At 37.7% G+C, this 144,179-nt stretch overlaps 2 protein-coding genes across 4 annotated transcripts; both read right to left on the reverse strand.

The window, feature by feature from the left end:
- Positions 1-842: 842 nt before the first annotated feature.
- LOC131047412 (uncharacterized) lies at positions 843-2,943 on the reverse strand. The gene is made up of 4 exons (XM_057981299.2): positions 2,318-2,943; positions 1,915-2,107; positions 1,595-1,685; positions 843-1,510 (listed from the first exon to the last, which is right to left on the reverse strand). Exons 1-4 carry the CDS (start codon positions 2,941-2,943, stop codon positions 843-845), a joined length of 1,578 nt encoding a protein of 525 aa, XP_057837282.2.
- Positions 2,944-4,319: 1,376 nt separating this feature from the next.
- LOC131047390 (uncharacterized) lies at positions 4,320-64,058 on the reverse strand. Of its 3 annotated transcripts, XM_057981257.2 has the most exons (7): positions 63,657-63,793; positions 63,335-63,510; positions 51,280-51,412; positions 50,949-51,052; positions 18,507-18,678; positions 5,886-6,026; positions 4,320-5,794 (listed from the first exon to the last, which is right to left on the reverse strand). In XM_057981257.2, the coding sequence occupies exons 2-7, from the start codon at positions 63,337-63,339 to the stop codon at positions 5,129-5,131; spliced, it is 1,221 nt and encodes a 406-aa protein (XP_057837240.1). In that variant the 5' UTR covers positions 63,340-63,510; positions 63,657-63,793; the 3' UTR covers positions 4,320-5,128. The 3 variants fall into 3 exon arrangements, with proteins under 3 accessions (XP_057837240.1, XP_057837239.1, XP_057837241.1); XM_057981256.2 differs by lacking the exon at positions 63,335-63,510 and having other exon boundaries at positions 63,657-64,058; XM_057981258.2 differs by lacking the exon at positions 63,335-63,510 and having other exon boundaries at positions 51,280-51,333; positions 63,657-64,005.
- Positions 64,059-144,179: the final 80,121 nt, after the last annotated feature.

Here is a 144,179-nt window from a genome sequence, read left to right on the forward strand (position 1 = left end):
GCCTTAGGGGGTTCCCAGCAGGCATTTGCATGTTTTACCAATTTGGATACCACATTAATATTGGGAGGAATTCGAGAGCCCCACTCCATCTGTACTTTCTTGTCCTAGTCCATTATATATTCAATCCTTCTACTATATGCTTTTACATTTGCCACTTCACTAATGCTGGTTCTTATTTTCTCAATAACCACACCCAAAGAGTTTTCTTTTTCCTGAAAGATTCTCTTGTTTCGTTCTTTCCATATCTGCCAGATTAGCATTGATGGGGCAATTAACCACAGGGATCCCCATAACGATTTCTTATTCAGGGTAGGCCAGCTTTTGATCCAATTTTTCAGGTTAATCTTTGTAGCAGAGACCTAACCTAGACTTTGACAAAGCCAATTCCAGCATTGTATAGCAAAGGAGCAGTCAAGCAGTAGATGATTGATTGATTCCTCATTGTGTTTGCATAAGATACACATACTTGGTCCGTGGATACCATATCGCTTCAATCGTTCGCTAGTTAGAACTCTTTCGTGAAGGGCAGTCCATAAGAAAGCGCCCACCCTCGGGGCAACCAACCTATCCCAACATAGAATCGAGGGCCAATCACCTTTCTCCCTTACTAGTTTTTGAATTTGATATCCAAGTTTAACCGAATATTCACCGGACTGTGCCACACACCAAATGATTTCATCTTCTTTATATCTAATAGCTATCCTTCTACTCCTTAATATTTCAACGAGTCTTCGATAATCATTAGCCTCCATACTAACCATCCATGTGAAATACCGTTCGTATGTCCCACTCCCAGGGGAAGCTTCCCTGACATAGTCTGCAACATATTCCCCATATTTACTTTAAGCCTCATTTATCCAATCACTTCCTTCAAAAAGTTTGCATAGGCTTTCGTGCCCGTCCCAGGAATCGTCCCAGAACCTGGCTCTTTTCCCATCCCCAATCTTCCAAGAGAGATGATCAGTGATTATGTGTCTACATTCCTTTATGAATCTCCAAAGCGCAGATCCTCCTTTGGCTCCGATGGCCATTAGTATTTTGGTGGGATCCTCGTTATCCAAATATTTCTTCCGCATAATTGTGCACCACAATTTCTCGGGGGAATGGTATATCTTCCAAATTAGTTTCGCACCAAGTGCCAGGTTCTGTATTTCTAATCTTCTGAGCCCCGCTCTGCCATCCTCTTTTGAACAACATACAATATCCCAGCCAATGAGTGGTATTTTCTTAATCTGTTTAGCACCATCCCAAAGAAACCTTTTGAAGAAGCTTTCAAGAGCTTGTATAGCTTTGGAGGATAGTTTAAAAACTGACATTGCATAAATAGGCATAGCCGACAAAACAACTTTAATTAGTTGAATTCTACCCGGAAGAGCCAACCATTTATGTTTACAGGCCTCTGTCTTTTGCCTGCATTTAGAAATCAGATCCTCTCGTACCTCTGGTTTTGCTAAACCAACGATTAAGGGTACTCCCAGATACTTTGTCGGTAATGAGCCAATAGACCAACCTATTAACCATGAAATTTTTTATTGTACATCCTTCTTTGTATTGAAGAAAAAGATTTCAGTTTTCTTGTTATTAATTCGCTGACCAGCAGCATTGGCATAGAGTTCCAATGAATCTTGAATCACCCGTGCCTCCCTTATGGTTGCTTCTCCAAACAAGGTGGTGTCATTTGCGAACTGTGAGTGGGTAATTGGTTTCAAATCTAAATGAATTCTAATTCCTTTCCAGACCTCTTCCTCTCGTAGTTTAGAAATATATCGACTAAGAGCTTCCGCCACTCAATCCATTCTTACTTTCAAAGTATCCATATAAAGAGCCATTGATTGCCACAGAGAAGTGAGGTGTGTTGATGCATGCCTTAATAATTCTGATCCAATCTTGATCAAACCCCATTTTCCGCATTACCTCCATCAAGAATTCCCACCTTACTTTGTCAAAGGCTTTAGAAATGTCGAGTTTAATAACCATTGCTTTCCGTCTGTCCCCGATAATTGAGTGTATGGTCTTAGATGTGAGAATGATGCTGTCAATTATCTCCCGACCCGGCGTGAAGCCATTCTGCTCGCTGGAAATGAGCTTTGGTAATACTTTTTTTAATCTGTTTGCTAATGCTTTCATGATTATCTTATATACAGTATTGCAAAGTGCTATTGGACGATAATCGTTAAATAAAGGAGGATTGGTTTTTTTTGGAATAACCACTAACACCGTATTGTTTATTTCTCTAACAAATTTGCCATTCTTCCTCACCTGTTCCACTACTTCCAGTAAATCTAATTTCAAGAATTCCTAGCAATTCTGAAAGAACCTTGCGGTCATGCCATCCGGCCCTGGGGCTTTGTCTGGATGAAGTCCAAATACTGCCTTACGAACTTCGTCTTCTGTGAATGGTTCCAACAACATTTGGTTGTCCCTATCTGTAACCATCTTTGGAATAGCTTCTAGCAGCTTAGTAGAGCATAACTCCTCCCTCCTTTCGTTAGAGTTTAGAATTTCTTTGAAGTGGGCTACAGAAGCCTGACTGATACTATCTCTGTCTTTGCGGCAAATCCCATCTTCAGAGCTAATTTCATTAATTATATTTTGGGCTCTTCTAGCTTTTACCGATGCATGGAAGAATATGGTGTTCTTATCTGCCTCCTTAATCCAAAGCTCTTTGGCTTTATCTTTCCAATAAATCTCCTCTCTAGTTAGAATCTCTGATAACATAGCCTTCAATTCTTTTTCTTTCCTGAAGTCATCCATTCCATTGTTCATGACTTTTGAATTTAGAGTTTCAAGTTCAGCCTCAATACTTTCTTTCTCAGAGAATATGTTCTTGAAAACCTCTTTATTCCATATTTTTAGTTGATTCTTAGTATGAGCAAATTTTTTTGTGAAACAGAAGCTGGGCGTACCTTTTATGTAGTTGCATTGATTCCACCATTTTTCCATATTGCCTAGAATGGACTCATCTCGCCACAACATGTTTTGAAACTTCACACATGGATAATTGAATGACTTTGCAATGTGTCTTTTTTGGCCGGTGGTATTTCTATATAAATGTTGGTTCGGTGTTATTTATCTTTTAATTTACCCACTAGGTAAAGGATTTTCTGATTTGTTGATGTTTTCTTTACTGTTCGAAAGGGAACAGTCTTTATGTCCAAAAAATCAGGTTAGTTTATCAAACTTGTTTCTAGCTTTAAGTATATTTGCCAGCTTTCAGGTCTCTCAAAGGGAACCATAAAGAGTTGTCAAACAAGGGTTTCACCGAATGTATCTTTATAATGAAATCCTGTCAGTTTTGAATTATTTTCTATTGCATTAAATCCTAAATTGCAAAGAGCTAGCAGTGAATATACGTAGTGATCAATATTAGATTATCTCTCTGTTAGATGGGTTTAGTCTTTGTTTGCAACATTTTAAAAAATCTCTTTAATTGTCTTTTGGAGTCCTTAAAGAACACCATTAAGTTGGGCAAAAGCTTGACAGTAGAAAAGTCATACCTACACTTTTTAATTGGTCTATATCCACTTCTAGTTTGTTGTTGAATCTTTAATCAGTATGTGCTTAACACGCCCCTGGGAGTATTTCTCTAAATAATTTGTAGAACTGTAGAAAGTGAGCTTGAAGCACCAAAACAAAACCCCAAGTGAAAAAGGAGGGCCGGTAGTCTACCTGAGATGCACTTGTGCATGTTAACTTAATCCAACTTACCATTCTAAACCAGTCATGCCTATAGCACATCTTAAGCCCAAATTCAGCTAAACATACTTTTAGTAGAAGACAGTTGAATACTTGCTCTGAAGACACGTTTAAAAGTGCCGTGTAGAATTTCGTTAATCCTATATTTATTCTCCACTCATAACATAAATCAAGTAACCTAATTCATTGTAAAACACACTAAAACATTTTGAATTTAAGCTTCACAAACACAGCCCTATTATTCAACAAAACAAGCTCTTCCCTCGTCACCTGCATTAACTTTAGCACCTTGTAATTCCATAATTTAAAGTAAAGGGCGTAAATTTGCAAATATTTTAATATAATGAATTAACAAACTATTTTTATAACTAAAAACACAAATCAATTTTACCTTAATTTTAGGAGATGTTTCTTTTAATATGTTTGCCTAAAGTACAAAATAAATGAAATATGAATTATTTGAAATTTTAATTGAATTTTATATTTGATTTTTTTTTTTCATTTTTTCTTTAATCTTTAGGTAAGTTAATGTCATCGTTGCCATTATTTGTATTCTAGACAGACACCTTGTTTTTAAATTTCCATCTTAAAAACATAAGCATATACATTTGACTATTGTGATATAACTAAAAAACATTACACATCAAAACAACAATTTTAATGCAGAACCTTAGTTGCAGATAGCATCACAACAAATTGCTCGCTGATCTTCTCACAACAGATTGCCTAAACACAGGCTTCAATCTCCGAAGAGAAACCACTGGACAATGGGTATTCTTCTTTAGACATAATTCTGTTAGTCTTTGGGTTAATTATTATACATCACTCCATCTTTGTGCTCTTGAACTCTCTATAATGCAAATTGATACATTCCTGGTGCAGAATTGCTTAGGAGTGGTCCAGCCTCATTTCTAAAATTGTAAGGACCTGCATAAAATTGTTCTATATAATTGAATCCAAACAATCTCCCAATACAATTATTAGTCTAACTTTTTAGCCTATCCACGATGTCACTCTATCTTTTGAGCTTTGCTTGATTAAATTATCCAAATATTTGGTTGGCAATGGCATAAATCTAAATTTCTTGGCACAAAAACCCAGCTAACCACAACAAATACTTGGATGTTCCATATTTCTCCTCTAGTTAAAAGTTCTGGAATCCTTTCAAATTATTCAGCTCCTTATTATATGATTATTTACTCAGCTTGTAGCATGCATGGTGGACAAGCCATTTCGATGTGCTACATTGCAAACTAAAGGACCTCAAACATGACTGCCATTTCAAAGGGTATTCCCCATCTCAAACATAACATTTTATGCACTGGAATATTACTCTCCTTGCATCATCTTTCTAAAATAAGCTTATAACAGCCCTCACCCAGAGGTCAAAAGCCATTAAGATTCCATGTGAAATGGCAATTAGATTTCATTCCTATTCCTCTCTCCCAAAGGAAGAGCTCTCATTAACACCTTCCCTTATGCCATGTATAGACTTTGTGCTTAAATCAAAATATCTAACTTTAGCAAGATCTGCTGCAGCACGAGCAGCTGCTGCTGCACGATCTGCAGCTGCTACTGCTGTTTTGGCAACAGCTAAGATATCCTGAAGATCTGCAATGACTTCAGCTTTAGAATTTGAAACAGAATGTGTGCTAGTTAGTTTCTTGTCACCAGCAGCTATGTTAGAAGATGAGGGAGAAACAAAGCCAACAAACTGCTTCTCCCTGTACATGCCAGTGGAATCACAAGAAGATGAAGCAGGTGTACTTTTATTCACAACTGGAGGATGTGAGCTGGTGGATCTGACCTGCAAGCTCTCAGGCTGCCCTATTGAATAAATAACCTCAGATGAAATCTGTTTAACAGGATCTGATGTCACTACAGCGCTTTGTGAGTCCCTTCCTATTCCAAGTTGTGGCTCTATTCTTTGAGGGACTGCCCTGTTAGGGACTGTTGGAAGGTCTAAAATATCAGAAGCCACCCCTGATGTAGGGCCTTTGTCAGTAAGTAAATCTGGAGTTGGACAAGACTCATTTTCTTCTTTTGGTTTGATTGGCACCTTCACCCCATTAGATATGTGATTTGCTCCAATTCCATACTAACAAAAGAAAAATAAAAGTACAAATTATTATTGATCTTCTGTAGCATCTGCCGTACTCTTCTACTGTTCTACATAGTTCAGAACTTACCAGCAAATCTTCATGCAGCTTAAAGAACTCTGAAGCAGTAGCAGATGAATCCCATTCTACATCATGTTCTGCAGCTATATCTATCAATGTTTTCAATTTTATCTCAGCAGCTGGTGCTCGAACTGAAAGCTTTTCAATGACCTACATCTCAACATATCAAAAAAGCACCGACTTGAAGTGACAACAAATCATGAAAGCATCTTAAGAACATTTTCAATGTTAGTTTTATGGGCCAAATTAATCTGCACAAAAAGGAATAATAATCAAGCAATCAACATAGTATTTAAATACTTGATGAAAATCTTTGACATGAAAAAATGGTGTGCATAAATCAAAAGGAGTTCCTAAGATACTAACATTTAGCATGTGAACTCCCTCCTGCAATACCCTATGCACAGAGGCATAATATACTCTAATTGTTTCAATATGTCAATATGTTTCATTCATTGTAATACATGCATTGGCATTTATTGTATCGTTTTTGAATCTTTTGGTTAAGAGAACAGTCTCTGAAAACACACATATGATTGGAATTGTGTGGCCCTGGTGGAGTAATGATGGCTTCACTCATCCTTGGATGCATTTCAGAGGTAACTTTCAGGCTGGAATGAGCAGAGTTGGAAAGAAAAACTCTCAGATCTCAGAGGTTCCTTTTGGAGGTTCTCTATGCCCTTCTGCCACAGGGATCCCTTTTCTTTTGTTCTGTTTTCCAAATTTGGTTTTGAGCAGGAAAGTCCTATTCTACGGCTGCCTAAGCCCAGGAATGTAGAGATGGATGAATGCCCTTCCAGTGGGGAAGGGAGTATATGGGAATATCCTATTGCCAAAGCTACAGCACCTCATGCTTTGGTGGCAGACTCCATGCTTGTAGTTCCTATTTTGTGTTCTTATATTGAGTTTGAGATTCATAAGTTACAAGAAATGGAGCTGATTGTATGTTGTAAACATTGTTGATATTCTTCTGCCAAAAGGTTTTTGTGATTCAGTTCAGCTCTCTGGAATATTGCAAGAAGCCTCTGGTCTCCTTCCAGTATTCAGGTTTGGGATCCCTTTCTCCAAGAATGGTCTCCAGGTTTTTCAGGCTCTTCCTTCCCTATTCTACTTCAGAGGTTTGGATAAGACTCTTGACCTTCCTCTTGAGTTCTGTAGTCAAGAATGCCTTAAATCCATTGATTGCAGTTTAGGTGATCTGATTGATGTGAGCCAGCACCCTTTGGAGACATCTCACACAGTGTATGCAAAATTGAAGATAGTGTGTAATTTCAATCTCCCTCTTCCTAAAAAGATAATTCTATCTCTTGCTTCAGGTTCATATTGTTATGCCCCCACCAAATTAACTTCCAAAACAAATCACAGATGAACGAATGTAATTTTCTGCCATCAACATGTCGCCAATAATTGTAGCAATTAAAGGAAATATGGATCGCAGCGATGGAGATCATATCTTTAAAAAAGAGATGCTAGTTTCATGCTAGAGTTTAGGGTTAAACATAGTTATATTAACATTCAATTATTAATTTCTAAAGGCAGAGATTGTATGAAGGGGTGTTTTCTATTAAATTATAATTACCAAGGGCAGCAACTTATGGAAGGGTTGTGATTCCTTCCAACCATTAGATATAGAAGGTAAATCATTTCATGAGAAGAGCAGATCGATTGGGAATAAATATTATGGACTCTGCAAGTAAATATTACAGCCAAAAAAGACGAAAACTCTCCAAGGAAATTAAAGAGACTTAAGGATGAAAACCCTTACTTCTATCAAGTTATTGGACAAAAACCCATAACTTGTCTAGATTTCAAGGACAAATATTCAAGGAAACATAGCTGCAAATAGGAAGGAGAATTATAGCAAAAAATCAAGATAGGTCTATTTTCAGAATTATGTCAAAGTGATAAAACTGAATATATAATAAAATTCATAACTTTTGATAAGTTATATTTATAAATATAAATACAAGTATCAATTTTGAATCATAATTATTGTTTACAGGCAAGAATTAGAAATGTTCTAGAAGGGGGCATTACACATATGCTCAAGAAAATAATTATAAGGATCCCTTAAGATGTTATTTTTGCCATAATGTAGGCTACGGAGCGAAGAATTGTAAGAAACTGGAGACCAATCATTTTTTCAAAGAAAAATCATTGAGAGGTAGTGCAAATAAATGCTGGAAAATTAAATAAATTTCACGGCTGCATAAATTATGTTTTAAGGCTCATAATCATGATGTATTTTTTTCTTCTGAGGCTTCCCTGTCCTTCACGGATCTCCACACGAGAGCTTCCTCTCAAGGGCAGAGTTTCTCTTCAGTTCAGGTCTTTTTTTGGAAATAGTAGATACAACTCCCAATGTTTTGCATTTCCTGTCTCCAAGGATCTTCTGCTTTGGAGGATATTCAAGAGTTGGATCAATTTAAGGGAGTCCAAAGTGGGAAGTTGTTTAGTCCTAAATGTATAGATGGTGAATAATCCGATAACACAGTAATTCCTGCACGTACCAAGTATTCATGGAACAGAGCAATTGTACATCATAACATAAATGACAAATGATAATAATTAGACCAGAAAGTTATATCTTTATTCCAATGTCCAGAATTGTCCATCCATCATCCCCCTGCCGAGGTTCCAACCAAACAATATATAGACCCGACGATTGGCCAAATTGCCAACCGTCACCAACTCCCAACTACCCGACGGGAACCTCTCGGCAACAGCAAAACATAAACACACATAACACACTTATAATTATTATTCGTACTAACATACGTTTTTACCCCTAGCATTAGCCCCCCAAAAAACGTAGTCGTCTTCCAAACGACTCAAACAAGAGAAGCTGAAATGAAAAACATAGCTAAGACCGAGAAGAGGGAGGAGGCGTCCCTATAGTGGTCACGGTAGGAGGCTGTTGTCCGGCCTGGAGTTTCAGGTTCTTTTCTGCCATTAACTATTGTTCCCGAGCTTTCTTTACCATGTGAGCAGCTTCCGGTAGCTTTTTATCTTTTTGTTCTAACTGTGAATTGAGCGTCGCCACCTGGGTTGCTAATGCCTCCAAGTCACTCGTACCAATTTTTGTTGGTACCGTACCGGTTTCTGCCTCCAAGTCACCCGTACCAATTTCTGCTGGCATTGTACTGGTTTCTGCTGGTATCATACCGGTTTTTGCTGGTACCGTACCAGTTCCTGCTGGCATAGTACCAGTTCCTACTGGCACCGTACTAGTTCTTGTTGGCACCATACCAATTCTTGTCGTACCCGTACATGTTGGCACCATACCAGTTTCTGTCATACCAGTACATGTTGGCACCATACCAGTTTCTGCCGACACCGTGCAAGTTTATGTTGCCATCGTACCAGTTTCCGCTACCGCCATACTAGTTTCAGTTTCTGCCAACATCCGTACCAGTTTCTACTGTTGTCGTACCAGTTCCAGTTTCTGTTGCCGCCGTACCAATTTTTGTTGTCGTCGTATCAGTTTCTGTTGCCACCGTACTAGTTTATGTTCCTGCTGCAAGTACGGCCAAACTGATCTATGGCAACGATACCCATCGCTATGTCGGCAGTTCCCCCTCTCCAATCTTTTGGAACAGCACCCCCACTGGTTGTACATCTCCCATTGGGCTAGCTATTCGTTCTGCCAGAAGTTGTCCTTCCGACCTGGTACCAGTGATCGTCGTACTAGTACCTGAACCTGTCGTACTAGCACCTGGCGTACCAGTACATGCTAGTACCGTACCAGTTCCTACTAGAACCATACCAATACCTGTTGGTACTGTACTAGTGCTCGTCGTACCAGTACCTGAACATGTCGTACTAGTACCAATTACCTGTACGGCGACCTCGTTTTTCCTTAGTGCGGCCTCCTCTGCCATTGTCTGGTTTGCCATACTAGTACGGACCATTGTACCGACTACTGCCTCTACACCGTACAAATTAACTTGTGCACTTCCGCTCCCTGGTCGTACGACCTCTTCAGCCTGTGCCAACTCTTCACTCAGCTTCACATGGATGGCACAAATCTCTACACAAATACCCTCAAACTTTTCATACAACCGCTCCCTGCGTGTACAAACACCGCGAAGGAGGGGATTGTACGGATCCTACACGTATGGTTTGTCTGTTTTCTGACTGTACGGTCTTTCTCCTTTATCCATTGCTAGTCATACGAGATCGTATGACTTAGTTTCCTGTGGGTGCAATGTTCCGCCGTACGGTATTCCTCCTCTTGCAGGGCGTACATCGTACGGGCTATGCCATTCTCCCTTCTTTGTCGATCGTACACCGTACAGATAACTCAAACACTCCCTCGACTGGCGTACGTCGTACGAGTGATCTAGTACGGGGTTCCAGTCATCCCCTACGAGTATCACCTGCGGGTCCTCGTCCTTGCCTATATTGATTTTTGTCACATCCCTTTCCTCGTACTTGATGGGTTTATCCCGTTCAAACTGGTGGGTTGGCGTGTCGTCCATCCGTGACATTCCCTCTTGGTATCTACCGCACTCCGGGGAAAAGGATTGTTCTTCCATCTCGCCGCTTGATTCTCTTATCTCACATATTTGAAGCATGTGACACTCTGGGTGGAAGGCCTCGTAGTCCTCCATTTGCCAATGAAAAAGTCCCGCCAGTGAATTGGTTCCATCCTCAGAACATTCGTCCAGTTCCAACACTCCTTCCTCGTCGAGTTCTTTCCCTCCTCTGTCTCTTGCAGAACCCCACTCCCATCTATTTGAATCTTCTGTGTCAGAGTCTAATGACGCGAGCTCTTCGCTAACGGACTGGTTCCTTAGATCAATTACATACTTATGACCGTCACTCTTGATTGAAAGCATATTCCTTTTCCAGTTGTGGTTAGCTTTGGCCATGATCAGCCACCCCCTTCCTAGAAGAGCGTCGTACGCTTTCCTTTCCAGAGGGATGACTACAAAATCTAGAAGGAAGTGTTGCGTCCCAATTACCACCTTTTGTGCCATGAGGGTGCCAAGGGGTTTGATGTCGTGCTGATCCGCACCGACCAGGTGGAAGGTTGGTGGCCATAGAGTCGGCTTGCCGAGGTTCCGCCAAGTTTCCTCCGGCAGTACGTTGACTCCAAACCCACCATCAACAATGGTGTTTGTCAGCTTTTGTCCCAATATATCCATCTCTACCACTGCAGGTTTCCGTTCGACGCCCACTGCTAGTAGCATAGGGTTCATGGCATCCGTACCGGATCCCTTCACCAGGTTCGTACCAGACTTTGTCATCGTTTGATGTTCCTCACCGATGGTAGTGTCCCCGATTACATTTGTCAGAGCCATCCTTAACTGTGGCATGCTCTGTAGAAGGTCTGACACCCGTACGGGTATTGTGGTTTGTAACATCTGCTTGATGATATTCTTCTTTGGTTCCGACCGGACTGGTGTATCGGCAACCAAGTGCGAGGCCCTCCGCTCTCCAACCATCGCCCGCTCGATATCCGCCCTTGCCTCCTGGAGTCTTTCTTTTTCTGTGTGAGGGTCCGGGTACATGGCTTTCTTGTTCTGCAACCTTGTGATTGCCAGTACATCTTCTCTTGATCCCTCCACATCGAGCATGTTCACCCCTTTTTGTTTTGAACAATCTATGTCCTCGTGATTTCCTGGACTGCACAACAAACTTCCTACATCACCTCCGGTTTGGCATTCTCGGGCAAAGTGACCCCATTCGCTGCACTTCCTGCACTGAATCATGGTCGCCCCTTCCTGTCGTATTGAATTCTGCTCCTCGGTGTGTTCTTATTGGATCTGTTGTTACCCCAATTGTTTCTGTACCCTCCAAGTGAGACATCAGAGTTTGTTGTTGGCTTCAGCGGTGTGGCTTGGTCAAGTTGGGCGTAGAGCACTTGTGTGCTCTGTGCTTTCAAGTTGTACGGGCATTCCTTAGTGGAATGTCCCATTACTTGGCAGATGTCACAAAAAAATTTACGGGGACAACTTCCTTTAGTGTGTCCTTCAGTCTTGCAGTTAGTACACCATAGTTCTTTTCCTTCCCTACCACTTTCTTTGTCACCTTTTAACTCCATCATCCTCATCATATACTTCCGGAGTGCTTGCATGGTTTTGGATCCCCCGTCACTGTCTTCGTCCGTGTTGTCACCATCACTGGTCCGTCGCTTCCCCCGGGATGTCTTGTTTTCACTTTCAATATCCATGGCGCGGTTGTATGCTTCATCGTACGATGGCGGAGGGACTACTTTCATCGTCCTTCTCAGGGATGGTACCAATCCTTCCACAAACCACCGCTTCTTGAGGCCATATGTCAGCTGGTTCTCCATTTTGTTAAGCAATTCCCTCAGCCTTTTGTTATATGCGCGCACACTTTCGTTTTTTCCTTGTTTGGTGTTGTAAATTCCCGCCACAATCTCGTTGTCATCCCATAGGATTTTGAATTCTTCCTCGAAGGCCTTCTTCAGATTGCTCCAGGATGTTTTATGTTGAGCATCAAGGTCTGTGTACCAATCAATAGCTATTCCTCGCAGAGTGGCCGGAAATGCCTTCACCCAATAGTCCCAGTCGTCCTGGCCATTTGCTTTCTAGATGGTGACGCATGTCTTGCAATGTCATACGGGTTCCTCTGACCCGTCGCCCATGAATTTTGGAAGTTTTTGTTTCTCCGGGGTGCGTGCCATCATTCTTTTCTGTGCGGTTTTATGCAATGCCTAGAAATGGCTATATGTCGAGAAGGTACTATGTGTCCGGAGGGTACCGTACGCTCCTGGTCTGGTTGGGCCCCTGCCAACCGGGCTTTGGTCACCTTCACTTCTATAGTCCCTCCTTCCTGGGGTTTTCGGATCCGATCTTCCTATTTTGATGCCCTCCGACAAGGACAAGTTTTTAATGCCGGACAACATTGCTTCGAAAATAGTGGCGATTTCCTCGTGCAAGTCTCGTACCGCCTCCTCTCCTTGTTCGGAAAATTCTGATTGGGTGCTTTGTGATTCGGTTCTGGAGTCTTCTTCACTTGACGTCGAGTGTGGGGCCTGGTCGGCGAGATCTTCCTCCGCTACATCTGGAAGTGGCAGGTTCTTGGCAACCTCGGCCAACTCCTTCCACGTACACGGTTTTTGCCTCTTCCAACTATGACTCTGACTCACACTCCAACTTCTGCTGTGTTTCTCTAGACTCCTCGAGTCGGCAACCTCTCTTAGTCGCCATCTCCTGTCGGCCTGTTCTTTTATGCGGAGAGATCACCGTACAGTTCCCTCGTTTACTCCTTCGGTAGCATTGGTATGTCTGTCTTTGTTCGGTCGAAGGGGCATCAAGTGCCAGAGGCACGACGCTGATTGGCCTCCCTCTCCTCTTCCTCCCTATGACTCTGTTCCTCATACCATCGAAGAACTTGTTGCCGTCGAAGTTCCTTTGCCATTTCCTCCCTTTGGTCTTGGAGTGCAATCAAATTCCTGGTGAGTAACCTTGGAATACTTCCGAGTAGGTCAAAGACGGGGGTGCTGACAGTGAGTTCACCACGTACCGTACCTTCCGAGACGACTCTCTCCTGAGCCTCTCGTCGTATGTACTGCATGACTGACACGTCCCACAACTCCACCAAGTCTGCCGTCAACTAATCCTCTCGTTCCTCTTCCGCGGTACTCTCTTCGTGCGCGTCGTTGTCCACGACAATTAATTGTTGGTTAAATGGTTGGCCCATTAATTGCTTCCGCCTATCGCCATGGTTATCTCCAGGTTCGTTCAGGCAACGGCGCCAAAATGTTTAGTCCTAAATGTATAGTTGGTGAATAATACGATAACACAGTAATTCCTGCACGTACCAAGTATTCATGGAACAGAACAATTGTACATCATAACATAAATGACAAATGATAATAATTAGACCAAAAAGTTATATCTTTATTCCAATGTCCAGAATTGTCCATCCATCATCCCCCTGCCGAGGTTTCAACCAAACAATATATAGACCCGACGGTTGGCCAAGTTGCCAACCGTCACCAACTCCCAACTACCCAACGGGAACCTCTTGGCAACAGCAAAACATAAACACACATAACACACTTATAATTATTATTCGTACTAACATACGTTTTTACCCCTAACAAAGTAACCCCAGATGCTTTGTGTGGTATCTCAAAAGTTCACCTCTCACAGCAAGCGCTTCCTATGTCTGAGAGAGAGAGAAAGAAAAACTGAGCTTGAACACCCAAGAGGTACATCCTTAGAGGAAACAGGTGAAGGTTCTCGGAGAACCCTTGATGGTTTCCTAAATGGCTCAAATAGAAGAAGCCAGAGTGAGAATTGGGCTCTACATAGGCAATGAATGGTCTCTAATGGAATGTTAAAAGGTCACAATGCCCCTAGCAAATGAAGTCTGGTCAAGAACAACTCTTGGTGAATAAAGTGGATTTTGTTCTTCTCCAAGAAAAAAAGCTCTCTGATTCTGAAATTTCTTGTGTCCTAAACTGTTTTGGAAATATCAGCAAAGTATTGCTATGTCAGCTTCTTGTGCTTCAAGCTATCTTAGTATTCTTTAAAACCAGCCTCATTAGTGTTGATGTTTGTAGCTAGGTCGGATTCCATCTAGGGCCAACCTAGCACTTGTGGGTGACTAATTGGCCTATCGGCCTTAGTCACATTAAATTTGCAAAATGAAATATAACTTGTAATTTGAGCAATGCAACTTGTGGATGGGGCTGACCCTATATTGGGCACCAAGATTAAAGAATTATATTATTATGACCCTATATTGGGTGCCAAGATTAGAGAATTATATTATTATCCTTGTAAGCTGACCTAGGGTGAATTGGGTGGCTGAGTCACATATATATAAAAGGATCATTGTCATCCATCTATCATCAATAAAGCAACCAGTGAACTACATCCTTGATGAGCAGCGAAGTTCTCCAGTCAGCAAATAATCATTCAAAGACAGCAAATTGAATCAAGCAAGATCAGCAAACTCATTCAAGGGCAGCGAATTTATCTCTCAGGTCAGCGAACCTGAGTTTGAGCAGCGAACCTTCTTCATGCTTGGCTCAAGTCTTCTAATCAGCAAATTAATCTATCAGATTAAGGCATCATTCTCAGTCAAGAATCATTGTAGATAAGTGTGATTTCTTGGTGCTGTTCATACTCAGTGTGCCCTAGTGTAAAGTTAAATTATACTGCTGTTCATAGTGCTTCAAGTGTTGAAGCAGATTTGTAAAGACTCATATTGATTGTTGTCTAATATAAGCTGAGATTAATTGCTGGGTTTTTCACCTCCAAGAGGGAGGTTTTCCCAGGATACTCTTGTGTTCATTGTGTTATTACTGTTATTGCTATCAATCTGATTTAAAACTAACAATTAGTCCCCAATTGGATATGCTGCTCTTTAAGGTTCCACAAATATGCTTTAGCTGGGCCTTCTGATGAATGGGGGGAGTAAACAAAGTTACCAAATCAGAATTGGAACACATGGTGTGACCGACAATAGTAGAACCAATCAATCCAAGGACATGATCATTCTTGATATCCCATTCTTGATTCCAGTTAGGTGTATTTGGTTCAAGGACAAGTCCATAGAAATAGGGCAAGAGATGAAGCCACATATGATGTTTTAGGATGTCGTCTTGCTAATTTAATCAAAGTGATTATGGAAGGATGTGTTGAAAAACCCGTGATTTTACAATCATATACTTCTCATAAACAAGTTAGAGATCAATACGTGAAATTGGAATTCCTGTAACATAAAAAAATGGCTCCATATTTTGCAAGATATCCAAAGTTTAAGTCAAATAAAAAAAAAGTGACTTCAAATTGAAATAACAAGTACCTACGGCAAATTCAAGAAAAAACAGATTAATGGTTGTGAAGTACATGAAACCAGCTTTCCAATGCCTATTTGTTTTGCAAAAAATCCAATACCGTATGCATTTATGCTCCATGGAAAAATCCCCCTTTTATGCCTTTAAAAACAAGCCCTAGCACTTTGGGCAAAATTGCTTGGCAAAGTGAGCTTGTGGTTATTAGAGGGCAGTGGAGAATTGGTGAAGTTGAGGTCAGTGTGACAGATACGCTGAGACACCCATGGCAGTCAATGATTATGTAGAGGTGGCAACCCTCACACTACTTAGGTTAGGTCATCAGGGTTGGTAAAAAATCAAGACTTTGGTCCACTGTGCCTAGGAGCTTCAAACCTTGCTTTGCCGAATGATGTCAACCTCCTGCAAACCTCACTTCACTGTATCATGTCAACCTCCCGCAAACATAAAAAATCTGTCATACCAGTAGTGACATGGTCTGATGCATGCAACAAAATATGCCAAATAGTCTATCGATGGTCCTATGTTGCAACTATCAGCCCTAAATGGCAACCATACGGCCTGCAAGGAAATTTTCTAGCAAAATTTGCAAACCCTAGAAAAAATGGCTAAAGTTTTCCCAACTTGAAACCCTATCAAGTTTTATATCAGTTTATAGGTTTTGGGGCCTTCTAGACTCAATAGGTCCACTTTGAAGCCTATTCTTGGCAATAATGCTCTAGAGGTGATGGGTCCACTACACTTCAAAACCTAGCAATGGTTGTTCTTGTCACATCTTAGAGTTACTTGGTTGCTCTGTCTTTTATTGCCTAGGCATTTTGGTGACATGTTTGTTTTACTTTTGAATTTGGGTGGAGATGAAAGTTAAGGGAGAAGTAAAGGTTGTAGTTGAAGACCTACAATTTTGAAAAGAGATGAAAGTTAAGGGACAAGTAAAGGTTGTAGGTGAATACTTATGATTTTGAAAAGAGATGAAAGTTAAGGAAGAAGTAAGGGCTGTAGGTGAAGGCTCATAATTTTAAAAAGAGCTCCTAGTGGGATTTATTGTGTACAATGAGGAAGTGAAGAGGTTGAGGCAAGATATATTGATGCTCGGGAATTACTATGTTGGCATCTATAAGGTACTTGTGGATCTCAAGCTTACCCACAACAAGGGTCATATTGAGGTTTGCAGTGATATTCCATTCCCATTTTCTACAGTGAAGAATGCATAGGTTTTAGCGACTAAAGGAGATTTTCCATGGTGTTGACTTCCCATCGTTCAATCCTTCTATGGGAAGGGAAGATAACTAGAACTCCAACGCGGTACAAGTCAACAATATGGTTGAATGGGGAGCTGAAGACAATTCTGGTGTCAGAAGGCAGGGTGTGTGCTAAATTTCCTGTGGTTTTTGGCTTATTGGGTGGTGAGTGATTGCAAATGGTAACTTTCTTTCTGTTTTAGTCTCCATTTTTGGCTGGAAGAAGGATGTTCGATGCTCAAACATGTTTTTTGTAGTTGTTTTTCCTTCTGCGACCACTATAAATGTTTAGCTCTTTTATATTGTAATATTTTCTTTATGCTTTTCTAGGGCAGGGGTTACAATACACCCCCACTAATTAAAATAAAGAAAAGCGCAGGAACAATAATCCCTATGATGGCTGTTAAAAACTTGCATCCTTAGCCTTTTGAGCTTTATTGTGCCTCTATGAAAAATATATGACCTTACAAGACAACTATACCCATATTCCTCAACAATGACAAGAAAACTTTATTGCCTTTAAGCATTAGAGAGAGACATAAATGTATAGGGCACAAATTGCAGTTCATGTTAAATAAGAGTAGCAACCTGTGTTTATGGTGCAGATATCACTATTACATGCGTTTTTTGGACTCTAACCTCCATTATAACCATCACAAGACCTCTGAGTTGAACACATTTTGATTTTCAAAAATTAGCCTCTGATTCAGGCTACGAAGAGTTTCACTGAATTTTAATCTCATTCTAACTTTGTTTCCATTGTTTTGGGACTGGTACAAGTCATTTTCCTAAAGTTGTGATGCATTAATGAAATAGCACATGCTTCGTCCCTTCGACATATTCTCATTTATAAATGTAACTCTGGCACATCCAGATGGTTGTTTAGGTCTACGATTCTCTTCACATATTTTGTCATCATAAACACAGTTTTTTCTTTCACCCTGATGATATCATGGAGTGATTAAAAATGTCAATGCAAATAAATTACACAGTTATTCTAAAAGTTTTTTTAAATCTAATATACTGAAATTCTCATGTACACTATCATAAACGTAGTAAAATAAGCCCTAGGTTAATGTCAAAAGTTATAATTCACTGTAGATAAAAATTATCTTCACAGGTGTCTGTACTGGCCAAATGGACATCTAACTAGTACAGATGATAGCAACCTAATTTTATATAAGGATTAATTCACCTATGATTAACTAGATTCTTTCCTTACGAAAAGAGCTTCTTTTCTAATATATTATTGCATTAACCCTATTTGTCCATGTCCAGGTAATGGAAATCCCAACTAGGTTATGGAAGGAATTGTGCTTATGAGCACAATCTTATCTTTTCTTATTATTATAGAGACAAATGCAATCCAAATACCTACTTTTACTGTAACATGACCCTGTAGTACTGACCTCTGGATAGACGCCTCTGAGGGAGATTCGATTTGCCATATAGATTTAACTACAGGCATTGAAAATTCCTACTGTGCATATAATGCAAACTATTCGTAATATCAAGCCTATAATTGATTGAGTTGTCTATTAGCTAATATTATAACTGATATCCTATAGTGTTTCAGACGTGGAGAATTGATCCTGTACTGTGACTCACCTGACGATTAACAGCACAATCAGGTCGGAGCTCTGTTGCAGCTACAATAAATTCTTTTCCATATTTTGCACCAAACAAATTGCGTATGTGTAATAGCTCTGGTAGATCAGAACATCTTGGTGCAGCAAAAATTAAACTAGCTATTGCTTCTCGTAAGTCCAGGGGGCATTCCCTGCAGTTGCCAGAAGTTTCTTTATGGAATAAGGTTATATTGCATTATGAAACATGTGACAAATCTATATGAATGAAGCTCAGTGCTATAAAACAACTGTAACAATAAAAAAGGAGCAACCATTAAAATGAATAAATCCAACCATTTTCTTTCTTTCCTCAAAAAGAGTCAAAGGTAAAAATAGATGTTTACTGCTTCATCAAGCTCTAGTCGATTATCAATAACAGAGTGGAAGACCAAATAAATTAACCCTAAGCAAATCTAATTAATCAGTATCATAGACTAAATGAAAAGAACCAGACAGAGGTAAGGAAAATCTACAGTGACCCTCATAGACAACTTTAAACTTAGTTGTTTTGCTCACTCTAAAAAATTATTTATTATTCTTTCTCTTTACTCTGCATATGGACTGTTAGCCTATGTAGTTATTTCATGACTACATTGGACGAATTAATTTAGAGGCTCTGTGTCTAAACTCTATTTGATGGTTCATTATATTAATATTTTAAAATTTTACATTTCAGGTGGGTATATATATATATAGAAAGCAATTTTATGTGTGAGTAATTGCATAGGATGTGACAAGTTGAATCTTTGTTAGGGTCAGCCAATGTCCCACTAGGAACTGGGATCTTCGAGTTGAAAAAGCTAACAACAGATGGGGGTTGACTGAGTTGACAGCAAATGGAGCTACAAAGCTAATAGAGAAAAGAACATGCAAATGGACACCAAAAGAGTGTTGTGCATGTGATAGGCTACACAAACAATGTAAGATCTATGTTAGCGCCTGTTACCTAGCTGGTTCAAGTAAGTTTCACACTGGATCTTGATTCTAGTCAGGTGCAGGCAGGGGTGCAGCTAGAGTTTGCTATTTCACCTACGAGTTTGTCCCAGACGAACCCAGGAGAACCCACATCAACTCCAAGGGCATTGATGGATTCCACAATGAATTTGTCCATTTTTTAAATTTCATTTTGCAAAGGATCTGTTTTCCTTATCGTGGAGCTATGGGGCATTTTTCCTTATAGAAAACCCCTAAAATATAACTGAGAATAAGCAGAATATTAAAATATAATCACGACATTTATTCCTTTTGTAGACGTATAAAAATGACCATATTCCTAAATGAATATTTTATGTTCATTTCTCTATTTAATTAAATCCAATTTAATTAAATTACCCGCATTCCTCTATTTAATTAAGTAAATTACTCAATTAAATTCACTATACCCATTTAATGAATAAATCATTTTATTCAATTAAATCCCCCCTATCCACTTTTAATTAAATTCAAATTTAATTAAATAGTTATCCTAAATTGAATAAATCTAATTTATTTAATTTCTCCAAATTGCAACCAAATTGAATTAAATTAACTTTATTTCAATTAAATCCTATTATCCCTCCATCCACTTGCATTTTCGTACATCTCCCACTTGCATTCTAAAACCTATTTCTAATCCCTTCTAGACTCTTCTAATCACTTCTAATTAGCCTAACCCATCTTCTAAACTTTGTCACATCCCTGAACAAAGGGAAGTCACTTCTCAAACCCTTAAAGTCATTGATAACCCTTAAAGGCTTCAAGTCTTCAACCACTTAATTCCCCAAAGTCTTCAATAACCATTAATGGTTAACTCAAACCCTCTTACATGGTTAAAGAATTTCTTTTAACTCAACCTTCATCCAACCCAAGGGTCTCATCAGGCCTTTAATGCTTTGACCATGATTATCTCTTAATCATTTGCACAAGGGTTTATCCTTGGATTAACTCTTAATTCAGTGGGTAATCTTAACTTAGACTTGACCCTTACCTTCTAGATAACCCTAAGGTTTTCTCAGGCATTTAATGCCTCCAACCCCTTCTCTCAACCCAACCCTATGTTGACACTTGTCACCATTTCATTGGTGCAAATTGCAAACATGGATCCCCAACTTTCAAACTCAACCCTTGATCAACTCTTTCAATCCTGACCATCCATTGCCCTGTTTTTGCTATAAATAGAGCTCTCATTCCTCCATTTTGAATCATCCTCCAAATTTGTAGTATCACACTTATGCTCAAATACATTCAAGCTTTCATATATCATATATGCTCATCAACATAATATTTCATATATCATATATGCTCATCAACATCATATATCATATATTGCATATTTTAAATTTTTAATAAGTCACAACAACATAAGCAACATAGAAGTACATGGAAACAATTAATTAGCACACAATATTATTGTGAGTTTAATATGTACATGGAAACAATTAATTAGCACACAATATTATAATTATTAATGTATATTAATTAATTTGTAAAATTAATAATATTTATTAATATTATTATTAACTTTATTTATAATTTATCATTATTATATATTAATTTTATTACTATTGTATAACGTTGATTAATATTCTTGTGAATTAAAAATATTAGGAAATATGTATATTGCCTCTAATATTTCCAATTTTAGGCCACAAATATGTATATACTTATTATTTTTCTATGAACCAATTTTGTTTTGATCAAACCATGGAACCCAAACCTGAACCAATACTAAGATTGGTGACTTGGGGTAAGATATGAAGATTTTACTAGATTGAATGAATGAATGAATGTTTTTAATAACGTCCACGAGGCCAAACAGCCTATGGGATCCACGGAAAGCTAGCAAAGGAGGCATGCAAAGCCCAAACAAACCCAAATGAAATATTGTGACTGTTAAACCTCCTTCTCCTTCTGCATCTTGGATCTTCTGCTATGGATCTTGATTAGGAAATCTGCAACTCTTGTTATCTTTTCTTCGTCAAATAGGTTACTCAAGATGTTTACATTTAGTGTCTCAACATAGTTGATCCGGATGTCATTGTAGGCTGGACACTCCATGATGGAATGCCATTCAGTCTCCACCACCCCTTGAGTGCAATATCTACATCTTCTATCTTCCCATTCCTCTTTGGGTGTCATCCATTTCCCTATTTTGCATCTGAGTTGATGTGAGCTGGTCCTTATCTGAGCAATTAACATTTTTTCCTTCCATTTTATGTCCATTCCTATGTAGTTCTTTTGCGTATGGTCGTCCGTGGGATTGAAATGTTTGATATAGTATTCAATGGCCAAGATTACAAGATAAACCCTAATTAGGGTTTGTTACAACACTCTTTTCTTGACCAAGGAAATAATTACACCGAATTGGACACGTCCTTCTTTGATTCCTAAACAATAGGAATTGAGGTTAGGTATGCAAAATAATATTTGACGAAGTGACATGTGTCGCATGATCTTTCACTAAATGAGTTAGGTTCAATGCATCTGAACGTCTTGACTTGGAACCCTCTAATTGGTTAAATGATGACCGGATGTCACCTCAACTTGCATTGTGGACTTGACACCTCATCACAAATAAGTGTTTGCAATTGAGCAATATCTCTTGATACTCAACATTATTCAGCTTGCTCAACATGATGAAGATGGTGTGACATATTCCCAAATTGCATCATCTAGATCAAGCCTTCTAACTTTGATTAATTTTTTTTTTTGAAACTTTTTGCTTCCATGATCATATTTCCTTTTCAATCCTCTAACTTGGGAATCTACCCTTGTGATGCATTTCATCCTGAACATCTACCTCCAGGTAGTCCTTGGTCTTGATATATGTATGCACACTTGATGCTTGATCCTGGCCTCCTGTCGCAACTCCACCTTGATAAAGTTTAAATGTAGACCTTATTATTCTTATGCTTGATTTTAACTTCCACGATACCTTTACTTTGAAAATCTTGCCTTAATGTGTGAGGGTACCTTCATGTTGTACCGTTCCTTAATCAATTTGTGCTGACAACTATTCTTGAAAATTCAAGATTGTCTTATATTTTCCTCTTTGAACTTGAAGTTCTTGACGTGATGGTAACAATCCCTGCAAGTATGATGTCCTAACATTGCAATGCTAGCCTTGAATATCCCGAATCCCCTTGAAGTCTCTTCCTCAAGTGGCACCTTCATACCCTGAGTGTGTTGATCCCTTCTAGCATTCAATTCCCATTTTGAATGTGTAACTTGGACCCTTGATTTATCTCCAGGTGACTTGAATCTTCATCTTCTAGACTTGGTGTTATCCTTGGTTGTGATGCACGACCCTATCCCTTGCCTTGTAGATCTTGATATTGCTCTCTTGCGTAGTTGTAATATCCTTGTGAATTTCAGCCCCTTCATTGCATTGCTGAGTCCTGATGTTCTCCATTCTTGAATGCTGATTCGCCCTCTTTTATGATGTGATTGCCTTGATCATTCTTTAATGCCTTGATATGTTGTAGCTGAGTCCTTCCTCTTTACCTTTCACTATCCCTCTTTTGAATATGCTGATGCCCTCTTCTGCATGCACAGATCCTTGCATCCATCACCTTGTGAAGCCCTTCCATCAACCTTGCTGTTATTGCTTGGGTACATCACCTGCTAGCAAACTCAGACCTAATCTGAATCTCTGATACAAAATCGTGGAAGTTTGATAGTCTGATCCTCTGCTCCTTAATCTGATCTGCAAGTCCGCTCCTTAATCTGATCTGCAAGTCCGCTCCTTATCGCTTTCTCCCTTAATCACCTGCAAGACAACAATGAAAGAATCAAATATACAAGATATAATATTTACTAATTTTACAACTCTTTTCATCTCTATATGCTCTGATTTATGTCTGATCAAACAATGTCTTACGTCTGATTAAAGTCTGATCTAAGTCTGATCACAAATTCTTCGTTCTGATCTGATTTTATACTTGATCCCTTACTTCTTTGCCTGGGCACAAATTCCATGATGTCCTGCACAATGTGAATGCATTTTACCTATAAGTGTACAGAGAATAGTGCACATGTAGGTGCATAATGCGCCCTAGGCCTGACTTAGAGAAACTTTGATTCGCTTTTCTTGGTGATTGATTTTGCAAGTCTTTGTGTTGAGCGCATTATACAAGTGCAAATACACAAGGTTAGGTGCATAGTACATACCATCTTGCACAATTTCGTTCCGCTGATGAAATTCGCTCTACCTTGGAATGATCTGATTTAGTTTGAGCAAATGAAATTACCCACCTTTCTTATATAGCTGATCAAGGAAATGTCGCATCCCTTCACCTCCCTAGCCGACCTTGAATTGTGAAACGTTTTTCTTTTCTTTTCCTTGCCTTGGCCAACTTAGAGCTTGAAACATATTAATTTGACCTGCAAAAATTTTAAATCCGTTTTTCCATTTGGCCCAACCTAGGGTATTACCTAGCTGGAGCGAGTTTTACAAAGGCTTATGTGCATAAAAGGGAGCGTATGAGCGCACAATGCATGCAGGAGTGTACAATGCACCCTATACTGATTTGTTTAATTTGCCTTTTGTTTGCCTAAGTCAAGTCGGCTATACAATATGATTTACTATTCCCCTAAAGTTGGCTATAGCATGATTGTTGATTAATCACATATAAATGAATGTTGCATTAACTTCCCAAATCACAATTCTTCACCGAAAATGCTTGCTCTTCTCTGCATGCGAATAGGATCTGACTTTAGGATTGAATTTAGAGTTTGCAGGTCTGAGTTTCATCGCTAGGTCTAAGTTAGATCACTTTGATCTAAATTTGTACTTTGCAGGTTTGATTTCTAGACCTGATTTTCTGATTCACATTGTCTTTTAGATCAGAGTCTACATTCCAAGGTGAGATTTTCTGCCCTAGGTGGGCGCATTTGAGGGCTACCTTTGCACAGTTTTGATTGAGCAGTTTTAGCAAGCTTGATTGCATAAAATCAGAGCACATTGTGCACATTGCTCTGCACAACCTTAGGCGCATTATACACTTGAACATGCACAAACATTGGGTGCATTGTACATGTGCACTTGCATTATGCGCTAGAGGTCCATACTTAACAGAATTCCTGATTTGTTCTTGAGGTTTCATGCCTGATTTTGCCATGCTGCAAGGTTAGATTTTGAGTTTCGATGCTTGATTTAGGTCTGAGTATGAGTTTTACCTCTAAGCATGATCCTCCATGCTTGGATGCATAGTGCACTGACCTTTGCACAACATCACCAAGGAGGGCACTCAATGCACAAGAGTGTGCACATCTAGGGTGCATAGTGCAGACAGGCATGCACAATGTTCTAGGTAGAATACTTAGTCAAAATTTTGAATTCTTGACATCAAACTCATAGCCTCTTGATGAAATTTCGCTCTCTTCATTGTATATTGCTAGGTTTCCTAAGTGATTTGGTGGCTTTGACATCCCCCTCAGCCTGGGTGCAGAATACACCTAGAGCTGCACAATGCACCCAACATCATACTTTAGGCAAATTTCTATCTTACTCACAAACTTGAAGGTGTTCTGATCACATGTGATGCATTGACCTCGCCCAATGATAGGTTTAGGATCATTTAAGCCCACTTGGAGTTGGATAAGCTTCGGCACTCTCTAATGAAGTGTTTGCCCAAGGTATCAAGATAGGCATCTCTCCTCACTTAGCCAATTTCACTTTTCATCATGGTTCCTAACGCAATACGCTTGCAGTTCCTAACAGAATTACAAACAATCTTACTACTTTGACAATCAAACCCTAACTAGAGACATCGTTGACAACCATAGCAAGATTGACAACTTAGCAACTTTTGACAATATTTCTTGATACATGACAACTTTTGCCATTTTGACATCTCCTAGCAACCTAACCCTAATTCCTTAACTAACAAAAGTGAAATATCCCCTGTCCTATGATGACTGAAAACAAGGAATATTTTGCTGTCTAAACTACGTGTTATGCTGTTCTGAAGACTGTGTGTTATGCTGCCAGCATTTTCAGTTTGATGTAGAGTTCAACAAACATACATTTATCATGGAAGTACAACTACAAATGACTACCAATGATAGTATGATATTCTAGAATGCATATACAATTGATTGATAAAGTTCTTTACCAAGTTTGACACACAAATCATGAATGTACAACCAGCTGACATTATAACAAACACTTAGCATGAACCCTCAGATAAACATGAACGTAGACGCAGATCAATACTCCTTTCTTATTTATTTCACTTGGCCATTAAAGGACATTACATTGGCAGCATTAAGATCATATTCATGGACTGTTATTGAGACCACCTTTCAGACTTTCTGAGGACTATTGTCTACAACTAACCAATACACTCAGTCTGAAATTACAATGAAATGATAAAGCAAATAGAACATGGAGTAAATCGCCTATCTTGATGTGTGAAGAAGCAAGCAATACCCTGCCATTTGAAGCCTTCAATCTGCTAAATTCACCTGATCCAAAATTGCCCCTGCTGCCACTGATGAAGATCTGGTGTAATGTTGGATGATAGCTGCAAGTCCTCTTTGAATTCCAAAACCTGATCGCCCTTTCTCCTCAATTAGAGTGCTGTTCTAACTGATTCATTTGGAAGCCAATCTGAGGAGATATAATCAAAATCAAAGGTACACTGCTGACTGGTGCAAATCTGATTTCAGACTGATAGAAGTCTGATTCCTATCCAATATCTCCTTAAATTGTCATAGAATGAATCGCCTTAACCCCTAGAGTGTAGCGCTATCCATCAAGAGGAGATTCGATGCCCAAATGATGAGTAACGTACAAAATTGTAAGTCATTACCAGTCTGATACGGACTGTTTCAGACCTTACATGGATGCCAAAATCTGCTTAGAACTCCTCCAAACTCCTCCACAAAGAATCACCTTATGCTCCAAAGCATTATACGGTATACCCTTTTAAAATTACCCTCTGATGCTCCAATGAATAATTATGAACAAAATCGGTAGTATGAGGGCTGAAGTTGATTTGTTAATAGACCTGCAAATTAACCAAATTCCACACAATCCGACCTCCAACCATCCACTAATAAAATCGCCTTGTATCCTTGATGAAGACCAAAGCAAAATGGGCACTCAATTAGAAAATATGAAGGTACCATGAATACCCATCCACCATGAAATTTATAGCAACTCAATATGCACAATATGGAAGACTGAGTGTCTTCCACTCTCAGCTGCAACCCCTCAGAAGGTCTTCCACTCCCTCAGTTATGCAATCTATGGGAGTTTTCGTTCCCAAAGACCCTAGTCTGCAGACAACTCTCGGTTCTACAAAACCCAATCAATTATCAAATCCAATTCCAAATCTATAATCCAAGCTGCCTTGAAGCTTCAATCAGATCCCTCTTTATACTTTTTTCATTCTATCTCTAGAAGCTTCTAGAAGTGATTTTATGATATAATTTTTAATTAGTCACTTTATTAAATTAATTAAATATGAAGTCATCTTTTATTTTATTTTTTTATTTATTTGATAAGTTTATAAATAATTAACTTAATATTATTAATTAAAATAATTAATTAATTCCTCTCCAAAAAAGGGGACATTACAAAAAGCAACCCCCTCTCACAAGCAAAGGCTAACGACTACAAAATTGTTGCCAAGCAAAACACCCAACTAAAGCACCTAATCTAAGCAAAAAGTGGGAGTCCCCATATGCAATGGGGCAATGTGTGAAAAGGTCACAACAATCTGCATTTGCTTTTGCTGATTTTGTGCTTTTTGAATGTTTTCCTTCAAAGACTTCATTATATCCTAACTTTCCTGTAATAAATCTTTGGCACTAGGCACTCTGCTATCCTCAAATAACAGATCCAAGAAGTTAGAAGCCTCATAGCCATAAAGGGCCATGAATAGTGACATTTGAATAGACATGTGGTAAGTCGTATTATAGCAATACTCACACAAATGAAGCCATTTAACCCATGCCTTTTATTGCCCTACAATGTAGCTCCTAAGGTATCCCTCCACCCATTTGTTGACTATTCCTATTTGCCCATTAGTCTGTGGGTGGTAGCAAGTGCTCGAAGTAAATTTTGTCCCAGAAAATTTTAACAACTCCTACTAAAAAAGACTCAAGAACTTGTTGTTATGATCACTAACTATACTCCGAGGCAACCCATTAAGTCTGCATACCTCTCTAAAAAACAAATCAGCAAACTGTGTTGTTGTGTATGTGGTTGAAATTGGAAAGAAATGGGCAAATTTCATAAGTCTATCAACCACAACATATATACAATCCCTACTTTGGGCCTTAGGCAAGCTTGTGATGAAATCCATAGAAATACACTCCCACTTTCGATTAGGAATGGGCAGGGGCGAAGTAAACCTGCTGGGAAAGAGTGTTCTTGTTTGTTTTGTTGGCATATAGGACACTCACATACTTAAGGACCTTTGATTTGATCCCTTTCCAAGTGAAAATTTCCCAAATTTGTCTTTCTGTTTTGAAGTATCTTGGGTGACTGTTGACGTGTGTTTTGTACACAGCCTAACACAGAATAAAATACCTAAGGGTATCTTATCCTCTCTTGAGAAAATAGTCTCTAACTGCTGAAGATTCGCATAAAGGATCAGTTAGGTAGACTCCAAGGTTCTTTGATGTAGGGTCTCTACGTGTGGACAAGCTCCAGTGGTATGATGTGATTTGCTGGAATCACAAGGGGACTTACATTGAACTTCCGATCTGCTTTGCTGGACACAGGCTCTTACTAACTTAGATTTGAAAAAAAATGGAAAAAGGATAAGGGCGAAGAGAGGATCTAATCCTAATACTAAGAATGTAGGAGCAATGATTTGATTTTTGACAAAACTCTAACTAGATCTTGTTTTGACATCAATGGAACATCTACACAAGACTAGTGCGATCTTCTAAGGGAGCTTTATGATGTTCAAATCATCACCGCAGGCATAGATACCATCCAAGTTGATGCATATCAATGAAGAGGCGACAAATTGAAATTGAGCTTAAGCTGAATGATTCCAGTTGACTACGCAAGGCAAGTCTGCAATCAACAAACTGCTAGTAGTATGGATATACGAATTCCATCATCAATTAATCACATTCCCTCCATTCATTTAATCATCTACCATCTAAGATTGAAGACTCAACAAGAAACCATGCAAATTGCAAGAAAAACGACATATTTCACCATTACTTCAATGAAAATGGAGTTTGTTTACAATCAATGGCAACAATTTCTTGCCTTGTCCTCCTATTCTACTCTAATTGCTATTCTATCAACTATATTCTAACTCTTCCAACTATTTACAACTCTCTCTCATCCTTTACAAATGAAATGTTTGGGCTTATATAGTGCCCACAATACAATTTGATGGCTTAGATCAATTCAAGATCAATAGCCAAGATTTTACAATGAAAAACCCTAATTAGGGTTTGTTACAACCATTACATAACATTTAATGTTTGACCAATGATAAAATTGTATTGCTTGGACACATGTCCCTTTTAGAAAAATCGACCAATGGATAGCCGGGGTAGGTACATCGAAGTTTGTGCCACCTTCCATGAGTTAAGTACATTGAATCTGGACATGCTGAGGTGGACTTCACTGACTGGAGGAGTGATGACTGGGATGCCACCTCATCTGACACTTGAAGCTTGCTAGATATTCAATTTGATGTCGTTGAGAGGCTATCTTTAATTAACTCTTGTTCTAACTCCTTTTGTCCTTGATGTGCAGGATGATGTACCTCGCCTTGGAACGCTGGATTGGAAGAGGTCGCCCTTGTCTTGGCTTGATCGTCCTGGCGAAGACCGTACTTGATCCGGCTTGATTTTCCTTGAAGAGACCTCCATTTGACGCCTACACAACATTTCAAAATTAGTAACATGATTTTGCAATGAATAGATAGAGAGCAAATTTTAGGAAACTTAATGATAAGTCCTTTATTAGTCATTTCCTAAAAACAACTGAGCTAAGGCAAAACAAAATTTCAAAATCCAAAATTAAGGAAATGACGATCAACGTTCAAAATCAAAACAATAAATCCATATCGTCATACCTCTTTGAGAGCTTAACTCTAAAATGCAAAATAAAGGAATTCGCCTAGGCAAAATTTGAAATTCGATAGTCTTGATGTGATCTTCAAAAGAACGTTCCTCTTATCAACTTCGCCACCCTTCAAGTCTTGGACGTGATTTCCTCTTCAAGTTAGCAATTTCGCCATCTTTGATATGTCTTTGACGTCCTAGGCAACTTCGCTCAAATGGAAACTTCAAGTTCGCCTCTCCTTTGGATAGTAGTTTCGCACCACCTTTGATTGAATTCGCTCCTCCTCTTGAATGATACTTTCGCACTTCCTTTGTATACTCCAAATCGCATTTCTCCTTTGTCTTCCTCAAATCGCATGTAAGAGATGAAAATGATGATGTGAAAATGAAGATTTTCACCCTCCCTTTATAGCGTTCATACCTCTTACCACCATATAGGCCGACTTGTGTAAAAATAAGGCAATTTAAATGATTTTTAAAACAAATAACAAAGGCCGACCTCTAAAATACCAAGCGCTCCTCTTGATTTTTATTAATTAATAAATAATTAATTAAATGCCTTTATTTTTAATTAATAAATTTCGATTTTTTACAAAGGCAAAAATAATTAATAAATACATAACATGCGCTATTTAAATGCTTTTAATTAAATATCGATTTTTTTCTAGCATTTAAATAAATTCAAAAAATGTGTTTGAGCGCCAAAATTATAAAAATGAAAGGGACGTACCTCATCGCTCTGGTCCCTTGGAGAGGGACAGGAGCGATTTTGCTCTTATGGGCCTCATTTCACTTCATCACCTTCGAAAATTATATTCAACGGATTCGTAATGCCTCCTTTCATTCAATCATGCCTTGAGATCGGTTGAAATTTGGTGAGAAAATCATCTACAACAAAAATCGCTCTGGTCCCTTGGAGAGGGACAGGAGCGAACTTAAGCATTTTGGTCCTTTGATGGCATTTGGTAATCTTCAATTTGTCTTAAACGCGTTCATCTCGCCTCCTTTCTTGCCTTCGAACATAAAATTTGCTTGGTCTTTGTTCAGGACGTACCTTATGAAGAACTTCGCTCTGGTCCTTCAGTGAGGGACAGGAGCGAATTTGACCCTCTAGGCAAAACTTCATCATTTCATTGTTTTTTGATCAAGTCTGGATGTTCTATCATGCTCATTTCGTCCTTCACCATGCCTTTGATGTCTCGATTCGTCCAAACAAGGTCAGGAATGGCTCAACTAAGCATTTTCGTTCTGGTCCCTTGGTGAGGGACACGAGCGATTCGCCTTGGTCCCTTGGAGAGGGACACGAGCGCATTTCGCTCTGGACCCTTGGAGAAGGACACGAGCGAAATTTGACTTTTCGCACTCTCGATCAGGACAATTTTAATGGAATATAACATTTAAGTTCTTATACTTTAAGTTATATTCCATATATACTTTCAGGATGTTTGAGAGTGGTTTCAGACCTCCAGGAGTTATATTGCAAAATCTAGTTTTTGGAGGTTTTTCAGTTTCCAGACTTAGTCAAATTTCAGGATCAGGACATTCCAGACTTAGCCAAATTTCAGGATCAGGACCTCACTCAAGCCGGACTTGCTACCCTGTTGATCTCCCCGACAGCACTTCAAGTTATATTCATTTGATAAAATGTACCTCTTTGGACCTTCTCACATCGTCAAGACGTTAAAATCTTGCAAGGACAAAGCAAAATTGGATTTGTAGCTCCGGTCCTTCACTGAGGGACAGGAGCGATTTAGGCAATTAGCACTGTTATGGACGTCCCAAAAATCTTCAATTTATATTCAACGCATTTATCTCATGTTTTTCCTTGTTTTTGAACGTAAACTTGCCTTGACCTTTGTCTGGATTTTGCATAATGAAGGAAATCGCTCTGGTCCCTGGGAGAGGGACGAGAGCTACAAGGTACCTCGCCCTGGTCCCTTGGAGAGGGACAGGAGCGATTTGGTCAATATAGGTCATTCTCCTTCGTTTTTTGCATCTCAAATTATATTCATTTGGCAAAGCATCTTCCTTTGGACGTCCTCAAATCATTAAGTCATCAAAATCTTGCAAGGACAAGGCGAAATTGAATTTGTAGCTCCGGTCCTTCACTGAGGGACAGGAGCAATCTTTCCTCCTGGAGGCATTTCTGTGCTCATAAAAATCTTCAATTTATATTCAAATGAAAGATCTTGTCGTTCTCTATCACTTCAAACGTAAAATTTGTCTGGATTCTGCAAGGACAATGAGATATTTGAAAATGAGCTCCCGTCCTTCACTGAGGGACAGGAGCGATTTTGCTCCTACAGGCCAAAATAACAAGATTTTTCGCATTTTAACACTTCACGAGGCGAAAACAAATCAATTCCAATACCTAGGATCAAAATTCAAAAAAGTCAAAATTTGGTCAAAATATTCAATCAGACAAAAATTCACATTGACGGTCAACACTTAGACAAATTTAAGCTCTGTATGAACATTCCAATTGAAAAATTTGACCATTTTGGCGAAATCATTGCATTCAAAATTTGCATTCTAGAAAAGAAAGCTCAAAAGCTCTCAAAAATGACTGGATTTTGGCTTGAAAAGGCAAAATTTAAAACCCTAAGGCTTAGCCCTAAATCCAGACAACTAACTGACTAACAAAACCCTAAAAACGAAAACGAAAACAAGCGAAACGAGCAAAAAAACATGGGTCCCCATTTGCAATGGGGCGATGTGTGAAAACGTCACAACAGTGACCTGCCATGGGAACATCATGAAGGGCCAGAAGGATCTTCTTAATTGCTGATCCTAGTACTAGAAATATCCTCCCTTTGTAATTGTTGAGATCATTTACAACAATGTACCTATCATCCTGCACTGTACCATTAATGATACTTGAAGCCCATTTGTCCTTAGCATACTCAACTGAAATCCACTATTTCCAATCAGTGGCGATCTCTCCTATAGAGCACAAGTCTTGTCTCCTTAATAAATAAAGCATCAGCAACAATATTCTTTTTCACTTTGACATAGACAATGTCAAAGTCATAATCCTGCATCTTACCCAATTCTGTTGTCGGTCATTGAGGTCACACTGATCAAGGAAATGTTTCAGTCTATTATGATGTCTTAACCACAAATTTATTGCCCACCAGGTATTGCCTAAACTTAGCCAAGGCATGAGTTACGGCTAACCTTTTCTTATCATATATGCTGTAACCTCTCTTAGCATCCCACAATTTCATGTTCTCAAAAGCTATGGGATGCATATCTTGCATCAACACAACAACAATTCCCTCTCCTGAGGCATCACATTCTAACTCAAAGGGTCTAGTGAAATCAAGCATGGCTAGCACTAGACAGGAACTCATCAATTGTTTGAACTTATCAAAACATTGAATGCTCCTTTTTTCGTCAAGTCTATAAGATGAGTTGCCTGTTGTGAAAAGCCCTTGATGAAGCAACAATAAAACCCACAAAGGCCAAAAAACCCCTTAATCTGTGTGAGGTTAGTAGGAGGCAGCCAGTCAACTATAGCTTTAATTTTTCCTGGATCTACCTTAACCCCCTTGACACAAATAATGTTACCAAATATAGAAGCTCTCACATGCCAAAGTCACACTTAGACTCCTTGGGTACAATGACTCCCCCTCTAGAATACTCCACTATATCCAAGTGTACACGATGCTCATCCCAAGTCTTGCTGTAGACCAATATATCATCAAAGAAGATGAGAACAAATTTCCTCAACTGATTCTTGCAAACCTTGTTCATATAGGACTGGAATGTAGCAAGAGCATTGGTTAAGCTATAAGACATAACCAAGAACTAGAAATGTCCATAATGACACTGAAATGTTGTCTTCTCCACATCCTCCTCCCTAACCTGAATCTGGTGATATCCAGATTTCAAATCTATCTTGGAGAAGTAACATGCCCATGCAACTCATCTATGAGCTCGTCAATCTGCAAAATTGGTTTTCTAGTTTTTATTGTCTTGTTCAAAACAACTAAAGAAGCAGAAGGACTTTTACATGGTTGAATGTGACCCATCTATGGTAGTTCTTTTATTGTCTTCTTAATCTCATCCTTCATCCTCTTGGGATGTGTGTAGGGAGTGATGATAATGGGCTTGGCCCCATCCTCCAACTCTATAATGCCCTCAATTCCCCTATCTGATGGTCTCCTTGGTGGTGTGCTACTAAACACCTTACTGTGTTTAGTCATTGTTGTTACCATTTCACACATTGCCCCGTCACAAATGGGGACCCCTCTTTTGCTTTCGGTTTTTAGATTTTAGGTTATATTGCTAGGTGTGTTCCTTTAGAATAATTGAGCGTGAGGTGATCTTATACTTGCATTTTGAGAGTCAACAATTCACCTTTTGATTGCTTAATTGAAATGAAGTGAAAATTCGGCTAAGGCAAGGGATTTTAAGAAGCTTAATTGATGGTAGGTAAAGAAGGAAATCGGCTGCTTCCAATTAAGGGCTGAATCAGCAATTTAACGTTTCATTCTTTTATTTTGATTGCCAAAACAAACATTTGAAATCCTTCCTTAAGTCAAGGAAATGGGCAGTCAAAGCAAGGGAAATCCTTAAGCTAAGACTGGCATTGAAATCCTTCCTTAGGCTAAGGAAATCAGCGACAAGGATGAGGATTACTTCCTTAGGCTAAGACAGTTCCTTCCTTAGGCTAGGACAGTTCTTACCTTAGGCTAAGAAATCAGTGACCAAGACATGAAGGACTTCCTTAAGCAAAGGAAGTAGGTGATTTGAAGAAGTAAGCAATGGTCATTGCCCCAAAGATGTGTGACCTAAGGCAAATCGTTGTGAGATACATTGAATGGATCCTATGATATCAAAGGAGATGTTCAAATTAAAGATTCAAGTCAGCCTCTTGTTTTAATAGCAAATAATTTAATGTTGGATCACAAGTCGGCCTTGTGATGAAATATCGCACCCTATCAAGCAACTATAAAGTTGTGTGTTTGATCATTTCATTTGATCAAACACACACAATCGATATTGCAAGCTCATGAAGGCAGTGATTCGGATCATACATATCAGTCAAGATTATCATTGCTAGAATCAGGACTAAGGCAGAATCACTGGAGGTATCAAACTTGATCACTTTTCACAGCGAACTGACCTCTTTGATCAGCAGATTTGTCATCAAGGACATTGGCATTACATGTAGCAAACCTCAGCAATCTATCACTGATCAAAAAGAGAATTTGGAAGCAAGACTATCACTTTCACATCAGCAGATTGGACGAATTCCAAGACTTTCACATCAGCCAAGCCTTAAGAGAGGGGCGATTTTGTTAGAAGAATGATTTATTTAAAGATTACCAGCTCATTTTAATTGATTTGCAGGTCTGAATTAACTAGTATCTGATCATTTTTATTGAAATCAGATCTTTATTTAGCACTGTAATACCTTATCGCTTACTGATTTTGATCATAGAGAGGTTGTAATCCATGACATTCTAATCATCTAAGAGTATTTCAAGGCACAATTCGTTAATTTAGATGGTTATGTTCAGTTAGAATCAAGTTTTACAAGGTTAGGGTTTTTTTTAAAATGTGCCTAGGGTTTATAGCAATATTGAAGATTAGGATGAATTATTGGCCCTAGAGTTGAAAATGTTAGCTTAAGCAATTGATTTCCACTTGTAAGCATTAATACCATATCATAAGACTAATTTAGACAACTCTCATAAGTAGAGGATGGCAAGAGCACGATTGGCTCTCATCAAGGAAGACTCGAAGGAAGAGGTGATGGAATCCAAGATTACATCATTTTGGGGCAATGTAGGAGACACCAACCTCGGTCAGATCAACATGAAGAATTCCAAGGATCTTTATACACCATCAAGCCCTCCGGACATTCAAAGATGATGATTGAGAGTGGGCTAGTGAAAGAAGCAGGCTTCCCTCCGGCTATACAGTGCAATGAGTTGATCATCGACTGTGCCAAGCACTATGATGCAAGTAAGAGGATGATAGTGGCACCTAATGGTAGAGAGCTCGCCTACCTTTCCAAGCAAGCTATCAGTGAAGTAGTCCATATACCTAAATCTAGTGGCATGATCTACAAGAACAAGGAAGCAACACAAACATTCTATGATGACAATCCTAATAAATGCCTATGCATAATCAACAAGTATTGGTTATTGACGAGCAGGCCTAACATATCCAAGCTACCCACCAAACTCCATAGAATTGATCACTATGCTCAACCAAATTATGGGAACCCCTCATGCTTCCCAGTTCGAAAATTGGATGTTCAATTGGATGTTCTACTTCATGGAGATTATATCAACTAGAAAAGAGAGAATCAATTGGGAACGAATTATAAGCAATAGCATTGATACACAACTCAAGAGACTTGTGAGAACCAGGACATTCTACATGAGCTCATACATCATATACTCACTTGCCAAAGCTCATGAATATGCAGGATTAATCTATAGAGGTCCAATCAGCACAAGAACTAGAGAGTTGAGAGCATGCGAATCATACACAATTACTATATCCTAGCAAGACACACTACAGGAGAGTGAATGATGTTTTCACTATGCACATCACAAGAACATTGCAAGGTCGCATCCATCAAAGAATATCCCCACAAGCAAAGGAGCTAATAGAGAAATTTGGTGCTTGGTTTATTCAGTTTCCCAAGTTCACCTACATAAGAGTGCAAGGATGCTCTTGCCCGCCCTACATGTTACCGAGATATCCTACTGAGAAGCTAATATTGCTCGAGATGGTAAGGCAGTTGATGGCATACAACAAAGTGCAGAAGAATAAACACAAATCAAGAATTTCATTTCCCATCTCAATTGGACGTTCATTGGAAGAAGGTAGAAGAGGAATTGAAGTCTCTTCCTCTTATTCCATACTTTTCCAAAGATAGCTTTGATCCTTATGACAACATCTAGAAATCTAGTGAGAGACGACATAAGCACAAGTTACAATTGGAAGATTATTTCATGAATGCCCATGATGATCTAGACATAAGATGAAGAATGTGTTCAAGGCTACCTATTGACATCGTCAGAGCATCTAGGATCTTCGATATTCCTGATCAAGCACAAGATAGTGGAAGACGCCTCCTGCCAATATATGAACAAGAGAAAGATAAAGAGGTGAAAGTCAATTGGATTAAAGTGGAGGTCGCTGATTTGAAAGAACTAATGAAGCCAGTCTTAACATATACCAAACAGTGGATAGACACCCAAATCCACAAATTGAGCAATCAAGGTGCTCAACTAACATATGAATTGATGGGAGAGGCAGAGTCTTTCGATGATGATACAACAAGTGAAACACAGAGTGGAAGTGCTACTCAATCAACTCATTCCAAGGGATCCAAGAGGAAAGAAGCCAACAAAGGGAAGCCTCCAAAGAAGAAACATAAGTCAAGCTCGGGACATCCTTCTACCAATGCCTCTTCCATCCAAGAGATGGAAATGAATCAGACAGCTACTCAAGAAGATCATCCACCAAGGGAAAACATTGATCATGGAATGAATGAATCCATGGAATCCACAGTTAAGAATAACAAATACAAGAAAGACGACAAGAGAAATCAACCATTGAGTCAAGACAAGGCAGTCTTGACTAAGCCAGTCAATGACAAGGTAGACAATGATGCACATGTGAACGCTGAAGATGAAGATCAAGAAGTTACATCTCAACCCCGAGAAGATCGACAATTGAATGAAGTACAAGTCGGGGAAGAGAGATCGGCTATCCCTGCATGGCTTAGAGAGAGGTTAACCAAAGAAGTGATAGTAGAAGAGGATGATCTCGTTGATCTAGGCAGCTACCTAGATAGAAATCAAGAAACCGAGAAGAAGAAAGCAACCAAGATGTCAAAGATGACAAGAGATGGTAAAGGATCCAAAATAATACAAATTGCCACTCCTAGAGTAGACAAGCCCTAGGATGAGATCACGGCAGAGGAGTATGATTTGGAGACAATTGATTTAGGTCCTGCCACTACTGATCAAGCATTGGAAGATATGAATGACATAGTGAAAACAGTTCATGACATGCTAAAGTTGGAAGTAGAAAAGAATAAATTAGAGAAGGAAAACAATATATTGAGAAGTGATCTCCAGCAACTCAAGCTATTGCTAAGGCAATGTGATCCTTTGGCTACACCTCCATCATTGCCTTCTCCAGATGCAGTTGATGATTTTGAAAAGATGAAAGCCTAGGCACAGCTATGGATACATGAATAAATAAGACTTACAAAAGGGCAAAGGCATTCATAAGAGAGTTAGTGAAAATATTTGATAGAACTATGGGCATTCTTGAAAGAACACACTGAGGCAAACTTTGGTGAGCAAAGGAATATTGAAAGATGGGCAATCACCTAATTTCCAGCAGTGGTGTAATTTTCTTCACATGAGGAGACTCATATTTGAAGATATCAGTGGTGGATGCACTCAAGTTGATCAAGCAAATAATTTGATACATGATAAGATTGTGGAGGTAATAGAGATCATACTTAAGAAGGAGAAGAATGAAGGAATTGATATTGATGTCGAGTAGCTGAGAGAGTGAAGATTGTCTTCTTTGGGACCAATGAATCACCTTTAGAGAGGTAGTTGGATGACATCCACTCATTCACCATACCTGCAAGTAAGACGAGATTCCGGGCCAGAATGAGAGACAACCTTTGCTATAGTCTTGGAGGAGGTCAATTACTTGGAAGAGCAATTGAAGAACTTGCCAGCAGCTCCAATAATCAAAATTGAATCCATGACGTCCAGATTCGTTGAATTTGCAAAAAGAGAAGGATAAGGGCAACAAGATTCTAGAAGATATTTTGTTATGATCCTATGTGGCGTCAATTTTTCCTTGTGTTTTGCGCCAAATGGATGGCATATTCCCATTGGTTGATATTTAGTAAATTGCAATAATTAGGTATTTTGGTTGTTACAAATCCTAATTAGGGTTTAGGTGGCAAAATCTAGGCCCTATGTGGCGTCAATTTTTCCTATTGGAGGATTTTTCCTTGTGTTTTTTGCCAAATGGATGTCATATTCCCATTGGTTGATATTTAATAAATTGCAATAATTAGGTATTTTGGTTGTTACAAACCCTAATTAGGGTTTAGGTGGCAAAATCTAGGCCCTAGATTCTAATTTAATCTTGGTCATTCATTGTAATTGAGAGCTCTATATAAGCTCAACTCATTTCATTTGTAAAGGATTGACTAGAAGAGTTTTGAAGAATTGTTGCTCTATGCTGCAAAAATTAATAAAATCATTTAAGTGTTGGTGACTTATTGAGTTTTGGAGCATTTGCTTGTTTCTTCATCCTTTTATGAGAGAAGTTAATATTTAAAAAGGCAAAAGAAATAGAGTAGAATTTGCTTTGAGTATTTTAGATGAATGAAAGATGTATGTGCATGATTAAGAGTGAAGCTCGTTGTTCATACTACTAGTACTCCATCGATGGTGAAGTATCTTGTGTAGTCAACTAAACTCAATTTAGCCAAAGCTTAACTTCAATTACTATTCCATCATTGATATGCTTCATCTTGAAGGTGTCTTTGTTTGTGATAGTGATTTGAAAATCACCAAGCTATCCCTAGAAGATTGCACTAGTGTTGTGGAGATATTTAAAGCATGTCAAAGCAAAGCTTAGTTGAGCTCACTTGAAATTGTCCATTGTCTTGCATTCCTAGTATTAGCATAGCACCCCTAAACCTTGCTTCTTTTTTTCATTTTTTTATCAAATATTAGTAGAAGTAGAAAAGAGCGATATTGCAACATTATTCGAAGAACGCCATTCCATTGAGCTTGAATTGAATCTATCCGAGAACAACTATGTAAGTCCCCTCGCAGGTACAACAAATCACATCATACCATTGAAGATATCCAACACGTCAAGACCTAACATCAAGAACCTTGGAGTTGTCTCTGTTAATGCATGATAGCTTCGGTAAGATAAATGATTGAATGAGAGATAAATGAAGTCTCTCATTCAATCATTTATCATATCGATAACTATGATAAAACCTTCAAGCAATTAATTCCTCTTTGATAGCCATTCTACATTTGCATATAAATAACCTATTCATTGATAATCATACTATATATTTTGTTTATGCTCATCGATTACTAAATCTTGTATTTCAATTTATATCGATTAACATAATTAATGATAAATAAATGATTAATCAAAACACCGATTAATATCGGGTTGCATATGATATATCGGGTGGCATAATAATAAAGGTTACCGATAGTTATCGGGTGTTAAGCCTACACCGATAGTTATCGGTTGTTAAGGCTAACATGTCGATAACTATCGGCTGTTAGCATTGTGCGAACACCGATAGACATCGGTTGTTATAATACTTCCACACCAATTGGTATTAACGATGAACATGCATTTGTTTAGTATAAACAAAGAGGCACGATCAAGTAATGTCTTGATCAGTCATGATCGATCAAGGCATTGCTTGATCGTACCCCATTTGTTATATACTTATATTGAGTGGCATTCGTGAGATAGGACATAGAAAATATTAAATGCTCCTCTCACCTGCCACAAACAAGAAGATAGTCAGATTCATACATTAAGGCAATAATATATACAACAAGATTATTTTAATAGAAGATAACTTGCATATTGAATGGAAATTGAACATCATTTATAGTCTCAAGTGATCCTTCTTGCTAATCTTCAGCATTAAAGAAGTCTTTGTTCAAGAGAGGATAGAGTATTCAATACTTTATTCTGTGTTCGATTGTGAATAAAAACACCATCAATGGTCATTAATGCTTGTATGTCCAAAGGATAACTATGCTTATGCTGCTCTATCTCTAATGGCATCAAATGACACTTTGCAGCCCACTCCACTTGTCATGTCTAGTCAATCTCTCCATCCTCCTAAAAGAAACCGTGTGTAGCCCACCACCTGACATACCTCTCAAAACATATTTTCTCCATTTTACCTCAAACTTCATCTCCATAATATGCACGTTGACGTAAAACTCTTCAATCGCCTAAAGCCACTTCATGCCCAACACAATATCGATCTCTTCCATACTAACCACATAGTAATCAGCCTGGAACTCATAGTCACTCAACTGAAGGGTTAAGTTGAGAATTTTCCTATTACAAGTGAGAACGAAGCCATCTGCAACTCTTACTCTTAGTCCCTCAAACTCTTTAGTTTTGAGTCCTCTCTGCCACTAACCCCTCATTAATGAAGTTATGTGTCGCACCTGTGTCTAATAAAGTAATCACATGCTAACCACCTAGGACTACCTGTATCCTGAAACTACCCTCTCTTTGAATGCTAGAGAGATGTGCCATAGGTTTCTCCTCTTCCTACTCCTTAGAGCTCACTACGTCATTCTTCTGCAACCTAACTCCCTCAATAGTATTCTCATATTTTATGATGCATGCCTAAAAACATGAAGAGTCAATTTTGTCCTCAAGATCAGCTTCCATAAACAATTGACCATTTTGCTGCAATAGACCTGTATTGCATTCATGTATTTCCTAGTGGACCTCTTGAAATGATGGCAAGAGGTTTCTGGAACTAGATAGGAAATCTTCCTGTTCCCCTCTTCTAACCATTTCACATGTACATGAATGATTAGGCTCCCAAGCCCTTTTGCAGGAGAAACAAAGATTTTCTTCCTTAACTCATTCTTGCTACCTTCCTAAATTCTCTCTAGAAGAACCCTTTTCATTTGTCTTTGGTTCTGATGTTCTATTTTCAGATTCTCCTTTATGCTTGGATTTTATCACTGTCTTACTGTACCCCTAGATGTTTGGGTCATTCATAAGTTTGGAGAGTTCTATCAACTCAGATATTGACTTACCAAAAGTATTCATCTTACCTATCTATTACCCACAAATATTATTTGCATCTAATTAAAATACTGAACATACCCCAATCCAAACGCCTCAGCGGGCAAGATGTATCAATCAATAATAGTTGTAAGGCTCCTAATGTTCTCTAACAACAGAAGATCTGATGCTTACAATTGTGAAAATATGAAGTATTCTCTTCCCAATGCCTAGGGTTGCTAGGCAACACAACACCCCAAACGTCCAGCTAGAAAGATAAATTTGCTAATTAAAGATGGACAGCTGCTAATCAAGACTGTTGTGGCCTGATTAGGGTCTGAATCTGATATGAAATGGCATTCCAAAACCCCACATTGGCCCTAGGATAGGTACAACCTGATTTGGAGACAGTATGGCCAGCAATGGTGAACCTCCAATCTGCAATTTAAACCTTTCAATCTGCTCTCTTTCAATCTCTTTCAATCTGATCAAAATTTGATGAATTGGATCCAATGCTTCACAATTATAACCTCTTAATGAGATTATCAAATTGGGTGTTCTTGGGTGATCTTCCACACCTGCAAACACTATTCTCTTTGAGGGATTTTGTCCTCAAAAAGCTATGACTTTCACAAACCAGCAAAACCTTGCTTTAGCTCTTGACATGAAATTTTCAGAAAATAAGCATATGAAAAAAAATCTCAAATGAGCTTTTTATATCTCCCCCAAAGCCCACGTCCCACTTTGCTTTTTAATCATTTTAAATTATTTGCTTTTTGATCTTTGAAAACTCCATAGTTGGCACCCCCTTTATGGCTTTTAATTAATCGCTTTATGAGATTAATATATTTAACTCTTATAACCCCTTTCTCATAAAGTCATTTAATATCTAAGTTACCGAGTTCACCCTCCTGGCCCCTTGGTCCTAGTCCGGTTCACCTGTGGTCTTGACAGGGTCCGTGTACCACAAGCGTGGTTCGTGCCAGGATGGACCCAGGTGGACCCAGGTCGAACCCGAACGGACCCAAGTCGAACCGAGCGACTAGCGGCCAAAAAAAGCCATTTTATTTGCATTTTTTTTTTTAATTCCACCAATTAAAAAATGAAAATAAAACCTTAAAAGTGAGTTTTAAAACATAAACTTTGCTCATTTCTCCTCATTTGTGTTGCAAACAATTTTTTTTTGCTATGAGGTTGTGTTGACGTGTATTTTGTACACTATCAAACACAGAATAAAATACCTAAAGGTACCTTATCCTCTCTTGAGTAAAGCCTCCGAATGCTGAAGATGTCGCGAAAAGGATCAATCGGGATGACTTCAAGGTTCTTGTGTGTAGGGTCTCTACGTGTGGATAAGCTCTCTGTGGTATGATGTGATTTGCTGGAATCACAAGGGGACTTACATTTGATGCCTGAACTTTTGATTTGCTTTGAATATTGCTGGAACACAGGATTTTCACTAGCTTAGATTTGAAAAAAGGAAAAAAGATGAGGGCGAGGAAAGGATCTAATCCTAACACTAAAAATGTAAGAGCAATGAATGATCTTTGATGAAATTCTAACTAAGTCTTGTTTTGACATCATAGGAACATCTCCACAAGGTTAGTGAGATCTTCGAAGGAAAGCTTTATGATGTTCAAATCATCACTGCAGGCATAGACACCATCAGGTTGATGCATATCGATGAAGAAGCGACAACTGAAGTTAAGCTTAAGCTGAATGATTCTAGTTGACTACGCAAGGCAAGTCTACAATCAACAAACTGCTAGTAGTATGGATATACGAATTTCACCATCAATCAAGCACATTTCTTCCACTCATCTAATCATAAAATCAAACATGAGAAGTATAAAGACCATGCAAATTGTCGAATCGACCCATAAATTTCACCATTTCTTCAATGAAGTTACAAGTCTTTTACAACAACATCTTGGCAACAATCTTTGCCTTCTCTCTCTACTCTACTCTAATTGCTATTCTAATACTTCCAACTGCTTCTAACTATATTCTAACTCTAACTATCTTCTGATTAGCCTTTACAAATGAAATGCCAGGGCTTATATAGTGCCCTCAATACAATTCGATGGCTTAGATCAATTCGAGATCAATGGCCAAGATTCAACAATGAAAACCCTAATTAGGGTTTGTTACAACCATTACATAACATTTAATGCTTGACCAATGATAAAATTGTATTGCTTGGACACATGTCCTCTTTAGAAAATTCCACCAATGGATAGCTGGGATAGGTACATCGGAGTTTGTGCCACCTTCCATGAGTTAGGTACATTGAATCTGGACGTGCTGAGGTGGACCACACTGACTGGAGGAGTGATGACTGGGATGCCACCTCATCTGACACTTGTAGCTTGCTAGATATTCAATTTGATGTCGTTGAGAGGCTATCTTTAATTAACTCTTGTTCTAACTCCTTTTGTCCTTGATGTGCAGGACGATTGATGTACCTCGCCTTGGAATACTGGATTGGAGAAGTCGCCCTTGATGACGTTAGTCCAAAGAAGGCCGTCCTTGTCGATGCTAGGCTGGAGGAGGTCGCCCTTGTCCTTGCTTGACCGTCCTTGATTTGGCTTGATTTTCCTTGAGGAGAGTCTTCCGACTTGTGGATCTTTCGAGCTTGGGAGTCGCCATCTTGGTACCTACACAACATTTCAAAATTAGTAATATATCTTTGAAAAAATTAAACTTTAAAAGGAAGATTCAAGATTTTAATTAGGAAACTTCATGATAAATCTTGAGTTATCATTTCCTAATTTAGGATTTTCAAAGCAAAATTTAAATCTTCAAAAATGGTGCCAAGGTGATTACGCCATACCTCCACTTGGGAATTAATTCTAAAAAATGATGCAAAAATAGGAGAATTCGCTAGGCAAAATGTAGATCAAAACTCCCTTTAGCAAAATGCACCCCCTTTAGCTTGGAAAAGAACTCCATCTTCCACTAGCTTCTTCAAGATCTAGAAATTCGCCTTCAAATACCTTCAAAACATCTGGAATTTATCCTCCAATCTAGCAAGAAATACGCCTCTCCAATAGCCTTCAAGATGAATTTCGCCCTTCTTAGTCTCCACTCCTGGTAGAAATTCGCTCCTCAAATTGCTCTTCCAAATCGCACTTGAAATGATGAGTGAATGATTTGAATAATGAAAAACATGTCTCAAATATATAGAGCGCTCACCATTTTATTTCCATGGGCCGACTTGGAAAAATAGGCCAAAAGATAAATAAAAATTAATAAAAGAAGAGGCCGACTTGATAAAAACATTAAATAATACCCCAAGCGCTCCAATTTTATTTTATTTTTTTAAAATAATAATAATTAATTTTAAATGCCTTTATAATTAAAAAATTCGATTTTTTTAGGCTCAAAATTAATTATTAAATACCATGCGCTTTTATTAAATGCCAAAAATATTTCAAGGTTTTATCGAATCTGGCATTTAATGTAATTTGAAGGATATTTGGCGCCCAATCATGAAAAATAATGGCTATTAACAAGATCGCTCTGGTCCCTTGGTGAGGGACAGGAGCGATCTCATTCTAGACCTCACACTTCTTGTTTTTTACGTCCAAGACCTCATTTTTGACGTCCAAGATGGCATTTTTACTTAGAATTTCGAGTTCAATTTATTCGATCTTTGAAATGAGTGCACTTTAAAGCATTTTCGCCCTGGTCCCTTGGTGAGGGACAGGAGCTATTTTGCAAATCCAAGCTTATCCGTCCTTTGTTAGCCTTCCAAATTATATTCAATGGATAAATCATGTTTTCCTTGGTCTCTTCAAATCATAAAATTGTCTTGATCCTGCAAGAACAGTGCAAATTTGAAATTCAAGCTCCGGTCCTTCAGTGAGGGACGGGAGCACTTTTGCAATTACAAGCCAATTCGTCCTTTGCTAGCTTCGAAAATTATCTTCAACGGATCGATTGCGTCTTCCTTCACCCACCTCAAACGTAAAACTTGTTTTTCTCTTGCCCGAATCTTGTCTTGAGGGAAAATCGCTCTGGTCCCTTGGAGAGGGACAGGAGCGCCCTAGCCAGTCACCTTGGTCCCTTGGAGAGGGACAGGGGCGAACTTGTTACTTAGGCCGATTTTCTTCATTGTGGCGTACTTAAGTTATATTCAATGGGCAAAACATACTTCCCTTGACCTCCTCAAATCGCAAAACCACTTAAATCTTGCAAGGATAATGCGAAATTGGAATTCAAGCTCCGGTCCTTCAGTGAGGGACAAGAGCGATTTTTGCTCTCAGGGCCAAATCTTTTTACTTTTCACTTCAAATTTCCTTCGCTGAGGAAAATATCATCTCTTTACACGCCATGAATAAAAGTTCGAGTCCAAACAAGGTCTAAAAATGTGTATATGAATAAAATCGCTCTGGTCCCTTGGTGAGGGACAGGAGCGAATTTACCTTTCTAGACAAATACTTCATCATTTCATCGTCCTTAATCAAGTCTGGATGCTCTATCACGTTCATTTTGTCCTCCATCATGCCTTTGATGTCTCAATTTGTTCAAACAAGGTCAGGAATGACTCCACTAAGCTTTTTCGCTTTGGACCCTTGGTGAAGGACATGAGCGATTCGCCTTGGACCCTTGGAGAGGGACAGGAGCGAAATTCGCTCTGGATCCTCAGTGAAGGACAAGAGCAAAATTTGACTTTTCGAACTCTTTATCAGGACAATTTTAATGGAATCTTATACTTTAAGTTGTATTCCATATATACTTTCAGGATGTTTGAGAGTGGTTTCAGACCTCCAGGAGTTATATTGCAAAATCTAGTTTTTTGAGGTTTTTCAGTTTCCAGACTTAGTCAAATTTCAGGATCAGGACAGTCCAAACTTAGCCAAATTTCAGGATCAGGACATTCAAACTTAGCCAAATTTGCTATCCTATTGATCTCCCCGACAGCACTCAAAATGCAAAGGCTAACTAACAAAACCCTAAAAGACCAAAAAAACAAACCCTAAAAAGCAAAAAAAAAGCAAGGGTCCCCATTTGCAATGGGGCGATGTGTGAAATGGTCACAACAGGTTGAAGAAAGGGTGAACAAAATTTTGCTTCCAAAATCAAATAGGAGTTAAAGACTAATTTTAAAAGCTTCAACAAGTGTTGCAACATCATTTCCACACATTTGCAAGCTCCCATTGGTTGAAAGAGGTAGGTTTTTTAACCTTTTTTTCAACTATTTTTGTTTCACAAATTGTCAAACATGAAACATTAATTGTTTTTCATTATTTTGTTTTTGTTTTGAATTTGTTCATATTATTTCTTGCTATAGGAACTAGAATGGCATCTACCTCTTCCTCCATTGGGACAAATGAACAATCAATCTCAAAACAAAGAAATGATCCAAATTCTCCTCTATGGAAGTATGTTGATATTATAAGACCGCTTCCACGAGGTGGGGAATTCCGTTGGAGATGCCAAGGATGTGGTGTTGAACGTAATAGTTCATATTTTTTGATGGCAGGCCATTTGTGTGGAATACTAGGAAAAGGCATCAAAAAATGCCCTGGAAAAGAGGGTAAACCTATACCAGATGAGACGGTGATGAAATATATTAGGGAGCATGAGGTAGCAAAAGAGAGGGAAGCTCGTAGATTGAATCAAACCGCACCAAAAAAAAAACAAAGGGAATGCAAACCCCTGTCTAATCCCAATTTGTAGTAGAAAACCACCCCTTGTTTTCCACTGCTGAACCTCAAATTGAAGCACCCTTGACACGCAAAAGAACAAAGGGGCCTTTAGAAACTGCATTTCAAAATGAGAGTCGAGACATTGCCGACCAAGATGTAGCAAGGTGCATATATGCAAATGGGTTGGCTTTCAATGTTATTCGCTCCCCATATTGGAAGCAAATGTTGAGAAGTGTTAATGAAGCTCCAAGAGGGTACAAGGGCTTAGGTTATGAGAAGGTACGTGGAACCTTATTGGAAAAAGAGGTGAAGGGGGTTGAAGATGCGTTGAAACCCATAAGGGATTCATGGGCTAAGACACATGTATCAATTGTTTTAGATGGGTGGAAAGATTCTAAAAATCATCCCTTGATCAATGTCATAGCGGTGTGCCCTAAAGGGGCAATGTTTTTTAAAGGTATGGATTGTGAGGGCAAAGTAAAAGATGGCCAATTTATTGCAGATATTCTCATCTCCACCATTGAGTTAGTGGGACCCCGCAATGTTGTCCAAGTCATAACGGACAATGCAAAAAATTGGGAATAAAATTAAATGGATCAAAGATGTGTATCCAGAGGCTCCAGATGTTCATCACAAACCACCACATGTCTCAAGGGATTTTTAGATCCTTTTCGAATTTGGAGCTATTGAAGGTAAGTGAAATAGTAATTTAATTTTACATTTTCTGATTTTTTTAATTTTCAATGTTCATAATATCATTGTGTAAGCTATATTGTGTATTCTTCTTTAAAGTTTAGCTTTATTTTTTAATCATTTTGGCATTAATTTGTGTTATAGGTTGCTGAGACCCATTTTGCATCAAACACAATTGTCTTGAGACGACTTGTGAAAGTGAAAGTGGAACTTCGCAATATGGTGATCAACATAAATTGGATTGTATGGAAGCAGAGTAGCAGTGAGAGGACAACAAAAATTAGGAAACGGATATTGAATGAGTCATGGTGGGATCTTGTGACGTATCTCCTTAGTTTCACTGAGCCCGTTATGAGCATGATTCGCTCTACTGACATGGATAGGCCTTGCATTGGTGAGATTTATGACGGCATTGACTCAATGCTTGAAAAAATGAAGTGCATTATAAATGCAAGAGAGAATGACCCCAAGGAGAAATTCTTCAAACAAGTGGAAACAATTGTTGTAGAAAGGTGGAATAAGATGACCACTCCTTTGCATCTTCTTGCCTATACCTTGACACCAAAGTACTATAGCAATCAATTTCTTGATAAACCAGAAAGGATTCCATCATGGAGAGATCTAGAAGTATTTGATGGGTACAAGGCAGCATTCCTTAGACTCTATCCTGATGATGATTTGCAAGATATTGTTACAAATGAGTTCATAGAATTTGCAAATGGAAATGGTCCAAGTGTTGATGCTCTTTGTCATAGATCCAAGAAGGATGCTCATAGTTGGTGGTACTTCCATGGCACATGCTTCCAAAACCTACAACTCCTCGCTGTCAAAGTTTAATTAATTAAAATTTATCACAAGTTTATTTATAGCTTACTTTGTCTTAATAGGTTGCTAGTAATTTTTAATTTTAATTTTTATAAATGTATAACTTTAATTGTTTACTTTGTCTTGATAGGTTGCTAGTTCATCTGCTTCAAAATGAAATTGGAGCACATAATTTCATCCACTCAATAAAGCACAATAGGTTGCTATCAAAAAGAGCAGAGAATTTAGTATATGTGCATCCCAACCTACGTCTTCTTTCACAAGCAACATGACTACAAGCAAGGGGAAACGAAGATGTGGGATATAGAGCCAAAGCATACTGATTTGGATGCTTCCGCTTCTCAACTTGTTGCATTTGATGACTTGGATAGCGAGCAAACTTATAGTGCGAGTGCAAATGGCATTGGCAGTGGTTCATCTAATGTCAATGTCAATGATGAGGAGGATGAGGAGGAGGAGAATGAGGATGATGAATTAGAGAATCCATTTGATGATTAAACTTTAAATTGTTGAAAGTTGAAACAATGATACCTGAATATTTTGTCGTTTTGATATTAAACTTGATGTATATGATGCTATTATGGTTGATCATGATGCTATGATTACAAGTTTATGTTGGTTTTGTTGTTTATATGATGCTTTGTGACATGCTAATCTTAATTCATGCTTATAGGCTGCATATATATATATATTAAATGTAAATGTTTTTGTACTAATGAACCCAAACCCCTTTTCAAAATTTTGTCGTACCAACATACCGGTTCTTCGAACCCAAACCAACAACCTAGAATATAATTAATAATATTAAAGTCAATGCTTCATAAGACTTTAACAAATTAAATTAGATTATCAAACTCCAATAAATGTCAATAACAATTCATGAGACTAATCTTGCCAACTTTCCAAATATAGCCATGATGCCCACTGCTCATCCTGTGACTTACTAAAAAATAGAACTATGTATCAAAGAGCCCTGGATGATCTTAGGAAGGCATAACACAAATAAACTAAGATACTAAGCTGAAGAATACTGAAATAAGCACCAAAAGGTCAACTGAAAAGCCATAGAACACCCTCAGAAGGGTCCCCTAATCACCATGTTAGTCTACGGGTACCAAAGTCATAGGCTAACCTCTGGAAATAGTTGGTGCTTAGGAAGAGAACATTACAAGTGACCATCATTGTCCCATTGGGTGATTTAACGAATCACTTTTAGCATGTTGCATACCAAGCCACTACGGCTAATATAACCAATTTATTGGCCTGCTGCAAGTGTGACAAGTAACAGACATATTCATGGAGCTTAATCCTCATTACAGAGGTTCCAGTCCTTCATTTCTACTACTAGTGTAGCTATACGTCATGTTGTCTTCAGGATAGTATGTGGGTGTATGTGAAAGCCCATGAGACAATGTAACAATCATACAAATGTGGATTAGTGGCATGAGGAGCATTGCTCATTCTTCCTCAAGTTTTTTTGCCCATTTGAGGATTTCTCAAAGTTAACCTCACGTTGCATTTTGTGTGCAACTTAAAGGTTGTTTTATTTTCACATGTATGATGTGTTCTCTATTTAGTCCTTGATTGCACATGTCAAGGCAATTGACAGCCATTATAGGTGGTATTGGTGCATACAGAGGTAGTTTGAAGACATCTCACAAAAACCATATTGCTTGTTTGCTGGAGCGAGGCATAGCTGCCCCAAGTTATGAATCTTCTATGGCCTGATGCTGGATGTTGTCTTGCTCCTTCAATAGTGACAAAATTAAACCTAAATAAAGCATATAAACTATATCAAACCGTGTGGATGATAAGCAATCATTTGCATTACCTCACAAATTACTTAATCATTATAATCTTCCCTAATGTTACCCAGTGTTAAGAATAATAAGAAGACAAGCGAAAATCACATTAGGAAAGGAGAGCAAGTCAAAAAAGTCGATAATAATCAACCTATGTGAGTAGAGCAAAACCCAGATAATTTCTGGATCATCCAGATCAGAAAGATCATTTAAAACATAAAAATTGAAAGAAATGCTTAATTAATACAGTTCTTTCCAGAATAGATATCTTATGCCAACTCCTATTAATACCTCCGAAGTAGATATTGAAGCTTTTGTGGAACTACAATTGATATAAAATGATATATCTGTGAGACACAGATATTTAAATTGTTATAAAATTTATAGAACTGGAAAATGCATTAAATGAAAGAAAGCAATTAATCCCTTAAATCAATATTTTTCAAGGAGTAGTTAACTCCAATATCCTACAGAGAACAAAGCTCAAATATCAAACCATAACAACCCACAAATTAAATGCCTCCATGCACATAAACGTCTCTTGGAAAGCTGCATTGATTCTTATACTTGTAATCAGAAGTACAAAAATAGAGAATTATATTATTTGCTAACCGTTGTGATTCAATAATTGGTAGCCGAGCAGCCAATAATTCACAAAATAGCTCCAGAATCTCATATGCAGCTAAAATGTTTTGCTCCCGTATGATGTGTTCCACCTGAAACAAAACACAAATTTTCAAATTTTTGTTGCATGTAAGCATTTGCATCTTTCCAGAAGAATTTTCCTTATCAGGGTCTAAAGGCAAAGACAATAACTGTTGGAAAGAAACAAACTTTCAGAATTTTCAGTGAAATTATGATATTCTTTGTAGGAAAAAATGCCCTTAAGGATCTCTTCTCTCTCCAATATGATCATTCAATGTTTTTTAAGTTGTAAACATACCCGAATGCGTGCAGTAGCCTCTTGTCCAGCCTGTAGAAATTGTGCAACCTCCTTCTGCATTTGTTTCAGTTGCATTTCCCTTCTGTTTTTTAGTAACTTAATACGTGCAAGACTCAACTTCAACAACGTTTTGCTATTCAGCAATAGGATAAGATTACTTGTCAGAAATAAGAATAACTGGAAAATAAAATGACTTATAAGAAGAAAGTAAATTTGTTTTCTACAGATTTCATATCAATTAAATGAAGCTTATTTCATCTCAGGGCTAATTTAATACTATTGCCAACGTTCAAGAGTATATCCTATTTGTCACTACAGTTATACTGCATCTGAAAAGCACATATAATAGTCTCAAGAAAAATGTAATTTAAACTGCTCCTTAATGTGCTTTTCTGTTTTATATATGCCATGAAGTAAACTCTAGTGATTGAAGCTTGGGTAAGTCATTTATCACTTATAATGCCATAAAATTAACAAATGTCTTGGTCTGGTGGCAGAAATTTATGGAAACATGCTAAGTCACCAGGTTCGAATTCGAATTCGAAGTTCGACAACTTTGAAATTCGAATGAAGTTCGATGAGGGAAAAATTCAAATGTATAAAATTCGAATTAAATTCACCATATGTAATTTTTAAATTGTTTTAATAAATATATGTAATATATCTATAAAATTGCCTAAATAGTTTAACATTGATAAATAGATTTGAAATCGTTACAAAAAGATGACATATTTATAAAATATAAACCATAGGAAACATATGCTAGGGCACGAACGACAGGCAAAAATTGCAGGCGAACTTCTCTTGCAGGCTGCGACTATCACGGGTCCGCGACTACTTCTCCTGCAGGCCGCGACTCACGACAGATTAAAGATGTGTTTAAAAAATATTAACAGAAGAAGAAGGCCAAAATTTTATTAAAAAAAAAAATTTTTTTTTTTTTTAAGTTCGGCAAATTTCAACGAATTTTTTTTTTTTTTTTTCAAGTTCGGCGAATTTCGAACTTCAAGGATGAAATTCGGCCGAACCTGGTGACTTAGGAAACATGTATTAAATATGGGAAAACTCCACAATTCACTAAAAAATTAAAACCCATAAAACTTTGTGATGTTTAAGATCCAGCTTCTAGTTTAACATGAGGGCCTTTCAAAACATGCTAACACCAGCCAGCTCGCTGTTGCTTTCCTTGCTCACCTTTGGGATAGAGGGTCGATAGCTACTTACCAGATCATGAGGCAAAGCACCTGGTAGGATTGTTGGCTCCGCAATTGTATCTATATGCTATATCATCAACAATGGATGTTATCTTCAGTTTAGATGAGTGAGTTTTTCTTCTCCCACAAAAAGGTTCACTACACATTTGCACATACATACATGCAACTGTACAGAAGAACATAGCAAGAGTATTTCTCTACAGACGTGGCAGTACACTTCTTGGCATCATAACTTTTGCACATGCATCTCACTTTAACATAAAGGGATTCTAAGCACATTTCTTGAGGAGCACAATTGTATAAACATACCCACCCTGCTTTGCATTGAATCCAGGGATGTGTTGTGACCATTTCACACATCGCCCCATTAGAATGGGGACCCCCTCTTTTTGCCTTAGGTTTTGTTTTCTCTTTGCTTGTTTTCTCTCTGCTTTTAGGGTTTTGAGTGAGTGAGTAGTCTGCCTGGGCTGGCTAGATTAGGGCTAAACCTTGGAAGCTCATTTTAGGGTTTCTTTCAAGCTAAGTCTAGTCTTGTTTGGGAAGTTGTTAGTCATCTGCCTAAAACTTCAAGATCGCCAGAATGAAACATGCCTTTCAGGGGAGTCAAGTTGGTTAGGTCAGGGGCAGGGTGAATAGGTCTCATGTCAGGTTAGGTCTAGATTGAAAGAGGGTTTTGCTTGTCAGGGTCCTGTTTGTTTACCTATCTAAGTCAGTTGAGCTGAGCTAGTGAGGATAAGGAATTGGGTTGATCAAGCTAGATGAAGGATGAAGCAAATTAAGGTAATATCTAACCTGGAAATGTCAAATTTGCTCCTGACCCTTCCAAAGGGTCCAGGGCAAAAATCATTGTAAACCTCTTTTCTCCTCATTTTTGACTAAGTGATGATTTCTAAAAGGCATGATTGGAGGTGAATTGATATATTCTTGCCTGGAGAGGGATTTGATTGATTTTGAAGAGCAAGATGATGCCAGAAAGAGGATTTTCGCTCCTGACCCTTCCAAAGGGTCCAGAGCGAATTTCATCCTAAATACTATTTCTTGCTTTGAGTAGACTTGTAATCCTGTTCCTAGCCTAGAAAATGATCTAACTTTGCCTTGTGAGATGGTTTCAAACTTGAAGACTGAGCAATTTGGCCTGGAATGAAGATTTCACTCCTGACCCGTCCAGAGGGTCCAAAGCGAAAATCTTATAAGAGCTTATTTTTCACTAACTTTGGCTAACTTTTCATGTGCAGGATCTCTTGGAATGAAGATTGGACATCATTTGATACATTTGAAGATTTGGAAGCATGCAAAATGAAGATTTTTGGACAAGAAAGGTGAATTTCGCTCCTGACCCTTCCAAAGGGTCCAAAGCGAAATTCTCAATAGCTCCCATGTTGCAATGAAAAAGGTCAAGTTTTGGGCATGAGTGAAACAAGAACAACTCCCTTTTGCCTCCTGAAGAAGTTTCAACTTTGAAGAATGAAGGATTCTGGCCAGGAAAGGCAATTTCGCTCCTGACCCTTCCAAAGGGTCCAGAGCGAAACTCCTTATAAACCCATTTTTTTAGCCTTTCTTGGATATGAAATCCTATTCCTAGCACAGTGAAAGGTGAAATCTCGCTTAGCAAAGAAGTTTCAAGGTGGAAAATGAAGGATTTTGGTCAAAATGGTGAAAATCGCTCCTGACCCTTCCAAAGGGTCCAGAGCGAATTTTCTCAAAAACACTTTTTGCTATCAAATTTTGCTAAGTCAAGTAGGGGATAAGATGAAACATAGAAGGAATTGCCCCTGGGATTAAGTTGAGATCGGAAGAAATCGTCAAAAGGTGAAGGAATTGAGCCCAAAGGTGAATTTCGCTCCTGACCATTCCAGAGGGTCCAGAGCGAAATTCCTAAAAACACCTGTTTTCTTGCAAGGACAAGGCAACTTTTTAGATTTTATGGCTTGAATGGGTGTGAGAAGGTATGTTTTGCCCTTTGAAGATAATTGAGATAGTCAAGAGGAAGCAACCAAGTCTAGAAAATGATTTTCGCTCCTGACCCTTCCAGAGGGTCCAGGGCGAAAATCCTAAAACCTATCCTTTCTTCCAAAGATTGGACTAGACCAAGCTTAGACATGGGTTTGAGAAGACTTTTGAATTGCCTTGGAGTGAAATTGGATTGTTAAGAATGAAAATTTTAAAGCCAAGAGGGAAATTCGCTCCTAACCGTTCCAAAGGGTCCAGAGCAAAATTTCCAATTCCTCCTATTTTCCTTGCATTTCAAGATGAAATTTTGGTTTTCAGGACTTAAAGGGGAGTAAGGCATGATGTTCTATGCCTTGGAAGTAATTTGAAGTTGAAAAGCATGAAGAAATTGTCCTAAAACCAAGAAATCGCTCCTGACCCTTCCAAAGGGTCCAGGGCGAAAATCATAAAACCAACATGTTCCTTTCAAAGTTGTGCTAAGGCAAGGATATACCAAGGAAGAAAAGACCTTTAAGACCACTAATGAGTAAATGTTTGTTTCAAAGTTGATGATTCTAGGTCGGAGAGGAAAAATCGCTCCTGACCCCTCCAGAGGGTCCAGGGTGAAAATCTAAAAATCCCCTATTTTACCTTGCAAGAACAAGCCAAACTTGGGTGGAGTGAATAAGGAAGACCATTGCCTAGCTTTTAGTGAAAGATTCAAGAAAAGTTGATGAAGGAGTAAACCTAAGGAAGAAAAATCGCTCCTGACCCTTCCAGAGGGTCCAGGGCGAAAAACCCTAAAATTACCTTTTTCCTCCTGATTTGAGTGAAACTAAGCCTGGAATTCAATGAAAGAGCCTATTTGGAATGCCTTGAAGAGGTTTTGGACCTTCAAAAATGAGAATTTTGAGATCAGGAGAGAATTTCGCTCCTGACCCTTCCAAAGGGTCTAGGGCGAAATTCCCAAAAATGCAATATTTGCTCCAAAGTTTTGATGAGCTAACCCAGTGATGGAGAGAAATAAACCTTGGAGATTGCCTTGGAGGAGGTCAACGATCAAATTAAGGTGAATTTTGACCTAATAAGCAAAAATCGCTCCTAACCCTTCTAGAGGGTCCAGGGCGAAATTTACATTTTCACTTAATTACTCATGAGAAATGATAAAAAATTGAAATGCAACAACTTGATTAGGTCAAGACACATATGAACTCACCTTCCAGGAGATTTTGGAGTCAAGAAATGAGAGATTCAGGACCAAATTGAAAAAATCGCTCCTGACCCTTCCAGAGGGTCGAGGGCGAAATCATCAGGAAGCTTCATTAAACCTCAATCAAACCTCCATATTCCTAAAATTTCACCAAATTTGCCAAATTCAAGACATTTGAGAGGTTGAATTAAATTCGCATGAATTAAAGCATTTTCAATTTAATTAATTAATTTTTAGGCCTTGAAATGATTGAAAAATCCACCTTGGAGGCATTGAATTTAATTTTAAAATTTAAAAAAAATAAAGGTGAGCGCTCAAAACATATTTACTTGCCTTTACAAGCAAGTTGGCCTCCTTGCTAGTGGTTTTTATTTTATTTTATTCCCTATTTGCCAAGTCGGCCTTGAGGGAAATTAGGGTGAGCGCCCTATATAAAGGAGGAGTGTTGTTTCAAAATTCAAATCATTCATTCATTCCTTCTAAATGCGATTTTGAGGAGCAGATTGGAGGAGCGAAATCCAGCAGATTAGAGGCGAATTTTTGCTAAGTGTTGGAGGCTAAAGAAGGTGAAGCTCTTTTGAAGGTTAATCAAGGCATAATTCATCCAAGGAGGGCCAGAAATTAAATTTTTGTCCAGCAAAATCTAATCTTCTTTCTTCCAATTTCCAAGGTTTATAGTTAAGCATTCAAGGGAAGGTATGAATAATCATTTTGAAGTTCTTATTCAAGACTTGTTTTGATTTTCATAGCATTTAAAAAAAAAAAAAGGGTCTAAGTCTTGAGAATTTGATTTCATTCATAATTAATTTGAGGAATCATGTCCTTTTCAAATTAATGTTTTGAATTATTCCCTTGGAAGTTCTTAAAAGCTATGCTTTAAGGTATGATGCTTAAAGACTAATCTTAAATTGTTTGTGTAGGCATCAAATGACGACCCCCAAAGCCGGAGGATCTACTAGTCGACAGGCTCTCATCAAGGAAGATCAGAGGAGTGACGAATTGGAGACCAGGATCGTGTCCAAGTGGAGTAATATCGGAGACACCAACTTAGGAAACTTCAATGTGAAGAAGTTTCAAGAGGCCCCCTACATTGGCAAGCCATCACCTGTTGCAAGGAAGATAATCGAGAGTGGCATCATCAAGGCGGCAGGTTTCCCTCCCGTAGTCAAGTGTCATGAGCTGATGATCGAGTGTGCCCGCCACTATGACTCACAGTCAAGGACGATTGTAACCAAAGAAGGGAACATCTTAGCCTACCTTTCAGAGGAAGCTATAGGCGAAGCTCTTCATCTTCCGGACCATAAAGACATGATTTACAAAAGCTTAGAAGGAGCAAGGTCGATCTATGAAGATGATCCTGAGTCTTGTTTGAACTTCATTAATAAGAACTGGTTGCTCAAAAGTCGGCCTCGTCTGAACAAGATTCCCAATACACCACATAGGATCGACTTTCAGGAAGAAAGACTTGATAACTTTGCTCAATTGAGTTACAGGTGCTTCTGAAGCCTTCTTCTTCGAAAAGTGGATGTTTATCTTCATACAAATGATAGTTCAAGGAAAAGGAATGCTTCATTGGGCCAGAATCATTAGCAAATCAGACGTTTAGTCATCAAGAGTAAGTCCCCTTGTGATTCTAGCAAAATCACATCATACCACAAAGAGCTTATCCACGAGTAGAGAACCTACATACAAGAACCTTGGAGTTGCCTCGACTGATCCTTCGGCGAGATCTTCAGCAGTCAGGAAACTTTGCTCAAGAGAGGATAAGGTACCTTTAGGTATTTTATTCTGTGTTCGCATGTGCATGAAAAACACATCAACAGGATGCTACATTATGTTCATCTGAATAAGTATAGAGCATGCAGCTCTTTACTCCAAATTAATATGTTATGTAATCTATTCACGTTGCGGAGTTTAAATCAATACATGCAGTTTATATTTACAATTACAGTATCCACTCTTTGTACTTATGCAATCTGTTATATCAGGCCACTCTATTAATTGGCAGCTCATTTCTACAATTTGTCTTTCTAATGTAATTGTTGTTATTTAAATGCTTCTGCATCACAGTTAGCTATCAATGCCCCAAAAGATGTGCTGTCCCCAGCAATTTTCTGGGTTTCAGATCACTTTGTTCAACAAGTTTCAAACAAACAAGTCTTAAATAAAATTGATGAATTTTGAATACCACAACATGAGTTGAACATCAGATTAAATGAATAGCATTATGCCCTTGTGTGTATTTTCGCTTCTCTTTGTTTCTCGATCAGATTGATTCCAGTACTACTTGGACTTATGGTAAGTAAGAAATATTAATAATAGTAAATACAGAACTTATGTACCAGGTGATGACATATGGTTAAAAAACGCATAAGCCAACTGAAATACATATTAGATGATCTACATACCTGGTTGCTTCACCTGCTTCCTTAAATCCATGTAACTTACAATAATATGTGCTGGTGAAGGGATAAGTAAGGTTCAGCATTCCATTTTTCCACTTGTCCTAGATAAATTTGTAACATAAAGAATCTACGACAAGAGAGTTCCACAATCCATAGTATACATAGATAGCTGTTTCTGTATCAAATTGTATACAAGATTTTTGTATCAACATTTTGGATCACACTCTATGATCCATAATCAGGATAACGAGAGCAAAAAGAATCATAATAGGTGTCAAGTTGAAGACCTGGAGTATTAAAAGAGAAGAGGGGGTGAGAAAGGACGCACACAAATTGAGGGAACAAGAAGGCCAATAATACACTGGTAAGAACAAAAATTAAAAAGAAAAAAATACAAATTGGAAATAAGGAAATGAAAAAATACTAAAAAGAAGAGAAGACAAAGAAAGAAAAAAAATGTCTTCGGACATGTAGTGTCGCAGTTAAAACACTTTGTTGGTGAAGCGGCCACCAAGGTCATTGTGCTTGCAGGCCTTGTGTCTTCGCTGGGTCGTTGTGCTCGCGGGTTTGAACAAGAAGTGTGGGGATGAGGTCCCTCGATTGTGGCCTCACCGGTTCATAGCTCCGGGTCAAAAGCGTTTCACATGGAGCCAGAGGGCGTGTCATGCTAGTGTCATCGATCACATTAAAAAGTTTACCAGGCATTATAAAAATAAAAAAATAAAAAAAAAGAAAGAAAGAATATAAAAAAATAAAATAAAAGGAAAAGGAAATGAAAAATTAATAAAAACAAATCCAAAGTACAAAGATTAATAAGAGATAAATAATAAAGGCAAACATCTAATAAAAAATACAGCAATAAAAATGAAGACAATATCATCAAATTTATACATTCATCGTTGGTGTCATTTTTTTGAGTGTGTGTGGGTGTTGTGAAATGTCTCTTGGTGTGGGTTGTGTTGTATTGTAAACAGACACACTACATTGAAAATGGGGACCCCCACTTTTTCGCTTTCTAGCTTAGTGTTTGGCTTAGTTTTTGTTTAGCTTGGCAATAGTTTTAGTCTTTTAGCCTTTTTGGGAGGATTCCATTTTGTCTTGTCAAGTCCGAGAAAAGTGCATTGAGTGACCCTGTCAGGAATTCAAGTTTTGAGTCTTGAATCTGTGAGTGACCGTCGATACTAAGAATTGAGAGAGAGATTGTGAAGAATGCAAAATAAAGATGTCAAAAGTTGCTAAATGTTGTCAAAATTGCAAAAAAATGTTGTCAAGAGTTTGAGGATTGAAATGTCAAGTGTGAAAAATGAAGAAAATTCAATACCTAGACAAGGAAATTCCTTGACAAGAAGGGGAAATAGGAAAAAAATTGTAAATTCCTCAATCAAAAGTGCAAAATTCAAATCTATTACTTATGTGAGTGTGGAATTCTAAATTAAAAAATTCAATCCTAAGTTAAAGTATGGAATTCTAAAGTTTCAACATGGATTCACAATCAAAGTTATTTTTTACTTGGAAAATCCATGGATTTCATTTAAAATTTCTTCACAACATCATTTTTGTCCATGCATACCCATGTTTGGCGCTCCACATTCCTTGTATACATGATTTTAGCGAAACTTTCCTTGGAATTACTTGTCAATGTGTTTTTAGTGCTACCTAGTCCAAGACTCATCATCTCTAGTGCCTAGGTGTCTTAGATTACCTCTTTCACATTTGCTATAATTGAAATTATTCTTTGAATTGGTTGGGGGTGTGCTCAAATAAATTGTTAAACTCATCATGAAGGCACCCTTCAATCCAAAACTATAGGTCTCATGGGACCTATAGTCCAAGCCTAACCTTTCCTAGCACCCACTTGTCCTTGCACACCTTGAAAATGTACTCTAGCTTGTCCTTAACAACCTTGAAATTGCTCCCAACCTAAGTGTCCTTGAGCATATCTAAATGCTGTCCTTGCAAGAGTCCTTATTCACCTTTCATTTGCGCCTAACCTAGTCCCTTTGTCCATGGACACATTGCATATGCGCCCTTAGCAGTCCTTGTCAAGGTTGGAATTGCACCTAGTATTATCCCTCTTCACCTCAAAAACCCACTCAAGTTGTCCTTGCCAAGCATGGAATTCCGCCCAGCATTAACAATTGTCCTTGACAGCACCTTATATGTGCCTAGCATTGTCCAAGACCACATGCAAAACCCACCATGGAGGTGTTAAGGTGATCAAGTTGGCTGGCTTGAGAGAAATTCAAGGTCTACATAAGGATTGGCCTTCTCATTTGTAAGGGTTAATAGGAGAAGAATAGAATACTAGATTTAGAGCAGAGTAGGAAAAGGAGACCAAGAATTGTTGCCAAGGCTATGTTGGAATTAACATATGATTTCATTGAAGATATGGTGGATTTTTGTGTGTTGTTTCAACATGTTGTATGGTTTCTACTTCTCAAGTTAGATTAAGATTTTTTACATGGAGTTGAATTAGTTGAATGGAAGATCTTATTGTTGACTCATGGCGAAGCCTATATGTTCATACCATTTGGAATTTGTTGATTGCAAATTGCAGTGCATGGTTAGTCTGAACTAATATTGAAAGCTTAACTCCATTTGCTCTATGCTCATTGTTCACGGTGTTGATGTGCATAACTGATATGAAAATCATTTGCTAACTCTTAGGAAATTGCACCATCTTTGTGTACTTATTTCCTCATGGCAAAGCAAAGGTTGGTTTGGTTTCACTAATTCATCAATCATTTCTTGCATTTTTAGGTCTAAGATTACATTTCCTATCCCTTTACCCCTTTTAATCTTTCTTTGGTTGAGAAGTTAAGTTAGTTTCCATGTTCCAACAAAACATAAGTCCCTTTGTGTTAACCAGCATATCACATCATATTCACTGAGTCTATCCAACATCAAAGTCGATTGTTCGCATTGCAAACCATGGGGTTGCCTCATTTAGTCATGAAGTTTAGCATTTGAGGTTTCCTTGTTCAAGAGAAGATAGAATACTTATCTTATTTTGTGTTTGAAGTGTCATAAAAAACACATCAACAGGTTGCAGGTTGATAATTCTCTCATCCCATCCTTGTGTGGTTTTGCATGAGAACGTGGTCGTGGGTTTGTAACCAATAGTCTTTTGGTTGTTCCCTCTCGCGTTGTTTCATCGTGGTGGAATTATCCCATGATCATAAGTCCTTTGTTGGTGCCACCTTAGCGTTACCTTTATGTCATGTTCCATGTGACACTTGTGTGCAGGTTGTTGTGCAAGTGCAACATATTGTTGGTGCATCTTTGGTGTTACTAATTGTTGTTAAAAAAAGAAAAGTTGTTCCATTGGGTTTTGCCTTGGTCCTTTAGACAGGGCATTACGGGATCACTTTTTTTTTCAAATTTGCAAGGTCTTGACATAGTTGTTTATTGCTTCTTGTTTACACACATATATCCTCTTGGGATTTGCACTTAATTTTGGATCATAGTTCCTTGAGTTACATAGAGTTTGGTTGCAAACTCCAAAACTTTACCAACTACAATACCTGCACAGTATACTGGATATGACTTGCTTTTGGATCAGGAAAATGTATTTTTAGATGGTGCTTGTGATATGCAGTTATATCTAGTTTTTACTTTTTAGTTTTTACAGAAATCTCCAGTTGAACTGTACTTGATAATATCTTTGTTTCAGGATTCCTAGTTTTCATTAAGAATACAATTTTCAGATTGCTATGATAGTTTTTGTTGACTGTTTCACTATTTTGTCATCTCCATTGCCAATCGTTCACTGAGCATGATGCCTCAAAAGTCACAATAATTAATCCCTAAGGGTCCAAAGGAAAAGGCTGTAACTGCTGCCCTGTAGGTTCCAACAAAAAAGGCTATTGCACTGTCAAGGATGAAAGCATAAAGGAGTAGAGATAAATATTTGAGTCAAAGGTAATTGGGATAGGAGAATAGAAGGGAGGGACTAAAGTAAAGATCCAAGCTGAGGGCTGAGGAAGAGGATACAAAGAAGGAAGTTGTTTTCCAGCACTCTGATATAATATTTTGTTGATAGTAGTCTCCTTTCATATCATGAATCTTATGTTTTTTGAATTACTAAATGTCTTTGGATAGGAGCTTTGAACAGAAAGTACATATCTAACCTAACGGGATTGCCATGTTGACAGCTCCTAAAGGGATTTGCACTAAAATTCTCCCCAAAGAGAACTGAACCACAGATCTCCATTTGGTCATTATGACCATTTGTAGATACACCATCCCATAGAGGACCATGACATGATTCCTGTTATCTATATTGACTTATAATTATGGATGGGATGCTTAACATAGAGTCAATATTGCCCTTGTTCAATGATGGAAATTAAGTGCTGCATTTTGGAAAAGTGATTTGTAAAATCGATCAATAATGTGGTTATATCAAAGGAGGGAATGGCTTTTGTTGATTAATAGGTTACATCAAACTTGACCACCGCCAAATTGGTAAGTATATGGCACTGTGTAGGTCACTCTCTATAACAGGTAGCATGATTGTATTATTAACAAGCATAGCATAAATCTGTGCACATGTATGTATGCATTCATGTATATGCATCCAAACAGAAATACAAATCAAGTGCACATGTTAGGTATAAATACATGTATCTAAGCATCGATACATGCTTGGTTTCTTATTATGGGAATAGGTTTTTGAAGGCGTATGCAGTTGCATGAGTAATGGTAAATTTTGAGGGAACAAGGGAAGAAAGCAAATGACTTGGCAAGTTGGCCTCAGGGCACTAAAGATGGTCATGAACTATGACATAATGTTCTGACACCAAAGAGGGTTACTGTCATTGCAATGTAATTATGACAATTTTATCATACTTATTACTGATCATAGCAATACATGTATCACTGCTGTCATTTTACAAGAAGTCATAAATTTGAATTTCTTAATGGTGCAGCTAATGAAGTCAAAATCCAAAGTTTAAATCCAGATGACTTTTGGGTGCAGCATGCCTGATTGCAACACTCTTCAAATTATGACCGAAACAAAAGAAAACTTTCCATAGACCAAATATAAGGCAGAGATAGAACACTGAGAGAAGAGCAAAAGCACACTTGGATAAACTCAACAGGCATTCATGGAAAAGATCCAAGTTCGAATGATCCGCAGACAAGTTTAAAATTGAAAAAATTACTCCTTCCAAAAACACCCAAGTTTGAATCCGGGAAAATAAAATTTAACAATGGTAAAATCATCGGATGGGCATCCATTGCTTTCTCAAAATCAAATGGTTTAACGACATGTTTAAAATTGAACGACTTACCGCATCCAATTATGGGTGTGACTGTGGCATACTTAAAGAGAATATACCAGGTGCAAGCTTCTGGTGAATTTGACCCCATAAATATCCATGATTGCGGCGTTTAATACAAAGGTATGCTTCCTCTTAAAGGGGGTGATTTTTGTGTGCATGTTTTCACATAATAATTAAATTTATCTCTGTAATCAGAATAAAAAATCCAAATTGTTATTATGTTCTGACCTTAATTAAATTATTATAATTCAGATAGAACGGAAGAAGGCTGCAAATCTGTTACTAAATAACTAATCACTAATCTGATCGATAAATGAGAAAGAAATCTGACCATTTGGCCCCTGGGAAGTTCTTGCCCAGCAATAAATCTAGCATTGACATTTTTGTCTTCCTTTTAACCTGCAATTATCATAGATCTGCTGCTGTGTGGAAGGATCTTATGCATTAACCAAGTGGTTAGTACTGTTGAGGAAGGAAATCTTCACCCACCTCCTACAGCATACCACTCTTTGAATAAGGTTGTACTTTTGAACTAATCAATAATCAAAGATATTTACGGGGATTTTTCAAGTCCTATAACCAATTTCAAGAGGCACATTCAGCACACAAGCCACGCTCTGGGGAAAGGATACCAAACACGAGCATCGGCAAGAGCTAGGTAAGGGTATAACGAGTGTATACGGTGTATATCTGTCTAATGACGGTTTTTGAATGGTGTTTCGTCGAGTGAATTCAGAATTCCGTTTATAAATGCAATGGTGTCTCGGTGTTATTTAAGGGTATTATTTAAGTGAATTTTTTATTTTTTTTATATATCCACTATGGTGGAATCTGGAGGTGTCCTCGCCAAAGCGAGACTACTCCCCCAGTGTGTACGACAGCTTACAAGGTAGCAACACACATAGAGTTAACACAGCCGGGGACTCGAAAAAAACTATAGAAAAAGAGAGAATAAGAGAATCAAGATTGATTAATCACAGAGAGGGTGTTTACTGGCAAGAGATAATTCTCCAAGTGTTCAGTAATATCCCATCTATTCATAGCCAATTGTAAACCTGCCTTAGAAAGTGCATATGCCACCAAATTATACTCTTTATAAACATGTACAAAGGATATATGAGCAAAGCATAATTTATCAATCAAATCTTTTTATAGGTGAAAATGAAACAGATTTTCCACCTTGTAGATCCCATTTATCCATTTGATGATGACTTCAGAATCTCCAAAGACTTGAATATTATCTAAACTTCTATCCTTTGCCAAAGTTAATAGTTTCAAAGCCATAATATTTGCAAAGTTGTTTTGAACCACTATTGTTAGGGATTCAAGATAGACTGGAGCAATAAACATAATTAAATATAATGCAAAAAATAAAGGAAAAAATAACAAATCATAATAACACAAAGCTTTAATGTGGTTCACCCAATGTGGGCTACATCCACCAAAGAAATAGTCATCCATTTCTTTTTTATTATCCAGCAAAGGGCAAATTACAATATGATGATCTAGTTGTAATACAATGCCCTCATAAAATAAGGTTGCCTTCTAGGACAAACAAAAGCGCACAAAATATCCATCGTTAGATCTATGACCTAATGATAAACGGTCAGGGTTCACAATGATAAATTATAAATGGCATTTTGTTTCAAGGGCACTACCTACAAAAACCTCTACTGAGGTGCACTACCCCTTAGACCCTAATTGGTCAAGGGAACAAATCCTACAAAGTGGGGTACCCCCCCTTGCAACCCCTCGTACTCACATATCAATACTAACTAAAATAGGGGAAAACGTGGCTGAAAATATCACCAAAATTTTAGCTTAGTAGCATGATCAATCACCACATACCAACATGCCCAAATCAGTATTGAAAGTGATATAATGTTTAGGATTATAAAATGAGATTCCTCCTACCCCACAAAAGCCAAGATTACCCTAACAAGCCCCATAAAAAAAAACTCCACGGATAAGATTTATCATTCAATGGGGAAGTCAAGGAACCCCCAATTTTCACCTTTTGAGTATTATGAAAATGGGCACAAATGGATAGAATATGAGATGAGCACTAAAAATAAGGGATCAATTTGTTTTGGAAAATAGCAACATTTTTAGCTAGCCAAATACCCCGAGCAATAAGAAGTGGTAGAGTCTGATAGTTGTATAATGCCCCTTGGTGATACCAATTTTTAAAATAAAGCAATAGTGTACATCCAACCCATACATTCATCTGACCAATCAATATTTCCATAACAAACCAAACTTTGATAGTGTAAGGGCAAGTGATTAAAATGTGATCAATTGATTCCAAATCCATCAAACACAATGGGCAACATCCAAGACCTTAGCAACTCCTTTTTTGTAGCACATCCCAAGTCAAAACTTTATTTTGGAGTATGAACAACACAAAAAAAATAGTCTTGGGGGGGAGCATGAATCTTCCAAATACTATTCCAACTCCAACAATCAACATCATGGTTCACAACAAGAAATAAAGTCTTTTACCCTAAGCTAACAGTGTACACACTTTTGGCATTGTTCTTTGACCAAACCAAAATATCTTCCTCATTGCTAATTCTCACATGACTCCAATTTAGTCTTTTAATATAGTCACACCAAATTTCACAATCTGTTCCAATCAACCCAATCCTCTCAACAATTTTCCACCCTTGTTGTCATAGATTTGTAGTATTAGAATCAACAGCATGTACAAGAGTAATAATATCTTTCTCTACTAACAAATTGATTAAAACCACAAGGACTAGATGAGAATCCCCAAAGACAGCCCGTGGATCAACTCCCATTCTAATATTTTTACCATTTTGCACCTTCCAAGTCAGCTAATGTCCAATAATAAGGAATGAAAGAATAGTATCCTTCTAAACAACAGAAGCATTACATGAAGTTTTTATTGGACATGTAATCCATTCAACAATGGATTTTCGAGCAATATACTTTTGATAAAGTATGTTATACCATAGTTCCCTTGTTGAAATAAGCCTTGAAACACTCTTGGCAATGAGAGCTACTAAAAAAAATGAATTTTCTTAAGACCCCAGCCTCCCTCATCTTTTGGTTTAGAAATGGACGTCCAATTTGCAAGAGGAATACCATTTTTGTCCCTTTTTCCTTTCCACAAAAATGTGTGTAGGATTTTGCCAAGATCAAGGGCACAATGAAAAGCATAAAAAGAGACAATAGAATGACAAGAACAAAACTATATTCTCATCAATATGCAAATGATCAACTGGATTAACCAATACAATGAATATAGGCTTGCTTATATAGGCAAGGCCATATGGATGTACGAGCACACAATTATGACATGTGGATCAATGAGAAACAAGGGTAGGTAAGAAATACTAAGGGTAGGTAGGAGAAATAATATAATATTCCACAAGAGGTGGATGACCCACCGAATGTGGAGTGTAACAGCAAAATAAGACCACAAAAGGTGGAATTTCTCCTACAAGCTCTATCCCTATGTGCACACTTCCCTAAGTGTCTCAAATCCAAACTACGAAGAGATGCATTATCCTAAGTTAACTTAAGTAAAGTGTAATAATATCCAAAATGAATATTTATTTACACCAACACCCCCACTTAAGTGCAACTTAGGGGAATGAAGACTCAAGTCAACAATGCAAGATGGGTCCCGGCTACTAGGCCATGATAGGTACCCATGTAGAAAATGCAAATGCAAGCAAAACCATGCAATGCAATCTCTCACAAACAGAGAAAAGGAGAAAACCCAGTGGGAAAAAACTCCCCCCCAAAAGAGAGATGAATGTACAAAAGACTCTCAAAGAAGAAGGACAAAACCTCAAAGAGGAAAAAGTCCCCCCCATAAGAGAGGAAGGAGAAGTCAGCTAACCCCCCCTAATGACACATCTCGCACCCCCAAGAGAGCTCACAACTGCTGGAACTTGCTCTTAGTGAAAATTTTGGTGAATATGTCAGCAACCTGCTCCGTTGTAGGACAATACTGCAAATCAATGACCTGCTCCCGAATGAGCTCTCGGATATAGTGCATATGAATCTTGATGTGTTTGGTCCACTGGTGCTGGACCGGGTTCTTCGAGATTGCAATAGCACTCTGATTGTTGCAATGTAGAACTGTCGACCGTGGAGTGGTGAACCCAAACTCTGTGAGAATCTGCTAGAGCCAAATGGTCTCAGTCGCTGTGTTAACAGTGCCTCGATACTCAGCCTCAGTCGAAGAGAGAGAAATAGCACGTTGCTTCTTGCTCTGCCAACAAATGGGGCCCGAACCAGGTGAAAACTGTAACCAGAAGTAGACTTACGATCATCAAGATCGCCAGCCCAATCGGAGTCTGTGTAACCAACCAAGCGAAGTCCTGTGCCTGCTGCATAGTGAATCCCATAGTGATGTGTACCCTGGATGTAATGAAGGATGCGTTTGGCGGCTTTCCAATGAAGCTCATGTGGTTCTTGCATGAAGCGGGAAGCCATGCCAACTGCAAATGAAATATCAAGGCGTGTATGAGTCAAGTAGATTAAGTTGATGATACAAAGTGGCATCAACTGGTGGAGAAGAATACTGAGCCTCAAGCTTGACTCCTAAAAGAAAGGGAGTCGGGGCAGGCTTACAATCAGCCATATGAAAGCGTGCAAGTAGATCAAGAGCATACTTGGGCTGCGATAGTGTAATCCCGAAAGGTGACTGTGAAATCTCTATCCCGAGAAAGTAGTGCAAAAGACCCAAGTCAGTCATAGCAAATCTGTCATGCAAAGCAGATTTGACCCTGCTAATGATGGATGAAGTACTCCCTGTAATGATCAAGTCATCAACATAGAGCACAAGTATCAAGTGAGAGTCATCTTGTCGCAAAATGTAGACATTTGGATCGGAATGACACTTGGTGAACCCTGCGGAGAGAAGAAAGGAATCCATCTTGGCGTACCAAGCCCTGGGGGCCTACTTAAGGCCATAGAGAGATTTCCTTAGTCTGCAAACCAAGGAAGTATCCTGGATGAAACCCTGTGGCTACTCCATATAAATCTCCTCATCAAGGTCACCATGAAGAAAAGCACTCTTCACATCCATCTGATGTACAACCCAACCATGAGTTGCAGCAATAGCAAGTGTCAAACGAATGGAGTTCATCTTGGCTACAGGTGCAAAGGTCTCAGTATAGTCAACACCTGCAACCTGAGAGAAACCTTTCGCAACAAGCCGAACCTTATACTTATCCACACTACCATCTGGTGCAAACTTGGTCTGATAGATCCACTTACATCGAACCATCTTTCTCCCCTTAGGGAGATGGACTAAATCCCATGTGTTGTTCCTCATCAAGGAACTATACTCTTCCTCTATAGCTTGGTCCCACTCAGGAACCCCTGATGCTTCCCTAAATGTCTGTGGATCGAAAGCGGTAGCAATGAATGCATGTGGAAGATCCTGATGCTGTGATCGAGTTCTCCGTGTATCTGAAGGATCCCCAACAAGAGAACCCGCGGACTCAAGTGTCTGTCGAGCCCAACGAGGTCTAGGTGGAGGTGGAGAACGAGGCTCCTCAACTGCAAGTGGACCCTGCAGAGGTGTAACCCTGCGAGTTGGAGTTGAAGGAGTCTCATCATCTGAATCACTAACATCACTATCCACAATGGAGGAAGGTGGAGGAGGTAGAGAGGCTAAGCTTGGAGAGCTTTCCTCAAAGTGAACACTCCTCTCAATGAACACCTCATGTGTCTCTGGATCCATCAATCTGTATGCCTTAACACCCTCAGGATATCCAACAAATATGCAAGGCCGACTCTGAGGTTCCAATGCCTTGTGTTTCTGCGGAGGTATGCGAGCCCATGCTGGACACCCAAAGACTCTGAAATGTCTCACAATCAGTTTCCTACCAGCCCAAGATTCAAAAGGAGTAATACCTTGCAAAACTTTATGAGGAACACGATTCTGGATGTGTGTGGCACAACTGATAGCCCCTGCCCAAAAGGCGGGATCAAGAGAACGTGCATGTATCATACAGCTAGCCATTTCTTTGAGAGTTCTATTCTTGCGTTCTGCAACCCCGTTCTATTGTGGAGTGTATGCGACAGAATGTTGAAGATCAATCCCCTCAAATGTACAAAAATCCTCAAGTCTTTTGTTCACATATTCCCTTCCATTATCTGTGCGAAGAATCTTGACCACTTTCCCTAATTGCTTCTCCACACGAGTCTTGAAGTCCTGAAATCTATCAAATACTTCACTCTTATGAATAAGAAAGTAGACCCAAGTGAAGCGGGAGTAGTCATCAATGAAAGTGAGGACATAGCAAGCCTTGCTAAATGAAGGTGCTGGAAATGGACCTGCTACATCGCTGTGAACAAGTTGAAGAACTTCCAAAGCTCTCCAAGCTTTCCCATTATCAAACTTCTCTTCGGGATGCTTTCCCATGGAACAACCTGAACATACACCCTCTGAAAAACTGATTTGAGGTAGACCTGTGACCATGTCTTTAGTGCTGAGCTGCTGAAGATAGCGGTAGTTGAGGTGACCAAACCACTCATGCCATAGCTTACTTTCTGAATTTGAATGAGTAAGCAAGGCCCTAGAAGGTGAACTTGGCACAAAGTGGGAGAATGAATAAAGCCTTGAGTTGTCATTGACTTGTCCCACTACTACCAAGGCATCATCATCAAGTTCCTTTACCACAACTGAATCTGGTGTAAACTCAACCTTTTTCCCATTCCCATAGTGAGTGATTTGGTAGATAGAGAGAAGGTTGGTAGACAAGTTAGGAACATAGAGAACATTCTCAAATGTTCCATCATCCATCTCAACTGAACCTTTCCCTTCAACCTCTACTTGTGTATCATCACCTATGTAAATGTGAGGTACCTTAGATGGCTCCAATGAAGAAAAGTGCTCCTTTGTAGAACCCATGTGATATGAGGCACCCGAGTCAAGTATCCATTGTTGTGAAGAACCTGTTGTAGCCACAAATGCTTGTCGTTTTCCCTTAGACTGTGAGGAAGAGGAAGGAGATGAATCCTTCTTTGTGTAGGTGGATGGCAAGTTGATGTTGTTTTTCTTAAGAAGATTAGTTAACTCATCAACTTGCTTTGCGTGGCATCGATGCTCATCATGACCATACTTCTTGCAATATGCAAAAGTTGGTTTATCCTTCTTAGGTGGTGTCCCCTTCTTGGAAGAGGATGAAAAATCACCTTGTGATGGAGAGGATGATTGTCCTTTTTCCTAGTGTGGCTTAGACTTAGAATGCTTCTTCTTCTTATTGGAATCTTTGCCTTGACTTCCTTGATTCCCTTGATTTGCCACCAAAGCCTTGGACTTTGAAGACTTGAGAAGTCCCATGTTCAACAACTTAGATTGTTCTAATATCAACATTTCTATGAAAGCGTCAAATGAAGGCATAACATAGGAACTCCCCACTGTCAAACGATGAGTTTGGAAGCTAGGCACAAATGCTGCATATTCTGGTGCAAGCTTGTCCAACAAGTTGAATATCAACTAAGCATCCTTTTTGTCAATTCCACAATCCTTAAGCTTTGCTCTTAGCTCATTTGCTTTGGTGACATAATCTTGGATTGTATCAAAACTCTTGGGATCCAAGTTGGTGAGCTCATTGTCAATTTTGTAACCTCTGATTTCATCAACTTGACCATACAATTTCTGAAACATATCCCAAGCCTCCTTGATTGTTGTACACTTTTCAATATGAAAGATGAGGTAATCTGAGACATACTTGCGCAAAGTTCCAAGAGCCATGCAATTCTTTATGAGCCATTATAATTGAGCATTTGGATCAGCCTTAGGATCAGGTGGTGTTGTTATTGTTCCATCTATGTAATGTGTGAGACCCTTTTCCATTAATTTACTCCATACTTTAATTTTCCATGATGCATAATTATGTGGAGTTAAAGGTGGAAATTTATGAGGACTCATTGCAACAAAAATGGAAAGAGCACAAAGAGAGGCACAATCACACAAGACACCCCCCCAAATTCACTCAATCAAAGAACCCCCCCAAAAGTGATGATTTGACACTTTATAATTAGTGTGTATATAATGGGCCACTTGCAAAAAATGGCAAAGTGGACTTCTGATTATAATTTTACAACTGCCTCAATAAGGCCAAAAGAGTCTCAAACTGATAATGCAAGAGATCTAACTAAGATCCAAGCAATTTACAAGTACCTAATAGGCCAAATAAGACCAATATCTGAAAGTACAATTTTCATTCAAAATCTCTGAAATCTAATCATAGATTATGAAAGTAGATGAAAAAACATACACTTTAAAAAAAAACGGCACCTGAAAAGGAGGTCGTATGAGCTCAAACGAGGCCTTTGAAGTTGCAGAATTGAGGATTGGATAGGTACAGCTGAGAGAATCCAAAAATTCCGAAAATATTGTGCACCAAAATCAGAAAATAACCACACCATTATGAAGATCATGAAATTTTAGCCCATTTCAAAAAAAATTGCACCAAAAAAGGAGCAAAAATGAGCAAGATATGGCCTTTCAAAGTTGGACTGCAAAACTGAAAAGCTCAATGGAGAGGGGGTCAAAAAATTTCAAAAAACTGCTGATGTGGCGTTGACGTCAGAAATTCACGAGCTTAAATTTGATGGTCGTATGATCGTCATGAAAACTTCACCTCCCTGCTGACTGGGCGTCTGTACCGTACAGACTACTGACTAGGCGCAGTGACTGTGCAGCTGACTGGGCGTACGGACTGATGATGTGGCGGTTTGACAGGGCATACGGTAGTTGACCGCGGGCCAGTGGCCGCCTGCCACGTGGCGAGCACGGGTCCGCCTGTTTAGAAGACGTTGGAGAGGAGGGAAGCGGGCTGTCGGAGAGTCGGGTCGGGAGCCGAGGGGGTCGGCGGCGGGCTGAGAGACGAGGTCATCGGAGGTGGAGGCGGTGTGCAGAGCGGCCGACGGGAGTTCAGCGGTAGCCGGCAAGAGTTTAGCGGTGGCGGCGGGAGGTACGCGTCAGCGACAGGAGGTATGCGTCAACGGCAGGAGGTACGCATTAGCGCAGGTACACGACCTGCAACACGCGCAGGGTACTATAGAGTATGGGGGGGTCTGCAGACCCCCAAAACAACCAAAAATATATTTTTTTTATTTTTTTTTATTTTCTTGATTCGCTTTCTTTTTTTTTTTCGAATTTTTTCAAAAAAAAAATTTGATCGCTTTTATCCGAAAATTTTCCCTTTTTTTTTTTTGAAAAATAATTAAAAATTTTCAAAATTCGTACGATAATAGCTAAAATGGGGAAAAAAAATTTCTCACCAAAATAGGTCGACTTTATAGTCGAAATTCATGGAAATGGCCTCCCGGATTCAACGGTGATGTCCACATCGCTGTATGACGCCTCCAAAAAATGAAGATCCCAAAATCCAAAAATAGAAGCCTCCCACGATGTCTCCAAAAACCAATCAATGAAGCCCCAATAGCTCTGATACCATGTAGGATTTTGCCAAGATCAAGGGCACAATGAAAAGCATAAAAAGAGACAATAGAATGATAAGAACAAAACTGTATTCTCATCAATATGCAAATGATCAACTGGATTAACCAATACAATGAATATAGGCCTGCTTATATAGGCAAGGCCATATGGATGTACGAGCACACAATTATGACATGTGGCTCAATGAGAAACAAGGGTAGGTAGGAGAAATAATATAATATTCCACAAGAGGTGGATGACCCACCGAATGTGGAGTGTAACAACAAAATAAGACCACAAAAGGTGGAATTTCTCCTACAAGCTCTATCCCTATGTGCACACTTCCCTATGTGCACACTTCCCTAAGTGTCTCAAATCCAAACTACGAAGAGATGAATTATCCTAAGTTAACTTAAGTAAAGTGTAATAATATCCAAAATGAATATTTATTTACACCAACAGTGTGAAGTGCATTTTTTTCATATTATCTTGAGCACACTCTTGGGTATGTGAGCTAATGAAAGCCAAAAAGTAGGTATAGCTTCCAAAACAATTTTACATTTACATGCATAAGTGTGTATATGTGTGTGTGTGTGTGTGTGTGTGTGTGTGTAAAACCATATACCAATAATGTAGATCTTAAAAAGCAGGTCTACTCTCTGTTAGCCCATATTAAACACCCTTTCTTGGAAAGCAAACCCAAGACATGCATAGAAAAGAAAACTTATTTCTTTAACAAGAACAATCTAAAGCAAAAACATGCATATTCCCTATAAAATAACTATTTTCCTTTTCATGTAAAATGATAAACATTATGATTCTTAATGCACATTAATTCATACTATGATGTCATGCAAGTTTTAATGTAAATTCATATTTCTTTTCATGCAAAAATGAGACCTATGTGATTCTTTATGCATATCAATCTTCCAATATAATTTCATGTGGTATTTATTGCAAATGCATATGCTATCTAAGTTCAAGTTTTTCTAACCATTTTCATGATGTTTTTGTAGGAGGGATAAAGAAATTTCAATCACATAGAGAATGTTGCAAGTATTTATCTCACATACATACATGTGCAATTATCTCAAAAAGAAAGACCAATTAAATGATTTCATACCAATTAGCACACTACAGTCATGATAAAATTATAGATAAAGATTTGATAATATCACTCTTGCCATTTAGCTATATACTCTCATTTTATATATATATATATATATATATATATATATATATATATATATATATATATATATATATATATATATATATATATATATATATATATATATATGCATATGCACACACTCAGTTATGTTTGAAAATATGCAGCCATACAATGACCATTTTTACATAACTGATAAGAGAAATCTATGCAAATAAGTTCTTAGAATCCATATACATGTACATGTATATGTTTATACACTCAGTTATGTTTGAAAATATGCAGCCATACAATGACAATTTTTACATAACTGATAAGAGAAATCTATGCAAATAAGTTCTTAGAATCCATATATAAAAGAATAGACAACATACCCATTAAAAGATGACACAAGATCTACCCTACAAAAATCCTCATGAGGGAAAAACCCAGCCTCCAAAATCATCCATTCTGTTAAATTTAGTTGTGAAGCCTCCCAAGATCAATGTGACTAAAGGAAAGCAGGACAAGAATTCAGAGATGAACAAAACTCAACACTCTCCTTGCACTAAACTAGACTCACAATCTGAGCTAGTGTTCTGATTCTCAGTACTTCGCATAGGGAGAGGTGAGGGCTTGTTTGTATAGAAAAATAGGGACATATAAAACCAAGAGGAATAATAACTCCTTGTAGCCCAAAATAGGAGGGAGTTTTACCTACTTGGTAAATGCCAAGTACATGGTTATGCTAACTTAGGTAAAGACAAGAAATGGTTATGGGAAGGTGGCTAATAAATCCAAAAGAGGGTGTGGCATTCAACCACCCAAATGTGGGTGTGAATGACACATGTGAATGTAGGATTATGCCATGTGTATCTATACTAACCATTCTAATATAGCCTAAGCAAGCTTAATAATGTGTAGGAAAAATAATTATTCCCTAGCATAACAGAAAATAAATACCTACACTAACACCCCCCCTTAAGCATATCTTAGGTGAGTGAAAAAACACAAAGATGGGTCTCGACTACAAGGCCATGTTAGGTACCCATGTACAAAACAATCTCTCACAAATGGAGAAAAGGAGAAAACCCAGTGGGACAAAACTACTCCCCAAAAGAGAGAAAAGCAAACAAGTTTCCCAAACCCAAGAAGAATCTCATGCAAGGAAGAAATCCTCTCCAAGATAGAAAGGATAAGAAAGACTACGTTTCCCAAAAGCAATCAATTGTACCAATGGTTGATGCCCGAAACTGGATGTAGAAGATAGACCATGATCATCGAACAACATTCCTCCCCTTAGGCAGAAATAAAACCAAAGGTGTATGGAGACTATCTTCCCATTCTTGAAAGGAACATGAAGGAAGAAAGTACAAAATGTATGAAGTCTCCGAATACTACTCAGGTGTCTCCATGTCGATGCTGAAAGTTGTCACAATCAAATCAAGCGTTCTAGGCCACACTGATGAAGCTGACAATCCAAAATCTAGTAGAGATGTATGTAGAACAATGTCCAAAGACTCCAATTCTCCTTTGAAGACAAAGTTGCCTCCTCCAAATGCTACTCAAAAGTATCCACACTCATGTCAAACTGTAAGGAATGATCATGTGGAGAATGAGTGAGAGGATCCAAAGGTTCCTCCACAACAACTTAAGAAGAATCAACTTCATCAAAGAGAATATGAATATCCTGAATAATGTCTCCCAAGTCTGAAATATGAGACTCCACAAACAAACCTGTAATGTTTGTCAATTAGTCATCCCATGAAACTGGATCCGGAAGACGATGTATATCATGTTGTATTGAATCACTAGTAGCCATGAATGTAGCAATACAAGTATCCTCAGAAGCAACAATAGATAGAAGAGAAGGAATGCAAGGTTCAAGAACTAAATCCGATGTGAGAATATCCAGATTCAAGTAACCAAAATTCCCCTCAGAATCAAAGTTCACACTAGGAGTGTGATCAACAACCAAAGGATCAGAACCATGATCAGATGCAAAGTCTGAAAATGTATATAACTGAGATGCATGATCAACCATCCCAGTAGAAATTATCTCTCTACTTTCCAAGTCTCAAATGATGACTGAATCAGGTGTGAACTCCACAGTCTTCCTTGTTCCACCATGAGTGATTTGATAGATGGAAAGAAGATTGTTCGATAGATGAGGTACGCACAACACATCATTGAAGCTTCCATCCCCAATATCAATACAACCTTTCCCAATTACACTCATATAAGTGTTGTTGCCCATCAGAATAGGTGGCATAACACAAGGCTCAAAAGAAGAGAATATAGACTTTGTAGAGGCCATATGATGAGAAGCTCCAGAATCCAGGAGTCATCTCCCTGATTCACAACTTGTAGTAGTTCAAAGAGCTTTACCTTTACCTTTAGTTGTTTCAGAAGCAAGTCTTACATGACCCTTTACCTTAGTAGATCCTAACTGTTTTGAATTAGAAGAAGTTGACTCAGACATTCTAGAGGGTATATCAATGTTGTTCTTCTTAAGAAGATGTTTGAGCTCATCAATATCCTTCTTGTAACAAGAATGCTCCTTATGTCCAGTCCTTTTTCAATATGAGAAAGTAGACTTCTCCTTCTTAGATGAATCACCTTTTGAAGATGATTTATTTTGTGCTTGATCTATATGTGGCTTTTTCTTCGAGTTCTTTTGTTTCTTGTCAAATTTCTCTAACTCTTTTTGTCCCTTAGGCTAATTAGCCAACAAGGCCTAATTCTTTGATGGCTTAATGAGACCCATAGGAAGAAGTTTGTGTTGTTCATGTATCAACATCTCAGAAAAATATGCAAATGAAGGCTTAACATAAGTTGCTCCCATAGTTAGCCTATGAGTATGAAAGCTAGAAACAAAAGATGCGTATTCAGGACCCAATTTGTTTAATACATTATAGACCAACTAAATGTCCTTTTTTTATCAATACCATAGTCTTTACATTGTGCTCTCAAATCATTAACCTTAGTTATGAAGTCCTGGATGTTGTCAAAGTTCTTTGGATCAAGGCTCATCAAATCATTATCAATTTGATAACCTCTTACTTCATCAGTAGTACCATACTATGTTTTTAGCTTTTCCCAAGCTTCATGTGAAGTTTTACATGCTTTGATCTAAAACATTATATCAAGGGAAACAAAACTGTGAAGACATCCAAGAGCTTTAGTTTGTTCAAGCATCCATTTTATTTGTTCCTTATCCTCTGTAGGTTCAGCTACCTTTTGCTCAACATATGGAGTATATCCAAGTTGCATTAGTGCATTCCAAGCATGTTGATGTCAAGTTGCATAATTATAAGGTGTAAGCAAAGGAACCTTAGAATGATCCATAGGTGCAAGAAAAGTAGAGCACAAGTAAGCAGATCAGAAATCACACACAACAAGAGAGAGACCCCCTTTTTCACTCAATCAAGAATCCCCCCCAACAAAAAATGATTGTGACACTTTATAAATTAGTGCGTTTACAATGCTAGAGTTGTTTTCCAGAGTTTTACAATGTCCAATAGTGGACTCAAATACTAAAAGTATAATTAAATCTTAATATGAGAACCTTGAATTAGCACCAAAGTGTAGTGGTAAAAAAATATCAACTTTTAAAAAAGTATCACCTCGATCCGAGGTTGTACGTGAAAGTTACATACACTTGAAATTGAGAAAATGAGGATTGCCCTTCAGTACTGATGAAAAACCTGATTTTCTAAAAAACTAGGATCACTCAAGCAAAAAATAATCACTCCACTTTGAAGAGCACAAAATTCTGCCCCAAATAAAAAAAATTGTGCTGCAAAAGGCCTCTGTATGACTGAGAACGAGTCTTCAAAAATTTGAGTGCAAAATTGAAATTTGCAATGGTGAGGGGTCTTCAATTTTTTTTAAAAAATCACCTCCGCTAAATTTAGTTTAAATGCTGCTAAATTTAGCAAACAGTGTCGTATTTGGAGAACCACCAAAGTTGTTTTGAAAACCTCCAAGTTTAATACTACCACACAGTTTGAAAATCTTTGCCAAATTCAAATAATAGCCAACTAAATTTGAAAATAGCCAAGTTTTATCTCGAGATGCCACCAAAAAATGGTTGTTTGCCAAAATTTTAGATCTCCATCAAAATCACCACTCAATGTAGCAGAGGCACCGAATTTGAAAGCACGAAGGCCGATGTGCAACAGGTACAAGCAAAAGTCAATCGTACGAATTCAAGATGGGCCAATTTGGTTGAGGGGCCGAAGCCACACCCACACCCAACCCATGGGGTTTAAAAGCAATGCCCAGGGGTCAAAAGGCGTAGTACAAAAAAAAATCAATGTGCGGGCTTTAATGCCACGTTGGTCACGTGGTAGGGGACACAGGGTTGAGAAAATGGAGCTCGTAGTACTGTGCACAGTGGTCGGGAGGCCATAGCTACACCCCAGACCAAAGGGTTCACATGGGGTTGTTGCCCAATGTGTTGTCGTAGGGATTAAGTTTAAAATTTTAAAAAGAATATAACAATTTGCGAGGGTTCGAAAACCTCTCCCCGCCCCTCACAAAGGGTTTACACGCAAAAGCAAGGGCCTTCACAAGCATGGGGGTTCATAACAAGGGGGTACAGGGACCGAGGGCTATGGTGTCATAGAACCGTAGTACCCTTTTGTACCGCTTGGTACTGGGTCTCGACCAATGGTTGGGTACCCTTGTACCAAATAATTTTAATTTTTATTATTTAAAAAAAATTAAAAAAATTAAAAATAATAAAAGCCCCATTTTTTAAATAATAATAATATTTTGAACTTTCAAAAGTTCATAACAAATAATTTTTTCAAATCCATATCATATTGGGCAGGTGGGCCATAGGGCTCATCTGCTAAAAAAAAAATTCGCTTCAAATTTGAGTTTGTCAAAAATTGACAAATTGATAGTCAATTTTAGCGTTTTTGGGCCTTCTGGACACGATGGCGTTGTTCGTTTGCCCTCAAAATGCACTGAAATATCAGCTACCCTCTGAATTTGATTGTGAAAACTTTGATTCGAACCTTCACCAAATTCGCATCCGGTGTCCGATCTGGACGAAATAAAAGGCAAATCTGACTTTCTCGGTTGCTCTAAGCTCAATGGTGAGAACATATTTTGCTCCAAGAAGATCCACAACAACCTACACTAATAAGAAAGAAATAGGAACCCCCCAGAAGCTATAATTCCTTGAAGCATTTCTGATTCTCTATGCAATCATCAGATGCATGAGATCATAATTTGCTTTCAAGAACAAAATGACTCTAGATTCTAAAAGAATGCCAACCCACAACTCATAGCTAGCTCTGATACCATGTTAAATTTAGTTGTGAAGCCTCCCAAGATCAATGTGACTGAAGGAAAGCAAGACAAGAATCCAAAGATGAACAAAACTCAACACTCTCCTAGTACTAAACTAGACTCATAATCTGAGCAAGTGTTTTAATTCTCAGTACTTCGCATAGGGAGAGGTGAGGGCTTGTTTATATAGAAAAATAGGGGCATATAAAACCAAGAGGAATAATAACTCCCTGTAGCCCAAAAGAGGAGAAAGTTTTACCTACTTGGTAAATTCCAAGTACATGGTTATGCCAACTCAGGTAAAGATAAGAAATGGTTATGGGGAGGTGGCTAATAAATCCAAAAGAGGGTGTGACATTCAACCACCCAAATGTGGGTGTGAATGACACATGTGAATGTAGGATTATGCCACATGTCTCCATACTAACCATTCTAATATAACCTAAGCAAGTTTAATAATGTGTAGGAAAAAAAATTATTCCCTAGCATAAGAGAAAATAAATACCTACACTAACAACATTACAATACATCCATGAACACATCTGAATCACAAGCCCTCTACAAGCACTCCATGTGAACAAGCATGTGACCACACATCCCATGCGATGCTTCAAACCCTCACAAATGCTACAAGAGATGCTCTCAACTCGTTAGTCAAAACAACCAACCCTAAACAACTATCCTCGTGATTGCTTTTATAAAAACAAGCTCCCACAAAACCACCAAGTGGTAATACATAAAACCATGTGACTAATGCCATGGGATTACAAACCATTGACCCAACATTTAATATTAGGTACTAAGTTTTCACTTTAATAATATACTTTTTTAATTTTAAATAAATACAATATTATAAATCTCATTGTCACAATATAACATAAAAAGTGGTCACAAGAATGTCATCTCCTAGTGATGGAGGTCCATCTAGGTGCACCACACACATAATAATAAATAATACATTATAAACATTATGCAAGGTGTACAACAACTAATTCTCAACCATTTGTGTGTGTGTGTGTATGTACATATATGACTAAGTTTTAAATTAGAACAACAGAGATGCCAAATATTTTACTAATTTCATGATTCATATCACAAACAGTAGAAATATACCTCTCTCTATGTATAAAAATATAGTTCATATATATTATATGTTTGTGTGGGTGTGTGTGAACAAGATCATAACTTTCATAGAACATAAAATTAAGATTTAAAAAATCACTGGTAAACATTACATATTCCTTGATTTTCATGTCATATTGTAAGAATTCACAAAGAAAGATGTACAAACCGAATAGCTAGAAACGACAATGCTCAAATTTGCTGGTAAAAAAGCCCCAAATCATTGTTGTAAATACTGCCCCAATACCTCTATCTTTTGAGGTGCCTTGTTGGTAAAAACCCCCAATCATCATTGCTTAATTTACAACGATATCAGCCCAGAAGTTGCACTGATTTCCTCTTAATCGTTGTGTAAATTGGCGATGTTTAAACTCCATTTTATGCCAAAAACTGTCATCGCTATGTTCTATTTTTGCCCTATTTTGGGCATGCAAATTCCATGGATTCTCTTTGGAGTTGAATTTCAATATGAAACTTAAGTTAATTCATGGATGAACATTGCTATTCTCCCCAAGTCAACCTATATGGCATTTGATCATTTTGGTGTTATTTAAAATAATTTTTTTAATATAAAACTTCATTTCAACTTTCATTTTTTTATGTAAATAGATTTGTACATATATATGTATAGCATAAAAACACACATATATATCAAGCATACATGTGTATCTATATACATATATACACACACTCATTACACAAACACGTGTGTGTATATGTATTATATACGTATACACACACATATATGTATGCATATTTAAGTGTGTATATACATTATATAGAGTATTTATAAAATATCAATCTATATATATACTTGGAAAGGAAAATAATTGTATTGAGAAATGAATATAGACATTTTGATCTTTCTAATAAAAATAAGTACATAACATATAAGGACAGTGATGTAAAAAATAAAAGAGATGAATTTATTTTTCCTTACAAGTCATTTTTGAAATGAGAACACATAGTAAACATAATTGAATATATGTAATCCAATCATTTAACCATCATAACCATAAACAACATTTCAAGCATAACACACAAGTTAAACTACGTATCCATGTTAATACAAAATGCATAATAAAGCCATTCAAAATGCAATATGAATACATCTATGTGAGTGTGAGCATCAGATTCCCATCATGCCAATCAGTTTCAGGTGGCTAGGATATCTCTATCTCAACCATGTTCTCATTTTCAACATGTTCTTGCACTCATTCACACTTAACTCCTCGTTAATAGGTTAGTCTATATAACCATAACCGAAGTATGTGCAACATAATATTTCTTCATCATTTTAATCTCCATATCATTCATTTAAAAGTAACATCTAAATAATATCCATAATCCAAACAATCATAAGATAATCAATCAATAGCCTTAACCAATTCTTGTATTATTAAAGCAAGCAAAAAGTCGACATGTGACATCCTTCCCCACTAGGAAGAGACATAGTTCCAATGTCTTATTAGACACACACTGAAACAAATAAAAGTATTACACTAATGCAAACAAAAGTATCACATTGTTGCAAATAAAGTATGTAAAAATAAGTCCTTAAATGAGAAAAAGAATGGTTTGCCTCCTCCACATTCTTCTATGTGACACTATTCATAGAATATTGGTTCCATTGGACTTTATACTGAACAATATCTCTATTACATAACTTAACATTGCATCTATCAAGGATTCAAATGGGCTCCACAAGCACCACTCCTAGATCCTATACCTATAAAGCATGCCAATCAAGTATGTGAGTTACATCAAGATGGTATGGTTGTTGGCATTAGGTGAACCGACATGTGGACATGATGACATTGTATGTTGTCATTGATGTCAATATGATGAAGAGAAGAGATCCGGTATAACACTGTGAACCGACATTTATGCCAAAGTGAAGTGGTGTGTTTGTTCAAGGTGAACCGACATACGGTTATGGGAACCGGCACATGGAAGCGTTGTATGACTACTAGTTGGTAGTCTCAACTTCAGGGTTTCCAGTTGAAGTGCTTCAAGCCTGTGTGGCTCAACCGGTGACTTTGTGTGATGAGTTAGCATGATAACGAAGAACAGATCGTGATGCCACGTAAGCCTTGTGTGCGTGAAGGATCTTGCATGAAGGAGATTGTTCCTATCTACCTCGAGAATGTGCGAAGTCTGTAAACGGTGATAACTTATGATGGGTTATCAACTGCCATCAAATTGGTGGAAAACAAACGATGGAGAATGTCTTGAGATTGGATCAAGACTGTTACATTTAATGCAGTGTGCTCAACGGTCAGGATTGAATCATCTGAATTCCTTCACCTAACAGGTTTAGGGTTTATGGTACCGACCTATCTGTTTTTCTATAAGGTCGATGTTGTGATTCTTTCTGAGGTTGTTGGCAAAAGTTGTGTGTTTGTATTCAAGAGAAGAGATACGTGATTCTTGCCAAACCAGAGGAGAGAAGTGATACCTGCAGAGTGTAAGTGCAGAAGGTGAAGAGGAGCTTAAGCGGATCTGCATTGGCATTGAGTGTTGTTACCAGATCATTGTAATACATGTTGATCTCTAACCACCTCAACAGTTGGAAAATCCCTTAACAAGGTAGCCTTAACTGGCTTGTTGTAAATCATAGGGTGACTCAAAACCATTGAGTTCTTGCAATCCTCTAACAAGGTAACCTTTAACAGGGTTTAACCCTTAACCGGGTATTCTAGCCATCCCTTAACCGGGTGATCCCTAACAGGATTAGTTCCTAACAAAACCTATTGTATTAGTCTTTAACCGAACAAGGCTCCTAAGAGAGTGAAATTCTAAAGAGTTCAAAAACAAGCTTGTGGGTATTCATCCCCACCGTGGTTTTTCCTAGTTGGGTTTCCACGTGAAAAATCTGTGTGTCATGTGTGATGTCTTCTTCATGTGATGCTATGATTGTTTTCTGTTAAGTGGTGATTCATGTTGATCTAGCTGTTATATCTATATCTGTGATGGTAGATTACTTGTTCATGTACTAGGGTAAAATGGAAATGAAGTGTTAGATTGTTTGAGAAGATAAGTGTCAACCGGTTTATGCTTGTTTCAGTTATTCTAGGTTTTGCCGGTTGTACTTTGTTTAAAGACCGGTGTTACTATTTGTCTATCAATGCACAGTGTCTGCTAACAAACCAGTTTAAGAGTGTGTTTTTGTCTGTACTAATTCACCCCCCCTCTCAGTACCGGTTTGGTACTATCCTTTCATCATTGAGTTATCAATGGTTTGAGCATGGAAATATGAAACACACTATGGATTTTGGCAAGAGCAATTGGTAGAACAAGCCTATAAGCAACTGGGTTGATCACCTCCAACACATCAAACAAACCCACAAATCTAGGTGCTACATTGGATGGTTTTACAAATGATATGGAACTCTTACGAGTTTTGACTCACAAAAAGACATTGTCCCCAAGTGAAAACTATTTGGAAGTTATGTTCTTATCTGCATAACTATTCTATCTATTTTTTGTCTCCTTCAATCTCTCCTTGATCAATCTCATTTGTTCATCCATATCTCTAAGAATACCGAGACCAACTACTATTATGCCTTCAACCTAATCTCAACAAATAGGTGTATGACACTTTCACCCATAAAGGGCTTCAAATGGTGTCATCACCAAAGATGCATGGTAGGATTTATTATATGCAAAATCCACCAATGAAAGATACTCCTCTCACTTATATTGTTGATACATACAATATATCCTAAGGAGATTTTCAACTACCTGATTCTCTCTCTTTATTCATCCATCTATATGTAGGTGATATACTAAACCAAAATTCAACCTTGTCCCCAAAGTTGCATTCAATATTGTTCAAAATCGAGAAGTCATGCAAGTATCTCGACTTGATACGAACATCTCAGGCACTCCATGCAAATGAAAGATCTCTTCGACAAATTTCTTTTCTAAGGTCAAAGAATCATCCTTAAGATTTATTTAGATGAAGTGCACTACCTTGGACAACTTATCCAGAACTACCAAGATGACATCATGGCTATTCATGGATATGGGCAATACTTGAATGAAATCCATACTAATCACTTTCTATTTGTACTTAGTTATGTCATGTTGATAGAAAAGATCTGCCAGATGCACATGCTTAGCCTTGATTCAGTGACACTCCAAGCATCGACCTACAAATTCAATCACATCCTTCTTGAGTCTTGACAAAAAATATGCAAACCTCAATTCTATTACCATTTTTGTTATTCCAACTTTCCCTAAATAAGATGTGTTAGGAATCTCTTCTAGGATCAATTTATTCAAATCCCTTAAGTTTTAAATGTACATTCTTCCTTGGTATCTTAATAATCCATTGGACTCAAACACATAACCATTGAAATGATAGTCTGATGGGTTTTTCTCTAAGGCTTGCTTCACTCTAGAATTGTGCTATTATCCTTATAAAATTTGAACCACTTGTTGTCTCAAATTAGACTTGGCGGTAGTCATGATTGCTATATGCCTTCTTCTACTAAGAGCATCAACTACTCTATTTTCCTTCCCCTTGATAAACTCTATCCCAAAGTCATATTTGAAGGGCACATAATATACTTAGAAGGGCGAGGGGGGGGGGGAGTGAATTGATATATTTAATGTCAACATAAATTAAACATTGATTTCCATTAATAACACCTCCAAGGACCAACAAGGGTAAGGGTTTGTTAGACACAATGCACCACTAAGAGGGGGAGGGGTGAATCAGTGGTTCTCAACTCTTTCCCCTTTAGCAATCGTATGTGAGCATACTGATTAGTAGATCTAACTATGAATAGACTTACTGGTTAGAGAGGAGACTAACTCAAATTCAAACACTCACAAGGAGACATCACATAACACTAGCATATATGAGGAAAACCTCAGTGAGCAATTCTGCTGGAGTTTATTTCTCCAATCCAGCCTCACAATGAAAACATAGTTACAAAGTTTAGGGCACCAACCCAAGGAGCACCAACCCCTGACTTTAGGGCACCAACCCAAGGAGCTACAATCCCTACCTGATTTATGGGCTACAACCCAAAGGAGCACCAACCCCTGTCTTTAGGGCACCAACCCAAGGAGCTACAACCCCTGCACCGAGCTACAACTCAATGTTCACAATGTAAACTTTAATTTAAAAAGTAGTTATCTTGTTACAAGTGAATCTTGCAACCATTACATATATCTTACTTTGTCGGTGAGATACCTTCTCTGCTTCACCGACTCACTTCTCTGCTGCTCTCTTCTATTCTGCTCTCACTGAATCTCCTCCTCACTGCTCTGCTCTTCACCGGTACTACACTCTGCCAGTTCTCTATCTACCTTCTCTGCAACCTCCTTCACTTCTGCTCTGCCGGTATGAACACTACCGGTTCTTCTCTCCTACCGGTTGAACACTTCAACCAGGTTCTCCCTCACTCTAACTCACTTCTTAGATGCTCGTTGAGAACTTGGCTGATTTGCTCTTACTTGCAAAAGTATCCCACTTTGCGGTAGCACAATATTCTTCTATGCATCAGCAACAAACAATCTCTTTGGCCTTCATACTTATAGCCAGGTTTTCCCGCCAAAGCCCATTTCAAAATCCAGGCAGTTAAGGTTTCCTCACCATCCTCGAGGCAAACCAAATCCAATCAAATCTTGCTCGATCTGATCTTCCTAACATCCATCTGCATGAGTCCACCATCAACGTGCCTTCAAAAACACGCCTTCCTTCTTCAGCAACTTGCAAACGATCTGTCGGCATACTTCTTGGTCAATCACCATTAATGGCATCATGGGTTGCTTCAACTACTCTGATCTGCTCAATTAGTTTATCCTCAATCCTCTCTTGTTTGTTTAATCTTGAGCCGCGCACTTCTGCCACTTCACCTCGAGCTTTGTAGTCTCCTTTAAAGTCGACCAACTCTACACCTACCCCGACTATGTACATTCCATCTTCATCTGATGCAGGTTCGCCACCTTGATTCCATGTGGCATCCACGTCGACCAGCTCTGCCACCTTGACTCTTCATGTCGGTCCATATAGGATCACCGACCAGACATTCTACCGGTTCCTCCTTTCTACCGGTTTACTAACCCTGCTAGTATCTCACATATTACCAATTCACTCATTATGCCTGCACTTGCTGAACTGTCAGTGGAACACTTAAACCAGTCTTCAGACATGACTATCCAAAAAATGCTCATTCCCACAAAGTGAGGAGACTTCTACATCTGCACCTTGTCCATGTCACTGGTAAACATACATACCTGTAAACACTCATGATGACTGCATCTTCATCAGGTGGGAGTCTTGTCGTTCTATAACCTCACAACATACCTGTGATTTGTTCATTCTCCTCTTCCGGTGTTGATGTGATTCAGATAACATTCTACCTCTTCATCACAAACAACCGCTCAAACACCTCTCTATCTCATCACACAAGTTAGGCATTAACTTGTGTATTGGTGACACCCGAGGTCATCTTCCTTACCTTATCAATGTTCTGCAACACAAGGTGATCTCTGAGATACCACATCCTGTACTCCTTCATAGAAAAGTTGCACATACATCTCTTCTATCGGTAGTCATCCCATACCAGTTGATATCAATGACAACACAATGCCAACAATCTCCCCCTTTGGCATTGATGTCAACACATGTAGTATCTGGCATACTACATAGTCTTTCTCTCCCTTACTATGATCCATGGATTCCCACACATGTAGTATGCAGTATACTACAGAATCCTTCTCCCCCTTTGACAACAATAACAAAGGGCACTGTCAGGATGTTATTTGTCTTTGTATGTACCGGTCACTGACAGAATAATTTCTCCCCCTTTGTCTTTATTGGATGCAACTCCTCCTTTGATACCACTTGTTATCTTGTCACCAATTGTTACATCTTCTCAAGTCACAACACTTGAGATGGGGAACTTAACAATCAACTAACACCAATTGGGCATGCAAGTCCGACGCTATTTGATAGAGCACTCAATTTTCAGAAAGGCTGATACCAATTGTTGATGTGCTAGTGAATACTACTCACCTACCAGTCAACCTGCAACACCTCTGCAATTTACATCTCCTGTAGTTTGGGCAGGCAGTATCCTTACAAGCTCAAGCAAACTGGCTTTGCATCATGAGCACTTCAACTCCCCCTGAGTCATACACCTCAAGTTCTTATCTCCTGTTAGGTACAATACCAAGAATCCAATCTACTCCATATACCGGTTTAGCTGTGAATTATGAGATCATCTGATGATCCTTCAATTCCATTATATCCAACACAACTTATGGCATGATCCTGGATCTACACAATGTCAGACAATGTTATTATCATGCGAGAAATCAAAACAGTTAGCCCAAAAATATGCATGCCTGCATGATCAACACCCGGGCCAACATATGTCATTCAGGTCTTTTCTAATTCCACCTGAGGCATAACTTCACTCCATGCTACCGGGGCTATTGCAATGATCTCTAACCTCATTGTCTTACATAACCTGCAAGTGCCTATTTGCAACCATGTCGGTAACATCCTGCACATATCGATTAACACCTAATACCAATTGTTAACCTTCACTCATTGAAACATGCAGTGGTGATCCAACACTGATCTGTAGGTGTGTAGTTAATGCAACCTCTACACACACTTATCACTTTCTTCCTTTACACTGGCAACAACATGTTCTTCCATGTTGCTTTTTTTACTGAGGGGGTGAATGATAAATTCAATATGCTACTCCCCCTGAGGTCCTGCATCTCCTTTAGGCCTTAGGAGATATCACTTGTGCAACGAGTGCACAGTGCCGATCCATGGTCTTCTTCCTCCATACCTGCTTAATCTCATTCTTCTTCCCATTTTCAGACTTGGGAGTAGGTCTTTCCTTCTTTTGCTGATGGGTCCTTCTATTTCTTGATTTTCCATCATAGCTAGAAGTAGCATTGTAGTAGCACACAACATCCATCCCAACTTCATGATTGGGGAATCTTTTAGCATATCGGTTTGACCATATTCTTCTGGTCATGTTGTTGTGACTAGAAATTGAAACCGGTGGACCTCTTGCTCCTGCAGGGACATTTCTCCTTTGGTTCCATGCAGGTATCTGACTCCCATATGTTCTGTATCCATTTTTCTGCAGAGCATAGTCATTATATCGGCCTCTTTGTGACTGCAAGTTCCTCTTCGTGCATTCAAACATTCTATGGCCAAGATCATTGCAGTTATGAAAAACAACATTTGCATAACCGGGAGAGGGAACATGCATGTATCTACTCCTGGATACATTTTGCTGATGTGCATGTTGTCTATGAGATCCTATATTGTTCTTTCTAGATCTCTTTCTACATTCCTCTTCCCTATGGCCATAAGCATTACATGCAAAATAGTAACCGGTAAAATATGGCATATGACTTACAAATTTATCTTGCCATGAATGGGGAGATCTTACCGGTTTTGCATCTCCATTTTTGCTTCTTCTGGGATGGACCCTAGGTTGTCCATTCTTTGCAACTCTTTCATCTGGTCTCTTCTTCTCCCACATTTTCTTTCCCCTGTGGGTGGTAGCATTTCTTTGTCCTCTGCCAGTAGAGGGTCTTCTTTGCTACTTTCTTATCTTCCTACTTCTGGTGAAGCTGTCTTCTCCCATTTTCCCTTTACCTTTGGGATCTGCATGATTTTTCTTCTTTGCAGCTCTGGTCTTCACCCTAGTCTGCAACTCTTTACCGGTTGCATCTAGATCAACCTTCTTCCAGGAAGTATTTCTCACTGTGAAGGTTTGGCCTTTGTTTTCTCCATTAGAGGAGACAAACAGAATGTCATTGTGAGGGACATTCTTGCTGGTGGAGCATTCACCGACACCACTTCCTAAACCTTCAGTATCCTTGGCATGCTTTTGCTTCTTTAGCATTTTGTCCAAGGCATCACTGTTGCCATCGAACCGAGTTCTTACCTTGAGCTCATCCTAACACTTCTCAAGGTCATTTCGGAGAATCTCCATTTCTCCAACCAGCTGTAGATATTTTTCATTCTTTACTTCTATCCTATATGCTAGATCTCCACATCTGCACTCCTTGGTGTTCTCTACCTGAGACTTCAACTCTGAGATGCATTTCTCAGATTCTTCAAGGTATTTTGCCAGTCGGTTCTGCTCTACTATAGCACCATTATTGAATAGCTTGTATTCATTTCTCAAACTCTCCCTTTCACTTTCCTTGGAGTCCAAGACTGATTTCAAATCACCAGTCAACATTTTTGTCTCTTCTAGTTGAGAGGTCAATAAGCCAACCTTTTGGTTGGACACATCAAGGCAGATTCTCAATTGACTGCAATCCTCATGAATTGATCTTTTGTAGTTTTTAAAATCATTTCTAACATTTTGAAGTTCTTCTAAAGCACTTACCAACTCACACTCAAGATCTACTTATGCATCTTCATCTTCTTCTCCTTCACTATCAAATAGATCTTGATGGCTAGATCTATCTACCTTGTCTCCTTCTTCCTCATCATCACTGCCAAACACATCTTGTCAGTGGGATCTATTTGCCTTATCACTTTCAGATGTGTGCACCTTATCTTCAGATCCTTGAGCCATGAGAAGATGGGTTCCTTCATCAATGCTGCGACTGCTAGTGGATCTGCCTTCATCATCTGCACATGTATCTACTGCATTGTTCTTCTCACTTACACACACAGATCCAGTAGAGCAAGGTTCATCTCCATAGAGCTTCCTTCATCTATCCCATAGACTCTTTGCAGATTTACATTTATCCACTTGTGAGGAGACATTACCGGTGAGCCCATTGAATATGGCCTTTATGGCTTCTTCATTGCACAAGCAACTTCTTTCTTCTTCAGATCCGGTGGGAGGACTGACATTTATAGGGAGACCATTAACAACCAACATCCATACATCAAACCCTAGAGAGGATAGGAAGACTTCCATTCTATAACTCCAAATAGAATAGTTTGCAACATCAAACACAGGAGCGGGGATTGATACTAAATAAACCATTGTGTCCTTAGGCCAGAATCTACCCAAGCTGGAGAAAGCTCATCTAGCCGGGAACCTAGGCTCTGATACTAATTGTTAGACACAATGCACCACTGAGAGGGGAAGGGGGTGAATTAGTGGTTCTCAACTCTTTTCCCTTTAGCAATCCTATGTGAGCATACCAATTAGTAGATCTAACTATGAACAGACTTCATGGTTAGAGAGGAGACTAACTCAAATGCAAACACTCACAAGGAGACATCACATAACACTAGCATATACAAGGAAAACCCAAGATGGGAAAAACCTCGGTGAGCAATGCTGCTGGAGTCTACTACTCCAATCCAGCCTCACAATGAAAACACAGTTACAAAGTTTAGGGCACCAACCCAAGGAGCACTAACCCCTAACTTTAGGGCACCAACCCAAGGAGCTATAACCCCTACCTGATTTATGGGCTACAATCCAAAGGAGCACCAAACCATGTCTTTAGGGTACCAACCCAAGGAGCTACAACCCCTGCATCGAGCTACAACTCAGTGTTCACAATGTAAACTTCAATTACAAAAGTAGTTATCTTGTTACAAGTGAATCTTGCAACCATTGTATATATCTTACTCTGTCAGTGAGATACCTTCTCTGCTTCATCGACTCACTTCTTTGCTGCTCTCTTTTGTTCTGCTCTCACTGAATCTCCTCCTCACTACTCTGCTCTTCACCGGTACTACACTCTATTGGTTCTCTGTTTACCTTCTCTGCAGCCTCCTTCACTTTTGCTCTGCCAGTATGAACACTACTATTTCTTCTCTCCTACCGGTTGAACCTTCAACCAGGTTCTCCCTCACTTTCACTCACTTCTCAGACGCTCATTGAGCACTTGGCTGATTTTGTCTTACTTGCAGAAGTATCCCACTTCGCAGTAGCACGATATTATTCTATGCAACAACAACAAACAATCTCTTTGGCCTTCATACTTATAGCCAGGTTTTCCCGCCAAAGCCCATTTCAAAATCCAGGTGGTTAGGGTTTCCTCACCATCCTCGAGGCAAATCAAATCCAATTAGATCTTGCTTGATCTGATCTTCCTCACATCCATCTGCATGAGTCTGCCATCAACGCACCTTCAAAACATGCCTTCCTTCTTCAATAACCTGCAAACGATCTGTTGGCATACTTCTTGGTCAATCACCATTAATGGCATGATGGGTTACTTCAACTACTCCGATCTGATCGATCAGTCTATCCTCGATCCTCTCTTGTTCATTTAATCTCGAGCCACACACTTTTGCCACTTCATCTCGAGCTTTGCAATCTCCTTTAAAGTCGACCAACTCTACACCTACCCCGTCTATGTAGATTCCATCTTCATCTGATGTAGGTTCACCACCTTGATTCCATGTGGCATCCACGTCGACCAACTTTGCCACCTTGACTCTTCATGTCGGTCCACATAGGATCACCGACCAAACATTCTAACAGTTCCTCCTTTTTGCCGGTTTACTAACCCTGCCAGTATCTCACATATTACTAGTTTAGTCATCATGTCTACACTTGCTAAACTATTGATGGAACACTTAAACTGGTCTTAAGACATTACTATCCAAAACATTCTCATTCCCACAAAGTGGGGAGACTTTTGCATCTGCACCTTGTCCATGTCACTGGTAAACATACATACTTGTAAACACTCTTGATGACACCATGCCTTCAATCTTCATCTGACATCATCTTCAGTTAGGCCACATTCTACTCAGATTGCATCTGCTCAACCTTGCCTTCTCCTTGATCACATGCACGTAAGGCATTCCCTCAATTCATCGGTAGATCCGGTGTGAACCTTCAAGTACATGCCTTTACCTCTTCACTCTTATCTCACCTAACTATGATGCACACAATTCATAATAGTAGATAAGCTCCACTGACTGGTGGAGTAACACCTTGTCTTTTTCATACTGCAGTGTACTTCATTTGACTTCCCTATTTGTGCAACATCTCTTCAAACAAGCACATGTGATCTGATGTGGGCACACTCACTGTCAGTCATTGCATCTCAAGATGACTGCATCTTCATCAGGTGGGAGTCTTGTCATTCTGCAACCTCACAACATACCTGTGATCTGTTCATTCTCCTCTTCCTGTGTTGATGTGATTCAGATAACATTCTGCGTCTTCATCACAAACAACCGCTCAAACACCTCTCTATCTCATCACACAAGTCAGGCACTAACTTGTGTATTGATGACACCTGAGGTCATCTTCCTTACCTTACCGGTGTTCTGCAACACAAAGTGATATCCGAGATATCACATCTTGTACTCCTTCATAGCAGTGTTGTACATACATCTCTTCTACCGATAGTCATCCCATACCAGTTGACATCAATGACAACACGATGCCAATAGGGTTCTCCTTCGACGGGGGGAGATAAGTCTATGAAGAAAGTCAAGGGGAAAGGGAAAGGTTTCACCCTTGTGATTTCTGACAACTCCTAGGAGCATGATGTTCCTATCTCCCCTCCTGACTCTGAGGGCTTTCTTTCTCCTCATGACAAGAAGGGGAAATCTCAGGAGTCTGTGGTAGAAGATTACTTTTGGGGTTTTGGAGATGCCAAAAATAGATTTGTGTATCTCTTTAGACTCTTCAGATGGGATTTTGATGAGATTAAAAGCCTCAACCTAAAATAAAGAGCCCTTTCTTCTAAGATAGAAGATTTACAGGCTAAGGAGGATTTGGGGGAGAAGTTGCACGTTACTGCTGAGCCCGTGCATTTTGGTGGTGTGAAGGAGAAACCTCAAGGGACCCCTATTTGTGCCCTTTGGAATGAAAATGAGAAGAATATGATGGCAAAATATTTAACAAAGAATGTGGAGGCTACTGAAAAAATGAAGGACATGTATGATAACAAATTTAGGGAAGCAAAACAGAGGATCACTAAATGTGAGACCACCCTGCACAAAATTATGGAGGATAGTCATAAAAATGTCAAATCTTTGGCAGATAACATGAGAACCGTGGTGGCCAAGCTTGAAAAGTTTCACCAGGACAAGGTTTTTGTTGACCTGGACTAAGATAAAGACCTGGGAACTAAGGATACTTCAGGTCCAAGCAAGAGAACTAGGGCAAGTATGAAGAAGAAGACTGTTAATCTGCCTCAGGACATCTTGGAGTTGAAGGATGTGGCCCAAAAGATGAATCGACTTGAAGCTGAAGTTGTTGAAATTCTAAAGAACTTGGGTTAGTGTTGTTCCTTTTGCTGGTGTTGCTTTGTTCTTCTGCTGGCTTTTTATTGTTGTTGGGTTGTGTTTCTCTTTGTTTGTCTTGTTTTTCTGTCAGTCTTGTTGTCTATTTGGTCTATTCTATTTTGATGGGCTTAAATGATACTTCATTTGTAATTTCCTTGTAAAGGGTTTCGGGTCCCTTCAAAACCTATTTTTGCCTTAATCAAAAAACATCTCCAAGCACTGATACAAATATCACCAAATAAACTTAATCCAAATTTTTAATGATGCAATAAATAAACAACACAAGAAAGCACACATTCACACAATGAACACCAAACATATGTGGAAACCCAAGATGGGAAAAAACATGGTGAGAATACCTACTTGCATCTATTGCCCAAATCCAACCTTACAAAGAAATGAATCACTTACAATCATGAAGTAGGCACCAACCTACAAGAGACACCAATCCTCAATTGTGTTTGCAAGCTCCAACCTATTAGAGACAATAATCCTTAATACAAAGTTCTGAGAACCAACTCAGTAGGTAAGACACCAGTCTTACTAGATTACAAAGATATGATTCACAAACCTTCAATATTGATTACATAACTTGTACTTGATTTGATCAACCTCCAGACTCACTCTCACACAACACATAATCTTTTAATAATTACACACTCTATTCAGTAAATAACATTACCCTCATATTTGCATGATATGAACTTGTATCCTCAAAAGTACACATAGAAATGTATCCATGACACCTATTTATATGTGTTACAATTACAATTATATTCATATGCCTTCCCAAAAACATAGAGATAACATCTGCAAGTCATCTACAAAATATCTCTTTAGCTAAACGTGTAATAGGCCAGGTTAAATAGTCCACAAGCTATGTTAGAAGAAAGAAGACAACATGCAGACCTCAAAGTAGGCTCTTCTAGTCTCAATAGTCATTTACACACTACCTTCGAAGGACACACATCACAAGTCATTGTTGCATCAAGCCAGAATTGCAATTGGTTAATTCCCCAGCACAATGACACTTATGTTACTTTAAGCATGTAGAACAATACACACCAACTCTGAAAACTCTAGATAGTGATAAATTATGTGTAGGCATACTCTCCTTTCAAACCGCAGGACATAACTCTTTACTATGAAGCAATGCAAATAAAAAAATGTTACCAAACCAAGCTCACTGTCTAGGGAACATATCTTAAACATATTGGATTAGATTTCTAGATCACTTCCACCATCATGAATAGATGCATTATGATATTACAAATGTATTCCAAATAATTCCACTATCATAGTAATCCACAATACTGCCATAACTCAAAATGCTATGTTATGACATGACAATAATATGCTTCCTTCAACCTTGCAGATGCCACAAAAATGAGCAACACATCTAGCACTCATTTGACATCAAAGACAATATTCCTTTGTAATAAATGACAACTTATGTCCAACAATCTCCCTCTTTGTCAATGATGGAAAATAAAAAAAATGTTGTTATCCTAGATCAACACAAAATTGATAAATCTAATATGTTAGGATCAGGAACTCCTCTTATCTAAAACAAAGTTCCACTCACTTCCATTCTTCCTCATAGCATTATTAGCATTTTAAGTCCTTTTCTCCTCCTTTGATATCAATGGAAAAGGTCAACTATCCATTGTACAATCTAGAAAATTTCTTGGATAGACTCCCCTCAAGTCCATACACCAAAAATCCTCTTGATATCTTTCTTTCTACATGAACAAGGTCTGACACATTCTACAAGATCAACCAAGTCTTCTTACCTCAAGGAGTCAACACTCCCCCTCAACCCCTCTTGATTCAAGAGGAGGGAGCAACTACTCCCAACTTCTTCTAGAGATACTCAAAAGTATTCCTAGGAAGAAGTTTTGTGAAGATATCTATGATATGTTCCTTAGTCTCAACAAACTCCAAATTCACCTACTTGTCTGCAACCTTCTCCCTCAAAAAATGATACTTAATTGTGATGTGCTTTTTTTTTAATGTATTACTAGATTATTTGAGATATTGATCACACCTATGATACAAAGAATAAAAATAGGTTCATCAAACTCTACCTTCATCTCCTTCAAGTTTTGCTTCATCCTTAATACTAGAGTGCAATAGGAAATCACTATAATGTATTTTTATTTTGCAGTAGACAAGGACACTGTATCTTGCTTCTTACTTAACCGTGACACTAGATTTTCACCAAGAAATAATGCTCCTCCACTTGTACTTTTCTTGTCATCAATACATTCAACCCAATTTGCATCAGTATATATGGTCGAACTGAACTTCTCACTCTTGGGATACCATAAACCAAATTCCATTGTAGCTTTCAAGTACTGGAAAACCATCTTCATAGAGTTGACATGAGTTTCCTTAGGTGATACCTCAAACCTAGCAACCATTTTGATTACCAACATGATATCCGATCTGGATGCAGTCACATACAACAAACTACCAATCTTTGATCTATATAATGTCTGATTTGTGAAAACAGAATCATCATCCCGTTGGGTGAAAATTTTGTAAACTTGTAAAGGGTTACAAAAAGAGTGTTTCACGACAACACTCAAGATAATATCTCTCAGATGGAAAGATACGCTCCCTCCTAATTATAAGGGAAGGATCCCCTTTTCTACTGCAATTATTCTACTTTCTTCTACCTGCTAACATTATACTAATCAAAGGTACAACAACAACTTAGTTCCTTTTTTCAGAACCAGTTCCATCTAATTCTCTTATAAGAACAAACTTTTCCCATAATTTAAATAACTTGAAAACTTGCAGTAATACTTAAACTAATTATTTTGGAAAGTAAAGTGTCCATAAAAGAACAAAGTCTCTCGTTACTTTCATTTTTTGAAAATGAACTAGGGATGAGAATTCACACACTTAAGAACTCAAAGATTAGTTTTATGTATTATAACTCCTATCAACCACTGTAACCCAAATATATCATTAGCTCAAAGACTCACAAATATATTGAAAGATATTCTACTCTAACTAGATAGTTTGCGTAGCACAAAGAATTCACTTTCTATCTTTTTAAATTTAACTTGAGGGATAATTTGAAAAAGCACAAAGACTTGAAATAATATTATCATAACCAGATCCCAATTATTGAATCTTCAAAGTAACTCAAAGATTACTTGTAAAAATCCAAAGTTCTTCAATATATATCACCAATAACTTTCACCAACTTTAATCAATTGAGAGCATATAATACTTGTAAAGCGGAAAATCGCGATCGAACCCTAGTTGTTCTCCCCTCTTCCAACTCCAAGGAGAGAGAAGGGAGATTCACTAGGGTTGATGGTTTTCACTTAGGGGAGAGACTTTACATTCAAAAGAGGGGTTGAAACCCACAAGATCCAATCCCACGCAATGCAAGATTGGATGCTAAATGAGTTTCAAGGGTTATGACAGCAAGGCTACCCTCTTTTGTAAAGAATGTTGATAGAAGAATTAAGCTAGGAATGCATAGAAAGTGAGAAAGATTCGCTTATAAACTGAGATAGGAATACAGTATGAAGCTGCGGACCTGGAATTAGCAGTAAAATGTCGATACGGCGCTGTCCTGCAAATTTGAGCAAAAGTTGCCAGGACGATGGCGCCCGAGCGCCACGGTCCTCCGAAAAATCCGCGAAACGAAGGGGGATCTGTTCGTCTCTGCACAAGGATTCCAGATCTTCAATTTCAGCCGTGTACCTGCAACCTACACACAGAAAAGCGAAGACGATTGGGGGGTTAGGGATTAGGGGTTTGCCTTTAGGTCAAACCCCGATTTTGGAATTAACCAAGAAATGAGCAACGCTGTAAATGTAAATGTCTGTAATGTAAAACAAGTACTAATACCTTGTTGTAAGGATGTTTGTATCCTTATGTGCGAAGGTATAGATGTTGTAAGTGATCTCCTCTTCAATGGTTGAATCCTTGTCTTGAATGCAACACTTAGCCTTGAATGGAGACTTGAAATGATCAATTGCTTGAAGGAATGCTTGAATGCTTGAATGCTTGAGTATAGTTTCCACGCTTTTGCACATATGACCTTCTTCTTTTCATCTACCCAAATGGGAGAGGACAATGTAGTTTATATACTTGTCATTTAGGGCTGATAGACTGATTTTCCCGACCTTAGGCCGACCAGGAAAGATAATTTTCCAATTTGCAAACATAAAGACCCGAAGTCCAAAAGAGACCGGGCCCAAAATAGGACCCAGGGACCAGGGCGCTGGGCGCCCTGGTCCTGAAGGACCAGGGCGCTGGGCGCTCTGGTCCCACCTCCCGGGACAGCAGGGTGCAAAGGAGGTTCAGGCTAGGGTGCAAGAAAATGCAACTTTCAGTGTCATAATCAGGTTTCGGGGTCTCCATTCAGGTTGCGTGTTGCGTCGCCATCGTGAAGACTGAAATGCAGTCGAAATTGCAAGTGTCGCAATTTTAGGATGCTACATTTAGCCCCCACTTTAGCGGGAGTATGTATGCTCATACTTCCGATAAAGTACAAGGAAACAACATTGAAAGACTTTCACCACGTCAAGGAGGCAAGATACACCAAGCCCCGAGTGGACTAAGGATCTTACGACTTCGATTGACAAAGTAAAAGGGAAGATCACGAGGGAGAACCATGACTGTCAGTAGTAAGGTTCCCTCACTATGAGTCATGCAAGAAAGATATCAAAAATTTTCAAGGCAAAGCTAAATTTGTCAAGAAATTTTCAAGTATCTTGAAAAGATATGAACGGGATGTATGGCCCCCTACGTTAAAGCGATCGCACACACCTCACCGGGGGTGATTGCTTTAAGGTAGTGATACATATAAGGAATGAGAAGGGAAAGGAGCACGTTATCACAAGGATTTAGCCCCCAAGTGTGAGATAAGCCCAAGGATAATAGACACAAAACACAAAGCACGAGGTGACTTCGCTTTCCTCGGGGTCAGTATGCTGTATGATAATTCATGTATATATATCATATGTATGTATGCATAATTGTTCTTCATTCCCCAATCAAGGAAGGTCACCTAGAAGAAGGGAACACATGTGTCTTTTGAGTCAACATGAGAGAGACCAAAAGAGATCTCAATGCTTTGCATCGTCCTCAAGTAGACAACACTAAGGACAACAAATAGAAGAATGAGAATAACATATAGAAGAAGTAACACAAGAGAGGAGGAGAGAATTTGCTATGCTAATGTAACTAGTCTAGCACGTCATCTACCCCCCGATCTTGCTGATCAATGTTTCAGGAAGGCAGGGAACACGCTAGAGGAGGAACATTCAACACAGCAGATGGAGCTATCACAAGATCCAAACAAGGGCTATGTTCATGTTCCGAGCCACGTTGTTTTTGTCTAGGAGCTAGGATAAGTGCTTTAGAAAATTCATTAGATAAATGGTTATCAATATCAACAAGTTCATATTCACTATCAGAAGCAAGAGAAGTAACATTTTCATCATGAATAACATTTTCATCTATAGCATCATCAAGATTTATAAAAATAGGGTCTTTAATTCGCACAGGATCAAGACCATCATGCATCTTATGTTTAGGAGATTTTGGAGAAAATGGAATAATGCTTGTTGAAGGTGTTTTTGGAGATTGCAAAGTTTGAGAAGCAGCTGCTTGAGCTCTAAGACGACGCTTTCGTCGGCGTTCACGTGCAGAACGATTTCGTCTAGTCTTAGTAGGAAGTTGAGAAGATTGAGGAGGAGGAATGTTCTCATCCTTATCACTTGGGTGTTTAGGTTGTGGTCTCTTAGGCTGGATAATAGGAGAAGAAGAAGGTCTCTTCTCTCTATAAAAAGAAGGAGGAGGAATTGCTCCATACAAAGGACGAATATTTGGTTTAGGAAGGAGACCAAGTCCATCATGACGAGGAGGTATAGGTCTACTTTTAGGAAGTTTATTAGATATAGACATAGTCACATCCATAGGGATGGGTTGGGAATCTTCTTGAGGAAAGACATTAGTTTTATCTTTCAAAGGAAGAACTTCCTTCTCAAGAATGATAGGAATGTCAAGTTTGGGTGTTCTAGGTTCACTTAGAGATAGGATCATATCTGTTTTCCACTTTTGATAAGATTTGAAAAGATGATCACTTCGCGGAGGAAGAGATTGGAATTGTTTAGGCCAAAAATAATCAATAGGAACGCTAGAAGTTCTTTCAGCTGGTTTAAAGAGACTATGATTGACAGTAACAACTTCACCATTATGGGGAAATTTCAAACACTTATGAATAGGAGAAGCAATAGCTTTCATGGAAGATAGCCAAGGATAGCCAAGCTTCACACGAAATTGTTCGGAAGATGGAATAATAGCAAAGTTCACATCAAGGGATTTGTTATGGACCTCAATAGGCAATGTAATAGAACCAATTGTAGGAGAAGAAAATGCATCAAATAGTTTCACAATCACATCTGTTTTGTCATATATCACTTGATTCAATTGCAAAGTAAAAAGAAATTCTTCAGTAATAACATTAACCATGCACGAAGGATCAATAAGCACTCCATGGCAAGGTGTATTCTTGAATTTTGCAACTATGTATAAAGGACCATCAGGTGCCCTAATGGTTTCACTGGAATCAAATGTGATGGAAGGTTCTTTAGGGTTTTCTTGCTGCTCTACAAAGTTAATCACATTTGGAGTCATAGACACAAGACCATCAGATGAAAAAGAGGAATCATTAGTCTCAATCACATTAGAGGTATGAGAAGGTAATGGATCAGTGAAAATCTGAAGATTTTGATTAGGAGGAGCTACAGATGTATTGCCTTTATCATTCACTCCAGAAACAGAAATAGTATTATTATCAATCAAATCTTGAATTTTACCCTTTAAAGAAAAACATTTTTCAGTATCATGCCCAGGTTGACGATGAAAGTGACAAAAAGCTTTGTTATCAAAATAAGGTGAAGTAATCTTTGCAGGATCAATTTGTCTTATAGGAGGAAGAGTAAGCACATTTTGTTCCAATAACTTATTCATAATACTATGCAATTATTCATTCAAAGGAGTATACTTTCTTTCTTTCTTGAAAAATTTAGAAATAGGAGGCACACCTGATGCTGCATTCACATTGTTGTTGATGATGTTTTCATTGAATTTGATGGAATCTCTGTTCGGTTTAAACTTCCCAAATGGTTGTTGACTGCTATCACCCTTATCACTCGGAGCCATAGGATGTGATTGTTCCATTTGACTCACAGTCAGTTGATAATTGTGAAGAGTTGCACACAACTGTTGGAAAGAAGTAAACTCAGAAAATAGAAGTTTGTCTCGAATATCTATTTGTAAATTAGAAATAAAGATTCTTTGAATATCATTGTCAGGCACTGGAAAAGAAATTTGAGCATACAAATGCTTATATCTACCAATGAAATCAGTCACTTTTTCTTTAACACCTTGTTTACAATGCATTAAATCAATCAAAGTAACTTTAGGACTTATATTGTTTTGAAATTGTTGAATGAAAGCATTTGCAAGTTGTTCAAAAGAAGTAATAGAATAGGAAGGCAACGAGCAATACCATTGTAGGGCTTTGTCTCTTAATGTTCTAGTAAACAGCTTTGCAAGCAACCTTTGGTCATAAGCAAAATCAGTACATATTGTTTGAAAAGTCTTAACATGCGTTAGAGGATCACCCTTACCATTATAAAGCTCCAAATGTGGAATTTCAACATGTTTAGGGGGAATCGCTCGAACAATGTCAAGAGAAAGTGGGCTCGCAACGTCAAATGTGGGCACACTAAACTTAGATTGATTCATAGAGGCAATTTGTTGCTGTAAAGAAGAGACAGTTTGTGCAAGATTGTTAATGGTCGCTTCAGTCGAAGAGTTCATATTAGACGTGTTAGATTGTGATGGAGGTGTTATGTTATTGAAAGAAGGTAGAGAGTAAGGTGGTGGGACACTATGATAGTTAATCATAGGAGATGATTGGACAGGAGGAACACTACAAGGAGGAATGGAATGATTGAATGAATTGCCCCCTTGCATCATGTTCATTTGTGGAGATATAATAGGAACACTCATTGAAGGAATGAATGAAGAAGTCGGATTGAATGAAGGAAGAGGGTTAATTGAAGAAGAGGGAGGATCGCCCCCATGATTAGTGATCACAGGGGGAATGTCTTGTATAGAAGTAGCCATTATGTTTGATGTAAAGGTAGGTATGCTAGCAATAGAAGTCATCAAAGGAATAGAATGATTGACTTGAGTAGGAGGTTGTGTATAACCCAAATTTTCAGCACAACTCTTCATAGGCATCACATTCAAATCCACAATGTGTGCAATACCACGCAAAATATCAATTCCATTCTTATCACTTTGAAGCATACGTTTTAGACCCTCAATTAAAGGAAGAGCTTGACTATCGGGGTATTCTTGAGACATCCATTGTCGAAAATCATCAAATTGGTTATCCAATTTTGAAAGTTGTTCTACAGAAACCTCATGGAGAGCTTCTTCATCATTAGGAGGATTAGAGGAATTACCCATATCCTCGTTAAAAAGGCTATTCAAATTAGGTTCCATCTCCTCGGTAATTAAACCTCGGAAAGACTTAATTCCACGGCTTCGTCTAACGGGAATAGTGTAAGTAGGGCTTATTGTTGTAAAACTCATGCACTAGAGAGAGAGAGAAAGTTTTGATTTTAGAGGTAGCAAAAATCAGCCAATCTTCTGGATTTAAGCTGTTAAATGCAATCACGACAGTCTCCCGAAATTTCGGAAAAAATGTCCGGGACCGTGGCGCTCGGAGTGCAACACGGTCCTTGCAACTTTTTTCGAAATTTGCAGGGATGAAAGGTATGATGATTTTAGAGATAATCTGAAAAAATTGAGTGATTTTACGATCTGTAGATAGGCCAAATTAAAGTTGCAATCTCAAAATTGAACCCTACCCAGATTGTCGAAAAATGCGAAATTTGAATTTTGAAAAAGAGAGGGAAACTGAAATTTTGAATTTTATGATTTTAGAGGGAATGTCAAGAGCAATGCAAATTTTGAAATTTAAAAATTGACTCAATTTCACGTAAAATTCAATTTTGAAAGCGAAAATTAAAGTTGTTGTAATTAAGTACTTAATTTCAAAAGTCACAAATTGCAAGAATTTAAATAAAGCACTGAAATTTTTAATGAATGCAAACACACTTTTCAGATTAGGACAGTAAGAACACAATTTTGACACAAAATTTCAATTTCAATGATTTTTGAATGATTAGAAGCGTTAATCCAAGCAATCCCTAGACCAACTTTGACTTTAATTTTGAAGGTGTTAAAATTGATAAAATCAGCCAAAATTCTGGATTTTAGCAGAAAAATACAGTAAGATCTAGCTCCCGAAATTTTGGAAAAAATGTCAGGGACGATGGCGCTCGGAGTGCACACGGTCCTTGCAACTTTTTTCCAAATTTTCAGGGATGAAAAATACAGTAAGATCTAGCTCCCGAAATTTCGGAAAAAATGTCAGGGATGATGGCGCTTGGAGTGCACACGGTCCTCGCAACTTTTTTCCAAATTTTCAGGGATCAAACATGGAAATGTAATCAAGGAATCCAATTTTCAGATCTAACCATGAATAATCAGAAAGGATGTTCACGTCAGGTTCACCAAAATGTAAAGCGGAAAATCGCTATCGAACCCTAGTTGCTCTCCCCTCTTCCAACTCCAAGGAGAGAGAAGGGAGATTCACTAGGGTTAATGGTTTTCACTTAGGGGAGAGACTTTACATTCAAAAGAGGGGTTGAAACCCACAAGATCCAATCCCACGCAATGCAAGATTGGATGCTAAATGAGTTTCAAGGGTTATGACAGCAAGGCTACCCTCTTTTGTAAAGAATGTTGATAGAAGAATTAAGCTAGGAATGCATAGAAAGTGAGAAAGATTTGCTTATAAACTGAGATAGGAATACAGTATGAAGCTGCGGACCTGGAATTAGCAGTAAAATGTCGATACGGCGCTGTCCTGCAAATTTGAGCGAAAGTTGCCAGGACGATGGCGCCTGAGCACCACGGTCCTCCGAAAAATCCGCGAAACGAAGGGGGATCTGTTCGTCTCTGCACAAGGATTCCAGATCTTCAATTTCAGCCGCGTACCTGCAACCTACACACAGAAAAGCGAAGACGATTGGGGGGTTAGGGATTAGGGGTTTGCCTTTAGGTCAAACCCCGGTTTTGGAATTAACCAAGAAATGAGCAACGCTGTAAATGTAAATGTCTGTAATGTAAAACAAGTACTAATACCTTGTTGTAAGGATGTTTGTATCCTTATGTGCGAAGGTATAGATGTTGTAAGTGATCTCCTCTTCAATGGTTGAATCCTTGTCTTGAATGCAACACTTAGCCTTGAATGGAGACTTGAAATGATCAATTGCTTGAAGGAATGCTTGAATGCTTGAATGCTTGAGTATAGTTTCCACGCTTTTGCACATATGACCTTCTTCTTTTCATCTACCCAAATGGGAGAGGACAATGTAGTTTATATACTTGTCATTTAGGGCTGATAGACTGATTTTCCTGACCTTAGGCCGACCAGGAAAGATAATTTTCCAATTTGCAAACATAAAGACCCAAAGTCCAAAAGAGACCGGGCCCAAAATAGGACCCAGGGACCAGGGCGCTGGGCCCTGGTCCTGAAGGACCAGGGCGCTGGGCGCTCTGGTCCCACCTCCCGGGACAGCAGGGTGCAAAGGAGGTTCAGGCCAGGGTGCAAGAAAATGCAGTTTTCAGTGTCATAATCAGGTTTCGGGGTCTCCATTCAGGTTGCGTGTTGCGTCGCCATCATGAAGACCGAAATGCAGTCGAAATTGCAAGTGTCACAATTTTAGGACGCTACAATACTAAATGACATAAAGAACATCAATATCACACAAAGATTGAATTCAAAACAAAGTTTGAATGTCAAGCTTCAATCCTTCTTGATTAAATTGTAAATTCACAAAAAAAACACAAAGTTTCAATTTGATCTTCACTTGGGCAGAGTTTTGTTGCATAAAATAAAGATGGAAAAAGATCCTTATTACCATAAAAACCCTCATATATATAGAAGAGGGGTGTAGCCTAAAAATAGGAAAATATAACTAATTTTATGACTAAGTCAAAAGAAGAGTTTGATTTGACTTAGGACCTGTACACTCAGTAGGTGCACAAGAGCAATTACAAAAATACACTTGAAGTGTCGTTGGATTAAAAAAAAGGCACTAGAGAATCATGAAAATGACTAAGTGTCACTTCCTTAGGTAGAATTGTTCTTCTGAAATTCCTCAAACTTCTGGAAAGCATGCTTCAATTAAACTCCATCAGGTCCCTTGGTATTACTGGTGATGATATTGAATCTAGTAATGGAATCTTCTAAATCAGTACAACATTTCTTATGCTTCCTCATAATAGTATCTAAGAAATTTAGGACAAATTGAAGGTCAACCAATTTATCAATTGAGGATAAAGAGAAATCCTCTCTATCAACTTCAGTAGTTACAAGTAAACTAAATTCTTTAATGATCTCATCTACTGGTAGCACTTTCCCATCCTAATCAAGGAACACACATTGGATTTCTAAAACCTTTGTAAGAATATCTTCCTTCTTGTCAACACATTCCTTTAAAGCTTTCCTCATATCCTTGACTAGACACTCAGGAATGTTCATTTTGTGTTCTAAGGTTTCTTACTGCTCCAGGTACATGCATCATGAAGGAATAACATTATTCTATATGAGTTGATCAGGATCATAATCTTCAAATTTCAACCAAGCCTCAAAGTCTCTTTCTTGTGTTTCAAGCTCCTAGGAGAAGACCTCTATAGTGTTATCTATCTATCTCCTAACGATATCAAGGTTATTGATGATGGTACTAGTTGAACCTGTGAGTTGTGTGTCTTGACTCAAAATACGATCCATCCATTCTGCCACAACTCTACTACAAGATGTCACCTTCTCAGCCCTTTTAACAACCTGCTCATCCAAGGAAGAAGTTATCGGTTCAATAGTCTCATAAGACTTATTTACCTTGATCAAGATCGAAGTGATTTGATCGATCCTTGCTTTGAGTTGATCTTTCTTAACCTTGTCTTCATCATATCTAGCAACAAGAGCTTCCAAAGCCGATATTGCATCTCCTGAAGCAAAATCATGAGTATGTTTTACCAACTCAACCCTTTGAATAGTATAATCAGTATCATGTACTTGACTAATAATTGGATCGTGGGGAGGAATAACAACCTCAATATATTTGTTCTTATCCTTATCAACCTTAACTCTTGACAGAGTCTTAGCCTTCTTGGTTGTTTTGGATTTGACAGGAACAAGTTCACTGAAATCAAAATCTTCAGGGGAAACAACTTTCTTCTTTCTTTTTGGGGCATTAGAAAACAACCAAGGTGGCAAGGTAGAATCATCTTCCCCACTAACTACCACATCCTGGAAAGGATTGATAGAATCCTGAACAGTTGTAGCCACAAAAGGAGAGGCTATGGTGATCACATTGGTGGGATTTTCTAATGAAGATTCATTTGATCTAGGAGTCGACTCATTGACAAACTTATTAAAATTATCTAATATAGATGTAGACACTCCAGGCAACATGGAAAAATCCGAAAAAACATTCTCAATATTATCACTGGCCGTGTCTAGTGCTAACTCACTATCACTTGTGGAAGATACATGAATAATACTTGATGAAACAACACTTGCAAATATTGGAGGCTCAGGATCAGAAGTAGAGACATAAACTTGCAATGTAGATGTTGGAGAAGATACCTACAGTAAAGGTTAATCTGTTTGTGGCAACTCTTGTACATTCAATGTTGATATGTGGTGACTAATCAACAAAGTATTGTACACTCAACATGTATCCTTGCTAGGGTTCGGGGCCGGGCTGGCAGCCCCCAAAGTGGGCTAAGCCTGCTGCGGGGGTTTGGGGGTGGCAACCCCCAAAGTGGGCGAAGCTCGCTACAGGGGTTCAGGGGCGGTAGCCCCCGAGAAATTTTTTTTTGCCGTTTTTTGTTGATGAAAACTGACATTGTAATAAAACCCTAAAAAGGCCGACTTTGTTTGTTGCCCTAAAAATGTATGTTATAAGTGGTTGGGATGCTTAAGGCATGGTAAGGTGGATGTACTATTTTTGCTGGATAATAAGAAAGATTGGACGGCTGTGTATGGTGGACGTAACCCATTTTGGGTGAACCATGTTAAATCTCTGTGTTATCTGTGTCCTATTTTATTCCTTTATCTTTTGTATTTAAATTTGCATATAATTGTTAGTTCATATTTTCTTTGGATCTGCTTGAAACCCTAACATTCAACTCATCTTGTTCTTGATGACCTTCGTGTTCATTAACTAACTCTTGATCAGGAAGTTTACCCTCCTCCTGATCATTTGGTGCATCAAATTTTGATATCTCCTGAACATTAGAACTTGAAGGCTCTCCCTGAGATTTTCCTTTCTTGGATCCAACTGTGAATTTCAATTTAGGAGCTTTCGCTAGAACCACAACATCCTGTTTGTTTTTGGTTCTTATCTCATATCTCTTTCCCATTGGGTTGGTAGTGTCATCATCAGAAATAGAGGAGAAAGGTTTTAGGGGAACAACATGCAAAGATAACCAAATATTAGTATTTGTGAGAATACTATGTAAACATGATATAATGGAAATACATTCCTTTTGCGACCATTGAATAAGAGGCAAAGGAGTAGAAGAAACTCTTTCTTTTTATATAAAGGATCCAAGACATCACCATCCTCTTCCAGATCATTAGGAACATCAACAATACCAAAGTTCTCAATTTTCTCATCTATCAAGCGAAAATAATCAAGTTTCCTTATATCATGCTCGGATCTACAATCAGCCCAAATATCTTCGATCCGATGAACATGCATGTAGGCCTTCTTCAGTTTGTTTCTCATACCCCTATAGTCAAAATACTTCCTGGCTTTGAAGAATCTCATAGCGAGTCTTCTCATCCCATCCTCCATGGCTTTGGTCTTGAAAATAGAATTGATAGAATATCTCCCAATAGAGATAGAGAATTTCAAACCTGTCTTATGAGAACCAAATTGGGAATCATGTACTGCATTCATATGATGAGAAAGCTCCATTAGCACAATCTTGTCAGAAGGATATCTAGGGAGCACAAAGGGCTCACCATTGAAACATCCAACCCTAATATAGGTAAAAGTTGGAAATTGAAGAAACATGCATCGATATTGATTAACAAATTCCCTTGCGTGATCAGACACCCTCTTATTATATAGATTTTTATCCATCATGACCATATAATAAACAAAGAAGGCATCATTGACTCTTCAGAAATGACTATAACTTTCTTTCAAGACCAATTGTGTATAGTATTCATGTACCTCAACTTGCCTTTTGTCACAAGTAGTAGTTAAGCCAGGAAAGTGTCTCATTGAAGATGCAACGTACACCAAGTGAGAAGTCATATATAACTTAAGAGTAGTAGGAACCTTGGTGAGCTACTCACATATGTCATCACTGATTTGCTTTCCCAAAAATATCTTCTCTTTATTATGTCTGATCACATGGCTGTATTGATACATCCACTTGTAGAAAGTATTAGAAGTGGGAAGTCCTTTAACTCTACTCAAAAGAGTTATCAAGTTATTGACTTCTTCAATGAAGTCACACCTGGGAAGAGTTTCCAACCATCTGGAAATAGTTGGCCTTGGAGTTGTAATCCAATGGTAATTAATATTACTCCTACACTTGTCAGAATTCCTATCAAATTAGGCTATAGCTAACTGTATAGCGATATTTGAATATCTCTCAATACTCGGACATTTGAACACTGAATCAAAGAACTCTTTATCAAGCCTGATTAATTTATTTCCAGATTCATCTTTCACGCTTCTTCTTTTAGGATCAAAATGCCTTCCCACTGCCATCACACAGTTGGGATCCTGTGCTGACATGGGAAAAGTTGTAACTAAGTGTATATCACTATTGACAGTTGCTTCCATATCCTGATATGAAGGTGGTTTCTTGATTCTTTTGAGAAATTCTTCTAGGTCAACGTGACCTATCTCTGTGTCTCTAATATGATCAATATTAGAAGTAACTAAAGAAGAAGGAAAAACCGAATGTGGGTATTGCTTCTTGAATTTCATCCCTTTTGTTTGGAGATACCTCTATCATTATAAGAATACTGAGAGAAAGCAAAATTTATTAGTATCAACATGATACATCTGATCAATTCATTTTTGTTCATATGATTTGAACACACTCTGATAATAGCATATTTGAGATTATTAGGTTTTCTAAAAACCTACTAAATATTTCCAAAGTAAATGGAATGAAAAATTACCATTTACGTGTGTGCAAATAAACTAATTTCAAATAAAACTATTTGAAAAAATCCATTTATAAAAGTGTAGAACGAAAAACGTAATTAGAATTTATTTAAAAATAATCTAATTACACTTAGAAAAATCCCAAAAAACAAGTGTAATTCGGACCCATAGATCTGAAATACACATATTAAAGAAAAAGCACCAAAGTGTTGGTCGAGTTTATAGACCCGCCATACACTTAAAAATTGCATGAAAACCTTAAAACGTAGGGTGGGTTTATAAGCCCACGTTGCACTTTAAAAAAAATTGAAATGCTGTCGGGCGGGGTAGTAGACTCGACATACACCATTTCGTGATGTATGGCAGACCTATGACCCCACCAAACACTGCGAAAGTATTGCAAGAAAATTAGGGCACAACGAGGTATTGGTAGGGTCTCTGACCTGTCATACACCATGTTGTGGCATATGGTAGGTCGAAGGCCCTACCAACACCATGAAAGAATTGCGAGATATAAATAATGTGGTGGGTCAACGACTCACCACACACCACACTGTGGTGTGTGTTGAGTCATTGATCCTTCTCAACTCCTCGGTAATACAAATACAATGCATTAGTAAAAATTGGTGTCGTGGCGAGGTCGCAGACCCACCACAAATCAATTAATGGTGTGTGGTGGGCCTATGGCCTCGTCACGACACCATTGTTTTATAAATCAATAAATCAAATAAAACCTGACTCGGACCACGATCTGATCGGGTAAAAAGTTATGAAGAATGATTTGATAACATATGAATTCATAAAAAAGTAAAACGAAAAGGGTTATAAAAACCCTAAATCGAAGGGAAGAAATTCATACTCGAAAAAATGGAATTAGTTGAGAATCCTTCTCCTTCCAGTCACAAATTCAATCTCAGAAGGATTAAAATGAAGATTAAGGAGATAATTTATCCTTTAAAAGAGGAAAATAGACTCCTAATCCACCACTTCAAAATTTCCACAAATAAGTCAAAGTGTATTAAATAAGTGCATTTCAGGTTTATGAATATGATTTACACCTATGAAGTGTAATTCGGGTCTATAGACCCAAATTACACCGAAAAAGTGAAATTAACCAAAAGAGGTGTAAATCAGGTCTACGGACCCAAATTACACCTAAAAGTTGAAACTTGGTGTAAATCAGGTTTACAAACCCGAATTACACCTAAATTGTGAAACTTTCAAAATTAACGAAAAAGGGTAAAACAAGGAAAAAAATGCTTTTGACTACACAAAACTTCTCAAAAAGTGAACCATGGAGCAGACAAAAACCACAAACGAGTGAAATTTTGTGGGGTACCCTCATTTTTGCTAACGCTAAAAACAAGGATAACACATCCTTACTCAATTTACACACAATAACCATAGGTGCACTCATCGGTTTGCATTCTTCCATCTTGAACTTTCTCAACATCTCCTTTGTATACTTGGCCTGAGAAATGAATATACCTTTTTCTAATTGAGAAATTGTAAACCAAAAAAAAAATGATAGCTCACCAAGCATTAACATCTCAAACTCCTTCTGCATTGCAGCCTATAATTTCTTACACATGGTATGTCCGCTTCCTCCAAAAATAATGTCATCAACATAAACCACTATAATCGACACCTGATCACCATATTATTTTATATACAAATTGTTGTTTGCACAACCTTTCCTAAAACCTTGTTGTTGCAAATGCTTGTCTAGCTTGGAATACCAATATCTTGGAACTTGCTTGAGAACAATATAAAGCCTTCTTCAATCTACATATAAAATCTAGTTTTGGTTAGAATTGAAATCCTTTCGATTGTTCAATGTAAACTTCTTCCTCTGATTCTCCATCAAAAAATATAGATTTAGCATCCACCTAGTAAAATTTTAATTTCTTAAATGATAACAATACCAAAAACATTCTAATAGATTCCACTCTAGCTACCTAGCAAATGCCTCCTCAAAATCCACATCTTCAACTTGAGCATAGCCTTTGCATACTAATATGGCATTATTCCAAATTACCTCATCATCTTCATTCAACTTATTTTTAAAGATCCACTTGGTTCTAATAAATTTTTTGTCTTTAGGTCTTGACACTAACTCCCATGTCTCATTTTTCTTAATCTGAGACAACTCTTCTTCCATAGCATCTTGCCAACCTTTTTCCTTTCTTGCCTTTGCATAGCTACTTGGCTCAATCTTGTTTACTATCTCTTTGTTTTCTTTCCTAGGTTTCAACAAAATTTCCTTTATCTCCTATAGTCTAATCTTCATAATGATTCTTATATACATACCTTGTCGAAGTCTTAGTGCTAGTTATCTTTGAGTCACTTCTGAAATCTTCTTCACTTATGTAGACTTGTTCAACATTTTTATCTTCTTCTGGAACCTCAAGTGATCACAATGTCTCATCAACACTTACATTTACACTTTCCACTACTCTCTTCAATCTATTGTTATAGCATATGTATGCTTTGATTATCATGGAATTGTTGGAATCCAAGAACACTGAGAGGAGGGGGGGGGGTGAATCAGTGTTCTACCAGAATGATCAATTTTAACCTTATTAAAACATGCATTCACCAAGCGGTAAACCGATACATATAAGATTGAAAGAAGTAAAGCAACCAATAAGCCAATCACACAAATGAATACCATAACATAGAGAATTATACGTGGAAAACCTCAAAGAGGAAAAAACACGGTGGGATTTGTGACCCACAATATCAATCCGCTGGCCATATGAAGAGATATTACAAATATGGGGGCCTGCACTTGCAGGAAGGTTTGTAGCCTAGAGAACACTTCTCAACACAAATGAGTCTCGCTAACTATAGTTACTTTGAATAAGAAAACATAAAACTGAATTCATTTACTGCATCTACTATGCCTAATAGAGTTTCAGTTCAAGCTTTGTCTATTCCGGTTCTGATACCCTAAACCCTTACTGTAATAATCTCTTACATAATCAACATTCCTTGCATTACAATTATCACTCTCATATATCTCTTAACCTAACATATCACAAAATGATCTAATCAAATGACCTAATACCCTTGTACAATCCTTCATGCCTTATGTCGGCTTACATAGATAATTACAAAGTGAATATACATGTCGGTTCAATTACATATATACATAAATATCAAAACCAGTTGTCGATTGTCAGATCTTCCCAAATGATGTCGGCCTCCTATACCTGTATCCTGATGAAGTCATGTCGACCTAAAATGCCCGTATCCAAAGAATTCCTCCTACCGGTGAAGATACTTGTCGGTGCTGGTGAATTGTCTATCGGTAAACAACCAAACCAAAATATGAAAGCCAGAACATGTTGCCATCAATGACAACATATTTAAAGCAATCAAATGAGTGTCAATTGCCAACAATATCCCCCTTTAGCATTGATGGCAACACTCATGTGAAAAATGATAATGGTTTCCATCTGTCAGTTTCAATCTGAGATTGCTCCCCCTGAGCTGAATATCCATCTGTGATCATGACCTGAACAAAATACTCCATACCTCCATATCTCCCAATGTCAAGAATATATTTTTCACCTATACCTCCCCCTTTGACATCAATGCCAAAAAAATATAAAAAATAGAGACGAAGAATGAAAGACTGTACAAAGAATGTCCCAAAACACCTTACCGGATCTGAATATATTTGAAAATTTCCAGATAGGCTTTCTCCAAAATCTCTAGATAAGTATCCCAACTAGATTTGAATGTGTCAGAAATAGATACAAGTCCATTAAGCATGTGAGCATATGACTCTTTATCCTTAAGTTCTATTGGTGTGGGCTTACCAACCATATCAATACACTCCTTCTTATGTACACTTAATGATTCCAACCGAGGACTCACCAATCCTCTAAGACCTATAGCTCTTCTTATAATCTTATCTTTATCCCTCTCAAGAGCTGAAACTTGAGCTTCTAATACCAAAATCTGACCATCAATAGATGTAGTCAAAGAATTTTATCCATCAAAAGAATTGACTATACCTACAATCTTCTCCTGAGTATCCTTAATCCTTTTATCTAAATCTGTTGTAAGTAAAATTGTGTTACAACATACTCTGTAAATATTAGTACATTTCCTAAAGGCATTATCAATCAACTTCAACTTATCATTAATCTCCTTCTTCTCTGACTCAATCATCTGATCAAATGTTGCTCTCTTAGCTTGTGTAAACCTCTCCAGTGCCTTCCAGTTAGATATCTGCTATAAATATTGAAATTCCTTAGAAATGTACTCTATGATTATTTAAGCTTGTCGGATGGGCTTTCTCCTTTGTCAAATTTGTACTCTAGGACAAGTCTATGCAAAATTGGGATTGATTGATCAATAAATCCTTTGTCCACATATCCTTCCTTCATCATCTTTTGTGCAACCATCATCATGAGCTCAGTAGAACTCATCTCAGTTAAGCTTTTATGTTCTACCTATGAGGTGTCGATTGACAACAATGATGTGCTCACTACCAGTTCCCTGTCGGATTCCTCTTCCTTCTCCTTTGATGGTTGATTAACTTTATAAATTCCTCTTTTGATTCTTCTCCTTTCTTCCTCAATACCCTCTTGAATGCTAAGGGTGTGTCACCTTCAGTTTCAAAGTCTGATGGAATAGGATCAATAAAAACTTAAGGCTCTTTCCTCTTCCTTCCTTTTTCCGGAACAACATCCATTAATGCCTTGATATCTTGAGATACTTGTTCAACAAACTTGCTTTCCTTGCCCTACCGTTTCTCCCTCTTCTTCCTGTTAAACTCAGTTTGAACCTCTTGTTTCTTCTGTTCTGTAGTACAAAAGGATTTCTCAGCTTCATCAATAGGTGCATCAATTAACATTTTGTGTAAGCATCCAAAATTTGTGCATCAACTTCATAACCCATCTCTTCTGGGGTTTGTCTGCTTCCATCAAGGTTTCATCCCTTTTAGCCATGAAGCATATCTCGATTGAGTATTTCTCAACAATTTTCTTTGGAACCCTTTCTCTAGATTTCATAACCTTTTAGAATGCCTTGAAGTAACCCCAAACTTTATCATCTCGCTGACTACCCAATGTAGCAATAGATTGTTTCAGATGTCTTCCTACCAGGATATCAAATGCCCACTGTCTCTTCCCAAAACCGGGACTTTCATTAATTAAAAATAACATCAAACAGACAATAAGATTTCCATACTAGAATGCCTCCTTCTTTTCTCCTTTGATCTTCCCTAGGTTAATTAACAACTCATCTAACATCCATCCACAAAGATCTAACTTCTCATTTTCCCTCATGATCTTATGTGTGGCATAAATGTAGGAGATAGAAAAAGAGTTAAGATGACTGGATTGAATTACCTTGTATCCAATAAACATGCTACTGAATCTGATGTCTTTATCTGTGATGGCACTAACCCTCATTGATCGTTGGTCTGAAGTTGCGTCGGTGAGTTTGTTAACCTGGTCATTAGAATTCTTCTTCTCTAGATGCTGACCAATCTGTGGCAAACCAGTGATGGCCTTAATGGACTCCTTTGAGATCTTATAAGGTTTGTACAACCAGATGAATTCTCCATGCACTCTGCTCAAAACATATCTGACAATCTCATCCTCAAATTCAGGAATATCTATAATGTCAGTAAACCCTAGAGAACTCTTCCAATCACTGGTGAAATTTCTGAAGAAGATATTGGATCACACTGAATCACCTTAGACTCTCTCTAAACAAGGTGATTAGAAATGAAATGGATTCAACCTTTTAACCTCCAAGAAACCCTAATCTGTCATTGATATGAATGACTTTCGGTGAAAGATACCGGATCTCGGTCGAATATCTCAATGCCAGATAAGCATTTCCAATGTCTAGAACATCTTCCAGGATCTCTTCTCGGGGCTTAAGCAGTATTATCATGAATTTTGCCTACCCCTAAGGCATCTGCCTCAATTACCGAATGAGCTTCCTGTAGGTGCAGGAATAACCTCATATGTCAGTTGAGTAACCTAAGCATTTCCATCTATTGATTGATCATCTGACTTCCTGACCCATTTCTTGATATGATCTTTTCAGATTTCATTGACCTTCTCTTTTCCTTTATCATTTGATCCATCACTGTTAACCAGTGGATTTTTGCTTCTATAGAACTTAGCTATGTGTCCAATCTTGTTGCATGCATAACATCTAACATTGGTCTTTTGAATTGCTTTGCTAAAACCGGTATAATTGCTTGACCTACACTGATTAGCCATATGTACAAATTTTCCACATGCATAACATTTAACATTCATTTTGCAATCTTCTGTCTTATGACCATACTTATTGCATTTAGAAAATTGATCGGGAGCAGAATTATAGTTCTGATTTGCCTAATTTCTACATTGCCTAGCCATGTGACCAAATTTATTACAAACAAAGCATCTACCATTAAATTTGTAAGCATTAAGCTGCCTTACCAGTGCCTTCTAGTTTTGATCTTCATTAGCAGTACCAGAGCTCTGACCTTGTTCAAATCTAAGTCCACTGGAATCTCCAATCTATCTTTGACTTTTCAATAATTCATCAAGTTGTGTTGAACTAACCTTGAATTTGTCCTTTTACTTACTTACAATAGTCAGATCATCTCTCAGAATTATCATTTGTCTTTCAAGTTCTTGTTCATTACTATAGGATTGCACTAAGTCTATTCTCAACATATCATTCTCATGAACCAACCAGATGCATTCTTCAGATATATCTTTCAGAGATCTCCCAAGGTTTTCTTCATTCATCTTTCGGTCCTCAATCTCCTTTGACATCCTCATAGTTAGTGCTTGCATTTCATTCCTCATGGCCATGTTCTCCCGACTCAGCTTCAAACATCTTTCATTAAGGGCATCCTTCTCTTCATTATCCTAATTTTGCAGAAGTTCCTTCCTCCTAGCTTGAACAGATGACAACCTCTCATGTAGGATAAGAATGAATTCCTGAGAAGAATTCAATTAATCTTGTAACTTCAAGTTCTTCATCCTTTCAACATCATAATCTTCAAGTGCTACCTCAAGTTGCTTCTCGAAACTCATATCCATGGATTTTGGATTCATGATCTTCCTCAAGCTGTTAGACTTCCTCCGAGGCACAAGGCTCTCATACCAATTGTTAGAATCCAAAAACACTGAGAGGGCGGGGGTGAATCAGTGTTCTACAAGAATGATCAATTTTAAGCTTATTAAAACATGCATTCACCAACCGGTAAATCGGTACATATAAGATTGAAAGAAGTAAAGCAACCAATAAGACAATCACACAAATGAATACCATAACACAAAGAATTATATGTGGAAAACCTCAAAGAGAAAAAACCATGATGGGATTTGTGACCCACAATATCAATCCATTGGCCATATGAAGAGATATTACAAAATATGGGGGAATGCACTTGCAGGATGGCTTACAGCCTTGAGCACACTACTCATCATAAAAGAGTCTCACTAACTACAATTACTCTGAATAAGAAAACATAAAAATGAACTCATTTACTGCATCTGCTATGCCTGATAGAGTTCCGGTTCAAGCTTTGTCTATTTCGATTCTGATACCCTAAACCCTTACCAGAATAACCTCCTACATAATCAACATTGCTCACATTACAATTATCACTCTCATATATCTCATAACCTAACATATCACAAAATGATCTAATCAACTGACCTATATACCCTTACAATCCTTCATGCCTTATGTCGGCTTACATAGATAATTACAAAGTGAATATACATGTCGGATCAATTACATATATACATCAATATCAAAATCAATTGTCAATTGTTAGATCTTCTCAAATGATGTTAGCCTCCTATACCTGTATCCTGATGAAGTCATGTCGGCCTGCAATGCCGGTACCCAAAGGATTCCTCCTACCGGTGAAGATACTTGTTGGTGCCGGTGTCAGTGTCGGTGAAGTGTTGATCGATAAACAACCAAACCAAAATATGAAAGTCGGAACATGTTGCCATCAACGACAATAGATTGAAACCAATCAAATGAGTGTTAATTGCTAACATGAATAACCAAGAAAAATACCTTCATTAGATCTAGAGTCAAACTTACCCAAATTCTCTTTATCTTTTTTGATGTAACACTCACTTCTAAAGATTTTAAAATGCCTCACAAATATTAATCTCCCATTACACATTTCATATGGTGTCTTTGTAGTTATAGGCCTCATTTGAACTCTATTCAAAATATATACTATTGTCTAACAAGATTCTCTCCAGTACATATATGATAAATGTGCCTAATTCAACATGGTTTTTGCCATCTCCTAAATAGTTTGATCCCTGTTTTCCACCACACCTTTTTGCTGAGGAGTTTTAGATGTTAAATATTGTCTTAGGATTCCATACTTTGCACAATATTCTTCATATCTATCAAAAGTAAATTCTCCTCCTCTATTTGATATCAATCACTTGATTGTTCTAGATACTGGTTTCATTTTCCACCAAAGCCCTAAAGGCCTTAAACTTTTAAAAAGCGTCTGATTTCTCTTGTATAAAACCAATCCAATATATTCTAGAATAGTCATTACTAAGCATGATAAAATACTTATAAGCTTGTAAGATCTTTGTCCTCATAGCACCACATAGGTTAACAGGAATCAAATCTAATGGCTTTACAGTAGAATACTCCTTAGTAGGGAAATTTGTCTTCATTTTCTTTCCTTCATGACATTGTTTGCAATAGAGTGGATGGAATCTTCTTGATCTTAAAAATGTCTCTTACATTCCTTTTGAGCTAATTCTGATAAGATTATCAATTTTGATATTTCCCAATCTTTTATGCCAAAGCCAACTCTCTTCTCTTTGTATAACAAAAAAATTCTATCTATTTACCTCACTTAGATGGTACACATCATTATTACTTCTTCTTCCTTTCACAACCAACTCTCTAGCATCCTTCTTCCTAATTTCACAACCATTCTCATTGAATGACAAAAATACCCATTATCACCCATTTGACTTCCACTCAGAAGATTATGTTTCAAACCTTCTATATATAGGACATTGTAGGTTCTTGTTTTACCACCATCAAGACTCAAGGTACCCTTACTGGTAATCTTGGTAACCAAATTTTTACCAAGAGTAACATATCCTCCATAAAAAAAAAATGAAATTCATGAACTTACTCTCATCTCTAGTCATGCAACTTGAGCATCCGTTATCAATGACCCACAACTTTTTCATCTTCTAGGAATGAAGTACAGTGTAAGCCACTAGAGACTTCTTTTTCTTCCATTCCTCTAGTTTCATCTTCCAAACTTTCCTAGAACTACTGCTTTGATTCACTTTATTATTTCCTTTAATCCTCGACATAGGAGAATTCACAAAATTGCTTCTATAGTTTCTTGCAATGTGTCTATAGTTGTTGCACTTATGACAAATGATATTGAAATCAAACAATGGATCAAACACATTTCTGCTAACAAAATTATTCTTTCTAACCAACCTTTTCCTACAATCCACATCCATATGACCAAAATGATTGCAATTAATACAATAACCAAAAAAAGAATGATTGAATCGAGTGTTCAGTCCATGTCCTCTTGGTTCTTGCCTTTCGGATCTCCTATTATACCTTTAAAGTTGAGTGAAAGCATCATCCATATTTCCACTTTCTTTACTTGTCACAACTTGTTCCTATTTTAAACTTTTGCATCCCTTTTCTTTCAAATTTTCTACTACTATCTTCAAAGACTATTATACACTCATTCCCTTTCATTCTTCTATAAAATAAATGTGGATTTTGATATGTAGTGATCTCTAACTTCTAATAATTTGATTGAGCATCTCTATAATTTTTCCATTTTTTTACTTCAATTGATTATTTTCTTTTGTCAAGATCATTTCTCAATGCAACAATTTCTGCCTCTAGTTTTCACAATCCTTACCTATGTTTAGCAATGTCTCTGTCAAGATTTTTCCAATCCTTTTTGCTTCCTCTATTTCAAATTTTAATTCACCAACCATTCTTTCTGCATTTTCAAATTTTTGAGTTGATTTTTAAAAAACCTCCACTTCTTCAACCATCCTCTTTTTTAATCTCTTTATCTCTTTGGCGACACAAAATAACTCTTCCACAAGATCATCATCATCATCATCATCATCATCATCATCACTGGACTTAATTCTAGTTGTATGCTTGAAAGATGGTTAATGCAACATCATCATCATCATCATCATCATCATCATCACTGGACTTAATTCTAGTTGTATGCCTGAAAGATGGTTAATGCAACATCATCATCATCATCATCATCATCATCATCATCATCATCATCATCATCATCATCATCATCATCATCATCATCATCATCATCATCATCATCATCATCATCATCATCACTGGACTTAATTCTAGTTGTATGCTTGAAAGATGGTTAATGCAAGTTAAGAACAAAACAAGCATACCAATGAAACATTATATGTAGAGGATCTAATAGATAACACAAGTTAAATAAGCATTCCTAGCAAGATGTCCCATTATTCTCTATCTCATAGGATTCCTCAAGTAATGGTTGCTCTCAAATCATTGAGCAACTAACCTTTAGAATGACAACTCCAAGAAGGAGTGATATGTGATGAAAATGATCTATATGCAATGCATTCTAGATCTATAAGATTATAACAAAGCTAGCTATGATGAAGATTATGCTATGATAAAGAAACTAAACATGCTATGATATGGATATTATGCTAATATAATATATGCTAATGCTAAAATTCTCCTAAATGCTTAAGCTTGAAAAGAGAGGCAAATATGGATTCTCGATAGACAATAACCCGGATGCATAAAACTTGGGATGATGATAATGAGAGAAATGAGGCCTATTTATAGAAGAAATGGGCAAATGAATGGTTAAGATTGAGTAATCTTAACAAGGGCTAGGATTGAATGATCCTAAATCCATGTGACACTTTCAAACCAATCCCATGTTGACAAGTGCCACCATGAGAAGGCTTGAGAGGAGAGGGAAGAAGCAATAAATGCTAGAGGAGACATGAGGGTCACCGTAGGAGGGTTTGGTTAGGGTTGAGTTAGTGGATAAAGCTTTTATCCAAAGGATAAATTCTTGTGCAAGAGTTAAAGGGATAACCATGGTCAAAGCAATGAATAATTGAAGAGACCCACGAGTTAAAAGATGGTTAAGTTAGAGAGAAAGTCTCTAACCATGGGTCAAGTTTGAGTTAACCATTAATAGTTATGAAGACTTTGGAGGTTAACTTGTTGAAGACATAAATCCTTTAATGATTTATGAAGACTTTGGGGGTTTTTGAGAAGTGACCCTTTTCTTAAGGAATGTGCAAATGATTAGTAGGAGGATTAGGCTAAAATGGAAGTGATTAGAAGAATCTAGAAGGGGGTTTAGTGGGTAAGTGGATTTTTTAGGAGAATGCAAGTGGGAGGATTTTTAGGATTTAATTGAAATAAAAAAAATATTTCAAAAAGTGGGTTGCAACTTACATTGGGTTGATTTAAATAAATATTGATATATTTAAATGCAAAAGGGGTTTTAATTAAATATAAATTTAATTAAATGGGAAAGGTGTATTTAATTAAATAAATATGATTTATTTAATTAAAAGTTAGAATTTGGCCAAATCAAATAAATTGAATAATTTATTTAATCAATAGAGCAAGGGGGTGAATTAATTAAATATTAATTTATAGAAGAATTATTAGTGAATTAAATAAACATTAAACGTTTATTTAATTTGGTGGTTAGGTTTATGTGTCTACATTTTGCCCCTCTCTGAAGTGATGTGTGTCCACACGTTAATTCAAAGAAAAATTGTCTGATGATGTTGATAAAAATTCGATTGATTTTCCCCAGATGTTGATGGTTGATTAATGATGTGAGTATGTTCCCTCAAGAGATGAATCAGATAGATTTATGAATTTTTAGGATTGATCTCCCAATAAAATTATTTGATCATTTGTTTCCTCTGATGTTTTTCGCTTGATAGAATGATTGATAGAGTTTTATTGACGGATAATCGATGAGTGTCAATGATTTAAACTCAATATTTGATAATTGGATAGGTTTGATTGATTACGTGACCTCATGATTGATCAAAGTCACTGATAGGTTCTCAAAGAGATTGATTAAGATCTCACGTGAGTGGATAGGATAACTGAGCGATTGATAAGAGTTGATGATTGAAACTCCCAGTTTGATGATTGTGTGAGTGCGTTATTGATAGGGTAGGTTAGATTAACCTCTTGACTAATAAGAGTTTATGATTTAACTCCAAGGTTGATGATGTCATGACTTTCATCACTGATAGGTTAGGTGTGTTTATGATGCAGCCATAACCAGTAAAAACCCTCAAAAGAGTCAAATGGCTTATGCAGAAAGAGAGACACAATGAAAGTAGTAAGAAAACATAGCAAATTCACATAAATAGATCAGATTACAGCCTTAGAACTTCTGACAATCATCCGATAATCTTCATATTATCATCAAAGAACATCTGGTAGTTAACCGGTTACATGTAGACTTCAAGCCAGATACAATCCAACCGGGACTCTAAGAATCAACTGGATCACAACATGCGAATCTCAATCCTTATTCTTAGTTCTAGTTCCTCTGCCCCTACAAATGATTACATAATATCATATTTATACCCACCGGAACATATCTGGGTCAGCCTCAAAGGATTACATTCACCAATGCAGGAAAATGAAATGTGTAATTAGCTCGGCCCTAAGATTTTAAGAAATCTTTCCAAAAAATAACAACCAAGTGATGCAATTCAGCAGGAAGGTCGACCACACACCAAAGAACATCAGACAAGACCCAAGGTGGATCCACACGCCAAGAATCATGCCGATAATAAAGGAAAACCATATGGTAAGCACAAGAACTATCCCGAGAACCAAAAAAGAACCAACCGGAAGTGATAACTGATCGGAGAAGAACCCAAATGAACTAGAAATCTAGAATCAACCACATGAAACCGCCAGGAAACTACAAAAAGGATTTGCCACAAAGAACAAGAAACTATTGGTATATACCAGTAAGAATACTGAAACTACACAAAGAACTAAACAAGAACAAAACTGAAAGGAAATGTTTTTGGTTGATGCAAGATTGCTCATTGACCGAGGATGCTCCTGCATCAGACAACCCGGGTAGAAAAAGATGTTCCATGAGAGGCAACTCATGAACATCTAAAAGGATTTGGAATTAAGATCCCATGCTTATTTCTGATCCAAACATCCTTTTATCTACCAATCTCTACTCTATCTCTCTTGGTGCTTCAACCAACTTCTCTAACCTATGACTCTCTTTGTTTCTCTTTCTTTGCTTCAGATTTTGCACATTGTTTTTGTTTGTGCAATTCTGATTTGGTTCTGCCACAAGACATTATCCGGTTCCATCTGGCCATCAAACTCATCTGTCAAATCCTTCTGCCAACTCATGTCACCCTCCGGTATAATCTCTGCAACTAGTTCTATCAGATCTTTCTTCAAAACCTCTGGTATAACCTCTGCAACTGATTTTGTCAAACCTTCCGGTATAACCTCTACCACTGGTTCCTTCAAACCTTCTAGTATAACCTCTGCCACCGGTTTCCTGCAACTTTTCTTAGGACTCAGATTCTTCACCTCCTTCAATTTCTCCTTCAAAGAAATCAATGTGAACTTATGCCCATCCTTTTCAATAGTAACTAGGTTTCTTCTACAGTCATAAATAGCTCCTCTATCATATTGCCAAGGTTTTCCCAACAAGACATGACAAACATTCATTGACATAATATCACATAAAACTTCATCTCTGAAAGGCCCAATATTGAAACTCACCCAACACTGCTCCTTTATCTCTATCTTCTGATCATCTTGTAACCAACTTACCTCATAAGGAAAAGGATGCTCAAGCCTCTTCAACCCAAGCTTCTCAACCATCTCCTCAGATACTAAATTATCAGTACTTCCACTATCTACAATAACCTTGCAACACTTACCACCTGATTTGCATACCGTTAGGAAAAGACTCTTCCTCTGAGTAGATCTGGTATCCTTTCTTTTGAATGTAAGGGATTCTCCTTGCTCCAGTGCACAATCAGATCCGGTACCATCTAGTTCTTCACTTGCCACACAAATTCTTGCCATTCCTTGCTTACATTCATAGGATCTATGTCCAGTTTATTCACACTTTAAACATTTGCCAAGAAATTTTGTACTAGTACTGCTGCTACCTTTTCTTGGTGTCTTTTGCTCCGATTCTTTATTCCACTTAGGTTTTTCCTCCTCTTCTTCAACCGGTTTCTTCATACTATCATTCACCTTGAATTTCTCCTTTCCCTTATTTGGTTGTCTTCTTCTGACCTTCTCCTCAGCCTTCAAAGCATACTGGTAAGCTTCTTCAACTATTGATATCTTCAACATACTCATCTCAGCTTGAATGTTAAAAGCAAGCCCATTGATGTACCTCACCACATTTTCTTTGTCCATCTCTCTATGTCCATATCTGATTACCACCTTGTAGAATTCCTTAGTATATTCCTTCACAATCATGTTTCTCTATTTCAAGTTATGTAACTTCTTGAACAACTCCAGTTCATAGTCTCCCGATATGAACTTGGCCTTCAACCTTGCAACCATCTGTCTCCACTAGATGATCTTCAATTCACCATTCTCCACTCTATCTTTCTATAACTCTTTCCACCACAAGGCAACATGCCCTTTCAACTTGGTCAATGCCAACCAGACTCTTTGCAGGTCCTTGACATCCTCAACTCAAAGTAGTCCTCCAACTCTCCGATCCAATTGATCAGATCCTCCGGGTTCAGTGTTCCAAAATTTTTAGAAACCTCAACTTTATGCATTTTAATTTCTTGCACCATTGCTCTTAGGAATATTTCCTCTCTCTCATCTTTTGGTCCTTCAGCTTAATCAAGCCCTTCATCGACTTCCTCATATTCATCCTTAGAATCAGGGTTTCTTTACAAACTAGCCAAAGCATTCCGGATTTCATTCCTCACTTCATTCTTGAAGTCTTCCATCATTTGCTCTACCCTCTAAGGGTTTGTTCTCCTCAGTGACATCTCTCCTTCCACTCTGACAATCTGCCTCAACTCGATGATCTGACTGCCGGTTTCAATTGCCTCCCCTCAATGATCTATTGAACACACACGTAGCCTACCTCCAATCGGCGATCTGTCCACCTCTAGGAATGCCTCAATGTTCACAAATGATTCTTGCACCAGGCGGTCCATAACTAGCTCTAATACCAATTAATACAACCATAACCAGTAATAACCCTCAAAAGAGTCAACCGACTTATGCAGCAAGAGAGACACAACGAAAGCAATAAGAAAACATAGCAAATTCACATAAACAAATCACATTACAACCTTAGAACTTCTGGCAATCATTTGAAAATTTTCATATTATCATCAAAGAATGTCCAGTAGTTAACTGGTTACATGCAGATTTTAAGCCAGATACAATCCAGTTGTGACTCTAAGAATCAACTAGATCACAACATGCAAATCTCAATCCTTATTCTTAGTTCTACTTCCTCCGCCCCTACAAATGATTACATAACATCACATTTATACCCATCAGAACATATCCAGGTCGGCCTCAAAGGATTACATTCACCAATGCAGGAAAATGAAACGTGTAATTAGGTCGGCCCTAAGATTTTAAGAAATCTTTCCGGAAAAGAACAACCAAGTGATGCAGTTCAGTAGGAAGGTTGACCACACACCAAAGAACATCGGACAAGACCCAAGGTGGATCCACACGCCAAGAATCACGCCAGTAATGAAGGGAAACCAATTGGTAAGCACAAGAAATGTCCCAGGAACTCATAAACAGCCAACCAAAAATGATAACTGACCGGAGAAGAACCCAAATTAACTAGAAATCTAGAATCAACCACACAAAACCGCCAGGAAACTGCAAACAAGATCTGCCATGAAGAACAAGCAACTATCGGTATATATTGGTAAGAATACTGAAACTGCACAAAGAACTAAACAAGAACAAAACTGAAAGGAAATGTTTTTGGTCGATGCAAGATTGCTCATCGACCCAGGATGCTCCTGCATCAGTTTAACCTTTTGATAAGAGTTTATGATAGAAACTCCAAGTTTGATGATTTAGTGACTTGCGTCACTGATAGGTTAGGTGTGTTTAACCTTTTGATAAGAGTTTATGATAGAAACTCCAAGTTGGATGATTTTGTGACTTGCATCACTGAAAGGTTAGGTGTGTTTAACCTTTTGATAAGAGTTTATGATAGAAACTCCAAGTTTGATGATTTCGTGACTTGTGTCACTGATAGGTTAGGCGTGTTTAACCTTTTGATAAGAGCTTATGATAGAAACTCCAAGTTTTATGATTCCATGACTTGCATCACTGATAGGTTAGGTGTGTTTAACCTTTTGATAAGAGTTTATGATAGAAACTATAAGTTTGATGATTTGATAGGTTTGATTGATTGATTGATTGGACAGATTTGATTGATTGGATTGATAGGATTGATTGAATTGATAGGATTGATAGGATTGATTTGATGGATTGGATTGATAGGATTGATTGGATTGAGATCAATTCCAATTTCAAGAAGGACACATCCTTTATAAGACAAAGATGATCAAAATGTCTGGTTTTAGGAAAGATACATCCTGTATAAGTTTAATGATAAATGACAGTTGGATGAATGATGAAGATATTGATGTGAAGAATGATTCTATGATGTTGTGATAGATATGTATATGATTTTACTATGACGTGTTCATATGATGATTATGCATGTATCATGATGATGTTTATTGATGCTTATTAAATGATATGAATGCAACTAATTGCAATGGTGAATGATGATGATCTATTTTAGCTATGCAAGCCTAATTGTGCAACGTTGTCATTCTGTCGATCAATTGATTGTGCTCTTTTTATCATCATTAAGCTTTTAAAATGTTGAAAGTTAGTACAAACATAAATGGTATAATTGAACCATAATGACCTAATTACAACTTACATAGATTTTGATATTGCAAAATGACACAAGCATCAAGGTATAATTGAACCAAGACGACTTGAGTGTTGTTTGCATAAAACAGGCAAGAGTGAACCATTAGTATATGAAAATGCGAAATATCTTCAATGCTATGTTTCTAATCATGTCTCGAGACAAATTTGCATAGCACAAATGATCCACTCACAGATAGTAGACAAAGAAAATATCAAATCACTTCCTTGCTTCTCTATTTCAAGACATCCTTGAGTTCCTCTAAAGATCTAACAACCAAAAATCAAGATACAAATAGTCAAACTTCATGCTAAACTAATCAAACCATGATTCAGAATAGATCATCCATTATGTTGTGTTTACCAGTTCTAATGTCGATTCACACGATTGGTTTGAAATGTGCATTCTATGTTCAACATTGAGTTGCGTTTTGATTTGATGTTTTGATGTGTTTTTCCTTATTGTTGGTTTTCTGTTTTGTTCAAATCTAAAATGGATTGCCCCCACTAAGTTCATGATTTTGCCCCCACTCTTGACAGGACCTTTCTTTATGGATATATACAAGGATCACCAAGTCATGGTGAGATGTTACTATCATGCTTGAGATGGATACGAGGCTTATGAATATGGAAAATAGCAGTGGAAAGTGGATATATGATAGGTGTAGGAATAGATGAAGGGGCCGATGTATCACAAATAATGCATGTGGCTAGGTTTTCACTACTTGTTTTTATTGCACTTTTTTTATTTTCTTTTTTCTTTTTTCTTTTTTTTCTTTGTTTATTTTTAATTGTTTTATGTGCATTGGATGACTCGTGTGCAAAACCTTTTGAGATGAATGTTGTTGATAGGTTCATCAAAAAAGTCCCCTTCTAATGTGGATAGTTGATATGCCCTGATCCGTATGCTGATATGATGATGAAAGGACCTAGCCAATTTGGTTCAAACTTGCCTTTCTTTTCTTGATCCTATTGATTGTAGGGATTTTCTTTTAGTACCAAGTCACCAACCTAAAATATTCTTGGATTCACTCTATGGTTATAGCTTCTTGACATTCTTTCTGGATATGCTTTTAGATGATCAAAAGAATGTTGATGATGTTTGTCTAGTAACTCCAACACTTGTAGTCTGTTTACCCGGTACTCCTCATCTAGGATGAGTCCTTTCAATGATACTCTAAGTGAAGTTATTTCAACCTCAATAAGTAAGATGGCTTCTGAGTGATATACTGGTGCATATGGTGTGGCTCATGTAGGTGTGCGGATGCTAGTGCGCTATGCCCATAAGGCAGGATTTAATTGGACATGCCAATCACAACCAGCATCGTTCACTGTCTTCTTTAAGATTTTCGGGATGGTTTTTTTTGAAGCCTCTAATCGGCCATTCCCTTGAGGATAATAAGGTATGGAGAAGCGATGTTGGATATGAAATCTTTCACAAAGTTCTTGCACATCTTGATTTGTGAAAGGTCTACCATTATCAGTGATAATGGAACTAGGAATTCCATACATACAAATGATATAGTTCAGGATGAAGGAAGATATTTGCTTGTCGGTAATAGTAGTCAATGGAACAAATTCAATCCATTTTATAAAATACTCAATGGCTGTGATTATAAACTTGTGTCAATTTGATGAGGGATGGATCTTACCCACGAGGTCAAGTCCCCATTGATAGAATGGCCATGCTATAGTGAACGATTGCAATTCTTGTGTTGGTGCATGTATAAGATTGCCATGGATTTGACATTTCAGACACTTTATAGAAAATTGGTGGGATTCCTTTTCCATAGTTAGCCAATAGTACCCCATTCTTAGAAGTTTCTTGGCTAGAGTAGGACCACTTGAATGTGTACCAAAAATATCCTTGTGAACTTCTTGCAAGGCAGTTTCAGATTCTTTACTGTCAAGACACAGAAGGAGAGTACCATCAAGACCCCGCCGATAAAGTGTATCAGCGGTTAGGATATAATGGGTTGCTTGATGTATAAAGTTGCATTTCTGGTTTCAGGATAGATCTAGTGGAAGGGTATTATATTTTAGGTAGATATATACCTTTCCATAGAGTGATGAGTCATAACCGACTAGGTGGCATATGACTTGAAATTCAGGATTGTCGTGGGTAGGGGAAAACAATTGCTCCACCAGGAACTCATAACGATTCTATTTTTTTCGATATTTGTAGGAGTGAGGCAATGGTTGCCATGTCATCTACAACTTTGTTATCCAACCTAGGAATTTGCTTGAATTTGATATCCACAAAGTATTTATTTAAGTCATCCACCATCCTTTTGTATGGCATCAACTTGTCATCCTTGGTTTGATAGTCATCATTTACTTAATTAATGACCAATTGGGAGTCTCCATAGACCTATAACTCTATGATCTTCCACTCTATTGTGACTTTGATTCTTGTTACTAGAGCTTCATACTCACCTATAATGTTTGTGCAAGGGAACATTAATCGGTAAGATCTTAGGATGGTGTGTCCTTGTGAGGTGATGAATAGGATGCCAACACCTGATCCATGTTGTGTGTATGATCCATCAAAGTACAAGACCCATGGTTGTGTTGTGATGGTTAGGACATCCATGTCTAGAAATTCATTATGTAGCGGATGACATATCTTATAATGGTGCCTCAATGAACTGATCTGCTATTGCTTGAACTTTGATTTCCCTTTTGTCTGTGTATTGGATGTCAAACTTGCTCAAAATCATTACCCATTTAGCTAAAATTCTTGTTAAAGTAGCCTTGCTGAGTAAATACTTCAATGGGTCTATTTTTTCTATTAGCTTGATTGTATGAGCAAGCATGTAGCACCATAACTTTTGGGAAGCGAACACCATTGCTAAACAAGCCTTTTCGATGAATGTGTAGTTAAGCTCATATCCATTTAATGTTTTGTTGATGTAGTAAATTGCTCTTTCCATGCCTATTGGATCCTTTTGTGCTAGCAAAGCTCCTAAATATATTTCTGTAGCTAATATTTATAGTAGAAGTGGTTTTTTGTCCATTGGTGGCATCAATATGGGTGGATTCATCAAATATTGCTTTAACTGGTTGAATGATTCTTCACATTTATCTTCCCATCTAAAAGGAACATTTTTTGTGGAGTGGATGAGTGAAAGGGAGGCACTTGTCAGCCAACTGAGTGATGAATCTTCTGATGGATTATAGTCATCCTTGGAGAGATCTTAATTGGTTGATATTTCTAAGAGGTGGAATCTCCATAATGGCTTGTATTTTTGTAGGATCCACCTGCCTTTTTCCAGACACTATGTATCCCAAAAGTTTGCCTGATGTTACTTCGAACACACACTTTTTTGGATTTAGTCGTACATTGAATTATTCTAGCCTCTGAAAGATATTGTCAAGAATCTCCAGATGTCCTTCCCTTGTGAATGATTTGGCTAACAGATAATCTACATAATCTTCCATGAATGTGTGCATCATGTCATGGAAAATGGTGGTCATTGCTCGTTGATAGGTCGCTCCTGAATTCTTTAAGACAAAAGGCATGACATTCCAACAATATGTACCCCATGGGCAGGTGGAAGTTGTCTTGTCTTGATCTTCTGGTGCTATCTTGATTGGATTGTAGCCTGAAAAACCATCCATAAGGGATAACATGGCATGTCCTGCTTTTAAATCTACAATGGTGTCCATTCTAGGTAAAGGAAAATCATCTTTAGGGAAAGCCTTATTCAGATCTCTGAAGTCTGTGCATATTTTGATGCTTTTGTCTAGTTTTGAAATAGGTACTATGTTGGATATCTACTCTACATAGTCGATTGGTTGAATGAAACCGACATCCAATAGTTTCTTTAGTTCTGCTTTGACTAGTAGTGCCACATGTGGATTCATTTTTCTCAGCTTCTGTTTGACAGGTTTGGCTCTGGGAGCTATGGATAAATGGTAAATTATCAAATCTGGATCTATCCTTGGCATATCTGCATATGACCAAGCAAAGTTGATTTTCTTTTCTTCGAAAAACCTTGTGAAACTTGGTTTCTCTTGATCTATTAAGGATGTTGCCAAATGTAATGTCTTTGTTGTTTTTGTAGTGTCGATATTTATTGATTGTGTTGGCTCAATCGATATTGGTGACCTCTTCTGATAATGTTCAAGAAGAGTGTCAATTCTCTCATCCACCAACACCTTAGAGAGGTTTTCACTGTTGGATGTGTCCTTTATTTTTACTTTTTTGTGATCTAACACTGCCATTAGATGGTTTTCACCATTAGATCTATTTTGTGCTTTATTTGTTTTGTGAATGAAAGACTTGGCACTCCCTTGGTTGAAGACACCATTATGAAATTCACTGGTGGAGCATGTTTTCAGGTTTACCGCATAGAGGTAATGGACAATGGCATCATTGTCTTGAAAGATGGGCACAGTGCGAGGTTCAGTTTGTTTCCAGTCAACGATGTGCCCCGCCAGGAACCCCAAAGGAAAACCCACAACAAGGGTGAAACAATTTTTTTTAATTTTAAAAGTATAAACATTATAAGTGCAACTACACAACATGCACGATAACACAAGCAAAAGACTTACACTAGAATTCCTTAAGGGTATCCAACAAAGAATTAACTTCAAGAATAAATTCCACAAAATCATAAATCCACATATGCATCATTAACTCGATGATCACAAGAACCCATAAGCAAATAAAGATTCATCATAGAAAGGTTGAAAGGATACAATATAATTTCCACTTTAATAAGCATTTACTAACATCATCAAGGAAACTGATAAAAACATCCCAACATAGGGTTACATTTCTCTTCCAAAACATAGCTTCTCAATAAACATATAAGGATAGATCTCATCCAATTACAAGGTTACATAAGTTCGATATTACAATGATACAATGACCACATAGGTCTACAAATAACAATAATCTTAAAACAAGAGATGAAGCATGAGTCACGAACCACATGAACACTTGCGAAGCTAATCCTCGCATGAAGGTACAAATCCAAACATCCGATGGGAAGTGGCACTACCACCTGACCATGTAATTCCCAAATGGAATCACCCCACCGTGCTAGGAGATAGCTAAGGACCCTCAAGCAAGCATAAGTATGGTATGGTTGACAAAACAATATGACTCCATGCCAGCACAAAATGACCCTACAAAGTCCGGGTGACTCAACATCACAAACACACAAGTGAACCAAATGAGAGAGTGTCATTGCATAGCTTAAGATGGATACCATGGTACAACCTCCATAGGTCCCAGCTCACTGTCCTGGTAACCTCTCTTGAATCTCTGGTTCCAACTAAGTCTCATGCGGACCCTACCAGCCTTTTGTGAAGACAAGGTGGTTGGTTTGCCATTCCAGGCCTTCTCGCAACATTATGAGCCTTGTACTAGCACTCACATATGCACGAGGTACAATTATCTTTTTTAATGTTATGATACTACCCACCTAATCAATTCATTAGATTACCAGTTATTATTCAACTTCCACAAGGTCGTAATGCCTACCACTTTGGGTGCAACCCCCAAGTGAAAGCCACTCTCTCAAAGGACACTAAACAAACATGGTCACTCCTCGAGGACCCTATGGCGAAGCAGACAACCATAACACCACTATCAGAAACAAGTGGTCAACAAGGACATACTGACTCTTGGCTAACCATAAGGCAAAGACACTACATGGTTAAGACAACGAAGACAACATATATCTCTGGTCAAAGGTACCAAATACGCCTCCACAGGATGACTGAACCATAGACCAAAGCAACACATAATACACTTGCAACCTCATTGATTGAAAAATGAAATAAACACTCTTGCAACAGTTACATCTAATCAATTTCCAAATCAATATTTCATTAGGAATGAAATCCACATTAAACATTCAACTGGTTATAACATGAATTCCTAACAGTCATTTAATTCATTTCTAGAATATATCCAAATCTACCAATTTGAATCTCTAATTCATGCCTTGATTTCCATTGATAAATTTATTCACCACATAATAAAAATCACATGAAAAATCACCATTTACGCTTAACATAAAATAACCACATCAACATGTTCACTTAATAAAATTAAATTAATGTTATAACACATACCGGTTTGCACTGGTAAGGCACATGGTCAAGTGGTGGCAAAAGCCAACCCGCGGTAGTGCTGCTGTCGAGGCAACAGACACTACCTGCCGGTAGTGCTGCTACCACTGGTAACAACCCTACCGACTAGTAGTGTTTCTACCATCGGTAATATCCACTGTCGACTGGTAGCACTGCTATCAACCGGTAGCGGTACTGCCGACCGATAGTGCTGCTACCGCTACCAACCAGTAGCAGTCCCACCGATCGGTAGTGCTGCTACCAACCGGTGGCAGTCCTACCAACCAATGGCACTGCTACTGCGTAGCGGTGCTGCCGACTGATAGTTCTGCTACTTGTGAGTAGCAAACACTACCGACCCACGTGATGAGGCAAGCCCATCCCGGGAGCGGTAAAGTCTACGAAACAAACAAAAACACATGCCTCCAAGGCAAACTAAAACCAAAAAGTCACAAAATTAATAACCACAAAGAACATTTCATTTCCATAATTATTTCATGGGCACACACATACAATGCCAATTTCCAAAATTTCAAGGAAAAGTTTACCAGCAAGGTAGATGGTGAAATAAACACACTGGAAAGAATAAGTAGCCAATTCTTGACGTTATAGAAACAAGGATGCACCCAACAAACCCAATCTAAAATTCTTTCTTTCAAAAGAAGAGGTAAATCAAGAAGTTGTTTGCTATGAACAAATAACACATAGCAAATAAGAAATGAACAATTCCTTTCCTGAATGCAACCATATGCTAATATCATCACAAAATCAACTATATCAGGCAATCTTTCTTCCATTTCAACATTCCAAAAAGAATCTACAGGCAAATTGAATTTTCCAATCACGTAGGAAGAGAACTAAAATATACAAAATCAAATCAAAATATCAGAATAGATTATCCAACTTGAAGCAAAGTCAAGTGGGGGAATGAAGGAACACCAGTCTTACAACCCAGGTCGAATCTCCAACTCTTCCAGGAAGATTTCCAGAATTATTTTCTTCTCTCTAAATTCCTCTTCTTCTCCTGTCGTGAATCCCTAGAATGGATGCCCAAAAATATCTTTTAACCTAAGCTTCTAGGTTAAAGTTTACATCCAATCAAATTTAAATATTTTAAAACTAAAAGGCAATCAGATTTATTTCTTTCCCAAAAATAATAATTCTTTCCAATGATTAAATTAAAAAGGCCAAATGAAAAATAAAAAGGGAAGCTTTTATTTATTTCTTTTTTCATAAATACTTCCTTCAACATAAGCATTTAACCTTTTTAAATGGCTAGGCAATTTATTTATTTCACAAAAATATCAATGCAACTTTACACAATACATTAAGCCATTTAACTATTTAATCTAGCAATTCATCAATTTAATAAATCAATAATCACAGAGCATAATAATCAACTAATTATGCCAACATGAGATAGCATTATCCATTTAAGTTAAACAACAATTTAAATAAATGGAAGCACGCAAAGGGACGATCAAATGATGGCTCACAATGACCAAACTAGACATTATGACTCGCATACCAGCCAGACGGGAAAGACAACCGACTAACAACACTCACATGAGTGTAACTGCGAGTCAAGATGGGGTACCACAACTATCTTCTCCACTCCCATTGGATATATCAGGCATGCTAAGACCTGTGAAACCAGGTGGAGTCAATACCCCGTACCTACCCGGTACTAGTACCTGCAATGTCCTACACCAAAGAACCACACGTGCATACAGACCAATATATATATATATATATATATATATATATATATATATATATATATATATATATATATATATATATATATATATATATATATATATATATATATATATATATACAGACATGACACAAACACTGATGAAGGATAATTGTGACGTTCCCTGTCTCACCGGAGTGAGTGAAGGAAAATCATCCCCTCACATCCCAATACACTTGCAAACATGCAAGATATAAATAACACATCACAATATAAGGGAAAAGTGTCAGTCCATGATAAAGATCCATAAAACAACATTATTCATAAGCACTGAGATACTACATAAAATCATACACCATAAATCCAGATAAAACATGAAATAACACCGCATAATATCCGAATCAAAATACAATAATGTTCCACGGAACAGTCACTGAAGTAACTCAAAACATACAAAAGAGGTTGATCAAGGAGGGGTATTACAAACGAGTTCAGGATATATGAGGGGTAAGGAATCATTTTAGGTGGATTAAGGTCTAATACAACAAGGGTCATGATAGAAATATTGTCAAGGTTGTTAATAACAAGATCAAGGTCTATGATTGTACTCTCCTTGGGATTGTCCGTCTCTTATCGAATTTGCTCATTCTCACTAGCATAATAGATATGTTGTGGTCCAAATTCAAATGATCGTGACCTTGAAATTTCTCCTTCTTAGAGTGTTGGTGTATATGTTTGTATCACAACTATATCAATGTCACAGGTTTCCTCAAAATAAGAACCCCATTCCCACTCATTTGAGTCTGTTTCTGAATTGACCTGTAGTTTATGTAATTGTTCATTAAAATTTTGAGTAGCTTCTGCCTTCCTAATGGTAAGTTCTTCTTGTCATTGTGAACATTCCTCTTCTTTCCGATTTCGGATTGCTTCTTCTGCTTCTTGTTGTTGTTCCATTTCTTGTTTTTGTTGTTGTTGTCATGTTGATTCTTGTAGTTGATTTTGTTGCCATGCGGATTCTTATTGTTGTTGTTGTTGTTGTGCAGATTCTTGTTGTTGATGTTGTTGTTGATTTGTTTGTTTCCTGTGAACTTGGATATTCTGACCAAAGCCTATTCCTGATTTGTCTTTAGCACTTTGAGTAGGAAGGTGTATGGGTTCTAGAATACCTTCTTTTCTTTAGCCAATAGGACCTTTTCTTGTGTATCCCATCCTTTGCATGATCCTGAACTTGTTACCATATTGTTCTCTTGGGATTGTGACACTTACCACTACTGCTCTTGTGTCATTTTCATCCTTGTATAACCATTTCAATACATCCTTGTCCTTTGTTTCATCTGCTAATGTTCCTGCTTGAATAAACGTACCATCAAAGAGTTTGATGGGTTGTGAAGATTTTTGTTTGGATGTTGATGGTTGTCCATGAGACATTGGTGAAATTGGCAAATTTGATAGACATAAGGATGATTCAAAAGAGTATTCTCCCATTCCTTTGTCCTTTAACTACATATATTTCTCAAAATCTATGGATAGAGATTTGAGCCGGTCTTTACTATTTGATGATGTGGAAGCGAGAGCTTCCTTGTTGTGTGGTACAAGGATATTCTGAGTTGCCTTGAGATTGCTACAGTACTGGAAAGGATTAGAGTCTGCTAATATGGAAATTTCCTGTCCATTGTATGGGAATTTTAGGCACTAGTGGTATGTAGATTGCACCACTTTCATCTCATGGATCTAAGGAAGATCCAAGAGTATGTTGTAAGACAAGTCTATATCCAAGACTTGTCAGATAGTGTCCCTTTGAACTAGTCCCACTTGAACAAGTAGTACCACCAACTCCTTCGATGATTTTTCTTCATCATCATATGCTTTTCTTGTTATCTGTTTCTTAGGATCAATGATCATTTCTGAGAAACCCAATGCACGTATAAGTTTCAGAGTACAAATATTTAGGCCGACTCCTTCATCTATTAGTACACTTTTTACCTGATTTTTATAGACCAGAACTTCAATATGGAGCGGGGTGTTATGTGGATGACTTAAAGAGACGTCATCATGTTCAGAAAAGGATAGATTATGAGGCACGGTTAAATGCCCCACCATGGCTTGGAATCGATCAATATCCAATTTGTTTGGAACTGTAATGTCTACAAGAGCTCTCTCTAAAATATCTTTGTGCGTTGGTGAGATTTTGAGAAGCTCTACTATTGATACGTGGGCCGATGTTTTATGTAATTGATCTACCAAACTGTATTGACTTTTAGGAGAAATATATGTATTGGATGCATTTCCTTTCAATACATACTTGGATTGAAATCGTGCAGTCACATTTACTGGGACATGCTCTTGTTTATCCTTGATCTTAATGACTAATTTTGTTGTCATATGTCGAGATGTGGTTGATAACGTTGTCGTAAATGTGATTGATATTGGTCCCTTTGTTTGAAGAAGATAATGCTCCCTTGTCATAATTAGGAAGGGGATTTTTGAACGCTTCATGATCATCGTTGGTTTTATGTCTGTCCACCGTTATATCACCTTTGTCTAGTAGATCTTGAACCAGGTTCTTCAATCTTCGATGACCCTTTCTTCGATGATACTCACAACAATGTGTGTCATTCCACCATGATGGTTTGACTTGTGGTTCAAAATCTCTTGTGTTTGGAAATGTTATGAGTTTATTTGCCAAAAATTCTCTTAATACCGATTCAAGTGATTGCCCCAAAGGTGTGAATTTCCTTCGATATGGTGTAGGGGCTAGTTTTGGGTTGTTGTTTTCCAGATTGTTTGTTGGTGTAGTACCTGATAAGTTCAACACTGGTTGTTTTGGTTTTACGTTATGAATGTCGACTACACCATCATTGAAGATGTTCTTGTTTCTCATCCAGAATTTGGACTTGTCTGCATTATTATTGGTGTTATTGTTATTGTTGTTGTAGTTGTTTGAAAAAATGGTACCTTCCTTAGAGAATTTTAAGATTCCCCTTTTAATCAAGGCTTCTTCAATTTTGATGTCATTATTGATCAATTTTTGGAAGCTACCTATGGACATTGCAATTGTAGTTGATAACTCATCTCGCTACTTAGATTGTCAATAAACATATCCATCTTTTCCTTTTCAGGTACTGGATGGGGATATCTAAAAAATAGTCATCTCCATCTTTGTAGAAATGTCATGTTTTGTATTGCAAAGATCGAGCATGGTTATCTCGTGTTGGATATTATAAGAGTATTGTGATACAAATTTGTTCACTAGCTCCTCAAATGATCTAATGCCCAACATAAGCTTTGATAACTAGCTTCTTGGAAATAATCTCATTACGTAGGTGTCATTGCATGCGAATCCAAACGCATGGTATAAAACTCCCTTACATGATCTTGGGGGTCAATTTTGCTGTTATATTTTTCATACTTAGGGATTTCGTAATTGGGTGGAAATGGTATCATGTTTAAGCTTCGATTAAATGGATAGGGGAAAATATCCTCTAAGGAATATCTCCTTGTTGTTCCCTGTTGCTGAAGAGATTGGTTTTGTTGCGTTAATGCGTTCAAAGGCCCGTTATCATTGCTCCTTGGTTCATTGTCATTATCATGGTCATTGGTATTATAGTTGTGTTATTGGCTCTTCTCTTGTTTCATGGTTTAGCTAGTCCATATCAAAATCCGCAGGAATCTTAATGCCTTTGCTTGCTAGCATGAGAAAGTTTTTTTCTTTGTTGGACTCTATGAGTTTTTGTACGAGTTTTTGGAAACTAGGGTTTTGTTGGGCCTCTTGAAGTAGGTCCTCAATTATTTCATCTTCACTAGTATCCCAACACGTGTTGTATACACATAAAAATGGCTATGAGCGATTAAATAATTATTTTATATTTATTTAATATTTATTCTTCTATTAAATAGTTAATTTGAAAAGATTAATTAATTTAATTCATTTCGTGTCTTTCTATTAGTTAATTTAATTGAAATATTTTATTAATTAATTAATCTATCATATTCCTCTAATTAATTAAATATCTAATATTTAATTATTCTTTTGATCAATTAATTGAATATCTAAATATTTAATTATTTCCTTCAATCATTTGAATATCTAATATCTAATGATTATTCTTATATCCTTTAGTCTCAAATATTAAATAATTTCTAAAATTATTTAAATCCCTTTTCCAACTCACCTTCCATCTCCACTACATCTTTCCTTTGCCAACTCATTCACCATGTGGCTAAATTAATTCAACAAAATAAAATAAATAAATCATTTATTAGCCACTTATCTTCAACCTCCAAATTTAATGAAATATTGTGTACGTACACATATTTCCTAACCTTCTTCTATATTCCCTCCAACATCCCTACATCTTAGGAAGGACTTGAGTCCACTTGTCCTCTCATGCCTAAATTTTCTCCAAACATCCCTAGATTTCCTCAGTCAGCACCCCAGTCAAGGTGAGATGAGTGACACTTATCTTCTCCTTCCCCCTTTCTCTCAACCTTCACCTTTTATCATAGACATCCAAATCTGTAGATCTGATCATGACCGTTGATCTAGGCCACATCATCTTATCCTCTCAAGGTCTATAAAATCAGGAGTTTGAGTTGAGAAAGAGTTAGTCTTCAAGTTAGTCTTCAAGTTAGTCTTCAAGTGAGTTTTCAAGTTAATCATTTGTGAAAACTTATGCATCTGTGAGTTTTAATCTTGAAGCAAATAGCATAATCATTTAGCATAGTCATTCAACATTGCATATCATAGTATCAGTTAACTATCAGTTATCAGTCCATTCTTCATATGTCATCTTGGAAGCTATCAGTGCTTGTCTGAGAGCACACCATCTGCAACCAGGAACAATGGAGTTAGGACACAATGAGACATAAATCACGAAGGTAATAATAGTGTTTTTATTTTATATGTATTTCATGTAGTTTCATTGGTTGAGTTTGGATTTCCTGTAGCATTTCATTTGTATTTTGTGAAACTAACATGTTGCAGGCAGTATTCTGATGATGAAATTCAAGTCGACACATTTTGGTGCCTACCGTGGGGCTCAGAGCCTCGCATATTCTTTCTAATATCCTATCTAATTCTCGCAAAAAGCAAATTTGATGCATTTGTAATACAAATTCACGCTTGTGTGATTTCTGACAACGCCTTTATTTGATAGGTTAGTGCTTTTGTCCTTCAGGTTAGTGTATTTGTCATTTAGGTTAGCGCTTTTGTCTATAAGGTTAGTGCATTTGTTAGTTTGGTTAACGCTTTTGTCAGAGAATTCTCACTTCTTAGTCCGTAGAACAGTGTTTTCGTGTTCCAGGTTAGCGCTTTTGTCCTTTAGGTTAGCACTTTTGAGGTGAAAGACAACGCATTTGTTAGGATAACGCTTTTATTTGCAACTGACACAATTTTCTTGCAGATCCGAATGTCCAAGAACTTAAATTTTTCAAACTACTGACATGCATGTGCAGGGTTATTTTTAAAACAACTTTCATGCGTTTCCTCACCTAGTTAATTAAGAGTTCTATTTTGGAAAGTAACACATCATGTCATGCTCATTTAGGTTAACTAAGGGAATAAATTAACAACATGCAACTTGCATTTTGAGTGACTTCTTTAAAATAGTTGCACATAGATTTTAGAAGAGCTAAAATGGACTTATGTTTTCCGTGTTTGATGAAGTAGTAGGTAAGTATGCTCTCACCATCATACGGTGATCAAAAAACTAGACCTACTTTCTTTTATGTATAACCTTTAGAGGGCCTGCCTTCCCGAGATGCCTTAAGGGGGCCAGTGAGAGGGGAATGACCCAAAGTGGAAATGGGCTAATACCGAGTCCTTCCAATCCACTCTAAATAAATTGTGTTTGTGACGAAAGTCACAAGCAACATGTGCTGATAAGTTCATACTGACACTTTGTTTCCCCATAAACCCTATGGAGTGTAACCTCTATAGGATGGGAACCTTTTGTATTTATAGAGTTGAAAGTGTTGCATGTATGGCCACATGACTGGAAGTCTTTACTAAAAACCACTTGTACTAGTTGCTAAAATCCTTCTAGTTGTTGGCGCAAGAGGTCAGACCTCTGAAGTGACTCACACACATACGGTTCTTAGTAGAGATATAAAGTTTGCCATGGGGAGTTTTCATGGAAACTAGTGCTTGGCTGCCTCGGAGAAGTGAGTGCCGAGGGTGGAGCTAGTGGGATCAAGCATCTAAATATCTGCTTTGAATAGCGTAGCCTCAGGGGAAACCCCATGTGAGATTCAACAATTATTGTCTCAGCCTGCCATAGGATTTGTACTTGCTTATGCATTTTGTTTTTCAAGAAAATTGTGTCTTCTATGTCTATGACATGTTCAAAATGGTCAAAAATTTGAGAAAATCATCATCTAAAAAATGAGTGAAAAATCCAACAACTTGCTGAAGGATTTGAGAAGAATCCTTGAAACATAATTAGAATAGTGCTTTCAAACAACAAAACAATGCTTTTATCCCATAAGTTAACTCTTTGCCACAAGAGTTAGCACAAAAGATTTTTCACATCTAAAAAAAAAAGTACATCAAACCAAAATTTCAACATCAGTATCAAAACACTTCTTGAGTAGATTTGTCTCTAAACTATCACACATTTTCAAACTAGCTCAACAACTGGGTCACTAATTCAACAAGCTATTTCCGAAAGGTTTCCATAAGCATAAACATTTAACAAGCTATTGATTCAAACATTTTAAGTGCAAAAAAATCAACATCATTATCAAGTCTCTCATCAGGATATATCAAATCCTCTATCACGAAGCCTAATCAATTCATCTTGTGTTCATTATCTTGGATATATCTTTCCTATTTTGAGCCTAGGTCATATCAAAATTAGAATTGCACCAACTTTGGAATCAAACAAACTTGTAAACTATTAGATGCTTAGATGACTTTTAAGTATCGCCTTAAGAAAAGAAAACCTAGTTATAAAGCTACCCAGAAAAGAATAAGATTCTTGTATATCAATCACAAGATCTTATTAAAACATAGGACATTCCTACACTGTTTTCATCACTATTTACATGGCTATGAGATAGAGTTTGACAGAGAAATTTTGCAAGGACATGCTTTTCAACAAAGAGTCTCTTTATCACAATGAACAAACGATAGTGGTAAAATCAACAAAGCATATCTTCCTAAACCAATAATCACCTATTGACTTGTCCTTTGAAAAAATTCAAATTTTTTGAAACAATCACATGCCAGTTTGGACTAGAGCTCAATACGAACAACTTAGAAAACAACAAAAACAAATGGAGGAAGAAGATAATCCGATATTCCAAACTTTTGGGTATACCGTTGTTGATGAAGAAGCGGTCAATAACACCATTAGAGATCTTCAACAAGATTTCAAATTTGATAGACTTATGGAAAAATTATTGGCAAAACAAAAAGAGAAATATCTTTTGATGTTGGCAAAATCAGGAGCTAAATTACCACAAGACTTTAACATAGAAAGCTTGAAACAAGATGCGGAGGAAAGTAATACCCAAAACATAGATGATCCAAACAACGAAGATGTGAACAAAGAAAGTCATGAAGAGACAAGAAAAGAATGAGATGACACAAGAAAAGAGCATAGTGATAAAAGAACTTATGAATAAATAAGGAGAAACTATATGGATAATCCATTGTTAAAGCTCACTCAACAAATGCAAACTCTACAACAACAGATACAAGATATGCAAGACGGAACAAGCTCCAAGAAGTATTCATTAGAAGATATCTGCCCATATCCTTTCGATATAAATTTGAATATGGCACCATTTCCATAGCATTGCGAGATCCCTAAATATGACAAATACGATGGAAAATCTGATCCTCAGGATCACATTAGGGAGTTTTGTACTATGAGTATGGAATTTGCGCACAACGAAACTTACTTGATGCGTCTTTTCCCTAGGAGTTTAAATGGGTAATCAATGGAATGGTTTTCAAGATTACCATCTGGAATCAAATCTTTTGAAGAACTCATGAATAGATTTATTTCATAGTATTCCTACAATGTAAGGAATGAGATAACAATGCTGGATTTATGCAATGTTAAACAAAAGAATGGTGAATATTTTATGATCTTCTTGCATCGATGGAAATGGATGTTTAATAGGTATCCAAGAGATGTACCTGATCAAGAAAAGATGGATATATTCATTGATAATATTATTAGTGAAATGAGTTATCGACTAAAAATGCAATGTCCTCCCTCCTTCGCCAAGATGATTGAGAATGGTCTGAAAATAGAGGATGCGACGGTAAAGAAAGGAGAGCTAAAACTTTATAATAATTCTTACAACAACAACAACAATGAAAAACCCAAATTCTAGTCAAAGAATAGGAATGTCATCAATGAAGGAAATGACAACAATAGTGATACGAAACAACAACCAATTTTTAATCTATCAAGTCAAATCCCAAACAATAACAATCTAGAAAGCAATAAAACCAAGTCTTTCTTCTCCAATCCTTGCAGGAAATTCACAAACATTGGAGAGCCATTGGAATCAGCTTTAAAACTCTTCTTGCAAACAAACTGATTGTTTTACCAAAAGCAAGAAGTTATGAACCACCAGTAAAGCCTAATTGGTGGAATGACAATCATTTTTGTAATTACCATCGGAATAAAGGACACCAAATAAATGATTGTTAGAGATTGAAACACCTTATCCAATATCTAATCGATAATGGAACTATCATAGTGGATAGCCATAAGACAAATGAATCACACCTAGCTTTCAAAAATCCACTCCCGAATTATGACAAAGGTGAACCATCCCAATTAAAAGATGACAAAGGAAAAGCCAAAGTGAACTACACTTATACATATGATGATGTGGTAAATGTCATCATTGTTAAAGAAAATCCACCTTCAGAACCAATCAATATCATTACGAGAAGCAAAGCAAAAGTCACCTTTCCGGGTATAATAAAAGACTCAACATCCACTTCACAACAATACAATTTAGTAGAGCAATTACAAAGAATACCCGCTCAAATATCAATTTTGGAACTTCTCAAAGTTTCACCTATGCATAAGGAAATTTTGGAAAAAGATTTAATGGAAACAACAGTTCCAAAAGACTTGCATGTGGATCAGTTCCAAAACATGGTGGGACACCTTATAGCCCCTCGTTGCTTATCATTTTCAAAAAATGATGACGCATCCTTGCAACATCCTCACAATGCTCCTTTACATGTTGATGTCACCATTAATAAAACTCGTGTGAAACGCGTAATCATAGATGGTGGAGCGGGCTTAAACATTTGTGCATTAAGTTTAATAAAAGCTTTGGGATATTCAGAAAATGCAGTAGATCCAAAGAAGAAAATAGCTATTAAGGCTTATGATGAAGCATAGCGTTCTTCTAAAGGAACTGTGGTGTTGCCAATCAAAATAGGACCCGTGGAAAAGAATACATTATGTCAGGTTTTAGATTTAAACCTCTCTTACAATATTCTTCTGGGAAGATCGTGGATTCACACCATGCAAGCAGTTCCTTCTACATATCATTGTTTTGTAAAATTACCTCATGAAGGACAAGAGGTCACTATAATTGCAAACTCTAGCCAATTTTGCAATAATTTGAAGCCAACACAAGATACAAGAGTTCCACATAACAGAGAATCAGTATATCCTACCAAAGAAATTCAAGAAAATTTATGGGAAACCTTTGAGAAAAAGCTCAAATTGAATGATGAAGGAATGGGAAAATATTCTTTGCATAATTTTCCACTTTCACCTAATTCATATGGAAAGCCTACAAATATCCAATCAAAGACCTCAGAGAAGTCAAAAGATATGTTTAACAGAGTATTTGTTAGAGCTAGGACCCTTGAAGAAGAAACCAAAGACAAGGACATTCTTGGTTGGTTGTACAAAGATGAAAATGAAACTATAACGACAGCTACAGAAATCAATATTCCCATAGAAAAATATGGCAATGGTTATAAAATCATGCAAAAAATGGGATATGAAGGAAAAGGACCAATTGGTAAGCGACATCAAGGTATTTTAGAACCTATTTGTCCCCACTCGTAATCTAAAAAAGATAAATAAGGACTTGGATATCTAAAATCAAATCAAAAGCAACATAATCATCAACAGCCAAAGTGGAGAAAGAAATCAGTCTCTAAAGAAGAACAATGGCAAGAAAAGCTACATCAAGCAATAGAAATAGTAGCCAATAAGCAGAAACAAGAAGAACATGAGAAACAAGAACAAAAGATTGCAATCAAAAGAAAAGAAGAATCTTGTCAACAAGTTCAAGGAATACGAGAAAGTGTAACAAGATATTCCAAAAGCAATGAAAATCGAGATGACAGAAATCAGAGAACTTTTTACACCATACAACATCCTTGTGTAGTATAGTGGTATAGTCCTAGGCAATGGTTCAGAGACAGATTCATGAATACGAATGGGGTCCAGATGTCTCATCTAGTATATCAAGTGAAGAAAGAAATGAA

Source organism: Cryptomeria japonica, chromosome 2 (assembly GCF_030272615.1).
Source record: "Cryptomeria japonica chromosome 2, Sugi_1.0, whole genome shotgun sequence".
NCBI classification, from domain to species: Eukaryota; Viridiplantae; Streptophyta; class Pinopsida; order Cupressales; family Cupressaceae; genus Cryptomeria; species Cryptomeria japonica.

Excerpts from the sequence above, each read along its gene's own strand:
- LOC131047412 (XM_057981299.2), bottom strand. The coding sequence starts at position 2,943 with ATGGAAAAATGGTGGAATCAATGCAACTACATAAAAGGTACGCCCAGC. Across the intron at positions 2,108-2,317 it reads CCGGATGGCATGACCGCAAG|ATTAAAAAAAGTATTACCAA; the intron begins GTTCTTTCAGAA and ends ATTAGCAAACAG. Across the intron at positions 1,686-1,914 it reads GGTGGGAATTCTTGATGGAG|TTCGCAAATGACACCACCTT; the intron begins GTAATGCGGAAA and ends ACCCACTCACAG.
- LOC131047390 (XM_057981256.2), bottom strand. The coding sequence starts at position 63,706 with ATGTCAATGCTAGATTTATTGCTGGGCAAGAACTTCCCAGGGGCCAAA. Across the intron at positions 51,053-51,279 it reads AGGCTACTGCACGCATTCGG|GTGGAACACATCATACGGGA; the intron begins GTATGTTTACAA and ends GTTTTGTTTCAG. Across the intron at positions 6,027-18,506 it reads ATTGTGCTGTTAATCGTCAG|GTCATTGAAAAGCTTTCAGT; the intron begins GTGAGTCACAGT and ends GTTGAGATGTAG.